This window comes from Botrytis sinoallii (assembly GCF_014898435.1).
Source record: "Botrytis sinoallii strain Bc 23 chromosome Unknown BSIN_006, whole genome shotgun sequence".
Lineage (NCBI taxonomy): Eukaryota > Fungi > Ascomycota > Leotiomycetes > Helotiales > Sclerotiniaceae > Botrytis > Botrytis sinoallii.
In genome coordinates this window covers 370,234-512,938 of record NW_024066033.1, presented here as the reverse complement: position 1 = coordinate 512,938, position 142,705 = coordinate 370,234, and the positions used below count along the sequence as shown (strand labels likewise).

General features: G+C 38.2%; 28 protein-coding genes across 28 annotated transcripts; 14 read left to right on the top strand and 14 right to left on the bottom strand.

Annotated features, from left to right (window-relative positions):
- Nucleotides 1-20,842: 20,842 nt before the first annotated feature.
- Nucleotides 20,843-22,776, top strand: EAF02_004018 (uncharacterized protein; the record flags this gene model as incomplete). The annotated part of the gene is made up of 4 exons (XM_038900066.1): nt 20,843-21,275; nt 21,328-21,872; nt 21,928-22,430; nt 22,479-22,776. 4 exons carry the CDS (start codon nt 20,843-20,845, stop codon nt 22,774-22,776), a joined length of 1,779 nt encoding a protein of 592 aa, XP_038759773.1.
- Nucleotides 22,777-23,072: 296 nt separating this feature from the next.
- On the bottom strand, nt 23,073-23,945 carry EAF02_004017 (uncharacterized protein; the record flags this gene model as incomplete). The annotated part of the gene is made up of 4 exons (XM_038900065.1): nt 23,073-23,275; nt 23,331-23,457; nt 23,703-23,716; nt 23,810-23,945. 4 exons carry the CDS (start codon nt 23,943-23,945, stop codon nt 23,073-23,075), a joined length of 480 nt encoding a protein of 159 aa, XP_038759772.1.
- Nucleotides 23,946-25,839: 1,894 nt separating this feature from the next.
- EAF02_004016 (uncharacterized protein) lies at nt 25,840-26,725 on the bottom strand (the record flags this gene model as incomplete). Its single annotated transcript, XM_038900064.1, has 2 exons — nt 25,840-26,561; nt 26,623-26,725. 2 exons carry the CDS (start codon nt 26,723-26,725, stop codon nt 25,840-25,842), a joined length of 825 nt encoding a protein of 274 aa, XP_038759771.1.
- Nucleotides 26,726-28,035: 1,310 nt separating this feature from the next.
- On the bottom strand, nt 28,036-28,951 carry EAF02_004015 (uncharacterized protein; the record flags this gene model as incomplete). Its single annotated transcript, XM_038900063.1, has 2 exons — nt 28,036-28,709; nt 28,765-28,951. The coding sequence occupies 2 exons, from the start codon at nt 28,949-28,951 to the stop codon at nt 28,036-28,038; spliced, it is 861 nt and encodes a 286-aa protein (XP_038759770.1).
- A 2,206-nt stretch (nt 28,952-31,157) lies between these two features.
- EAF02_004014 (uncharacterized protein) lies at nt 31,158-31,604 on the top strand (the record flags this gene model as incomplete). The annotated part of the gene is made up of 1 exon (XM_038900062.1): nt 31,158-31,604. The coding sequence occupies one exon, from the start codon at nt 31,158-31,160 to the stop codon at nt 31,602-31,604; it is 447 nt and encodes a 148-aa protein (XP_038759769.1).
- Nucleotides 31,605-52,288: 20,684 nt separating this feature from the next.
- On the bottom strand, nt 52,289-53,440 carry EAF02_004013 (uncharacterized protein; the record flags this gene model as incomplete). The annotated part of the gene is made up of 3 exons (XM_038900061.1): nt 52,289-52,313; nt 52,402-53,098; nt 53,191-53,440. The coding sequence occupies 3 exons, from the start codon at nt 53,438-53,440 to the stop codon at nt 52,289-52,291; spliced, it is 972 nt and encodes a 323-aa protein (XP_038759768.1).
- A 1,811-nt stretch (nt 53,441-55,251) lies between these two features.
- On the top strand, nt 55,252-63,240 carry EAF02_004012 (uncharacterized protein; the record flags this gene model as incomplete). The annotated part of the gene is made up of 3 exons (XM_038900060.1): nt 55,252-55,299; nt 55,345-59,241; nt 59,498-63,240. The coding sequence occupies 3 exons, from the start codon at nt 55,252-55,254 to the stop codon at nt 62,978-62,980; spliced, it is 7,428 nt and encodes a 2,475-aa protein (XP_038759767.1). The 3' UTR covers nt 62,981-63,240.
- A 10,970-nt stretch (nt 63,241-74,210) lies between these two features.
- On the top strand, nt 74,211-74,888 carry EAF02_004011 (uncharacterized protein; the record flags this gene model as incomplete). The annotated part of the gene is made up of 1 exon (XM_038900059.1): nt 74,211-74,888. The coding sequence occupies one exon, from the start codon at nt 74,211-74,213 to the stop codon at nt 74,886-74,888; it is 678 nt and encodes a 225-aa protein (XP_038759766.1).
- Nucleotides 74,889-75,783: 895 nt separating this feature from the next.
- EAF02_004010 (uncharacterized protein) lies at nt 75,784-76,510 on the bottom strand (the record flags this gene model as incomplete). Its single annotated transcript, XM_038900058.1, has 2 exons — nt 75,784-75,948; nt 76,010-76,510. The coding sequence occupies 2 exons, from the start codon at nt 76,508-76,510 to the stop codon at nt 75,784-75,786; spliced, it is 666 nt and encodes a 221-aa protein (XP_038759765.1).
- Nucleotides 76,511-78,912: 2,402 nt separating this feature from the next.
- On the top strand, nt 78,913-81,109 carry EAF02_004009 (uncharacterized protein). Its single transcript, XM_038900057.1, has 4 exons — nt 78,913-79,259; nt 79,351-79,563; nt 79,638-80,049; nt 80,074-81,109. Exons 1-4 carry the CDS (start codon nt 79,121-79,123, stop codon nt 80,270-80,272), a joined length of 963 nt encoding a protein of 320 aa, XP_038759764.1. The 5' UTR covers nt 78,913-79,120; the 3' UTR covers nt 80,273-81,109.
- Nucleotides 81,110-82,411: 1,302 nt separating this feature from the next.
- On the top strand, nt 82,412-83,263 carry EAF02_004008 (uncharacterized protein; the record flags this gene model as incomplete). Its single annotated transcript, XM_038900056.1, has 3 exons — nt 82,412-82,467; nt 82,522-82,749; nt 82,816-83,263. 3 exons carry the CDS (start codon nt 82,412-82,414, stop codon nt 83,261-83,263), a joined length of 732 nt encoding a protein of 243 aa, XP_038759763.1.
- A 1,302-nt stretch (nt 83,264-84,565) lies between these two features.
- EAF02_004007 (uncharacterized protein) lies at nt 84,566-87,627 on the top strand (the record flags this gene model as incomplete). Its single annotated transcript, XM_038900055.1, has 2 exons — nt 84,566-84,596; nt 85,157-87,627. The coding sequence occupies 2 exons, from the start codon at nt 84,566-84,568 to the stop codon at nt 87,625-87,627; spliced, it is 2,502 nt and encodes an 833-aa protein (XP_038759762.1).
- Nucleotides 87,628-89,057: 1,430 nt separating this feature from the next.
- Nucleotides 89,058-92,087, bottom strand: EAF02_004006 (uncharacterized protein; the record flags this gene model as incomplete). The annotated part of the gene is made up of 2 exons (XM_038900054.1): nt 89,058-91,966; nt 92,051-92,087. The coding sequence occupies 2 exons, from the start codon at nt 92,085-92,087 to the stop codon at nt 89,058-89,060; spliced, it is 2,946 nt and encodes a 981-aa protein (XP_038759761.1).
- Nucleotides 92,088-94,336: 2,249 nt separating this feature from the next.
- On the top strand, nt 94,337-96,442 carry EAF02_004005 (uncharacterized protein; the record flags this gene model as incomplete). Its single annotated transcript, XM_038900053.1, has 4 exons — nt 94,337-94,462; nt 94,611-94,885; nt 95,081-95,133; nt 95,409-96,442. The coding sequence occupies 4 exons, from the start codon at nt 94,337-94,339 to the stop codon at nt 96,440-96,442; spliced, it is 1,488 nt and encodes a 495-aa protein (XP_038759760.1).
- Nucleotides 96,443-96,860: 418 nt separating this feature from the next.
- On the bottom strand, nt 96,861-99,582 carry EAF02_004004 (uncharacterized protein). The gene is made up of 6 exons (XM_038900052.1): nt 99,357-99,582; nt 98,997-99,295; nt 98,790-98,865; nt 98,538-98,737; nt 98,428-98,488; nt 96,861-98,378 (listed from the first exon to the last, which is right to left on the bottom strand). Exons 1-6 carry the CDS (start codon nt 99,472-99,474, stop codon nt 96,937-96,939), a joined length of 2,196 nt encoding a protein of 731 aa, XP_038759759.1. The 5' UTR covers nt 99,475-99,582; the 3' UTR covers nt 96,861-96,936.
- A 207-nt stretch (nt 99,583-99,789) lies between these two features.
- On the top strand, nt 99,790-100,681 carry EAF02_004003 (uncharacterized protein; the record flags this gene model as incomplete). Its single annotated transcript, XM_038900051.1, has 2 exons — nt 99,790-99,910; nt 99,966-100,681. 2 exons carry the CDS (start codon nt 99,790-99,792, stop codon nt 100,412-100,414), a joined length of 570 nt encoding a protein of 189 aa, XP_038759758.1. The 3' UTR covers nt 100,415-100,681.
- A 1,111-nt stretch (nt 100,682-101,792) lies between these two features.
- On the bottom strand, nt 101,793-102,868 carry EAF02_004002 (uncharacterized protein; the record flags this gene model as incomplete). The annotated part of the gene is made up of 4 exons (XM_038900050.1): nt 101,793-101,822; nt 101,881-102,093; nt 102,143-102,187; nt 102,278-102,868. 4 exons carry the CDS (start codon nt 102,866-102,868, stop codon nt 101,793-101,795), a joined length of 879 nt encoding a protein of 292 aa, XP_038759757.1.
- Nucleotides 102,869-103,311: 443 nt separating this feature from the next.
- On the bottom strand, nt 103,312-104,229 carry EAF02_004001 (uncharacterized protein; the record flags this gene model as incomplete). The annotated part of the gene is made up of 3 exons (XM_038900049.1): nt 103,312-103,631; nt 103,690-103,766; nt 103,841-104,229. The coding sequence occupies 3 exons, from the start codon at nt 104,227-104,229 to the stop codon at nt 103,312-103,314; spliced, it is 786 nt and encodes a 261-aa protein (XP_038759756.1).
- Nucleotides 104,230-104,404: 175 nt separating this feature from the next.
- Nucleotides 104,405-106,467, top strand: EAF02_004000 (uncharacterized protein). The gene is made up of 3 exons (XM_038900048.1): nt 104,405-105,615; nt 105,663-105,922; nt 105,979-106,467. Exons 1-3 carry the CDS (start codon nt 104,887-104,889, stop codon nt 106,061-106,063), a joined length of 1,074 nt encoding a protein of 357 aa, XP_038759755.1. The 5' UTR covers nt 104,405-104,886; the 3' UTR covers nt 106,064-106,467.
- A 634-nt stretch (nt 106,468-107,101) lies between these two features.
- EAF02_003999 (uncharacterized protein) lies at nt 107,102-109,760 on the bottom strand (the record flags this gene model as incomplete). The annotated part of the gene is made up of 6 exons (XM_038900047.1): nt 107,102-107,846; nt 107,896-108,120; nt 108,170-108,702; nt 108,752-108,961; nt 109,006-109,352; nt 109,409-109,760. The coding sequence occupies 6 exons, from the start codon at nt 109,758-109,760 to the stop codon at nt 107,102-107,104; spliced, it is 2,412 nt and encodes an 803-aa protein (XP_038759754.1).
- A 1,482-nt stretch (nt 109,761-111,242) lies between these two features.
- Nucleotides 111,243-112,519, top strand: EAF02_003998 (uncharacterized protein). Its single transcript, XM_038900046.1, has 3 exons — nt 111,243-112,127; nt 112,181-112,267; nt 112,324-112,519. The coding sequence occupies exons 1-3, from the start codon at nt 111,676-111,678 to the stop codon at nt 112,388-112,390; spliced, it is 606 nt and encodes a 201-aa protein (XP_038759753.1). The 5' UTR covers nt 111,243-111,675; the 3' UTR covers nt 112,391-112,519.
- A 1,127-nt stretch (nt 112,520-113,646) lies between these two features.
- Nucleotides 113,647-114,614, top strand: EAF02_003997 (uncharacterized protein; the record flags this gene model as incomplete). Its single annotated transcript, XM_038900045.1, has 2 exons — nt 113,647-113,911; nt 113,983-114,614. 2 exons carry the CDS (start codon nt 113,647-113,649, stop codon nt 114,612-114,614), a joined length of 897 nt encoding a protein of 298 aa, XP_038759752.1.
- A 2,217-nt stretch (nt 114,615-116,831) lies between these two features.
- Nucleotides 116,832-117,715, top strand: EAF02_003996 (uncharacterized protein; the record flags this gene model as incomplete). The annotated part of the gene is made up of 2 exons (XM_038900044.1): nt 116,832-116,865; nt 116,919-117,715. 2 exons carry the CDS (start codon nt 116,832-116,834, stop codon nt 117,713-117,715), a joined length of 831 nt encoding a protein of 276 aa, XP_038759751.1.
- A 1,867-nt stretch (nt 117,716-119,582) lies between these two features.
- On the bottom strand, nt 119,583-120,580 carry EAF02_003995 (uncharacterized protein; the record flags this gene model as incomplete). Its single annotated transcript, XM_038900043.1, has 2 exons — nt 119,583-120,293; nt 120,368-120,580. 2 exons carry the CDS (start codon nt 120,578-120,580, stop codon nt 119,583-119,585), a joined length of 924 nt encoding a protein of 307 aa, XP_038759750.1.
- Nucleotides 120,581-122,664: 2,084 nt separating this feature from the next.
- On the bottom strand, nt 122,665-123,642 carry EAF02_003994 (uncharacterized protein; the record flags this gene model as incomplete). The annotated part of the gene is made up of 1 exon (XM_038900042.1): nt 122,665-123,642. One exon carries the CDS (start codon nt 123,640-123,642, stop codon nt 122,665-122,667), a length of 978 nt encoding a protein of 325 aa, XP_038759749.1.
- Nucleotides 123,643-123,735: 93 nt separating this feature from the next.
- EAF02_003993 (uncharacterized protein) lies at nt 123,736-124,194 on the bottom strand (the record flags this gene model as incomplete). The annotated part of the gene is made up of 2 exons (XM_038900041.1): nt 123,736-123,953; nt 124,104-124,194. The coding sequence occupies 2 exons, from the start codon at nt 124,192-124,194 to the stop codon at nt 123,736-123,738; spliced, it is 309 nt and encodes a 102-aa protein (XP_038759748.1).
- Nucleotides 124,195-125,998: 1,804 nt separating this feature from the next.
- Nucleotides 125,999-127,629, top strand: EAF02_003992 (uncharacterized protein; the record flags this gene model as incomplete). Its single annotated transcript, XM_038900040.1, has 7 exons — nt 125,999-126,088; nt 126,143-126,218; nt 126,267-126,276; nt 126,324-126,523; nt 126,578-126,670; nt 126,724-127,317; nt 127,514-127,629. The coding sequence occupies 7 exons, from the start codon at nt 125,999-126,001 to the stop codon at nt 127,627-127,629; spliced, it is 1,179 nt and encodes a 392-aa protein (XP_038759747.1).
- Nucleotides 127,630-128,280: 651 nt separating this feature from the next.
- On the bottom strand, nt 128,281-131,029 carry EAF02_003991 (uncharacterized protein). Its single transcript, XM_038900039.1, has 5 exons — nt 130,769-131,029; nt 129,805-130,647; nt 129,463-129,723; nt 129,057-129,190; nt 128,281-129,000 (listed from the first exon to the last, which is right to left on the bottom strand). The coding sequence occupies exons 1-5, from the start codon at nt 130,814-130,816 to the stop codon at nt 128,541-128,543; spliced, it is 1,746 nt and encodes a 581-aa protein (XP_038759746.1). The 5' UTR covers nt 130,817-131,029; the 3' UTR covers nt 128,281-128,540.
- Between the last annotated feature and the right edge of the window lie 11,676 nt (nt 131,030-142,705).

Here is a 142,705-nt window from a genome sequence, read left to right as displayed (position 1 = left end):
CGGAAGGATTAACCAAAGAAGAAGTAGCTTAAGCTTTTAAAGAGTAGTAACGACAATTCTTATCCGAAGATTACACAATCTTTTCTAACAAATTAAAACAAATTATTGATTGTAAATATTGTGTTGGCTATGGATATGTAATATATTGTAATGGCATTCAAATAGCCTCCGGATTTAAGCAAATCCGAAGTGACTCATATATATTTGATGTAGAAGTGATAAAAGCATAACGCGGATTGGAGCATCTAATTATTATGCTTGAAGATTCCTTGAATAGCCGGATCTGGATGTATATTAACAATACATCAGTTATCTGGGGTATATGCGGAAATGCACTGTTCACAACACAATGGGCTTTCTACAAGTGTTACAAAGCAATGAAACAACTCGATGTCAGGATAAAGTGGTTACCTGGATATATGGAGATCGAAGGCAATGAGGAAGCAGATCGCTTAGCAAATGCAGGCGCAATTGGGCTTATAAACCAGGCAATCGATAAGCTACCAACAATCAGTGGGGTCTGAACAATCATCTGTCAGAAGTGTTTACATGCAGAATCTACCTGGTGGGAAGAGATGAACTCTTCTTTTTCCGTTGGCTACAAGGAATGGTCTTCTAGATACAGTACAAAAGAGCTAAAGGAATTAACTCTACTAAGAGTAGTCTTATATCGATTGATAACTATAAAAACAGACCACGGCGATTACGCTGCTTACCATCAGCGATTTGGTTATCAAAACAACAAGCTGGACTGCTTATGCAACAGCGCTAAGGAATTATATCACTTCTTTAAATGCACTATAAACAACCTAAAGTGTTCAGACTGGCCCTTTGTCCCTGTAGAAATGTAATCTAATAAGCAGGCGATTACATATATCAAGAAACTCTTACACACACCTAACAAGCTCACTCAGCTGATCATTGACTCAGAGTTCTATACTCAGATCTATCCTAACTACTAAAGGACCCTTAGAAAGCAACAATCTTTTTAATAAAGCTTGCTGCCCATTCCTTATAAACTCATTACTCAACTAATCACTCGAATACACTACATTCTAAAAACTGCAAACCCAATATATAACATAAGAGCCCTGCTGCTCAGCTAAACAAATAGCAATCCACTCTCGCTTTTCCTTTTCTATCATAGGGATCGAAGCCTATAACGAGCCTATCCACCCGGAAACCAAGCTCTGTCTCAATAACAACCCGGATCAGATGTTCCCTTCTGGAAACAGAAGTGGATCGTATCTGTAGAGGAGCGAATAGCCTCTGGTATTGAAATTAAATTACTAAATTCGATCGCGACAATCACACCGCTCAAATAGTTCCTTATCTTAGCATGTCTAAATACCCTTAGGGAGGTTCAAAACAGACGTTAATTAATATAAATAAAAATAAAAAAAATAAATTTAATTACTCTTTTTACCCATTAGGTATATTTAAAGAAAAGCACATTCCCGTATAAGTACAAATTTCGATCTTGATATAGTTCTTAATAGATATACTGGTTGAATAAGATTATTCAAGACAGCTATAAGTGTTTTATATACAAATACATTATGATAGCTAATAGTAAGTTATCCGATTGGTCTGTAATGTTTCTCATTATTGAAAAGCCTGATATTGTATATTCCATATTATCTTCTTACAAACCTAATCCGAAACGATGAATCGTTTTCGATTATTTGTAAATAAAAGAAGAAATACCTAACAGCTACTACACACTAGCTCAAGAAGTTCATGAATATTTATCTCACCCCAATCACACAGTTTTTATACAATTTGATTTTAAATATACATATTAAGTAATACCTCTCCATCCCGTGAATAGATATATTTTTGCCTTTTTTATAGGAGATTCCATTCAGATATAATCTACCTGTATTTCACAAGGTATTCAAACTATATGTTTTTCAATATTCGAGTTTTTATACATTGTTTATAGTTACGTTCCCCGCCTTCCAGAGAAACACTATTATTTAAAGGATGGCATTCTTTATATTGGCGAATATCCTTTTATTCTTGAATCTAACTCCCCAGATAGTTTAGCTTTAGTCAAGTTCTATATAGATGATATATTTTCTAGATATAAAACAGCCGAAGACACTTACAATACCCTTACAAACCACCTCCTTTCAAGATTAGTTTTTGTTTAACTACATCTTTCTTTTAAGAAACTATATATATTTATAAATGAAATAGAAGCTTTAGGTATACTTTATCAAGTGGGCGGTATAATGGTTATCAAGCTAACCCGAGCTATTAAGATTAAAGACTTTCCCACTCCGAGGAATCTTATCGAAGTTTGCAGTTTCCTAGTTACTATTCAGATGACCCGTCGGGGTATTAAGAATTTTGCTGAGATATCTTACCCTCTCTCCTATCTTACCAGTAATATTAAATAATAATGGGGACTGTATGAGCAACTTGCCTTTGAGTTTCTACAAGCCAAATATTCTGAAGTAATTGAATCATATAGTGTTGATTACTTTTTTCCCGTTGAGATGTATACGGATTCTAATGCTTTTGCATCAGGTTACTATATTATACAGAAACGACACCCCCCAGGAGTTACCTCAGGACTTTTGGTTGCATACCCTGTCTTATATGACTCCTTTCTTCTTACTAAAACTCAAAAAAACTACAGTACTTATAAACATAAGCTTTTAGCAATTGTTGAATTCGTACACAAGTATCACTATTATTTCCATTGCCCAAGATCTTGCAAGATTTTCACTAATCACATACTATTAACTAGATTCTTATCCCCTAAAGCCGAAACTCGTGGAATCTACACCCGCTGGGCTATAGAGCTATCTGCTCTGGATATTATTATTGAATATATTAAGGGATCTTATAATAAGGTTGCAAACGCCTTTTCCCGTACTATTTTCCCCAATCCGAATTACAAGTTGGATCCACTTTTAGACTCTCTCAGCTCATTCTAGGAGAACGACAGAAACCCTAAATGGGTTTGGAAAGATGGAATTGGTGGTTACGAAGAATTCCTTTGCTTGCATAAAACTAAACGACTTTAAGCCATTGTAGATCATGATACACCACAACCTCTCGGAGATGATCTGGATATTGCAATATTAGATCAATTTATGGTTGTTGCTAACAATGTCTCTTTTGGATTAGTTTCAAGTAAGTACGAGGACGATTCGTGGTATCACAATATATTCAACTATGTTTTTATTAATACACTTCCCGACAGGATTTCTACTCTTGAAAAGGCATCTTTTCTACACTATGCTAAGGATTTTTTCTTGTTCGAGAATAAACTTTTTTATACATTCTGTAGAGTTGACAAGCATTGCATACAAAGATACAAGGTATCTGATATCCTATCATATACACATAATCAGAAAGGATACTTCGCTGTAGAATTGATTATTAAAAAGCTTAGAAACCATTATTGGCTTTATTTAGTTTCAGATGTCAAGCAGTACATTTTAGATTGTTTGAAGTGCGCCAAGCATAATATTCGACAACGCATCTCTCACTTAATACCTTTTAAGATTGATTATCCATTTACTTTTATCGGATTTGATTTTATAGGACCACTCCCACCTACATCAATCAACAAAGTTCAGGTTCTAAATATGATTTGGCCTGTAATACAGAAACTAATAAATATGGGACTTACCACTGAAAATATGGACTACGATAATAGCATGTTCGATAAAGAAGGATATCTCAATTTCATTTATATTTTACTAATTATCAACTACTTCTCTCATTATATTTGGGCATTCCCGATAGTTGGTGTTACAGGAACAGAGATTATTAGATATTTAGGCTGGCTTTTTAATGCAATTGGAGTTCCTATTGGAGGAATATACAATTCCGATACATATTTTGAAAACAAGACTCTACACAGTTTTTCTAAAAAATCCGGTATGCTCTTTATTTCTATAACTGTCGGAGCAAAAAAGTCGTTTGGAATGGCCGAAAAAGGAAACAATCTATTTCAAAGAATATTTAAAAAAATCGAATCTGGTATTACTGATTAACTACTTGAGATTCAAGCTAATATTAACTCTTTCAATATACAAGAAGTATTACATTTAGGTTATTCCCCTCACAAGATCATATTCGGTTTTTAATCAGTCGGCCTTTTAGAAATCGAATATCCTTCTCACGAATAAAAGATAATATAGAATTACCTTCTTACTATTGAGAATATTGATAAGGAGTTTCTTTCTGAAATACATTATACTAAAGTTTTCAAATTCATACACAACCAGGAGTTAATTAAACAAAAAGCTTTAAAACGATTTAACTGAAAGAAAGCTATTAATAAGGAAAAATATAATATAGGCGTACAAGATAATTTTATATATTAACCAGAAGATATGGTTATATTGTATAACAGCACTTCAGCTAAAAAGAAACTACACCCCTCCTACCGTGATTCCTTTGTTATCATCAATTTCGCAGAAGATTATCAGAAATCCTATAAATTGCAATAAATCAATGGAAAAGCTATTCACAGATTGTTTTATATTAACTATTTAAAGTCTTTCAAGTCTCGAACCGGATACTTACACGCACCATTCGAGGATGATATACCGGAATATTAGAATCTACGAGCGGCACTTATAAGTCCACTCTTTCATCTAACCTACGAGAAAGAGTTGGTGTATAGCAAACTGTATTACCTGTCTTATAGGATTAGTCTTTTCTCTTTTCCCCTTTTAGGAAAGAATAGAATCTATACTCTAACTTTGCCCAAAATAAGCAAAATTACATTAGGATAATAAACTACAAATACTCTAACTATCAATTCAGCGAATTCTACTATTCATTTAATTTAAAATATAATAATAAGCTGGCATATGGGTGGATTTCCATAGTGATCATTGATTGATCAATAGAACAAGAGGACTAAGTATACTATATGGCCATTATGGCATATATAAAAGGAATATGGAAATAGGACTTATTTAGCTTAATTAGGAGCCTGCATACAAGGGCACATGTCTTATAGGATCGGTTTAGAAAGCAGGCTAAACGCATTAGGCGTATTATATAATCCATTTTGATTGATATAATCAACTGGATTATACATAGCTTTCAATAGAATACCGTACTACACTTAATACCAATAAATCTACCTATTCTACACGTCTTTTCTGTATATATATTAATATAGCTGTACAAATAAATCTATAGTTGGAATTGAATAATATTATATATAGCAATAGATATACCCAGTAACATATAATCTATAAATAGTAGGAATGGTGAATATATACTTTAAAAAAAGGATTGCAATATTAATAAATTCATTTCGTAATCGATATATTATTTGACTACATTGTGTTTCATATTGTGGATACTGATATTCCATTTTTATTGGGATTTGAGGATATAGATCAACTTAAAGCATTCTATAACAATATCATTAATAATTTTCATCAATCCAATTGATTAATATTCTGTTATTAGGAGATGTGGGTATGTATTTTTGATATAAAAGATAAATATGAATTAACTTATTCAAAAATCTATTTATTAAAATAATTGCTATTAATGATTACTGAGCTATAATATTTATATTAATAATTCGGTTATCTATTTACACAATGCTTTTATAATATACTATAACATATAGGCTAACAACAAGAATAATAATACTATAAAACATTTTATCCAAATACTATAAGCATATCAAATATATAGCAAGTCACCCGAATATTTCAAGTTTACTTTATTATAGAGGATATTGAATTTAATTATTGTTGGTTCAATAATGAGATCAGGAATACGGGAGATGTGGTTCCCACTATCATTAGTAGGCCCCTAAATATCTGTATTGTATTCTGTCTAAAGAACTAGCTAATGAGGGGAAGTAGTAGGCCTTATATAGGCACTACTGAAAGAGTTAGTCTCCTTTGTATTCGCCTAAATACCTTTGATACAGTAGCCATTGTATTGAAGTCATTCTTTTGAAGTGAATTCCCTTATTCACACAATTATACTATATATATTGACATTATATATATTACAGGCGAATCAATTCTATATATTATCGACAAGGCAATATACTATCAAAACAACTCGATTCCTTGAAAACGTTTCAGTTAAGTATATATTCGATACTCTTTGAGAGTGCTGGATTGATATATATATAGAATCATCAGATTACATTATTCATGATGCAGGAAAGAACTTTGTGAGTAAAGAGTTTGTTTAGAATACAAAATCTATATTAATCACCACCAAAAGCATACCAATTGAAGTATACAACTCTATAGACATAGTGGAAAGATATCATTACCCTTTATACTATATATACAAGATCTTGATTAAAGAGCTTGAAAATAACAATTTAACAAAGCAATGATCCTGCAAATAGTATTAAAAGCTGTAAATAATACAGCCGAATCGAATAGGCTTGTTTCCACACTGCTAGTTTATAGGACATACCCTAGATTGAGTGATATTAATCCACCAACCCTAATAATCATTTAATACATAAAAGCTATAAAGAAAGCTATAGCAGAAGTATATCATATACAAACTAAGAGATAGATCACAAAGCATTTAGATTAAAGAATGAATTATTTATAACATTAGTTTTTATTCTACCACTTAATTCACAAGTTTTAATATAAAGAGAAGGAAAAAATAACAATACATCAAACAAGTAGACTAAACCACACACTCTGATTAAAACGGATAGGGAAATATATAAAATAGAATTCACCAGTGAACCAACTAAATTTCGATCTACATCTATACAACCTTTTTATAAAGAACCTAAAGAAATCAAATCGAATAATAATAATAATACAAATAATAACAACAACAATAACACTATAATAATTGATACATCACAAATAGAGACACCACAACCACAAACACCACCACCAGCAATACAACCAGATATACAACTACATCGTCGCATAAGAAGCAACTTGACTAATATAATCAATTTGACAAATATCGACATTAAGCTACCACCATCACAACTAACTGTAGTCTTGCAAGATAATACATCTACACAATATAAAGAATCACGACACAAGGAAGTTAACAGACTAATGAAAAATAGAATCTTTAAAATCGTTTTAAAAGTTAATATACTATCCAGAATATGATTATTTAAATTATGATTTATTAACGAAATAAAAGAAAAAGGTATTGATAAAGTATACACGAAATTACGATTAGTGGTTCAGGTATACCAAGATACAGATAAAATCATTGTTTTAATATAATTATTGATTATTCAATGTATTAGCTAGTGTATTATATTTACACTTACCACTATTTTGCAAGTATCAAATAAGTATATTCAGATTTATTTATAGAATATTATATAGGCATACACCCAATCAATCACAACTTTGAATAGATCTATTTATATAAAAGCATTAGAAGAGGTTGAACTTGATTTTGAATATATGCTATATATCATAAAGCCCTTATATAGTATATTAGAAACAGAAAATTATTAGTTTGGAATCTACTATAATTATTATAGAGATAAATTAAATATAACACAATCTATATACAATTCCTATTTATTTTATTTCAATAATAATATTGGTATTATAGAATTACAAACCGATGATACTCTTATAATTGCAGATGAAAGATTTGCACAATTAGAACAAAAGCAATTGGAGAAAGCCAGATTTATAACTAAAAACAGAGAGCAATTTATTGAAGATTATTCATTTAAGTTTAATAATAGTTTAATTACTTTTAAGAATAATAAAATCTATCTGAATCAGGAGAAATAATGCGATAATCTCCGAATGGTTATGCTGGGGAGCATTGATATACAGAAAATGAGGAGAAAGATTCAAAAGAATATTACTTTAAAGAATTAATATGTTGCTTAATGTGTAAGAGGTGTATATATTGTAATAATATATCAACTAGAGGTATTATATCATCTTTCAATTACTGTTCAGGTAATAGATCTGAAGGAAAAAGATACTATTAAGCTTAATAAGGTTATCAAATAGCAAATAAACAATTTAAGAAAATGTGACGATCTGGCCTCAGGCCTAGATTAGTCATCCATTTGCCCCACCTGGCAGGTCAAATCTCGCTTCGCTTTTGGTCCCCTCTTGGTCCCCTTCTAATCCCCTCCGGATTTATAAAAGCTTTTTACAGGTTTACTTTTTGTATAATAATTTGTTATTCTTTAATATCGATAATTGATTTATTTATTATCATATTGTGAATCTGTTATTGTTATATTATAACAAACTCTTAGCATCTTTGTGAAGGATAGAATATTTCTCTGAGAAGGTCAAAATATCTACTTATAGTTATACTCTTTGAGTCACTGAACTATCTGTGAAGGATAGAATATCTATTTATGTTATATTCTTCTGAGTCCCTAAACGAAAATAGATATTATACTTAAGTTATATTTTTGAAGTTATTAAACGAAGAAGCAAAAAATCTTATTATTTTATTATTATTAAACTTACAATACCTCCTCGCTATATACCAATATGTTAATAATTTGAGGAAAACCAAGATCCAAATCAATAGCTTTATCAAAAACAGGAGATTGATATGGGAAATGTGTTATATGAGGATAATGAAAGAATGAAATCCAATCATCCCAACCCTTTTCCTCTAGATCTGTTAAGATAGAACCTTTTGAATCTTTTTAGTATTAATATGATAATAATGGTTAGGCTTCAAGAGCTATTTTCGGAATAGTTATTGGAATAAGGAACATATAGTAGAAGCCGTTATTGCTTAAAAGCAGTTAAACAGGTTATAGTGTTGAACTTATTGGATTCCTATTTATAATATAGGAATGTCTTCGAAAATCCTGTAGGAATTTTTCCTTTAATTGAGATATATAATAGCTCTATAGCTTTTCTTACTTTTAAAACAAGATTGAGTATTAGGGTGAAAGATTTGGAATCCTTGAATAACGGGGTTAATCCTATATTCAAAATATAGAGATTACTTATTAAAAGTAAACTCTTGAATAATACCGATTATTATTCGAACAAAGACTTACAAATAAAAGCAATCTTTAGATAGACTATTAATAAGGCACAAAGATATTTAAAACCCAAAATGTTATACAAAGATTTCCGAATCTTCAAAAATGCTTTAAACTATTTTGAAGGCATATATCTAGTATTCAATTGTTTGGAATTAGCAATTAAGGAATTTAGAAACTTGAGAATGAAACCCTTTACATTCTATTAATTCTATATTTAGTTTCTAGAATTGGTTATAGAATCAGATCAGTTTGAAGAGAATCTTTATAGAGAACTAGCTATGAAGATATCCTTATTATTAAAAAATACAATTATTATTATTATAGATAGTTATCCTGAATTTCAAAGATATATTTCTTATTTAATTAATATAGATGTAAGGATGCAAGCTAGTTATTTAAGAAGCTCGATAATATTAAAATAGATATTCTAATATTCAAAGAAATTATTTTTAAATTCTTTATGATTTAATGGGATACCAAGTCGAGAGAAAACTGCTTTTATTGGATCTATTAAGAAGAATTCTATAATTCCCGGAGTTTTATCTAATCAGAAATCTCACCCCCCTAAAGCCCCAGGAAAATGCTTCACATATAATGTTTTTAATTGGAATAAAGATTATAAATATTCAATAAAAATTAATAAGATTAACAAAATAAAAGAAAGCCTCTCCACTCAGAACGACTAATCAGATTCGGAATAAATCTCTGATTCTAACTCATACAAATCGGGAAAAGATTAATCCTTAGAAAAGTCTTTATTCAAGAATTTCAATATATAAAGAATATTAATCTTAAAAATCTTATAGGAAATAACAGCTTTACTATTATCTGTTATCTATAAACTCACAGCTTTCAAATCCGCTATTATATCCTAACGAATATCAATACTAGCATTTACCTTTTTATCAATATTCGATTTGTATAACAAATTTCCAAATACACGAATACCCCTATATTTATTTTGAATTGTCATATTGATGTTTAAGGTTATAATAAATGATCAAGGGCTTCTATTATTTAAGCTATATATTTAACTCTATAACTAAATGATAGAACCTTTTTTCAAGCATTATTCTTATTAATTAATATAAAAAGAAATATAATCTTAGACAATAAATAACTTCGATTTTACAATATTATTTCTCAATTTTATAATCATACCTTTATATAGCTTACTAACCTACTAGCTATATTCAGTTTCTCTGGTGGAATCAATATCCCCTATAATTCTTTAGAAACCCTTGAAACCTATAGCTATAAAGAGCATCAAGTGAATATTAATTGAAAAGATCAATTTTTTGATATCAATTCTATTAATCTTTCTTTTATATCTCAAGCTAAATTTATTAATTGATATAATTGGGATATTAAAAATAATCTTAGGAAGATAGAAAGATTGATTGAACAATTTAAGAATAAAGAAATTTCGATCCCTTTCGAGGGCATTAAAACTAATACTTTGGTTCTCTTTATAGATATCAAGATTACTATTCTCAATTATATTCTTATCAATTCCGATTCTTTTAAATCTCTTTTATATAATTCAATAAATATTACTATTATTATTATTAAAGCCTTTAAAATATATACTTATTATTATAATAATACGGTTTTTGGAATCAGTATATATAAAGTTGATGATATTCTTAAAGATTGTATAGGAAATATAAAATCTACTGAAGTCAAAGAACTCCATTCTCGGATCCTTACTGTTTACCATAATTGAATTAATATTTTTTCCAAAACTATATCTAATGAACTACCTAAATATACTTTTTATAATTATTATATTGAAATACTAAAAGATATAATCTTAAAAACAAGTCTAATCTATAATATATCGATTAAAGAATTCTTAGTTGTTAAGGAATATATTATAAATAATTTAAAAAAAGATTTTATAAAAGCTAGTTCCTTTCTATTCATAATACCAATTCTATTTATAGCTAAGTCTAATGGAGGATTACAATTCTATATAGATTATCAATATCTCAATGCTATTATCAAAAGAGATGAATACCCTTTACCATTCATTAACAAGATATTAGCTTATATTTTTAAAGCTAAGATTTTTATCAAACTTGATATCCACCAAGCTTTTCATCAAATCCGAATGTATTTTGATTCAGAAGATCTTATTATATTTTGTATACGGTATAATATATATAAATATAAGATCTTACTTTTTGATTTGATTAATAGTCTGGTTATTTATTAAAGATATATAAATAATATCTTATTCGATTTTCTTAATATTATTTATATTATTTATTTAAATGATATCCTTATTTATTTAGAGAACAAAAAGAAGTATAAGCGATATGTTATTCAAGTTCTAGATTGTTTATAGAAAGCTAGTTTTCAAGCTGATATAAATAAATGTGAATTTGGAGTTACCAGAACCAAATATCTAGATTTCATTATTAGTATCAATAATATAAAAATCGATTCTGAAAAGATTAAGGTTATTAAGGAATAGAAATCACTAATTAATATTCAAGGAGTGTAGTCCTTCCTTGGATTCTGTAATTTCTATTATCAGTTCATTCAAGACTTCAATAGAATTATTAAACCTTTTGTTTAGTTAATTAAAAAAGATATTAAGTTTTTATAGAATATTAAATGTAATATTGGTTTTGAGGAATTGAAAAGATAATTAATGAATACCTTTGTTTTAAGGCACTATTATATTGAAAAGCAGATCATGATCGAAACTGATATTTCTGATAGAGTAATTAGTGGAATCCTCTCCCAACTTTAAAAAAATAGCTAATAGCATTTTATAACCTTCTTTACCAAGACTATACTTTTAGTCAAAATAAACTATATTATCTTTGATAAGGAAATACTTACTATTATGAAAGTATTCAAAATATAGTATATTGAGTGTATTGCCTTGCTTTATTATATTAAAATTTACACCAACTATAAAATATTAGAATACTTCATAACAAAAAGAACCTTGAATCAGAGATAAGCTGGATAAGCTGAAACCCTATCGAATTTCTGGTTTGAGATTGTGTATTGGTTAGGAGTTAGTAATGTTGTTATGGATGCTTTAAATTGTAGAGAATAGAATACTATAAATCAAAAGCTTAAATGCTCAAAACAATATATTCAAATTTTCTTATTAGATATAGTTCTTGATAAAAGGATTGTCGACAAACTTAGTATAGAGGAGAAGGAGGTAATAGAATTATTAGCTCTCAATATTGAGGATATGAATTTGATAGACAGAATTCTAATAATCAATCGAAACCATTCTTTTCTATAAACAAAATATAATTTGGCAATATGCTTGAAGAAAGGATATTCTATAAAAAACGATTTCGTTTTATATAAAGACTGTCTTATTGTCTTTGATATAGATTATTTATATACTAATCTTATAGAAAAAGTTTACACTCAAATCTCTTTAGTATATCCTAGAAAAACTAAGATCAAGCTGATTTTGCGGAAAAGATATTTCTAAAAAGGTATATCGAAATTTATTAATCAGTATATTGACAACTACACTATTTATTATAACTTCTATATTCTCAGAGATAAGATACCAGGATTCCTATAGTCATTATCTATATCCTCAAGACTCTAGGCAGATATATCTATGGATTTCAAAACATTTCCTGTTGACAAGTTTGATTATAATAATGTTTTTGTAGTAGTAGATAGACTATCAAAACAATTCATTTCTATATTATGCTATAAGATTATTAATACCAGAGATATAATAATGATATATCTAAATAATATCTATTGATGGAAGGGTGTTTCAAAGATTATAATTTCCGATAGAGGTCCCCAATTTATATCTCTCTTTTGAAAAGAATTCACCTGAATTTTGGGTATTAAGCTGAAACTTTTTATAGTATATTATTTTCAAACGAATAGCCAAATAGAGATCATGAATCAGTATTTAGATTAATGCCTACATCCTTATGTCAATTATTACTAGAACAATTGATCTGAGCTCTTGTGTATTATGGACTATACACAACTCACTCTTTTGTATAAAAGCCTGGGAATATCCCTATTTGAGTTTCAAAACGGGTACAAACTTATTACCTTTTTCGATTGGGATAGGTCCTCTGCTGTTTCTATTGTTTAAGAGAAACTTTCTCAAGAAGAAATACAGAACTTTATTTTCAGGATGCACAAAGCCTAAAAAGTTGCTAAAGAAATTATTCTCAGATTTCAGAATAAGAAAAGAAGAGATACTGATAAGCATAAATAGATTATCAATTTCAAGATTAGTAATAAAGTTTTTGTTATTATAAAAAACTTTATTATTAAAAGATCTAGCTGAAAGCTTAATCTGCAGATAACTAGTCCTTATATTATTTTTTTTAAAGAGGGTTATTCTTATTATCTTAACCTATTAGATAGTATGAAAGTATACAAAGTCTTCTCTTCAGATAAACTTCGAAAAGCATTAAATGATTTTGTGTTTGGTTAAAAAGTTGATTTGCCACCTTCAATCGTAGTTGCTGCAGATATCAAATTCGAGGTTCAAGATATATTAGTCTTGAAGATTATTCGAAAAGAGATTTGTTATAAGGTAAGGTAGGTAGGCTATAACAATAATCCTGTATAATATTATTGTAGAGATATGATATATGCACTTTACAAAATTAGAAGATTCTATATACAATATCTATATACTGTAAATCCTTCTGAGAATTTATCAAAATGAATAAAGAACTGGGAAAATGATATCAACAATTATAATAATCTGTCAAATAGAAACCTTATGGATATAGATAAGAAATAATCTTACCTAATCAGTTTATCTCGAGAAGAGTAACCTGGTGTACAGGCCTTTTTCCATTATTACGAAAATTTGTTTGCTTTATATTTACTTTTTGTTGAATTTTCTATACTTTTATTTTGCTTTTTACTTTATTTCTATGAATTAATTTTATTTAAATCAAATTAACTCTTCAATTCAATTCAAAAATAAAAATATTAGTAATGTTTCAAGCTCTACGAAATATCTTTAGTTTTTCAATGTGCTTTCTCGAGCAGCAAATTCAGGCAATACTATTATAATCCTCTTTGTCCTCTAGTTTGTATCTAACACTAGATTATGAAGAGCAAAATCTGCTAAACCAGTAATTACAAACTATAATACCTATTCTACTATCTGTAGACTTATCTACCCTCACTCTTGTCTTCAACGATTCCATTCATTTCACCAACATTCTTACATATATCGACTTACATTCAAACCTTCCAAAACTCTAATAAATCGAAATAATCGAATTCGGTAAAACACAAGCTGTAAAGCTTGGTATTAACTTAAACAATTTCATTACTAGATTATAGACCTATGAATTGAAAGAGAAACTTATAAATATTTGAATATAATGAAGGAGAACTTACAAATCAAGTATACGGTTTTCACAACTATGGCCACCTGCGGTAAGCATTTACAAAAAGACATTGAGTTTACTATCAAGCGACTAAATAGCCTTGTGGATAAAAGAAGCAAATGTCTGGATCAGCTTGTTTAAAGCAGTATCAAATAGAAGGACAATATAATCAGAACTATAGCCTTCACCCGATTTCTGAAAGCCACTTTAAATAATCTCATTACTTGCTGTGTATTAAATATAATAATTATTAAACAATTTGGAAAAATTGAAAATCATTAATAAGGTAATGTTTACTTTCTAAAACTCATTATTATTAACATCAAGAGAACACAAACCCTTTTGAAAAAAGTTTCTTATTATATCTTTTTCCGTTTTTCTTATAAACTCTTTTTATTACAAAAGTATAGTATTTATTTATTTATTTATAGTGATTAATGTCTAATATCTGACCTCCCAAGGGGTATTCTAGATGTACTAAGGAGCGGGCCTACAGGCCGCTAGTGTTCCAGCTGTTTATAGTAGTGTAATGTTAGTTAATCAGGGGCTTGTTGCTTTTGGTATTCCTCTGCTCAGTATTGCTTATGGTGATCCTGTAGCTGTTCTGTCTAAGGGTTTGTGGTTTTGTTTTAGAGGGCTTTGTTTTGTATGCTATTCGGGTGTCGGCGGATGATCAGATCGATTGTTGTTGATCGGGAAAGTGTTCGGAATACTTATAGCTGGTCGATGTGGGTTTTAGGTTGATTGGGGTGGAAAGCTTATCCTCGGGGTATTAAAGCAAATTGGAATTTATATAGTTTTGTATAGTTTGGATATATTCTAGTATAGAATCTGAATCTAGCGAGAAGGTTAGTAAAGCTATATTGTATTTGCAGAATGCGATTAATATATACTATCATATCCTATTCGGATTAAAATCGATTTGATATAAATGATTAGTTGCTATATATTTGATTATTGATTAAATATTAAAAAAAGTATAATGAGCTTTTCTCAATCCTATATATATAGATCTTTATATTATTTTTGTAATTGAATTTGATATAATAGATTACAAAGTTATTATATCTAATCTATATTACTATAAGTCTATATAATACCCCGCAAGGGAACTTGAGGCTTTCTGGTTTCGAGATATTATATATTGGTTTTTATGTATTGTATATTTTGAAGATTAGGTTTCTTTTTTCCTTTCACTATTTGTTCTCGGAGTGTCGATATTTGACATATAAAACAAAACGGGAGCTACTGATTATAGAGAGGTAGGATAGGCTAGAGTCAAGCAGCCCAGCCATACCCTGATCAGCAAGGCGATCAGCTGTCTTGTTGCCTTCAATCTCAGTATGCCTAAAGGACCATTTGATTATAATATTGTAGTGTTATATTGCTTGATGATATTTGTGATATATCTATTAAGAGGAGGTAGCGATGCTTTTTCGTATTCCCTAGATTACTGATATGCTATCAATATATAACCATATTTATTCCTGATAAAGACAATCAATAATGCTTAGAAGGCATTTTAGTTTCTGTTACATATCGATTGCCTCAGTATCAAAAACATGCGACTGTTCGTGTATACGATTATAACTACTATCAATCTATTGCTTGCTATAATAAATTACAAAGCTATACCCTACATAATAATTATATTTGTTATATTATTCAAATCTGTTTGAAAATATAAAATAGTTTTCTTGAAGGATTAAATTCTATTATTCCTTGAATACTTTTATAACATTCTCTTTATCCATACTATTTATTGGATCGATGCGATACTCAGAAAAGAAGTAAGGCTATAAGAATCTGGGGCACTTGATAGCAGAAATCACCTGTTCCATTCTTTGCAATTTTGTATTGGGACCTTTCAGAGTACCTGTACCTTGTCCTTTCTTCCTAATACACAGCTTCAATTGATTTATAAGTAGATATTGTACATCCACTATCTGAAGCCGAAATGTGAACCTCAGTTTGGCTTGTTCTAATACAACAATTCCAATTGAGAGATTAGTTTTTACAAGGAATACGGTTATCGGGATTGTCTTGTAAACAGATAAAGCTCTTTGTACCGTATTGTGGATCGTCTTGCTAACTAGATCGATATGTTTCTTGATTCCAATACTGACTGGAATATAGCCTGCATTTAGGCGTTATTTGTATAGCCCATCAAATCATATTTCGAAGCTAAAGAGGGCAATGGGAAATACATAAATAATAATCGCTTTTTATAGGCAGGCTATAGATAGTCTGTAAGCTATATAAACTATTAATTGGATATAGGATACAATATGTATAGCTTTTGCAATACACATTTTGATATATTATAGGAATATTAAATGCTGATTAAAAAAAACGTTAAGCTAGTATAAAGTCGGTTATACTCTGTTAATAAGCCCTAAAGGGGTTAATATAATAATTAGGTTCCAATTTATTCTTATAATCAGGTTTGCAATTTCATATTTCCTTGATATGTAAAGTAGCTCAAACTTTTCTGGAGTGAAAAAGATCTTATTTTGATCTCCCCATTATAAAATATATTGAATAATTTGGTAGAGTATACATATATTTGTAAATAGATCCTTAGATATATAATATATAGCTATATCGTTAGTATATCCAAAACACTATGCTCTATCTTGATTAAAAAGCTCAACAAAGTAAAAGATATACAGGATAGAGGAGAGTAGCAATCCCTAAAGAGTATTATATACAACTAGGAAATCCTGTATTATAATTTTCTCAAACCTTATACATATATATCTTTTAGTCAGGAATGAATCAATAAATCACAAGAGTACTATAGGCTAACCCTACTTTTTATATATTGTAGAAGCTGTCTTTTAAGGAATACATTATAGGTGTTTTATATATTCATTGTTATTAGTATGACCACTTTACCAGTTACTAAAGCAAACTCGGTATTATGGGTGAAGGCAGCTGTGAGATTAATACCGGCTCTTTTCGGCAGTGCTTTGTAATACTAAGGGCTGATAACATTATATCTCATGGCTGTCTATACAATTTGACTGGCGATATACCTTTCTAATCCTTTTCCAATACACAATATCAATACAATCGGCCTCCATGATCTCGGGGACATCCTATCCTTCTTACCAACCTTGGGCAGTATAACTACTTCAGCGAGTTTCCACTCGTTAGGGTAGTAGCTGAGCCTGACAGAAATGAATTATATTATAACTACTTTCTAGAATATATTATAATATAAAGTAGGTTCGCTATACCTATAGATGCTTTCCCGGCTTACTTGTAATAAAGTCACTAGTACTAGGCTTCTGTAGAATCTTTTGACTACATTAAATCATCTATTGTATGATTATTTTCGGAAGTTTTGGTTAGAATCAAAACTATTCTTTCATGTCTCTATTTCTGTTTGCTTTTTAAGTCTATCTAATACCTCCATTATGCCCTTTGCTTTATAGTATCCGATTATAGATTGATACATATATTTGTTCTTTCGAGCCATATAGATAGTATCGCTATCGCTATCATTATATACTATGTTTTGTGGCTAGTAGTTGTTTTGTATTATCTTACCAGATCTCTTCTACACAATAAGGCCGATTATATCTCACAGGCTTGCTATTTCAGATTTCTAATCAAACAGTTCTTCTATAGTATTTTCAATTTACTAACCAAAGCTCTACTTATAAAATCCATTTCCCCAATGTATAGTTTATAATCGAAAATAAAACACTAAAAGCGTGTTGCATATATATATTGTAAGATTAGCCTTTACCTGAAATCCTCCGTTGTTGTAATACCAATCGAGTATTGTTGAGTATAACTTGCTAAAAGTATTTTTTCTATATTGGAGTTTCTCTGCTGTTATGCTATTTCTGTGTACTTAAAGGTAAAGTACTAAAAACGTCCCTCCTCCTATTCTATATATGCTTTTGCCGGCCTCAGTAGATATTATCCTAGCCTTTATATACTTCCTATTACTCCCCTCATCATTTATAAATATCTGATCTAATATATCTATAGATTATATATATTATTGGGTTATGAAAACTCTACACACTAATACTTTAGAAATGTTTTATCGATTTTCATTCATTAAGTTAAGAATATTAGCCCTACTTCCAATACAAGCTTTAGTTAGATTTAACTATATTATAAAAGCTTTATTATCTGTTATTTCAAGAACTAGTTCTGCTTTGCAAATGCTCTACCACAATATACTCTAGTTCTGCTTCCTATACAGATTCGTAAAAGTATGGTTTTATATTAATCCCACTTTTATCTCTCTTTCATTATCAAATAGTTTTCATCTCCGTTTTACTGATAATTCTCTGTTCCGAGTATTTTCGCAATCACCTTTTAATGATCAACTACGCATACCTTCGCTTCCAGTATAGTCTCCGATTAGTATACAATTATCACCCAGTTCTAACTAACTTTACTTAGCTCTTCAATCACACAATCGAAGGTTTGTAGGATATACTACGTACAGGTGAGAGTCATCGTATCCCACAAAAGTATAGTATGTATATATTATTTGAGAGTATCTATAACGAATAGTAAGATAATGAACTATATTGAATAACCAGTTCCTAGTTCGATGAAGAAGAAGAAAGGGAAGATGGGCAGTATACTTTAAAGATAATAAACAATATCTTATATCACAATCGAATGATTTGTGTAATTACAGTAAACCTTTTGCAATAAGTATACAATACTTTAATTAATATTTTAATGATAAGGAGGATGATGATAATGAGAAAAAAAAGAATAAGTTGCCAATTATATTTTTAAGAAAGCAAAAGGCAATAAGGAAGATAGAGGAAACAGTAGTAGTGAAAAAGGAGCCTAGATTTTTAGAGATAAAAAAGCAAAAGAAAGAATAAGAATAAACTTGAAAGCAAATTGTTTCTCAAAGAGGGGGTGATATAACGATCTAGCCTCAAGCCTAGATTAGTCATCCATTTGCCCTACCTGGCAGATCAAATCTCGTTTCGCTTTTGGTTCCCTCTTGGTTCTCTTCTGGTCCCCTTCAGATTTATAAAAGCTTTTTACAGGTTCATTCTTTGTATAATAGTTTGTTATTCTCTAGTATCGATAATTGATTTATTTACTATCATGTCGTGAACCTGTTGTCGTTACAGAAAAGAATTAATCTTTATACCTTTTAATATAGATTTTATTAAATTAGTTATCTTTATCAATACATTCTTCATTAATAATACTGATTTATCTTTATAAATTAGCTATATCATATATTTAGTAGATAAATATAGTAATACTAATATCATCCATTGGACATTAATTAAATGTAAGAGAATTACTAGAAATATACTAACTTCTGAACTATATACACTAGTTCTAGATTTCGATATAGATATTGCTATTAAGAATATTATTAATACTATTCTTAAGCCTAAAAAGCAGATACTATTAATACTATATACAGATTTTAAGTCACTATATAACTTATTAACTAAACTCAGCACTAACACGGAAAAGCGCTTTCTAATCGATATTATAACTGTATAACAATACTACAAGAATAAGAAAATCGGGGAGATTAAATGAATTGATAGGAAGTCGAATCCTGCGAACACCATAACTAAAAACGGTGCATATTAAACTTTAAAAGATTTGATTGATATCAATAAAATAGTTATTAAAATAATATATTGGATAGAAAAAGAATAATAAAATGAAAGCTAGAAAGCAAGAATAGAACACTATATTTAAAATTGAATAATGAGCTTAGGCATATAATCACATTCAATTTAAGAATTGCCAGTATCAGAATATCAATCATATAATCTAAAGAGAGCACCGTATTGTACTAACACTAACACTAACACTTACACTTCTACTATATCAAGTACTAGCTTCCTATAATTAATAATAATCAAAACGAATAATATAATCAATTATATTAATAAGACTGAAGTATTTTACACTTTAATCAACACCAAGTTGATACCAACATTTTCCCAGTACCAACATGTTGGTAAAATTTCGAAGCTTAACATATATGGTCAGTGAATACGGTTCCATTATTACTAACTTGGCCCATGATAGTTATTGATTGGATAGCGAATGGACTAGAAAACAGTTCGCGAAGCATTCAACGATTGGCCAATCAATGTCCTTCATTTAATCTAGGGGGGGTGGGGCAGGTGATTATTTGAGGGCGCTTACAGAATGAAACCCCACCCCTGAAACAGAAAAATAGAAAAATAGAACACTGCCACCTCTCGCCCCAAGTTCACTGTTTACCGCTCATAGTACTTCTTGCTTCTGAATATTGGCCATTGAACCCTTCGAGAAAGTCTCGTCCAATCAATTCAACCCTCATTTAACCTGTACTCTATTTTTGTGAAGACTGGCGCTCTTAATTTTCTAGACGTTCTTTAGATTTCACTCTTTACCAACATTGTGTTTCTTCAATTCCATTCGAAATTAAAACAATTCTTTGCGGGATTGTAGTTCACTAACAGTTATGGCCTTCAGATGGAAGGTATTGACCCTCGTTGTCGCGATTTTTCTTCTCCTTCTTATCTACCAAAGACCCGCGATTAAACGCTATCAAGAATCATACGATCGGACTCAACCGATAGTTCAGTCGGCTTCAGATGGGAAAGGAAATAAATTTAGATGGTCCGAGGTCAAACATAGCTTTCCTGTTACCGATTTTATACCTCTTCCAACGAATCCGGCCACAACCATACCGAGAATCCAACATCGCTTTGAGAAAGAAACTCAAGCCGAAAAGTCAATACGGCAAGCTAGGCTTGAGGCCGTCAAGAGTAATTTCACACATGCGTGGAATGGCTATACTAGCCATGCATGGTTGAAAGATGAGGTAATGCCTTTGTCCGGTGGATCAATGGATCCCTTCGGGGGGTGGGCCGCGAGCTTGGTCGATACTCTCGGTCAGTACACAGCATTCAGACTTCTATGTCATTCAACTAATTCTTTCTCTAGATACTCTTTGGATCATGGGGATGCATTCGGAATTCAAATTAGCCGTCGAAGCTATTCAAGAAATTGATTTCAGTACATGCGCTCTTGAGCAAATTAACGTCTTTGAAACTACTATCCGGTACTTGGGCGGTTTTCTCTCCGCTTATGAGTTAAGTGATGGAAAGTATCCAGTTTTGCTACAGAAAGCGTCGGAGATGGGAGAGATGCTGTACAAATCCTTCGATACGCCCAATCATTTACCCATTCTTCGATGGTATTACCATGTTGCTGCCACTGGTGCTCCGCAGGAAGCCGAAGACAATGTTCTGGAATCTGAGATTGGCTCGTTGACTCTAGAGTTCACACGTCTTGGCCAGATTACAGGTGATCCCCGATACTATGATGCTGTGCAGCGCATCATGAATATATTTGACAACCAGCAACCTATATCTAAATTACCAGGAATGTGGCCGGTGGTTGTAAACGCGAAAGACAAGAACTTCGTGGAATATGGAGGTTTCACTATTGGCGGCATGGCTGATTCGTTATACGAGTATCTACCAAAGGTAAGCTTGGATCATCTTCGAGAAGATTTCTACTATTTTATGCTAATTTCAAAAGCAACATCTACTACTTGGCGGAGCTACTCAGCAATATAGGAGGATTTATGAGTTCGCATTGATTGCAATGAAACGCAATATATTCTACCGCCCGATGACAAAAAATGGTGAGGATGTTCGCTTGCCCGGTAACGTGGATAGTGATGGAAAGACACTAGTCACGGAACTTAAAACAGATGGAGAAGCACAACATCTGGGCTGCTTTGCAGGAGGAATGGTTGCCATCGGTGCGAAGATATTCGAAAATGAACAGGATTTAGAATTGGCAAGAAAACTCACGGATGGATGTCTCTGGGCTTATGAAAATATGCCCCTTGGGATCATGCCTGAGAAGATGCATACAGTTCCATGTGAGAACGAAAGTTACTGTCCCTGGGACGAGCAAAAGTGGCTCGAAGGTATAGATAAAGACACCGAAGGCAACGAAACTGTGCATGAAAAGATACAACAGCACCGACTGGTAGCTGGAGTCACGAAGTTCGATGATGGACGTTATATTCTTAGGCAAGACTTCTCACATTCCATTGTCATGACGTGTCTAACTTTCAATAGACCCGAGGCAATCGAATCCGTTTTTATACTTTATCGCATCACTGGTGATCCTAAGTTGCGAGAACAAGCTTGGACGATGTTCAACAATATTATTAAACATACAATCACCGAGATTGCACATGCTGCTCTCGACGACTGTACCGTCTCAGAGAATCCTCCCAAGGCCGACAGAATGGAATCTTTTTGGATGGCTGAAACGCTCAAATACTTCTATCTTATTTTTGCTGATCCAGATTTGATTAGCTTAGACGAGTATGTCCTTAATACAGAGGCACATCCCTTAAAGAGACCAAAATAAGGTTTCTGCCGAGTTCCATTCGTCAATGATAAAAAAATTTCATCACTATTCATTGCTTCGAGCGTTTTATAATTCTCTGTGTTATAATTTCCACAAAATTTAAAATTGGCTACTTTTCAATCTTCTTTGCCCTGCCTTGACTGCCATACTAATAATAAGCGCATATCATCCGCTGCACTCGTTTCCAGGCCCTCTTTGCTCAATTCCCCTATGAAATTTTGACTTGATGATATGAATGGAGTTCAAAAGCACCAAATCCTTGATTTAAGAGGCTTTGGTTTCCTCGCCGTCTGGAATTAAAAATTCGACATATCTCTCCATTGGCTATATCGTATCAGGGACAAATCCGCAAGAATTAGATCTTGAATCTCTTTGTATGAACCGATTGCTAGGAACTCCTTCATAAAGAACTCACGTTTGATATACTGGCTAGGAGTTGCATCGTACATTGAATCTAGTAATCGATGAATTTCTCGCTTCATTTCCATTTCGTACGAATCTATTGGTATGTTATTAGCTAGTGATCATGAATAATCTTACGCCAATCCACTTACCCGATTGTTTCGTAGCTCGAGATCTAGACAAAAGATTGAGTACATTCTTGTCCTTTCCAAACTTTGAGCTGGAAAGCTTTTCGTTCGATATTGGGAGCCCATGATATAAATCAACCAGATGACGAAGCTATGATATTATAGACTTGTTATCTTTGAGTCAATGTGCTAGCGTCGAAAATTGAGATGATGCTGGTGCGGAGATTTTACTTGGGGTGGGTTTGATGAATTCCGATTCTTGTGCCGAGATGGAAGATGAAGGGGAAAATTATAGAGTCGGGAGGTACCCTATATAAGCAGATGGATGTTTGTGTACGGCAGAATTGTATCCATGATTCACGAGTCAATCGTGAAAAAGCATGCTTGGAAACTTACCACCGTATCCTCAGCTCATCCATTTGATACCATATCATTCTATACCTTCATGGGGTGATTGCAGTAACACTGTGAGAGCCCTAGTAATTACTGCTCATGAAACGTACCTTGAAATGCAGGATAAGCTCCCAGCCCTGAGAGTCTACTTAGCTCATCCACAAGTAAAGATCTGCTCGAGAAATATCCGTTTGTATAGCAAAGACGTCCCAAAATGGTGAGTTCAATTCTGCTCACCCAGAACATAATATTAATCGCATTGGTTCCATCTTTCGAAAAATTGAACGGTCATTGATGTAAAAACTGAAAGCAGTTGACGGATGTGTTGACGGGCAGAATCCTATCCGGTTTTTGTTGAACGATCCATCGCATATGATCAACTACCAGGAGACTGTATGCCAATAATGCTACATACATAGCTTGCAGGTTGATATGAATTGGATTTATTTTGGTGGTGGTACTGATGTGTTTAATTTCATTGAGAAGGAGAAAAAGAATCAAGGAATGAAGGAATGACAATACAGCTAATTGTTGTCATCTTTTTCTCCTGACCTTGTGCTCTACTCCCTGATTCTATTTATATTACTTAAATCCTCACTTCAAAGAATCATAGCCTGTCGATCTTTAGAAATAAGGTTTCTGTGATGGCTTTTTAGAACAAATAGTAAAATAAATCGAGTTTTCAGTGATTTAGTACACATTGAAATAACATCCTACTGTAGATCGCCTATTATAATTACACCTGGGGGAGGGTTTCTCAAAGAGGCAATTTCGAGGATTTAGTTTCTAAAGAAAAAAGGGGAACAGCATTCCCTGAAGTCTTTTTGAAGATTACAACCTTAGAATTGGTGTGGATCTTTGAAAGACGCATGTCGTCTTCAATTGCTTGATCAATACAAAATTTCGAATTAATGCGTATGAATTCACGTTGCAACTCGAATTAACGATCGATCCCCAGTCCTAATCCAGGAACAAGCTCTCAATACGCCTAAAGCGTCATAAGGGCTGAAAATTTGATAGACTTTTTTAGCCGAGATATCCTCTAGCTTTAGGTTTCAGTTCACATTACGGATATATCACTCATGAAAAGTTTTCCATGATTATATTATCAGGGCTCATTTCCATCTTTAAGATATATGCCCCCACGATTTTTATCCCATGAGTGCTCACTCTCATTTTGCATCTCAGCATAAAGCTAGAACTGAAACTCATCACATCTTGACATCAAGAATTTTATAAATCAAGAAAAACTCGATGATACCTACAACGAACTCGAACAAGATTTTTGTTCATGAATATTGAGCAATAAGAATGAAAATTATCATATATCAAGACCCTCACATAAAACAAGTTTTCTTTTGATTCTTTAAGAAGGCCTAGAATGACTCTTACAGACAAACCCGATGTCATCTGAGGGTGTAAAACCAAACAAAAGTTAACCGAGAAGCAAATACCATAGAAGATTATTGGCTCTCGACTTACCGATATACATCAATTTTCACATTCACTGAATGTTTCGTTTGGATTTGCAGAATGAATTCTTAGATAGCTATAAACCAAAACCTACGCGAAGCGAAGTACAGCGCGTGATCTAAAGTAAGACCTACTAATTTCAAAACATTATTATTAGAGTGATAACATTGAAGAAGATTACTATTCACAAAAGTCACCCAATGTTGAAGAGTAGTTTAGTATATAATGAAGCAGAGTGAAGAATTTAATTTCCAATATAAGACTACTTGGGTTTTCGACACAATACTAGGCCGAATTAATGATCAGGTTTGCTGTCTAGTCATGAGATCTCCCCGATTCTATCACTCGTGACCCTAACTAATACATGACGTGTGCAATGCACACAGGGCCTGAAACTCGAAGGGGCCGGCTTGGGGGCGAGAGGACACACGTAGCACGCCCCCCTGATCGGTATTATCCCCACTTTCACTTATATATTTCTTGATGATATAATATAACTATGAAATATAGCTAATCAAAATCACTATAATGTAACAAAATTATTATTAATTATGAATTACTCCCTGAGACCCTTTGACTACCATTTACAATACTTTGCATTGATGTAGTAGTTTCAGGCATACCATTGATCTGGATGATACAAAGCCCACTACCCTCGCAGTCTTTTCTATTGTTCCTGTAATTGCTTTCTTCTCGCTTTAATGACTAAAGACTGTTTGCTATACTTCTTATTAGCTACACCGATAGCTATTCTGATGATGTATAAGAATATATGTTCTGGTTCTCTGTTCTTGTATACATTCACAATTCTACGAATCTCACTAAACCATGCTTTTCCACCCATGTTAAATGGAGAAGGATAGTGCGGAGACTCATCATCTCCACGGAACTGTAGCCATCCTCTCTGAATTTCAACGTAGGTGCACCATGCCAGAAGCAACGGTCTTAAAGCGTGACCAGAAGGATCAGCTTCCTCGCCATAAATGTCACGGGGCAGAAACTTGCCAACGTCGCATCCTGGTGTGACGCAGTACATCAAGGGGTCGGATGATCCAAGAGCTAGATCTCGAAAGTAGAAGTATTTTGTGGTATCGCCTCTTCCCATCCATTTACCAAGTAGTTCATGAAGTCGCGCGGATGGTCGAAATAGTGGGTGCTGAACGTCTTCCTTTGAGTCTTTATCCCATAGAAGGGTTTCCAGAAGTAGGGCATCTGAATGTGTGTACTGACGCTTGTACTCATCATATACATCATGACAAGTAAGGCCAAACACTACGCCAAATGTGGGGCCAAGATGCCCCATGACGTTTTCAATGATCTCGGTGGGTAGAACAACAATTATAGACTTCTTTTCGTGGTTTGTAACCTGCTGCGTAGAGTTTTCGATAGCTAGAGATGAGTTAGCATAGCTGAACAGGAATTAGAGCAACATAATTGAGAAGAAAATTACCAGAGATTTGGGAACTGAGCTCGACATGATATTCTTGTAGAGATTCAGCGGGTTTGGGAAGCGCCATTGGAATCAAGTCGTGATCTTTCTTTCCTGATGGCATTATGAAACTTTTCAAGAATTTAAACTTGATAGTGACGATGAATTCGAATCTTTCGTTGATTCAAATTGTGAGTTTGAAAAATTATTCAGTGGTGCGGATGTGGATATTTCGAAGAGTAGGTTGAATCTCCTTCTGTGGAGGTGTGTTCGCATGCACTTTATAAGAAGATGGGTACTGTAATACAGCTAGTCTCTTTTCGTGATTAGACATTACAACTGTATGAATCATACTGCTAGCCTAGCCGTAAAACTTCTAGACAGCCGTACTTCACTAACATTCAGCGACGTAAGAGTCATTGATTATCAACCCCACTTGACAACCGAATAGCTTGGACTAGTCTGTCAGAAGCCAATTTTCAAGTTCAACTTCTATACCATGGCTGGATATTGATGGAGATTGATGGAGAGTGTACGCGTCAAAGTTGCCCAATGAATGGGAGATCATACGCAATTTACGGAGTTCGAAAAATCACGGAAATGGTAGAAAAGAAAACTTACAGAATTTCCCCTAAAATGGACAAAAGTTTGTTTCAGGCCGGCATTCTAAGGTGCAAAACTTTAATTAATAGTTTGCCTAAAGCTTTCCACATAAAATTTAAATACACTTCGATGCATAACGACTCTTGCTTATCTTTACAAGCTTTTCCAACATCAAACTATTTAGTCATGCCAATAAACCAAATTCTCGTCAAACATTAGAATTTCAAATAGTGATTTTTGTTGAGGATCAATCGTCGAGAGCTAAGCTTATTACCCGACGATTACATTGAAGAAAGTTGTTTGGAAAGACTAGATTCACAGAATATTCAATATTCTACAATCCAAGGATGAAGATTATTAAACCCTTAATTTAATTAGGATACTCAAATCATTTGAGATATTGAATTTGATTGAATTATTGAACTGTCTTCAAAGTTCATTTCTCTTAGATAGGTGGTATTCAAATACTTTTATCAGTGAGTTATAGTTCAAATTTTTAGATACCCTGAGCTAGAATAGCCTACCCCCAAGTATGTCACTTAAAGCCACTTCCATGATGAAACAGGTTACAGTTTGACTGGAGAATTGATCACGTGGATTTTAGGGCAAGATTGAAAGTTACATCACTACAATTTTTGGGTTTTCAATTATTTGCAAGATTGGATAAAATTTGTCTGTATTTGCCCTGAATCATTTGTGTAAAGATTTTCTATTTAGCGATCATGATGTTGAACCATTGTATTGCCCCAATTCCTATAAAGTCCCCAGATTCAATAATCTATTTCCAACAATTTGTTTCCGTAGAACGATGCAAGTTGAAATCACCCCTGATTAAAACCCAATCATCCCCCTCCACTCAGAATAATCCAACATCATCTCTTTCCCCCAGCAGTGCCTCGCTTGTCGATCTAAATCGCCTTGTATTCTTTTGAGACTTGGGACCGCGTAGTGACATGTCTTTGCTCGGCCGATGAAGAAATCTGTTTTCGTATCGCACAGCGCGGAAACCTTGATGAAAAGTCCAACTGAGAAAGCATGGCAAAGAGATCTGGCAGCCTCTTCTTGATTCTCGATTCGAATTGTAGTTTGCCCTCTAGTTTCAATCGGCCAGGGCAGATGAAGGCGATCCCGAGGAGACCAATAATAACAGTCTTTGAGTTTTGATTGTCGTGGGCAGCAGTGATCATGTCTGTCAGAAGCATATAGATATCCTTCAAGACCGGTCCAATCCTCTATGCAAGACCAAAGTGGGCGTGGTCGGCACTTGGGCATGTGACCATGATCCATATCATGTTGTGGGAGATCGTTGTTCGTACAAGGGCATATCAACTGCTTGAGATTTACACGCTTGATATCGTCGCTGAAGAGAAGGTAAAAGCTTCGACAAGTCAGCGCTAATGGTACTATGTTCTGGCTTCTATGGAAGTCTAAGTTGCTCGCGATTCGAAGGAGTACCTCCTGTGGCAATCTTGTGATGTGGGAGTTGCTGATGGTATTTCCAAACTCTAAAAAATATAAGTTAGTATGCTACGTGATAAATCTAAATGCTTTGGTACTTACGAGTTTTGGGCTTGGATCCACTTTGCACGTTGAGCTTCGTACTTAATGTTATCTTCTCCTGATTCAGCGTTCTCTTGAAATCCAACTTTTCACTGAGAGTCATACAATGTAGAGCCGCATATTCTCCATCATGAGTTGCCCGATTGATTGGCAATGCCTTTGTAACTTTCTTGTTGAGTTTAATCATATTTGATGGTGATGTGTGACTGGTTTAGGGGGAAAAATTGATAGTAAAGTGAGTCTGAATGACGGGATGGTGAAGTAATTCTTGGGGGTGACGGTTTGGTGTTGAGACTTTGAATATCAGCACTGATTTTCAGTCGCAGGATGTTCGACTTCTATAATTTTATAGAAAAAAAGAAGAAGAAGAAAGTCGATTCTAGGAGCGATACTTTTGATGCTTATATAGTTACCTCAATATCATGGCGTATCTTCAACATTTTAGCCGTATGATAAAGTGTATGGGACAGAATGTGGGGAGTTGGCGCAAAGCGCACCGTAACGCGACTATATACAAGCCGTATCCCCGAATTGTCAGAATGTTTCCATTTAGCAAACATGATTATTGTGCAGAATTCACTATTATTTTGATATCGATTTCCTGGCTCAACACCGAATGTGATATCAACTCAGGCCAGAAGATCTTGAGATAAGAATGCAATTTATACAAGAAATCTAGGTAAAATAGCGAGTGGTCACTAGTATGATGTAGTATCGAGATGGGGGATATATCGATTGGAGAATCAAATAACTTTCCCACAGTCACGGTTTATCTTTCGACGTAGTGGTCTTGTTTGCTCTATAGATATGTGTCATGACCTAGTAAGACGATCTTCGAGATCATAAACCGAATATCAATACGTGGCGATGTGATATCTGAGTGATTTCGATACTATTTCACAATTTGAAAGAGTTCGGTAGCTATTCCACATCAGATTTTCTTCAATATCACATCTTTGAGATTCAGTCCTGATAAGTTTTACAGTGTATAAAGTATAGAGTGTTCAATAGCCCGGATTGTAGTTTAACAATGAAGATCATCAAAATTCCTAAACGAATTAGAATATTCAGATTATCTGAGATGTTGAATTTAATCGAAACATTAAACTATTTTCAAATTTCCAACTGTTTCAGGATATTCAAACCCTTATGTTTTTGGACTATAGTCCGAAATATCAAACGCCATAATAAAATATATATCCAATACATCAAAACCTATAATTAGAGATCAAACATCTTGATTTGTAAGAATCATTATCCAATTCCACCTATATCGAGATAGATTGTTAATTATCATTAAACATGCCGTATCATCTTCCCAGATACCACCGTATACACATTGAGCAAATGTGTTCCTTACTATACCTCTCGCTTATGATCGCGTACGGTTTTGTAACCCCTTATCAGTGTAGGCAATAGTATACAACAGTGAAACTGTGGCGCGTATTAGCATATTGATATTGCAGCTAGTACGTATAGAAAGGAGGTTATACCACTCTCGTACATATTCATATGCCTAAAGAATACTAGCAATATACTGAAATACTGGAATCCAATATAAAATAAACATTCCTATCCTAATTAGGTAATATAACTCCATTCCTTATTTCAAATTAAATGGGAATCCCTTATTTCTAGCCTAATTTGGATAGGAATGTATTATTTATATTGGATTCCAGTATTTCAGTATATATTGCTAATAGTATTGAATAACTAAATGATATTGAATACTTTCAGTGGTATTGAATTCTATACCACATACGTACGCATTTCGAAAAAATTCGATACGCACCACTAAACTAACCCGTATACGAAATACGGGAAATACTATTGCCTACACTGCCCCTTATATCCTCAAATATTGCTTTCTAATCAGCACAAGTCTGAGTCAGAGTAAACTCAACTATACTTCTCCCATATAACAAAGTCCCGTTTTCGATTGAAACCGTAAGAGTTTAGACTTTAATCGATTAACAACGGTTATTTTAAGTATCTCTCTTTTACTCAATTTACAAAGCTTTTCGAATGGATGTTAATATGAAGGAAAATATGGAAAAGAAAAGTGCCAACGACGAGGACAAAATAGGGAAGACTGGCGAGAACAGAAAGAGGGAACTATCTCGACATGTCTCTCGAGGTGAGCATTTAAAACCATGGTTACGATGTAAGAAATGACTAACATCCTTTCAGAAGCCAGCCTTCATCTGATAGATCTCCCCTTGGACATCATCAACCTCATTGCAGATAATCTACCACCAAGCTCAATTGTTCTCCTTGGACTCACTTATCACGTGTTCTACTCACTTTTCTCGAAACAGATCACCGAGACTTCACTGAAAGCCCCAATTTGAAATCTACACACAGACTCTGAGCAATCTGTTTCGTCTCACCAAATGAATATTGAACTCCAACTCCACCATTTGTTAAAAGATTGGAGTGGATTAGCCGGGTACAAATACTTCAACACAGCCGATCTATATAGACTACAGCATCCTTCTGCACTGGCAAAAAAGATGAACTGGATGGACGATGATATTTTCTCGGTAATCCGCGCTGCGATGAGTGTTATGACAACGGTCAAAAATACAAAACGTCTCAAAAAAGAGTTTGAATTTGGCACCTTAACCAAGAGGCAAAGGAAGATTCGTAACTCGTTGAAATTAGCAGGTGGGCTTTTCTTCAAATTTCCTCGGTCTGGTGGAAGGAAAGATTATCTTTGGCACCATTTATCAGAGGATGAACGACTCGAAACCACAGATTTGATGCAATTATGGGCTCCTCCCGTCGATTCATTGAAATATAAGTTGAATTTGCATAGGCGACTGCGCTGGTCACAATAAATGATGACTAGTTATGCCGAATGGAAGGAATTGGTAGGCTTTTGATTGGGGGTCTCTGGACGGCCTGTAGTTTCCACGGGTACTGATCCAAAGAGATTTTGTTGGAGGTCCCCTAGAATGAAACTTTTCGTTCATACCTTCCTCGCCTTTTTGACATCAAAATTTTTGATATTTATCGGTGGGAGTACGTCTTTCAAAAACGAGAAAACAAGATATAACAAAATTTGCATGCATCTCAGCACAAAAAATAAGTAAAATAAAAAATCATTAGAACTATCCTTTCGCAGATGAGAAAATGCAAAGACAGAATGGACTTCCAACACCGAAAAACGGACTCAACATAAAGTCGTTCGTTCCCCTATAGTTCCCAGGTCATCAAGCCTACCTACTCAAATCAGACAAAGACAATTATAATTCAAAATGAACCTCATTCTATGATTATCTCCTGTGTATGAAAGATCGTATTTACCAAAATAAATAGCTGTAAACCGTGTTGTCTTCTTGTTTCTAGGGAGGCTTCCTTGAGTTGAATTGATGCACCAAATCTGTGAGTAGTGCAAATATGGCATTTAACTTTAATGCGCACTTTGAGATAGAATGAGTCAATTTGAGCAACTCTGATGGCACATTCGTGAATTCTCCATATATCTTCGGATTCGCAAGTGCGAATTCTTTCAATTTCTTCGGAGAAACTTTTGAAGCTTTCATTCAATTCCCAGTCACTGTCTGCTCTGTTGAACCCGTTGCAACCCAAGATTAAAATGCCTCATATTACCCAAAGCATACACAAATGCACAAATAATATCTAACGATGAAAAGTCTCGAGTCCTCTCTCTAATTACATCCAGAAGAACTCTCACGACAAGTGCTCGCATGGAAATTAAGATCCAGATGAATGTTTGCCTACTCTATCCTATATCTATGACAGCATACATACACTATGAGCATTGCGAATCAAAGCGTACTTTAACGATCTAAATGAAACAATTTCCCTAGATAGAGTTTGACAGCTTCCTAACATTCCCATACTCTTTTCATGGACTATTAACTCCCCCCCCTTCCTGTCACGCTCCCATGATATACATCGCGAGACAAAAACGAACCAGATATTCAAAACTCAACCGTCCTGATTCCGAGCGAAAATTTGCTCTATAATCAATACCTAGGTAGGTATCAAAAGAAACTCGCAACAGATGAGACGATATATGTAACGAAATTCCGAAGACTTTATCTAGCCATGTAATCGCGGGGGCTGGTTTTAGATTTTTTTTTGGTTATGTGAGTAGTCTGATATTAGGCAACTTATGTGATCACCTGGTGGATATACTTTTGAAATTTGAGTGATGATACGATATACTATGCAAATGTATATTAGCTAGATTATCTGCATGACACTTATTTATTTATAGTCATCGATCAATCGATAGATAGTGAATACTGACATCCAATCCCTTCCCATCCAATCCAAGCACCCCCCTTCCAGTTCCCCAACCCCCACTTTCCACTCCAAATCCCACCAATCACAACCCACCACCCACCACTCAATTCCATTCCCACCCCTTCCACACCCACAGAAATATAATCTTAAATTCTCCCCATTTACCAATCAACAAACAACACACCCAAGCGGCTTTAGCTCACTTGGGAGAGCGCCAGACTGAAGTGCACTTCGGTTTCTACGATTAATCTGGAGGCACTGTGTTCGATCCACAGAAGCCGCATTCTGCGAGTTGGGGCTCACCCTGACTTTCATTTTTCTTTCCCGGGGGGGTTTTTTTTTTTTTTTTTGGAGGGGGACGGGAAATTGTAGGGGAAGGGATGGATGGATAGATTAGTAGCTCAGGGTGGGTGGGTACAAGTAGTTTATTTAGCAGGATTTATCTGATCTTTGCAGGAATATATGTGAGTGAATGGTCTCGAGATACCTTGTAGATTTCTTACAGAAACAGAAATATATATAAATAAATATCGTAGAGCTTAGAATTTAGTTTACTCGTCCTTAGATGGAAGTTTAGTAGCGTATGTATATACTTGTTAAATCATTCATTCATCTATCTACTGTATCTACGGAGTATAGATTTGGACGAAGTACTGGTAGAGAGATGGATGGAATGGGATGGGGTGTGAGTATTCTGTTTGAAGAGAGGAGGAGGAGAGGAGGAGAGGAAGGGGAGGGATTATTATTTTATTTATCTATTCCTTTCAGATACATATACCTTCTTCATATATAGAATATATATGTAATACTTATATAAATATATAAAAAATAAGTATATTAAATCAAAAAAATCGATAAATCAATAAACGAGGAGATAAATAGATAGATATTAAATCAACTCAAACAAGTTAGAAATTAGAAATTAGAAATATTAAATTAAATAAAAATGAATATCTATCTAGATTTAGTTCTATCTATCTATCTATCTAGCTAGATATCTATTTATTATATATATAAATAATAATTAGAAATTATCTACTTTATAGTTTTCTACTTTATAGTTTTTATTAATTCGAGAAGGATATGAAAGACGTAGCACTCACGTATTCGTAGGTTCTAAATGTCTAATTGTATTCTATCTAAAGAGCTAGCTAAGTGGGAAAATAGTAGGCCTTATATAGACACTATTTAAAGAGCTAGTCTCTTTCGCATTCGCTTAATACCTTTAATATAGTAATCATTATATTGAAGTCATTCCTTTAAAGTAAATACTCTTGTTCATATAGTTTTCTTGTTAGAAGATCATATATGAGTTGGTGGAAAAGCCTTAATATTATTAAGTTCTACATAGAGATACGATATATATGTGTGGACTCGATAGAGTCACATATAGGCTAATCCAGATACAGTATAGCGTGATATATGGTATAAGTACCTTTTCTAATACTCCCTCATACTGATATCGTATATCTGAAGCTATATAGTCTATCGAAAACTATGGGGCATTATATTATAAGTCAGGGCTATAATTGATTTTAATTAAGCTAAACAGTATGATTTATATTGTATAGATATATATATAGTATTTGATTATTCTTATTTAATAAATCTTGAGAATCGCTAACAAATATTTTGGAGTATCACGCTAAAAGTGATATCACCGATAGCATTAAGCTAATTGGGTTTATATAGGCTAATTCTCTCGTGACACACCCCCGAGATTGCTGACTAGCTGGGTATAGGCAGTAATCTCTGTACTAGCCTCATTGAGTCATACGCAGATCTCCTTCTATTTCCATATGATGCCAAATCTAGGTTCTCTTCTGATTGGATACAACTAGTATTAGGTTCTCCCTGGATACATCTAATAGGCTGAGCGGAAAATAGTGGGGCAACAGAGCAGAGTCCTCACATTAGCTCTAATAGGCCAAGATCAGATGACTAATGTGGTTCTGTTGAAATACCCTCTTATAAGTGGGCCCACAGAAAACCACTACAAGAGAGTACGGTAAAGTGAAGAATTGTGCCACTGCGCTATAAACGCATACCGGGCTCATAACTATCACGCTAAAAGTGATATCACCGATAGCATTAAGCTAATTGGGTTTATATAGGCTAATTCTCTCGTGACATGGAGTTAGTAAGTTGATTTTAATGGATGTTAGAAAGTGTTTTGAGATTGTAATTATCAAAACCACTATAAAATCAATAAATCAGATTTCACACATTCTTCCAGAAACCAATATTTTTAATCAATTTTTAAAGAAAAACCTTTCCTTTAGGATTACCCAATATCTAATGTAAACGCTTCTCTAAAAGTATAAAGATTATACTAGTGATATTAATACCTATTGATCTATAAAGCCTATACCTTTACAACTCTTTTCTCTTAATAGAGAAGCTGGGATACAGTCTTCTATATAATCACCCTAATTATATAGAATCCCTTAATCCTTGCTCTCCTCTACAAAGATATAGGAGATATTATATACCTCTCCTATATAATAAAACACCAGAGCACTCCCTTATAAAATATATCCTACAATTCTTTCTCTCCCTCTTGAATATATCCAAAGGAGATATAAGACTAATAATTGTCACGGGGTGACACTAAGCCCTTTCTGTCCTGTCCTGTCCTGTCCTGCTATATATGTGAGAGTAAGGTAGAACTTCCAGTTCTACCTCCTAGTCTTTTGGGCGTTTAGCTCAGCGGTAAAGCTTCTGAATACTCCCAGAAGTGATCCCGTGACAATAATAATACCCTTAATTATTTTAGTCTTGCTAATCTTTACTATAAAAAGTATAAAAGATAATTCCATCATCTCCTATCTAAATATAGTAATACACATTCTCCCATTACCATAATCATCCGCTCCTCCTTTATATATAATTTCGGATCGCCTTCAATTCCCTTTAGGACCTCCAGCTCCTTACACTTAATGCCTTCGGGTCCCTACAAACCCTCCAGTTCTTTATATACTCTCCCTCCCCCTCGATTGCCAGCGTAGCTATTGTCGATATAGAAGATCGAAATCAAAATCATATGAAAACAGTAATCGAAAAGAAAGATAATCGATCTGTGCTTAGTAATATATACTAATCTATTAGAACAGAATATATTATATGAACTATAAATAAGTGAAAAAATATCAAAATCGAAAGGAAATAAGATTGAAAGCTGAGATGTCATAAAATAACGGAACTAGTAAGCGAAACAAATTAAATATTATAAAAACTGGTATTAAATAAAACAATAATCCAATAATCATTATACTCATCAGATTATAGGTATGAATGATCGGAAAACTGTTGAAGAAATAAAAAGGATAATAAGAAAATTTCTAAGACAAAGAAAATCTTTATTAAATTAGATAAGTTTTCGTAGCTCCCCTATAAACTATATTCAAAGCATTTTCAATTTTAAGGTTTTTACAGATAACCCTCAACTATATAAAGTTTAATCGATTTGTAAAGCACTATCGATTACTTATACTATATCATTGCTATCAATATAAAGTTTACAAGAATCGAAACAAAGAAAAGAATCAAAAGATAGGAAATCAAAGGAATTATATTGTAACTAGAATTCTCGAATTGTTGAAAAAAGATAAGAATAGATGGCAGTCATCTATTAGAGCTTTGTCGCCCTCTTCAACCCTATAGATTAGATTACTATGGTATCACACATTTGAGTATTTTGTACAATCTTCATCATAATAGCGCTACGCGCTTTACAACACTATACAAAATGCCGGAATCTTATAACAACACCAAAACCAGATTCATTCGCTGAGCAAAACTACGCTCCCCCAATCGCTTAATCATATTAGACCAAATATCATCTAAATATCTTTTGGATTTGATTATATTTATAAAAACAATAGCCTCCAAATTTGATGAAGTTATTATTATCTATTGTAATATTAATCAAATGACTTTAGAAAACTAATCCTAACGCTACACAAACCCGAGCTTATAACCTATTAGAAGATTATATATAATTGATGAAAAAGCCTTAATATTATTAAGTTCTATATAGAGATATAATATATATGTATGGACTTGACAGAGTCATATGCGGGCTAATCCCGATACAGCATAGCGTGATATACGGTATAAGCACCTTTTCTAACATTTCTATTTCTTTTTCTAGATGATAAGATTTATTTCGTTTTTATATTAATAATAGATAGTAAAGAGAGAAAAATAAAGAAAAATAAAGAAAAGAAAAGAAAAGAGAGAAAAGAAAAAAAGAAATATAAATATAATAACTAATCTATATTAATCTATATCTTAATATATAGAATATATAGTATAATATAGTATAATATAGTATAATATAGTATAATATAGTATAATATAGTATAATATAGTATAATATAGTATAATATAGTTGTCACGGCGCCAACTACATGATCTGTAGTTGCCTTCGTGCCTCAGGCACAGCATACAAGCGCGCCCTACTTCCTATAAGTAGGGCTTCACTTTTCTATAGCTCTTCTACTCTTATGGTACAATATAAGTCTTTATCTGTACTTTGACAGTTTGTACCATCTTCAAATAAGCTATCACAGCTTTATTTCTTATTTTATTTCCAAAGCCCCACCGACGTCTTGTCCCGATCGCGCCGATCGCACCCACCGTTGATCCATTGTATACCCTGCCGCCGATGTTTTGAGCCTCAAAAAGTGCCGAAGATGGGTGAACAAGTACCTGCACCAGAAGCGCCTGTATTTGGCTTACCTTTGTAGTTCCTTTTTTGAACCATATTCTCAACTCCGCCAAAGCCGATATCTCTCTCTTTACAGACCTATTCAATGATCCAAACACTGTATACTTCGCTGCCGCTCAAGCTGTGTTTGAATCGATCGAATCGATCGCAGACTCATTACAGGCCCAAGCTATCGATGCTCAATCAAAGATTGTTGAATTGAAAGATACAATTGAGACATTGAAGATTGCTGTTCGCAATAATTCGCAAGCTTCACTTTGTTACAAGTATCTCACCACTCCCGAAAAGTTCAGTAATGATAAATAAGATATTGTAAAGTGCTAAGATCAGTATACAACTTTTCGTAATACAGTCAATTACTGTTTGACTGCGGATTACGAAAATGAATTAGAGTTTTAGAAAATCATATTTCTTGTTAGCCTATTTTCTGGCCTTGCTTATACGAATAATCAGATACACTTTGATATAATTACAGATAATACATATAATTTCGACCTTTGACCCTTTGGATGGCATATTATAATAAGTATTTGATGTAAATTAAACAAATAATATTAGACTCTAATCTTTTATATAAAGTTTTTATAGATTATAATAAATATAAAATAAAGAAAACCTTATTTGATAATTTTATTATCGAATTCAAACAGTTTGCTATTAAATGTAAGAAGACTGTTGAATAACAAATCGCTGATCTTAAACTCAAGTTTTATAAGAATTAATCGATACTTTAATTAATTGTTCTAATAAATCTTCTATTGCTGATATCAATATATAAGTAGTCTAATGGTAAGGTATTTATAATAATTTAGAGAAGAAGATTCATCTTGATAATCAATACAAAAATCAAGATACCAACTTTAGTAATCAGAAAAAACCCAATAAAAAGAAGCCTACTATTATTGTTGTAATACTTACACTTAATCCTTTTGGAGATTCTATACAATTGGATATTGCTTATTAAGGCCAACGACTTTTATTATATTACAATAAAAAACAATATCTAGATCTTGACCTCTATCTTTATTACAAAAAGCCTAGTTATATTAAATTTAACTATAAAGAAAAGCAATACAACAATACAAAATATAATACTAACTTAGGAATCATATAATACTCCGATTATCCTCTTACTACAAATCAACACGCTCTGAATATCCACTGTTTTCCTGTTATTGATCTGTCACGGAATTCACCGTATAGTGTAACCCTACGGTATTAATCCTAGTACTCCTCCGGAGTACTCATTCCCATGATTACTAAAACTATTTCACTCAGTTCATTTGTGTACCCTATATACCTAATTAGGCGACTCCATCGCCTGATCAGGGTATATAAAGCAGGTATGATCCTTATGATCACACCTCAAGTCAATCTAGTTTATTATCACTCTATATACCTATCTCCTGATCAAAGTGACCATTAGACATAGCTATTACCTCCGTGATAGTTATGAGCCCGGTTGGCACTCATACTGCGCCCTCATTATTCATATACGTCTTTTGATCACTCTGATTCATATATACTCTCTCCTATTCATCTTTACAAACTCGTCATGTCTAAATCCAATTCCTCAGAAGTCACCAGACTCGTTACCCGTGGACACTGGTCAAGATGGTTCCTGAATCTACAACACCTTTGTATATCGAAAGGTATCTGGAAGGACGTCAAACCATCTGATTCCAAGACCATTCCGATCACTCCGATCAGTTCCGGAGAATCCTCGGAAGATGGAAAAACTCTTCACCAGTTGATCCCCACCGACGAAGAAGACTGGCTCACCAAGGACCCACCTGAGCTCATTACGATCGTCGATCTCATGAGAAAATACGATTTGAACAATAATGCAAAGTACCTCGCTGATCTCGATGCTATGAACAATCTCAACAGAAGGACTCAGAAGGAGGACACTAAGATGACTCCATCACAATCCTCTAAAGAGCCAATGCTTAAGCCTGTGAGGCCTAAAGCAAGTACCTTTCAAGATATCTCAGCAGAACACTCCGCACTTCAAGGAGAGTACCGCTACCAGAGGGACAAGTACAATATCATGCATAAATCGTATCAGGATGTCTACGAATGGATTACGGAAACAGTGGACTCATCCCACCTTATGGAACTTACTCTTGACAACAGTGATGGAAAAGCTTTACCACTCAAAACGATCATTCAGAAGCTACAGATAAGCTCGCACCTACCATCACAACAGCAAAATCTGCTATTGCTCAAGAATATCGAAACGTTCTTCAGCAAGCAACCGTAGGTCGAACTGATCCGATCAAGTGGCATAACGAATGGACTAAAGCTTTATACTACCGCAAAATCATATCATGTCGAAGTAGAGGATGACTTAGCAATCATCAACTTCCTACAGGCTGTGGGAGCACGTATGCTCCCCACTTGGGCAAGCACCATGCTCATTCAGATCGAGACCAACAATCAACTTGGAATTCCCAATTACTCTTTGAAGCAATTCGGAGATATCTTTGGTGGCTTAGTCTATCAGGACTCTCTAGCACCCAAGGGCAAGGGTATATTCTCGACAATCAACTCTGAACCTAAGCATAACCTGGTAATCCGCAAGGAAAGCAAGGCAATGCTCGGAGAGGAGGCCCCAAAAAGGCAACTGGTCGATATGAATGCCCTTGTAAGTCGGAATCTGATTGGAAGAATGGAAAGGCGGGTGGTAGTCACTATCCCAAGACATGCTGGTTAGTTGAGTTCGCACTCACCGGAAAATGCGACTCCCGGAATTCAATCTCATTGACAGAGAAGGAATGCAATAACATACGAGGAAGGATCAAGGAAGATCGATGGTCGAATATACGCAAAGCCTGGGAGCAGAAGGGATGGATCAACTCAAGAGGTAGTACCTCTCAATCATATGATTCAATAGACCCTGGATCGAGAACAGTAGCCTGTCTCATCCAAGGTTCTACGAGTCACGGGATTTATACTACTACCTCTGATCCACTCCATCAACTCTCTGATAGTACTATACTTGACAGCGGTGGCGCCATGCACCTCGTTAACAATATCGATCTTCTTGACGGACATGAATATACACCTTCACCAGCATCAGATTACGTTGAGGCAGGAACAACAAAAATTCAGGTCGTCGGACGAGGCACTCGCACGATCAAGAATATCCTCCAAAGACCTCAAGGTTCAAAAGGTGATCTGGTTCTCTCAAATGTCGCATATATTCCTGGATTTCACGTCAATATCGTCTCGGAAACAAAGCTCTTAGGTGCAGGAATATGGTTTTTAGGGATGGACTCTACATTACGGAAGGGCAATCTTGAGAACAGTCATATTGTCGCTCATTGTACTCGTAAAGATAACCTCTTGTTCCTAGAATACAAACCACTTTCCTCCTGCTTGATCAACCTAAGCACGATACCTGTGAATCCAAACCTTCTGATGTGTCCCACGATCAATACCAACGTCAAACGACCATTTCGCCGATCGAGGGACCCACCTAAACCTCGAGAGGATTCCGCAGAACTCTGGCATGAACGATCAGGACATTTGGGTAAAGAAGCTCTCGAACATCTCGTCTTCTCAGCAAGGAACGTGAGGATAAAAGGACTCACTAGGATTGAGTGTATTGATTGCTCACGCACACATGCTAAGCAAATAATATCACGAGCTCCTAGTGAATCCCGATCACCACGTCCTTTCTACAAAATTCAATGGGATTTATTCGACTTTCCACGCGCATATACCGGAGCATCCTGGCTCCTGGTAATCAAGGACATGTTTAGTGGAAAGATCTTTAGCTTTCCATTATACCAAAAGACTCATTTCGAAGTATTTGACACAATCCAGAACTTCCTCGCTTGGGTGCTCAGAAAGTACAGTCTATCAGTAGTCTGTATCAAGCAGGATAACGACACTTCAGTCATTGGTATTATGGGAAACACCGTATTCGAAAATTGGATCAAAACCGAAGGTATTGAACTTGAGTTATCTCCACCAAATACGCACGAATCAAATGGAGGATCGGAACGAGCAGGACAAGAGATAATCACCAAACAGATCAAGATGCGGATCTCCGCAGGCATACCTGATCTTTTATGGGTTGAAGCAGTGCAAGCTGCTACCTACCTATATAACATTAGTCCTCTTAAAGCTCGATCGTTCAAATCCCCAAATGAGGTGCTGGATACTTGGTTTCATGAATACCTACGATCATCTGCCCCAGCGGTCGCGGATCACTTAACTGTCGATCTCCGCCCAAACTGGAGTAGAATATATCGATACGGGTGTAGGGCATACCCTCTGGATAAGGAAAGAGAACTAGGTATAAACAAGAGAATTTACAAAACTAACCCTAGAGCAAATATTGGATATCTCGTCGGATACGTACCAGGTTCTCCAATCTACCGTATCTGGATACCCAAGCTCAAGCGGGTCATCGTCACTCGAAACGTTACTTTCTTTGAGGAAAGAACATACAAAATGGATCAAACAGATAAAACCATCGATATACACACGGATCAAGAGCTACAGCAATTTGCACTAGCTCTCGATATTCAGCAAACAATCGATATCGATGGTACTATTGTTGATCAAGGTGACGATGTGATGACTTCGACACACACTACTACTGGTTCTGTTGACACCACCATGCGCACTTCAGATACACCTCAAGACGAGCAGGACTCGGGGGTGTCTCTGGGGGGTGGGAGCTCACACATGAATACCGAAAGTAGTAGTACGCACAAGGTTCTGCACTCTGAAGAGGCCCTAGAGGCAGAAGACCGAATTCAAGAACGAACCACCACTGATCAGGCACAGGAGTCTACAAGTTCTACTCCGACATCACCCGAGCAACCGTAGTAATCAACCAGAAAGTATGGATTATGAGCACACTGGTAGTGCTACCCAAGTCATACGCGGGGAGTACGAGAGCGATCCAGACACTCATCCTACTGATACTATGGACGCCTACGTCGTAGAGGAAGTAACATCACCGGAAAGATTACCTCCTCCGACACGCACAATCGATCAATTCAAGGAAGATCAACTTTCATTTCTTCCTGATCGAGAACCCAAAAGACAAAGGATCATGAGGATCGAATTCCTCGCCCAACTCTCAATCCATCTGAGTATCAATCCTTTGATTTTGATGATACAACTCCTGATATCAACACATCTACGGATCACCACCATCAAACTCGACAACAAAAGAGACTGCAAAACAATCCGTCAACAAGCGACCACACGCTTATAGGCACTCTTATTGCGAACTTGTCGCTCGAAGGTGATTCCCGTATCGAAGATTTCCATTCAACATTTTGGCCTAGCCACCCAAATATGGATATACAGGGGAAAGAACACTCATTTGTTACCGTACACAGCGTGATCGCCTCCGCCGTACGAACAAAACCTAGCCCTCCTAAAGCACCTGAAAATGGAGCCTTAGAGGAGCTACCCAACTTGCATCTATCAGGATTGCCCAAACCACCTCAGCGTTACCACCAACTCAAGGATCACTTCTTGGGAAATGGTTTAAACGCGAGTGTGAGATTGAGATCAACAATCTGAAGGATCGCAAAACATGGCATGAAATCAATGCACAAGACGCACCAATTGCCCCTATACCATTGCAATGGGTATTCACATACAAATGCAATGAACAGGGATTCTTAACGCGATGTCGAGCTAGGCTGGTTGTTCGTGGTGATCTTCAAGCTAAAGACACGATCGAATCAACCTACGCCGCGACACTCGCCGGAAGATCATTTAGGATCGTAATGGCGCTGATAGCAAAATACGATCTGGAAACAAAGCAATTTGATGTCGTTAATGCATTTGTCAATGCTCATAGGGATCCATCAGGTGTACCTGTAGTTTGCTACTTACCGGATGGATTCAAGGAACCAAATAAGTGCGTAGTTCTTGATCGCGCACTATATGGTCTCCGAGATTCCCCTGCATTATGGTTCAAGGACTTTAGCAAGACACTAAAGAATCTAGGTCTAACCAATGCAAGGAGGAACCCTGTCTTTTCACAAACCCAGATCAGACTGTTTTGGTACTATTCTTTGTGGACGATATACAGATCGTGTATCATCGCAAGCATGTATCAACAGCTGATGGTATCATCTCTGGTATCAAGGCGGCCTATGAATTGAGAGATCTAGGCGATACAGAGTGGTTTTTGGGTATCCGGATCATTCGCGATCGGAAAATGGGAAAACTTTGGTTAGCACATGATACCTACATTGAGAAGATTGCACAGAAGTTTAATCTCAATAATGGCAACGCATGCACACCGTTACCAATCATGGAATTCGTGAAATATGATGGAACTGCTACTATCACATTCATACGAATCTATCAAGAAAAGGTAGGATCAGTGCTATATACCGCAATCACAGTTAGAGCAGATGTCGCATTCGCAGCATCGCAACTCAGTCACTTCTAACTAACCCATCTCCGGATCACATGAAAGCAGTTGATCACTGTATTCGGTATCTCTGGAACACGAGATACTACTCAATTGGATACTGTCGAGAACAGATCCCACAGCTTTTGTCATTTTCAGACGCCTCATTCGCCGACGACAAGGAATCACGAAGATCATCTCAAGGTTTCGTGATCTCATTGTTCGGTGGACCAGTAGTATGGAAAGCTTCAAGACAAGATACCATCACTACTTCTACCACCGAAGCCGAATTACTTGGTGTCGAGCGCACATCAAAAGAGACACTAGCTACCCTTCGATTTCTCAAAGAGATCAATCTTGTAGTCAAGCAACCAGTCACGATCTTCTGCGACAACCAGCAAACGATCAGATTAGTAGTAGGTGAGAACGAAAGGATCACTACTAAGCTGAGACACGTCGATATACAGAACATGTGGCTACGTCAGAATATTCAAAAGGGAGTTTCTCCATCTCACATATTTGCCCACAGCAGAAATGACAGCAGATGGATTAACTAAGAACTTATCACGACAAAAGTTCAATCACTTTATATCCCTCCTAAACCTACAAGACGTGAGCACCAGGATCAACAAGATCAAACGACATATTTTCCTTCAAGAGCACGCTTCTTTGTAGCGAATTCAATCTCGAGCTGCATCAATTCAAGCTTCCGCTTCTTCTCAGCAAGCTCGTCACCAGAGTCAACCACGTCCCCTTCACCAACAGCATTATACTCGTCATCAAGATCACTATCATCATACATATCAAACTCAACCTTCTTCTCTTTACCCTTCGAAGCAGCACGAGCAGGCTGTGACCGAGTCTTAGGACTTGCCGCAGGAGCCCTCGTATTAACCTTCGAACGCTTTACCGCAGGAGATTGAGGAGCAGGAGAGGATCTCCGTTTCCTAGTCGGAGAGGGAGGTAATGATCTCGTGGCGGGGGAAGGACGAACGGATGATCGCGACGATCGAGCAGGGGGAGGAGACATAACCTGTGTTGGTGATGAGAGAGAGTCAAGATCGATGAACTCGCTATCCTCTTTAGTCATCGCCAACATAACCGTCATCGCAATACGGGCCGATTTCTGGTTCGGGACAGTCCTCTAAAGAGTATGTCAGCAGATCACAACGAGATAAAAAAGATCAGAACATACCTTTCCAGGAAGTACCACGAACTCAGGATCGCAAAGCTCCAACAGTCGAAACACCCAAAGGTCTCAAATACACCGGGAGAGGTGTACAAGTGTGCGTGGTGCACTTCCAGCACCGAAGAGAAGACGCATTCTTCTCCGCTTGAAACACTTGCCATGTTCCTCATGACGACCAGAGAGAAGAGAACGAACACACTCCGTACAGGGAACAGCGTTTTGCGCACCCTTATTCCTAAGATCACGCTTTGGGCCCTTCCGCTTGCGCTCATCACGAGCTTTGCGAGTAGGTGTCCGGCTCTTACTTGATCTAGGAGCGGGGGTGGGATCGGTGGAAGAAGAGGAAGGTGGACTCCAATGAGGAACTCTCGCCGTCGGGAGGAAGGTCAGGAAGATGATATTCTTCCTCGCTATCGACAAAAGGATTACCACGATCCGCGGGAGTTATCACTGTACGACCTTTGTTTGCATCAGCCCGGCGATCTCGAACAGCTTCAACCTTCTTCAGAAAGCTATCATCGAGATCTTGGTGATGTTCACCAAAGGATGGTCTTGTCCGTGAAAACTGTTTGTTGGAGGGCGATCGAACCTCAGCTGCAGGCAATAACTGACCAGGAGAACGCTGAGCATTAGATCCACCAGATTGAATGTCACCCTTCGGTGAGGTATGCGGGGAGGCGGTTGTATATCGATCAACAAGATCAATAGAGGCCGGGGACTCTCTGACAGGAGAAGGCATGATGAAAGAACGTATTGGAATTATCGAATATGAATCTAAGGAAGGGGAACTGTCTCCCTCTTATAATCATATCGATCCACTAAGTTCTCTCAAAATCCATCGAATTCCACTCAATTCCATCTCCGCCACAGAGCGTCGTATGCGCGGATCGATCGAATCAATTGATACAAACACTCAACCGCATAACAATCAAAATGACTCAAGCCTCCTGATATGCAACAATCCGAAGGATTAATTCCCTCACTCGAATATCGTCACTTTCTCACAGGCTTTCCTGATCAACGATACAACTCACTCTTTTCTTTTCTTGAAAAATCATACGCTTTATACGCCTCACGCTCCTTTATCTGATGAATAAGCCTGCCCGGCAGGTAAAATCACAGCAACTACCCGAACAAGGCGCTCACCAACGCTTACGCCGCTCACGGCCAGAAAAAATTTTCCTTTGTTTGCTATGCAGATCCCTCAGTGTAACCATCAAAGCACCGAGCGATCTGGGGGGTGTGTCACGGAATTCACCGTATAGTGTAACCCTACGGTATTAATCCTAGTACTCCTCCGGAGTACTCATTCCCATGATTACTAAAACTATTTCACTCAGTTCATTTGTGTACCCTATATACCTAATTAGGCGACTCCATCGCCTGATCAGGGTATATAAAGCAGGTATGATCCTTATGATCACACCTCAAGTCAATCTAGTTTATTATCACTCTATATACCTATCTCCTGATCAAAGTGACCATTAGACATAGCTATTACCTCCGTGATATGATCACTATTACAATCCCGGACCCTATCACAATACTTATAGCTCTACTTACTAGAATACATTCCCGCCTGCTAATTGTTTCCCGACTGCCGCGGCACCATTTCGATATGCCTCTCCAGTCCCCACTGGCAGTAAAGATCTGAGCGGATTCGTTAAAGGCTTTGTATATTTAAATGATAGCAGAAATTCAATTCCCTAGTTAAATATATTAAAAATTAATCTCGATTTATAATTGCAAATCGAAATTCGTTATAGAAAGTTTGCCTTTATAGATTAAGAAATCAATTATATCTAGGAATCCTTTGTATTTTAGAATAATAAATAGCAAATCTCTTAAAATCTTAACGGAAATTTTTCTTGTGTTTAATATAATCATTCCACTTATTGGCTTAGTAAATAATGGAGCCGCGGAATATAGATTTATAGATAGAATCCTTATATTCAAGCTTGGTATCCCTATATATCCCTTCCCTATTATCTACAATCTATTATTTGTAGATAAAAGGACTTCTGATATTCTATTTCAATATACACTATTAGATTTATGGATTAACAATTATAAAGAAATTGGCTTATTCTATATTATTAATCTTTCCAATATAGACTCTATAATCCTTGGTCTTCTATAGCTTCAGTACTATAACCCTATTATTAATTAAGCAATAATAACTCTTAAATTCACATCCATATACTACTCCAGATATTGCTGTCTAGTTAACTTTACTACAACTATTATTCCTAATTGTAATGATATGCTGACCCCAGTAGATATAGTATTTAATCCAATATTATATATACTCATTAGGAAATCTATTTTGAAGTCTATTTTGAAGAAATCTATCTCAACCCTATATCGTATCTTTACTAAAAAAATCATTAACGAAAATTTTCAAACTCCCTCCTTCTTATTCCAAAATCAATTAATACTTTTGGAATACAATCCTTCAACTTTAATTATGAAGAAGAATATTAATAGAAACCTTTACAATATAAATCCTATTGATCCAATACTATCCAATTCAAACCATTATTATACTTATCGAATCAATAGAAAAACAGAGACCTATACCAAAATAATACCAAACCAATCAATCCTGAAACCAGCTCTAATACAGATCATCGCAGATTTTAGGATATACAAAAGACCGCCACAAAATCAAAATGTTTTATCCCCATTAAACCCTCTATCACTACAAAAGCCCTCTAAAAAACCAACTAATACCTTACAAAATATCCAACAAAAAATGAACAATATAAAGTTCCTTACAGCTAATAGCTTTATTCAATTTTATAAAGATCAGAAAGCTTATATTACAAAAATAATTTAGGATAAATTAAATAAAACTTACAAGTTATACTATATAATAACAAACAATCCTATTCAACTATATTACAGTATTATAAAAAGCGATATTAAAAAGTTTATAAAAAAGATTAACCGATTTGTATTATTTATAATAAAGATTCAAAGTAAATTACCATTCTGGCTTTACAATCTATTCGCTAGGTTCTTACTCTTCCTTGCTAACAAACTCCTACCACAACGCTCTTGGGATTACAAGATCGAGATTATACTAAACAAAAAGCCCCTGTACAATAAAGGTTGCCTAATATCCCCAGCCAAGCTCCAAGTTGTTTGCAAATGGCTTGATAATAATCTAAATAAAGGATTCATTTGTGAATTCCATTCCTGATTGGCCGTTCTACTTTTCCTAGTTGCAAAGCCTGGGGGGGGCGTTCGAATTTGCCAGGATTATTGTGGACTGAACAATATTACTATTAAGAACTGTTATCCACTACTACTGATCAAAGAAACCCTCGATACCTTATACTATACTAAAGTTTATATCAAATTGGATATTATTACTGTATTCAATAAACTATGGATTGCAAAAGGTCACAAATGGAAGACTGCTTTTACAACTCGTTTCGACTTATTCGAATCTCTGATAATACCTTTCGGTCTTTACAATACTTTTGCCTTATTTCAAAACTATATCAATCATATTCTTTTTGATTTCCTGAATAAGAATTATACAGTGTACCTAAACAATATCTTGATTTACTTTGAGAATGTTATAGATTATTGAAAGTAAGTTCGCGAAGTTGTGTAAAGACTTATTGATATTGAATTATAAATTGATATTAATAAATACGAATTCGAAATAAGAAGAACAAAATACCTTGGTCTGATTATTACTTCTGATAGTATCGAAATGGATCCTAACAAGATTAAAACTATTTTCGAATAAAAGTTATTAATTAAGTTAAAAGATCTTCAATATTTTTTAGGGTTTATTAATTTCTATCAATACTTTATTTACAACTTTTCTAAAATCATAAAATCTTTAAATTATTTATTGAAAAAAGAGAATATATAGAATTGGATTGCTAATCAAAAGAATGTTTTTGAAAATCTGAAGTATACTTTTATTTCTGCTCTAGTTCTTATAATGTTTGATTATTATTGCTGTACAGTTATCGAAATAGATACTTTCAATTGGGTTGCGGGTGGAATACTCTTTTAGTATAACGATAAAAGCCGATTATGTTTGATTATATACTTTTTCTCAAAATACAATACTGTTGAATGCAATTACAAGATTTATGATAAGGAACTACTAGTTATCATCAAATCCTTAAAAAAATGGAAACCCGAATTATATAGAATTTAAGAGTTGTTCGAAATCATTATTGATTATAAGAATCTAGAGTATTTTATATCAATAAAGATATTGAATTAAAGATAAGTTAAATAAACTGAATTTCTGGCTGATTTCAACTTTTATATTATATATAGATCAGGTCTTAAAGCAATTCGCCCCGATGCATTGAGTAGGAAAGTAGAAGATCGCTCTATACACATTAATCCTAATAACAACCGAATCAAGAATCGCTTATAAATAATTCTCTCGAAAAGAATATTCGATATTATTATATTCAAGAACCTCATCTGATAAACAAATAACGATATCGATCTCACTACAATGCCTATGGGTATGATCATCCCCGATATTGAAAAGCCGATCAACAATCTTATTGATAAAGTATACGAATTATCCGAATTGATTATTATTATGCATAAAACACTTCAGAATCCAATTGCTCGCTATTGGCTGTTATTGATTTGAAAAGATCTTCGAATCGTTTTTCAAGATTATAGATTAATTAATAATAAAATTTTCTATTATAATCATCTCTTTATTCCCTCCTTTATTAAGCTTTGCATTCAGATCATATATTAAATACATTTTACTAATCCGGTAGGATATTCCAATCGAGTTAAAACTATTGATCTCGTTTTCTGCATATACTGGTAACCCAATATATTAAGGGAAATCGAAATTTATATACAAACCTATCAACTCTATTTCCAAACCAAAGTTTCCCATCTTATTATATCCGGATTTCTAGAACCTCTATCAATACTATTCTATCTTTAGTTCGATATCTCCATTGATTATATTATATTATTACTAATTAATAAATGCTATAACAAAAGTATTAATATATTATCACAGTTATCTATTGTCTAACGAAAATGTATTATTTCATCCTGATTATAAGACTATCTATAGAGAAACTTATCGATCGATTTGTTGAAAAAGTCTACTACCTATATGATATACCTGATAATATAGTATCCGATAGAGATTCACAATTTATATCAGAATTCTGGAAATACTTATCTAAACATTTATTGATTACTTTGAAACAATCCTTTTTGTTTTATTTCGAATCCAATAAACAAATAGAGAGAATCAATATTATAATAGAATAATATCTTCAAGCTTTTATAAACTTTTATCAAAATAATTAATACAATTGATTCCCATTTATAGAGTTTGTACTTAATAATATTACCTCAGAGACTATTAGTGTATCCCCATTTTTCGCTAACTACAGTTTTCATCTACACCTCAACATTAAACCCTCTTTATCTATTCCCCCAAATCTATTATATCAATATAAACACAAATTCCTAAAAACCAACAAGATTGCAAACCGATTTGATATTATCCTAACAAAATTGAAAGCTCTAACCACTTAATCTATTCAGAGATATAAAGATTATATTAATAAGACTTGTACCGATACCCTTTTATATAAAGAAAATAACAAAATATAAATTAGTATTAAAAATATAAAAACTAATTGCCTAATAAAGAAAAGTAATAACAAATAGAATAGCCCCTATAAAATTCTAAAAGTTTATAAACAAGCCTATCTATTCTAGCTCCCCATTAATTTTAAAATCTTTTTAGTATTCTACAATTCATTACTCCAACCACTCCACTGTTCACCTAAACTAGTTAGTCAAAAAGTGATTAACAAAACTGAATCCTATTGAAATCAAAACTGTATTCTAAAAAGAGATAACGAAATAAACAAGAAAACCAAATAATAGAAATTCGATAAACTATTTAACTACTATAACAAAAACGGATTTCACTACCAAATCAAATAAAAATATTATTCAGCATTTTGGCAATCCGCTAAAAACCTTTGTGGCTAGGAAGATACGATTATCGCTTTCCATTTAACAAATCCAGATAAACCAGAACCGCCTGTTTAGATAGACTTCAAAAGATCTATTACTTCTGATCCCCCACTAGTATTTATATCAAGCACATCCCCAAATCAAGGGCCGAGGCAGATCTAAAAAGCTTCAGCAATTGATTACTATTTCCAAGAAAATTCATTTTAATTTAATAATAGAAATTAGAGTATTTTAATATTATTTTGTTTTCTAAAAGGTTAATTGATATTGCAATTGTGAATTGATTGCCTTAAGCAAGGAGTATTATTATAGCGCCAATTATATAATCTATAATTGCCTTTGTGCTTCAGGTACAGTATACAAGCGTGCCCTATTTCCTATAAATAGGGCTTCATTCTTTCATAGCTCTTCTATCCTTATAATACAATATAAGTCTTTACCTGTACCTTGATAATAGTATAATATAGTATAATATAGTATAATATAGTATAATATAGTATAATATAGTATAATATAGTATAATATAGTATAATATAGTATAATAGTATATATATATAGTATAATATAGTATAATATAACATAAAAAAATTATATATTAAGTCTATATACTTTTTTTTGCTGTTACTTCCACTTTTACTTTCACTTTCACTTTCATTTCCATTTTCAACAAAACAGATAGTTACTAGGTATCTACTGGTGATAAATGATGGTATTCTTAAAAAACATAAATAACTGTGCCATTCATTTCATGAGGCTTCATTTATTAAAAAGTATATCTCATCTCATCTCATCTCATCTATTACAACCACAACCACAACAACAGTAATAATAATACAATTGATTGCTTCATCTCATCTCATTTCCATGCATTCAGTGTTGCGTTAGGTCATGTATATCGATAGAAGAACCATTCATTCTACGCCGCTATTAAGACCCAAAGTCTGTGGTTGATGTTAGTTTAATTCATCAGAGGTTTTAAGAATGGGAGAGGAGATTTCAAGAAGAGAGAACAAGGAGGGAAGAACTTACAAAAAGAAAATCATCAAAACACCAAACATCTTAGCAACCAACCAGCGATTACCAGATACCCTCGACCAATATTTGAGTAATTCTCGTTGCGCCCCTTCAACATTATCCACCACATCTTCGGTATTCGCATCGATTCTCTGAATCATTTCACTCTGTTCCGAAACCATCGTAGCCAATTGTCCAAAAATGCCTCCGAGTTCGTTAATCGTCCGCTCAATTGCTTCGATCGCTTCTCCTCTCTGATGAATATATTCATTTTGCGGTTGCGCCTCTTCCATCATCAACAACTGTTGATCACCCACGGGATTTAAGCTTAACAAATCCTGACCCGGGCCTGGACTTCCTCTCGTGGGCGTACTATACAGAGGGCTCGCGGATTGGGAAATATTGGGCTGAACATGAGAGGACACTGACGAAACGAAATTCTCGGTGCGGGAGCGCGAAGCTTGGATATTCTTGGTGCGGACCTCGAGGACGTCTTTGAAGTTGGCGGAGACATCGGTGAGTTTTCCTTGGAGCATGAAAACGACATTTTTGTTGTGTTCGCCTTCTTGATCGGCTTTGGGATGTTGTGCGCGCGTGAGGCTTTGGAGACTGGAGATTTGTTGGTTGAGCGAGGAGAGATCTTGTTTGATTATGAAGGTGAGTTCGTTGATTTCGACGGGTCGGTCGTCGAAGAGGGTTTTGCGTTTTGCCACTATTTCGTAGATTAGTAACCAATTCTCTGCTGCTTATTGTCTCTGCATCCTCCCAGACTCAAACTCAAAATAATAGAATATCCAATCTTACATTCCGCCAACTTTTGTAACTTCTCCATGGTTCCCGTGATCCCTCTCCCAATCTCGGCCGCCTTCCTCGCAAATTCAGATCTCCGCGGCTTGCCATGTGCATTCGCATCGCCATTTGCAGCGGCCTTTTGGGAATCGGAGAGGAGGGATTGTCTCTGCGCTCCGACTTTCGAGGAGGCCTGTCTCTTTTGTACTTGTGTTAGGACGGATCGGAACTCGTTTGTTCGATCTTGTATCGATGCGACGGCCATCGCGATGGTTTGTGTGGATGGATCGATAGATGTGGAGGGATTTTCGCAATGGTTTTGGGTGGTTATCCAGATGTCTTGGTGGGTTAAGCGTAGAATTATTCTTCTTTGTTTGTGGGTGGAGAGGTGGTTGAATGTTTGGGTTTCTTCTTGATGGTGTTGTTGTTGTGTAGACCCTCGAGGCGCAAGTTAATTTAATTATTTTAGGGTTTTGTACAGGGTGTTGAAGACAATGGTATAGTTTTGTTGAGGGAGTATGAGAGAAGGTTGAAGGAAGTTTGATTGATGTAATTGCTGTAATTGCTGTAATTGTTGTATTAAAAGGTATAACGTTATTCAAAGGTGGAATCTCATAAGTGTATTTGTGGATTGTGAAGTTGATGAATGTCGGGATGATTTACAGAGAGAGTACAAGTACAAGTACCGGCATAGAATAGGACAGCTGGTGTTTGGAGTTCTTGCTTCAGTGTTTACTCCTGAAAATTCTTGGTGTTCCATAAACCCTGAAACCGAGCAGCTAAGCCTAAAATTGGGAACTGTATTACACATCTCTTATTACTCGTACTGATACTGTTATTACTATTCCAGCCTTGGAAGGAGATAAGGCTACCTCTATCCTGTAAAAGTTGGCTGTGTCAATCTTGATCACGAGGCAGAGGGGGTTTATTTTAAGAAAAAGCTTTTAATATAAAATACTGTAACATATCATTTGTTCATTATCAGCATACATTCTTTAGCCGTTGTGGCTGAGTTCCAACTCAACGCTTGTCTGTGGGTACAAAGTATAGAATTCATCATCTTATCATCATCTGGTGATGCTATGCATAACGCATCGGCAGTGAGTACATGATATGAATGAATACTGGAATATCACTCGTGGAGATGACAACCTAGTACTTGTATGGAATATGTGTCGTTCGTTCATTTTGGTCCATGTACCGGTTACTTACCTAGGTAGTTTGTTTGTTTGTCTTTATATGAATGTGTAATTACTAGGAGATTAATTCAAAGTACTATGGAGATATTCTACAAGGTTGGATAGATGTATTCATTTGGCTAAAGATCTACTTGTTTATATGGATACTGATATAGTATTTCTTTCAAGCTTGTAAGGTAATTATCTACTTCATAATACTAGGTAGATATATACATACTATATACACACTAGTACTTATATACATGCACGTACACATACCTCCTAAATATGATTTTCATTCACCTAAAAAACATCACATCAACAACGATATGCATCACCCCCTTATCAATGAATGTCTACAATTCACCAATAAATAAATCTACAATATATCTCGACACAATAGCTACTCAAATACCTACTGAGTACTCTCTCCATCGCATCGAACAATAATTGAATGGCTTCATCGTTTCATCACTTCATCCTCTCGTCCATATTAAATATCCAAGTACCCAGGTAGCCTCCTCCTTCCTTGTACTAGGTCTCTCTTACTTCATCAAGAACCCCTTACCCCATTCCCATTCCAAGAAACCGGGGGGGGCAATCACGCAGCCACAGCATTCATCTGAACTTCTGAAGATTTCCCGATAATCAAAAAGTCGTATCTGATCCACTCACTTACTCCCTCACTACTGACTAACCTACCTACTCTCTCATATTCCCTCATCGTCTTAATAACAATAAAGACTCCTTCCACAAACAATAAATCTCACGCTTCCATTGCTACACTCGATCTCCTCTCAATAACTCACCATAGCCACTTTCCATCATCCATCATATTTCATGGTCAAAAATATGATTCTCCCGTGGATCGCGAAGAATTAATGTTTGTTGTCGCATCATGGCAAGGCCATATATTAGTACCTCGGACAAGAAATGGGTCATTATTGTAAGCTCCTGCAAATCAGTTTCGCAATTCTCACAGGTCGCGTAGAACGCTGCTAAACAATACATCACCAGGAATCCTACGTCTGGAGGTTCAAATACTCCCATATCCTACAGAGCGAATGTAAATCGACAAAAGACAAAGAAATGGGCCGAGGCAAAGAAGATAGATTATGGAGGCGACGACTGGGGAGATGATGATGAATATGACCCTTATGATGCATATGGAAATGAGCTCGATCCAGCACCCGCACCAATATCAAAACCTACAGGTCTACGTCAACCAGGTCAAGGGCTTCCCAGTGCGAGAGGAATGTCACAGGATCGGAGTCAGAAGAGTTATGGTAATCTCCCCTCGGCGTCTGTTGGCAGCCCATTGAACAGAAAGAATTCTTTCGAAGCGGACGACGAGTCGAGGCACTTTTCGAACGCAACCATTCGGCAAGAATCACCACTACCTACGTCCCCGCCTCACTCGGCCGATTCTTCCATAGTTGCCGCAACTCGGTTTTCTCAAATGGGCGTGGGAGGTATAAAGCATACACGCGACCCGAGTGGCCCCCCAACTTTACATATATCTACACAGCAGCCATCTCCGACAGGATTACGAAAACCTTCCTTGTCTGCTAATCCCGAGCCACCCGAATCTTCGTTTAATAACGAAACCATTTCTCAGCCAGCTCGCACTAATACTAATGATTCGTCGGTCCTGTCAGTCGGTTCAGTCAATACACCAAGCGATTATGGAACTTCGAAGGATTTTTCGCCGTCTGCAGTACCGGCCCCATTATCTATGCGTCCTGCCCCTGCCCCTCAAAGCGCAACCACTGCAGCTCCAACTACCAAGTTTCCTGCACGAAAGAGCAGCCTGAGTACCATGGGAGTAGAAGCTCAACGAATTTACCAAAGATCTCATGAAACTCTAGGTCAACCATTCCCAACAAGTTCCAGACCTTCACCTGCCCCTGGCTCTGCAGATCGGTCTGCGACAATCCCAGGTGCGTCAGATATTAAACATTTACCATTTATCAGACCTGCGGATATTTATCGCCGAGTTGAAGAGGAAAAACAAGAAAGGGAGCGGGCATCATTAGATTCAGTCAGACCCAGTATGGACTCACTTAGAATGGAAGGGTCGAGTGACATATCACATTCACCAGGCCAAGGGGCTGTCCGTGGAAGGTCGAGTTCTGATAGTTTGGGACCTGGTAATCGAGGAAGATTCAGCTTCGGCGATGAAGGTTCTGATTCGGGAAGACGTCTGATGCCAATTCTAGAACCTGTTAAAGAACGAAAGAGTGAATACGGCTTTGATGGGTTTAATGCTAATGAAATTCCATCACCAGCCCAAGAGATCACAAATCCGCCAACCGAGCCTAAAATCACAAGTCCCATACTTCCGGACGTGCATCGGATTTCCGGATTTGGTTCCGACTTCTTTTCCCGATCAACAAATGATAGTGCCCCCGCCCCTCCAACCGAAACCATATCAGAACTGCCAGAGCAAACGTCATCAGGAAATTCTGACCCGCCAGGAGATACCTCTCTTCGGAGCCAGCCCTCTTTCGGGTTCAAGTCTGTTGTCAACCAAGCTTTCGATAGGAAGGATGATAATTCGGTTCCTCCAACACCAGTTTCCAATACTGAAGGTAATGTAAAGAGATCTGATAGTGAAAGTACTGGGACCACTGAAATTAGTCCCATTATGAGTCGTGGTCCAAGCACCACGGACAATCGAGATCGTGAAATGTCAACTCCTGCTATCATGGAGCAAGTTGAACCTATCTCTCCACGTCTTCAAAATATTTCAAATGAAAGCGATAATCAGGTAGTTCCTCCAACTTTTATTCCAGGTCATCGACGCGATATCAGTACTCCGAGTCCAGGGAATAGCCCCGCCCGAACACCAGATCTCGGTAATGCATCCAAAAGAATATCAATGGGAGAACAGGCCTGGATCTCATCTGCAAGTCCTACTTCTCCCGCCGAAGATTGCCGCGAGGATGCTGATCTAGAACCGCCACATCCAACCCTCGATCGCGATGTGAGTTTCCGCCCTCAAATACCCGGTGGATGGCAGTCGTATACGACCACTGCAACCACTAGCACTGTTCAACCAGAGACACCTCGGTCACCGTCTCCTCGGGTACCGAGTGATCCAGTTCAAGCTTTAGCAATGGAAGATTTGACACCTACTACCACTAAACATTCTCTTCCGGAGTCATCTTTAGAAGCAGCACGTGTTACGCTCGGTGTCAAATCCGATTCGATGCCGACACCTGATCCAAATGGAAATGTACATTCTGCTATGACGCCGCATCCTGAATTAATACCTAGTCTAGAAACGGCTTCGCCCGAAGCGCAACTGCAACCTGACTTTGTCGATCAACCCAACCCCCCAGATTCTTCATCTATACCACCAATCAAAGACAACCTGGTCTATGGTGAAGAACCCGCATCGGAAACTCTTTTAGAACCAACTACCGATTTCCAGCCGGGTACAGCCGATGAGTTTAATGCGGATGAACTACTTCTTCCACCTTTGCGACCACAGGTATTGCCAACTCTGAGCACTGACACTGGACCTTTGGATGAAGAAAATGACAGACTCCGAAAAGACATAGTCAAAAGTTTATCCCCACGCCCATCACAATCAGAACAAGGCCACGAGAACTTGCGCGAAAGACCAATCTCCGATAACATGGAAGAATCGCGAGAAAGTACATACTTAACGGATGTGTATGATGATTACTGGAATGATATAGGTGACGAAGATCACTCTTCCCCAATAGCAACATCATCTCCCGACAAGCTGCAAGCAGAGCAAGCTTTTCCAGCAGACATGCCAGAAATCCGACCTCTTAGCTCTCACCGAATGTCAAAGCAGCAAGCTCGTCCACCTTTACCTACACGTTTCTCTTGGGAAACTAGTATGGATACCGTAGCTCCAACTGATACCAATACGCCTGAATCACCTACAATTCAAGCTGAGCTTCCCGTTGAGAGAGCCGATGCACCAATTGAAGGCCTCCAGCAGATGGACCCGGAACCATACACGGAGAAGGAAGTCTTAGAGGAGGTTCCACATAATAATGGTCACGTGGAGAGAAATGCTGCCTTAGGTGCTGGCGCTGTGCTTCTTGGAGGCGGTGCTGCCGCTATTAATCAACACACGGTTAGCCCTGAATCTCCGCCCACGGTTAACGTCTCTTTGGCCCAAGAAAAGGAGCAGCCACAATTTGCATCATATCCCATCGTCTCAACTCCTGAACATGAACACCCGGCTTTTGAATCAACATTGGATCTATCCACTGATCCGCTTGGCTCTAATCCACACTCTGCATCGAGTAGTCCAAATCCCTTTATTGCACGTGAACCCTCACCTTCACGACGCGAATCCGCCACTTCACCACGGACGTCTAGCATGGGAAAGATTTTAACGTTCAAAGAAATTGTAGGGATGAAAGAAGTTCATGAAAGGGTACATGCATTCGACGAAACAAGGGAGCGCTTTGCAGCTATGGACTCGGGTATCCATGAATGGATATTTGCCTTGAAGGCTGAACAGCCAGAACATGCTGATGTAAATGAATGCTACGGAGGCTTTAGAACAACTGTACCGACTGGCTCAACCAGAAGAAATACGAGAAGCGGATCCGCGGTATTGCAGTCGCCTTATTATCAACAATATTTGAATGCTAGTGCACCATCGCAAGCATCAATACCTGCATCACGAACAGGACAAACTGGACCATCTGGCATTCAGCAAGGCTTCTCGCCAGCTCATGCTAAAATTACAACTCAACAGGTTCAAGCTAAGGGAAAAGAGTTCCTTCACACAGCTGGAATATTTGGTGGTAAGGCTGGAAAGGCTGGTTTCCAGGCAGGTAAAGGATTGCTGGCAAAAGGCAAGAACAGGCTTCGTGCGGCCGGTAGTAGCGATAAGGTAGATTAACATCTCCTTCTGGGTTGGATATGGGTTTTTTAGGCGTTTTATTTTTTGAATTTCCATCGTTTTGCTTAGTTAGCGTGGATGAATGCTTATTGCTTTCCCAATCCCGTCTGACGGGTGTGTACGACTGAGAAAAAATCCAGCCCATCACAATTGTTTTTTTCTCCTTGCTATGTGGCCCATCATCATCATCATCATCATCATCATCATCATAATGAGTGTTCTAGCGCTAAGTCTAACCCTTCTTTAGACGAGTCCCCCTCCTAAGTCGAGAAACCCTGATCGTTCATCATGGGGCTTAGCGCTCAATCTATCGAGAGCTACAGGCCGGACCGACCCCGTTCGGAATGCAGAGCAGAACATACTATCCGAACCAACCAGACACTCACAAATATCAAATTCATCGGATGTGCTTACTCCAATTGGCATGGTTGGCATTCCTCCCACAAGCGACGAAGAGGTGCAAGCGGGACACGCGGAGGAGATGAATTTAGTGACACGTGATACTGCAGGTGAGATTTTAGCTCCCGATAAAACGGATGAGCAATATGTTCTAAATCCTCCGGCCCCCATAAGTAAGTATGAACTGACATGGGATCCTTTCGACACAGCCCAATTTGCTGATTCAAATTACTTCACCAATGACAAGCAAACTAATCAGCATTTGATAAAAGACGATTGCGTATCAAACAGTCTCTCAGTTCTGCCAAGGAGTGCGCGATCAATTAGTGATGACGCGGCTTCTAATAATGCCCAAAGACAAAACCTTAATAGAAGAAATTCGGCTGCAGCTGCATCGGTTATCGGAGGGTACACAGTTCAAGGTCGTGCGGAGTTGGAATCATCAACCCGCGTTCCGATCAGCATGATTAATCGACCGCGAGGAGCAAGTCTGGATCAGGCCACTACATCTGATCATTTCAGTCGACCGACTATTGGTTCTGTACAAACACCGCTTTCTACACAACCGACAAATCAGACTATAGCTGCTCCTGAGGAGCAAGGAAGGCAGCCTTCATCCAAGACATTGCCGCCTATCCGACGCACATCCAAGTTTGGATTCGAATTTGGGTCCAGAAGACCCCAAACCAGATTTCCCATATCTGATGATGAAGATGAGTTTGAGATTGAGTCTAATGGTGGTACACAAAATGCAGTAACATCGAATGCGGCGGAGGTTAAAGAGAATCTTGTCCCACAGCAAAATTCGCATGCAGATGTTGCAACTGCGGACATAGTTCGAGACTCAAAAGCCAATCTTCCAATCAGCCCACAGCCTCGTTTCTCGGTTTTCCCTCGTGTCGCAGATCCATTTGTTCAAAGAAGCCCTACCCAAGACATGGGGCGATCAAACCCAGCCATCAGACACAATCGTCAAGACTCACGGAACAGCGTCTCAAAAATTTCTCGATCTAGGCGAGGTTCGACTTCTGATAAACAGTTTGTCCAGCCTCGTGATAGTAATGCTCCGCCACTGATACCGGCTTTACCATTCGAGACACCTCCTTCTTCCACTCAACGCTATCCCGAGCTATTTGGGGGGCCGGTTACTGAAATCAGAAGTGATCCTGATATGCCTGGCGGATATCATCAAGCCCCTCCTAGTCGGACTGAACCTTTTCCTTCATATCACCGAGCAGATGAGCTCCCTGGAGCTCGGCCCATTGAAAGCTCTAATGAGCCTACTGCTCATCGGCGACGACGTAGCTCAGACCTTGTCACTAGAGGCATAAATCTGGTACGCTCTTTGTCTAGAGAGCGAAGAAGTTCTGTTTCAAAGGATGAGAAAAAATATCCTAGTAACACTTCTGCTTCATCTCCGATGCGTGACGACAGGCAAAAAATGAGGGGGTCTGGCTTCTGGGGCACATTTGATATCACCGGTGAACAATCATCCAATTCTGGAAGAGAGAGTATGGTAGCACAATATTCTGGTAGCCAGTCAAACTTTATGAGTAGCCAGCACGATAGTCCTCAAACACCAAAATCTTTCTTCAATCCTAATTCTACATTGGAAACATCGCATTCTAATATGTTTGGACGTTCTACAACTACAATGGGGAAAACCCTTCAGAAAGATGAAAAGCGAAGTCGATTAAGTGGTTTGAGTGGCCTCTTCACACGTTCCCCCAAAGGAGATGGGTCAGTTCTCTTTAAGCCAAAAAGGGCCACAACAGATCTTTCAAGCTTTGGTCCCCGAACTGGCACCCTTTCTTCGCCTCAGTTCGAAGCCCATTCTACACAAAGCACAAATATGGGCCATAAACGAAGACCAAGTCAACCGTTGAACTTTCTTTCGAAATTGGGCCCCTCCACCTCTCTTCAAAAGACTGAAACCCCATCAAGACAGGATAGTAAGCTGCATCTGGAACCCCGCCCGAGGCGCCCTTCAGTGAGTGGACTATTGACCGGTATGCTTAGAAAAAGATCGAATACGCTAGAGAAAGATAGTGAAAGAAATGAAGATGATGGAAGAAAGCCTGTGGTTGTACCAGTGGCTAGAATGTACTCGGATCTAGGCGCGGAATCACATGAGGTCTTACCCGACGCAATTGCCACACCCGCGCAAAGATTAAGGAAAAAAGAACAAGAACAAGAACAGACTCGCAGTTCTAGCAGGTCGGATGGTAACAAACAGGATTACTCACATCCTCGTTCGCATCATCATCCTCGTTGGTACGACACCCCACCACGACTCCCTGAGCCCCAATATGATTCAGTCCCCATTCCAGATGGATATAATCTTGTTCGTGGTGATGGAACGACTTCAACACCTACCAACTATGACCCACGCGGTATTAATAAACTTAATCGTCCGTCTCTGGGGGAAGATCTTCCCAATTCATCCCAACAGTACTCAGTACCATCACCTGTCTCACCTCTTGCTTGTTCTGCTTCCTCCGTTTCGCACCAATCACCACCACTTCATCAAACCTTCTCACCCGAAAGAAGACTTATAAACTTACCATCTATAGATACACATCGTTCACCATTGATATCTTATATTCGTACCGATCTCCCAAGCGACGAGGACATCCTAGCTCGATCTCCCGCTCGCGAGCAGCCTGGTCAGCAACGTCCTTTTCAGCTTGCTTTACCATATAGCAGTGATGCGCATGATCAATACTATCGCTCATCTACGCCACCTGTTCATCCTTCTAAGGACGAACATCTAGCATCGAGAAGTCCAACTTCAGTTCCATTGCCCATGGGTGAATTCTCACCGTCATACGAAAATATTGACATCGATCGTTTTCCATTGCCACCCTCGCCATCTCAGCAAAACCCAGACTGGCATCGAAATAGAAATCTCTCGGTGGCTACGGATGATGATTTACGGCGTTCTAGCACGGGAAGAAGTCTTGTTAGTGCTGTGTCACAAATGTCTGACTCCCCATCCCCACAACCACACAGGGTGAGTGTGATGGATGATAAATTGTATGTGGATTGCGATGACGACATGAAGCGTCATGGTGATAGATTTTCGAATCCGGTTTCAAGATTACCAAGCGAGGATGCCGATTTGGGAGACGGGTACTCGGAGAGGAAGGGAGAAAATGAAGTTGCAATGAGAGGTGGTGAAGGGGTGGCAGATATTAAAGAACGCGAGATTAGCGAGTATGTTCACCATAATGATGTCGTTAATAAAATAACACATGCAAAAGAGGATAAATTGCAAATGTCGGCAACGAGTTATCCGGGTATGGAGTGGAATCCTTATGTTGATGAATAATGGGAAGGGAGGAGGGGTTAATGAATATATTTTACAAAAGATGAAGAATGACCTCGAGTAGTACATTCTGGGCTGGCAGGGATGAGGAAGGAAATATATGTATAATGAATACGAGAATTATGTAATAATGTGGGAGTTTGGGGTGTAGAAGAGAAGAGGGAGGGTATTGGAGATTTTGATATTAGTAGAGGAGGAGGATTTGATATGGAATGAGTTGAAATGATGTAATATGATATGATATGATATGATATGATTAATAATCGTTTTGTTTAGTTTGGTTTTGATTTTGATTTTGATTTTGATTTTGATTTTGATTTTGATTTTGATTTTGATTTTGATTTTGATTTTGATTTTGATTTTGATTTTGATTTTGATTTTGATTTTGATTTTGCTTTGATTTTGCTTTTGATTTTGATTTTGATTTTGATTTTGATTTTGATTTTGATTTTGATTTTGATTTTGATTTTGATTTTGATTTTGATTTTGATTTTGATTTATAGAATAAATATGTTTTCCCTAAAGAATCGATTTTGCCTGTTATTTATAAGTTGCAATGCTCTATAGTATTTCTCTTGCGCATTAATATAAAGGCATATAAGTTTATAAATATACTTTGTACAATTCCCGGACTTTATTATCAGTTAGGAGGTCTCATACATTTCGCCGTGATTTTGAGCCTCGAGACATCTTATTTTTATTTTGATATTTGAGGGGTTGGGAGGCTGGAGAGTTGGTAAGATTACATCTGAAGATGCGTTGAGAGTGAGGTTCTTGAAATTCTAGGATTTGGGGGTTTGAAATGTTCCTTGAGAGAAATGTTGGAATGTTGGAATGGTAGAGGTGATCGTGAGGGTTGGGATAGAGGGCTTCTTGGGTGGGAGAGGAAACTGGTGGGTGTGGAGCTTTGGGTGTGATTCTGGGTGAAAGTGAGAATGATCTTAAAGGGGATGTGGGAGGTGTGGAGGGACAGGGTGAGAGAGGATAGGGTGGGTGTGATGGGGATTTTGGGTTCTGGGACAGGATTCTCGGACATTTTGATAGAGGGGAGAAGGGGCGGACTGCGCGGGCTACCACGGTGAGGACATGAGAAATGATAGGTTTGAGGGAGTTGGATTCGCGGATTGGGGTAAAGGGGTGTATGGTAGGATAAATGAGGTTTGGAGTATGGTAGAATATACGAAGTTTGAAGTATGGATGGATAAATCCTATCTGTAGGAGGCTTAAGATTTGGGCGTTTAGTAGTAGTAGTAGTAGTAATAAATTCTTAATCGATTCGATCTATATAGCTATATAACTAAAAGACTATGCAATACACTTATATCTAGTTCTAATTGATTTTAAAATAGATAGAAAAAGAAGAATAAAAAAACCCACCCCCTCCCCAAACTTCCCTAATAGAACCCTCAGGACAATCTCTCGAACAGCCTTTTTGTCACGGCGCCAACTACATGATCTGTAGTTGCCTTCGTGCCTCAGGCACAAAATACTAGCACGCCCTACTTCCTATAAGTAGGGCTTCACTTTTCTATAGCTCTTCTACCCTTATAATACAATATAAGTCTTTATCCATACCATAACAGTTTGTATTATTATCAAATAAACTATTATAGCTTTATTTCCCATTTTATTTCCAAAGCTCTATTGATGCCTTATCCTAATCACACTAATTGTATTCACTGTTAATCTATTGTATATTCTATTATTAATATTTTGAATTTCAAAAAGCACTAAAGATGGGTGAACAAGTATTTGCATTAGAAGTATCTGTATCTGATTTATTTCCATAATTCTTTTCTTGAATTATGTTTTTAATTCTGTTGAAATCGATATCTCTCTCTTTATAGATCTATTCAATAACCCAAATGCTATATACTTCATTATTACTCAAGTTGTATTTGAATCGATTGAATCGATTGCGGGCTCATTACAAGTTCAAACTATTGCTGCTCAAATCTAAGCTATTGATATTCAATCAAAGATTATCGAATTGAAAGATACAATTAAGATATTGAAAATTGCTGTTTGTAATAATTCGTAAGCTTTATCTTGTTGTAAGTATCTTATTACTCCCAAAAAGTTTAGTGGTAATGAATAAGATATTGTAAAATATTAAAATCAGTATACAATTTTTCATAGTGTAATCAATTACTGTTTAATTACGGATTACAAAAATGAATTAGAATTTCAGAAAATCATATTTCTTGCTAGCCTACTTTTTAGCCCTATTTATACAAACAATCAGATACATTTTGATATAATTACAGACAACGCATATAATTCCGATTTTGGTTTTCTGGATAATACATTATAGTAGATATCTGATATGAATTAAATAAATAATACTAGACTCTAAATCTTTTACACAAAACTTCTATAGATTATGATAAATATAAAATGAAGAAAATTCTATTTGGTAATTTTATTATCGAATTCAAATAGCTCGCTATTAAATGCAAGAAGACTGCTGAATAACAAATTGCTGATTTTAAATTTAAAGTTTCATAAAAACTAATCAATACTTCAATTAATTACTCTAATAAACCTTTTGCTATCGATATCGATATATAAATAGTTTAATAGCAAGACATTTATAATGATTTAAAGAAAAAGATTCATCTTAACAATTAATACAAAAATCAAGATACTAATTTCAGTGATTAGAAAAAACCCAATGAAAAGAAGCCTGCTATTGCTATTGTAATACCTACATCTGATTTCTTTGGAGATTCTATACAACTAAATACTACTTGTTAAGGCTAGCGATTCTTATTACATTATAATAGAGAATAATATCTAGATCTTGGTCTCTGCTTTTATTGCAAAAAGCCTAATTATATCAAATTCAATTGCAAAGAAAAGCGATGCAATAATACAAAATATAATATCAATTTAGGAATTATATAATATCTCGATCATTCCTTTACTATGAATTAATACGCTCCGAATGTTCATTGTTTTCTTATTATTAATTATTATTATAATTCTGAATCTTATTGCAATACTTATAGTTCTACTTATTAGAATATATTCCCATTTGCTAATCGTTTTCCGACTACTACAGTACTATTTCGATACACCTCTCCAGTTCTTATTGGTAGCAGAGATCTGGGTGGATTCGTCAAAGGCTCCATATATTCGGATAATAGTGGAAATTCAATTCCCCAGCCAAGTATATTAAAAGATTAATCTCGATTTATAATTGCGAATCGAGATTCTTTATGGAAAGTTTGTTTTTGTAAATTAAGAGATTGGTTATATCTAAAGATCCTTTATATTTTAGAATAATAAATAGCAAATCTCTTAAAATCTCAATAGAAATTTCCTTATGCTTAATATAATTATTCCACTTATTAGCTTAATAAATAGTGAAACCACGAGATATAGGTTTATAGATAGAACCCTTATATCTAAGCTTGATATCTCTATACATCCCTTTTCTACTATTTACAAACCTATTATTTGTAGATAGAAGGACTTCTGATATTCTATTTTAATATGTATTATTAGATTTACGAATTAATAATTATAAAGAAATTGGCTTATTCTACATTACTAATCTTTCTAACGCAAATCCTATAATCCTCAGTCTTCTATAGCTTTAGTGTTATAACCCTATCATTAATTGGGTAACAATAACTCTTAAGTTCATATCTATATACTACTCTAGATATTACTATTCAGTTAACTCTGCTATAACTATTATCCCTGATTATAATAATATGCTAATCTCAGTAGATATAGTATTCAATTCAATACTACATATTCCCATTAGAAAATCTATTTGAAATCTATTTCGAAGAAATCTATTTCAACCCTATATTATGTCTTTATCGAAAAAGTCATCAACAAAAGTCTTCAAACTCCCTCCTTTTTATCCCAAACTAATCAATACTTTTGGAATACAATTCTTCGATTTCAGCTATAAAGAAGAATACTGATAGAAATCTTTACAATATAAATCCTATTAATCCAATACTATTCAATTCAAATTACTATTATATTTACCAAATCAATAGAAAAACAGAAACCTGTGTTAAGATAATATCAAACCGGCCGATCCTGAAACCAGCTCTAATATGAATCATTGCAGGCTTTAGGATATATAAAAGATTACTACGAAACCAAAACGTTTTATTTCTATTAAATCCCTTATTATTATAAAAGCCTTTTAAGGAACCAATTAATACTTTACAAAATATTCGATAGAAAATGAACAATATAAAGTTCCTTACAATTAATAGCTTATTCAATTCTATAAAGATCAGAAAGCTTATATCACAAAAGTAACCTGGAATGAATTAGATAGAGCTTACAAGTTACACTATATAATAATAAACAATCCTATTCAATTATATTGCAATATTATAAAAAGTAATATCAAGAAGTTTATAGAAAAGACTGATTAACCTGTACCATTTACAATAGAAATTCAGAGTAAGCTATTATTTTGGCTTTGTAATCTATTTATTGAGTTTTTATTTTTCTTTATTAACAAACTTTTGCTATAATATTTTTAGAATCACAAAATCAAGATTATACCAGACAAAGAGTTTCTGTATAATAAAGGTTACCTAATATCCCTAACTGAACTTCAAGTTATTTGCAAATAGCTCGATGATAATCTAAATAAAGAATTCATTTGCAAATCCCACTCCCAATCGGCTACCCTACTTCTCTTAGTTGTAAAGCCTGAGAGAAGTGTTTGAATCTGCTAGGACTATTGTAAACTAAATAATATTATTATTAAAAATCGTTATTTATTATTATTAATCAAAGAAACCCTTAATACCTTATATTATATTAAAGTTTATATCAAATTGGATATTATTATCATATTTAATAAACTACAGATTGCAGAAGATTACAAATAGAAGATTGCTTTTATAACTCGTTTCGGCCTATTCGAATTCTTAATGATATTTTTCGGCTTTTGCAATACTTTTATCTCGTTTCAGAATTATATCAATCATATTCTTTTTGATCTTTTAAATAAGAATTGTATAGTGTATCTAAATGATATCTTAATCTATTCTAAAAATGTTATAAATTATTGAAAGTAAATTCGCAAAATTGTTTAAAGACTTATTGATATTGGATTACAAATTGATATTAACAAATGTAAATTCGAAACAAGAAGAATAAAGTATTTCGATCTAATTATTATTTCTAGTAATATCAAAATGAATCCCGATAAGATTAAAACTATTCTCGAATAAAAGTTGTTAACTAAGCTAAAAGATCTCCAACACTTTCTAGAATTCATTAACTTTTATTAATACTTTATTCACAACTTTTCTAAAATCACAAAACCTTTAAACCGTTTATTGAAAAAAGAAAATACATAGAATTAAACTGCTGATCAAAAAAAATACCTTTAAAAACCTAAAGCATATCTTTACCTTTATTTCAGTTCTTGCAATATTTAATTACTATTATTGTATAATTATTAAAACAGATGTTTTAGATTAGGTTATAGGTAAAGTGCTTTTTCAATATAACAATAAAAACCAACTATACCTAATTGCATACTTCTCCTCGAAATATAGTACAGCCAAATACAATTATAAGATTTACAATAAAAAATTACTAATTATTATCAAGTCTTTAGAAGAATGGAAACCCAAACTATATAAAACCCAAAAGTTATTCGAAATCATTATTAATCATAAAAATCTAGAATACTTCATATCAATAAAGATACTAAATCAAAAACAAGCTAGATAAACTGAATTTCTATCTAATTTCAATTTTCGTATTATATACCATCCTAGTTATAAAACAATTCGCCCTAATATACTAAACTGAAAGGTAAAAAACTATCCTGCTCACATTGATCCCAACAACAACCGGATCAAAAATCGCTTACAAACAATTCTTTTAGAAAAAGTATTTGATAATATTATATTCAAAGACTTTATCCAACAAATTAATAATAATATCGATCTTACTATAGCCCCTATAAGTATAATCATTCCCGATATTGAAAAGCCGATCGACAATCTTATCGATATAATATACAAATCATCTGAATTGATTACTATCATATACAAAACCCTTCAAAACTCAATCATCTATTATTAATCATTATCTATTCAAAAAGATCTCCAAATTGCCCTTTAAGATTATAGATTGATCAATAATAAAATCTTCTATTACAACTATCTTTTCATCCTTTTTTTTGCTAAACTTTATATTTAGATTATATATTAAACACACTTTACCAGACCTGCTGGGTATCTTGATTAAGTTAAGATTATTGACCTTGTCTTCCGTATATACTGGTAACTCAATATATTAAAAGAAATCGAAACTTATATATAAGCCTATCAACTCTATTTTTAAATCAAAGCCTTTTGTCTTATTGTACCCAGATTCCTAGAATCTTTGTTTATATTATTTCGCCCCTAGTCCGATATCTCCATTGATTACATCACATTATTACTAATTAGCGAATACTGTAGTAAAAAGTATTAACATATTGTTATAATTGTTTATTGTTTAACGAAAATATATTATTTCATTCCAATTATAGAACTCTCTACAAAAAAACTTGTTGATTGATTTATTAAAAAAGTCTATTGTTTACACAATTTATTTAATAATATTATATTCAATAGAGATTCGCAATTTGTATCAGAATTTTGGAAATATCTATTCAAGCACCTATCAATTACTTTGAAATAATCCTTTTTATTCTATTTTGAATTCAATAAACAAACAAAGAGAATAAATATTATAATAAAATAATACCTTTAAGCTTTTATGAACTTTTATCAAAACGATTAATATAATTAATTTCCATTTACAGAGTTTGCACTCAATAATACAACCTCGAAGACTACTAGTATATCTCTATTCTTTACTAACTATAGTTTTCATTTACGCTTTAATATTGAGCCCTTTTCATCTATTCCCCTGAATTTATTATATCAATATAAATACAAATTCCTGAAGATTAATAAGATTACAGATCGATTTGATATTATTCTAACAAAATTGAAAACCTTAATTACTCAATCTATTTAGAAATATAAAGATTATATTAATAAAACTTATATTGATACTCCTTTATATAAAGAGAATAATAAAATATAAGTTAATACTAAGAATATAAAAACTAATTGATTAATAAAAAAAGACAATAACAAATGGGACGGCTCCTATAAGATTATTAAAGTTTACAAACAAGCCTATCTACTTCAGCTTCCTATTAGTTTCAAAATCTTTCTAATATTCCACAATTCATTACTTTGACCACTTCATTGTTTACCCGGATTAGTTAATCAAAAAACAATTAATAATACTGAATCCTGCTAAAACCAAGAATATATTCTAAAAAGAGATGATAAAATGAACAAAAAAACCGAGCAATAAGAATTCGATAAACTATTTGATTATTATAATAAAAACAGATTTCATTATTAGATCAAATAAAAATATTATTCAGCATTCTAACAATCTATTAAAAACCTTTGCGATTAGAAAAATACGATCATTGCTTTCCATTTAACAAATCCAAATAAACCAGAACCACTCGCTTAAATGGATTTCAAAAGACCTATTACTTCTGATCCCCCACTAATACTTATACCAAATACACTCCCGAATCGAAACCGAGGCAAATCTAAAAAGCTTTATCAATTGATTACTACTCCTAAAAAAGTTCATTTTAATCTAATAATAGAAATTAAAGTATTTTAATATTATTTTATATTCTAAAAGATTAATTGGTATTACAATTGTAAACCAATTGTCTTAAACGAGGAGTACTGTTACAGCGCCAACTATATGATCTGTAGTTGCCTTTATACCTCAAATATAGAATACTAGTGTGCCCTACTTCCTATAAGTAGGGCTTCACTCTTCCATAGCTCTTCTACCTTTATGATACAATATAAGTCTTTACCCGTATCATAACACTTTTCAAATCCTTCGAGTTGTTTATATTGTAAACCTATCCTACCCTAATAAACCTTTCATTTATAAATTCCTTGATATATTTATAAAAACTCTATACTTTTTATTCTATTACAATAATCCTCCTTTTTCTATCCAACTCCTTCTAAAATATCATAAAAGCTATAATTAGTTATAATATTATATTCCTCCTAAAAGATTGTTTTTACTTTTTAGTTCTTTGAATTCTTTTAAAGGATTATTATCTTATTATAATCTTCTAATCTATTACTTATAAGCCTTATATCCACCTTCTTCCAATATATATCGATAGTATATAATTTCCTTTTAATATTTATCATCTCTCATTTCCTTTTATATTACTAAATTATTCTATCTATATAGAAACGATAGGCCTTACCCTAACGATATAGGGGATTAGGGCTATATCATAGGAATAGAATAATTGAATAAGATCGAAATAATAGATGTAATGATATCGGGGTATTATTGTTTTAGTGATATATATTCTGCATTGAAGAGTTATTGTTCTTTTAACTGTAATTGGTGATATATTGTTTGCTGTATAAGGTAATATCGAAATCAGTATTTTCGTAGTAATATTGTATATTAATAATAAAGTGCTATATACCCGAATCAGTGTATTATTGTAAAATGAAAGATCTAGCTTTTCTTTTTATTTGTATAGAGTAATCATAGGCATACTGATAGGATATCAATTACTATATATATTGGTATATCTTTTATGAAATATTTTCTGAAAAAAGCAGAGCCTTTTGAAGAGTTTTTATCTTTTTTCTTTTTATATCCAAAAACCTTCTTTCTTATGGTTGAAATCTCTCTATAAAACCTTTGAGTATTGAAAAGTCTGAATCTTTATAGGAATTTATAGTTTAATCTTTTTTATTAATTATATTCAATATAAATAAATCTAATATTAATAATATCGATATTGATAATTTCGATATAAATAAACTAGATTCCTCTTCTCAATACTAATAATAATATCTCTCTAATCCGAATAGATATTAATTCAACGACTTTGGGAAAGAATAGAGAATGATATTCTGCTTCGAATACAATAAAGATTAATGGGTTTTTTCAAGAAAATCTTTTCTTGGTTTTTTTGTATTCCTTTGGGCGTTTATATTATCTCTTTCTTATTGTTATATAAGCTCGAGGTGGATATCGAGAATTGTAACCCCTGGCGTGACTTTCTTACATAATCATGTCGTCAATTTAGCGAGTGTGGGGTTGACTGATTGAGGTTAGGTATCCATGCGTGACGGGTGTCTTCACCACAATATGCACAATAGTTGGGTTTCGAACTCTGAGCAATGATTGCCGGAACTCTGGAATCTCTATCTTAGATGAGAAGTTCCATAAATCTAGCAAGTTGCTATTATTGGAGAGCGCGATTGTGATCATTGACCAGGATTCGCGAGCCGATCAAATTGACCTGGTAAATCTTGCACACGATTGAAAGCGTGACGGGGATATATGAATTCTGATTGTTGGTTGTTTTATAAGATGATGGGGTGTTTGAGAAATTCGAGATGGTGCGAAAGAGGGGATGGATATATCAAGTGAATATATTTCATTTTTGTATCGTTGTGGGTTATGTTACAAAGGATGAAAACTAAGAGGGTAATCAAACTGTTTCAGAAAATGTTTTTACTTTGCAATAGTAATTCTACTATAAAAGATTGCTACATAGTAACTTTCAAATCTTCCCGAAGAAAGAACCACCACAGAGCGGTATGGCCTAGGGCAAGAACCCTATTTCTCTCCTTTTATGTTTCAATATTGGCAACTTATCTTTCTCATTTCTTTGTGCCAAGCTCGCGTAGCTCAAATCCGAAGTCTTGTGATGACGTCAGCTTTATCACATCACACTATATTTGAACTATCCTCTGTTTTGAGCCACTGCTATGCAGTCTCTGGAGTGCCGTCATGAAGTTCTGCGTCGAGAGATTAAAAAATTTCAATAGATATCACATCCAGTAATGGTAATTGATTCACCTGGCCCCACGAGTCTCTTGAGACTAATCTCATTTATTAAATCGAAGGATCGACAATTATCTCTCGCTGTACTGGCGTTGGCGTATGAGGTAATCATGTTGATAAAAAAATCGCGTTGGCTAGTAGAGTTGTGTTCCCCGTCGGTAAATTTTCATGGTGACCTCGCCATTCTTGGGTGTCTTTTTCTCAAGCCAAGTCGCGGTGCCAATAGCTATAGCACCCGGTGAAATATGGTTCAGAGCCAGTTGTACCAGTGGGAATAGGACATAAGCTTGCCCAAGTATTGAAAAGACTCGTGAAGAAGGCTTCTCCTGTCATGGCGGGACCTACGTTGACTTGAGAAAGGTCCTATTTCCATCGTGGCTCTTGAGTACGCAAGGTCCTCTGATCTCACGGCATATCAGCCATTTTAACCCCGAGCCTTAATGGGTTATGAGCAATTTTGGCTGCCTTCCTCAAAGAATGACTGTTGAAAGCCTTCGCACTCACACTCCAGTCACATATCATACAGATTACAAATCAACATGTACTACGATTGAAGTTATTTTTAGAACAAGATTCACCACAATGACACACCTTGTTGGGGGAAATGACTGACAAAACGTGTTTTTGCCTCGAAATTCACTTATTGGTGACTGATTTCGGCAATTATCGTTCCATAACAAGCCCTTCTTTCAGTCATGTTAAATTTACCCCAGTCGCACACATCATTGATAAAATTTGATGACCAAACGAACCTCGAAACTCTAAAATGACTGGAATACAAGGTATTATGACAGAATCACTCTTCAGTCCGCTGCTTCTGTGTCATTTATGTCCATTTTTGGTGATTTGAAATGACCTATGACAGTTCGAGAAAAAAGAATCAATTATGATTCAATGCTTCGTTTGAATGACTGATTCGAGTTCCAAAGTCCCTCCAAACGCGCTTAATAGGATTAGCCGCCCCTTTTATTTTCTGTTACTTCTCTCGTACAGTTCCAACAATCACTTTACACACACATACACACATACACACATAGTATCCTCATCTCTATACAAAAGCAAATTCTCATCCAAATCAACATCAACAATTTACAAATTGGGCGAGTTCTCCAAAGTTCTTCTCTCAAATATTTACCAGACTTGAAAATTCTGTTATCACTTCTCCGCAATCCAGTAATCCTCCTGGCGATATTTCCACCAAAGCTCTGTCGAATCTCTGCCAAAGTTTTGTTTGCTCTTCATCAATCTCCAGTGTCTCTCTATCACACCAGCCAACGTTCAGCAACCCCCTCATCAACAACTCATCATGTCTATGCCACCACCCAAGACCGACAAGGATTTCACTCATGACGAAAGAATCATTATAAACTTGTGGTCTGATTACTTGAAAACGGAGTTCAAAAAGAGCTGGCATTATCAGGCAAATGCAGAAGATGATGTCGTAGAGGAGATCTCTCGACTAGTGGGCGGAGATCTAAATACCAGTGCCAAAATCAGTTTCGCTTACAAGAAAATTCCCAGAGGGCCAAAACTTCCCGATTCTGATCGTATTTTCATTGTCAATAAGGCTCGCCGCTTTTTCCACAAATGTTTCAAAGAGGGGAAGGGTCTTGCCTTGGATCCCGTCGCATCTGAGAAACTTGTCGATGAGATTGCAGTTGAATGTGGTACTAGACTTGATATTTGCGACATTGGATATCATTATCTCAAGTACAAAAAAAGAAGTTATGCAGACTATCTTGTATTGGAATGGGCTGTGCATTGGAACACTGAGTACGAAACTGACTGGATGCGCGAAGATGCAGGAAAGCGTGTCGAGTCAACGCTCAGACACTTCTTCAAAAATGCTACAAGCGAGCAAGTTATTAAAGATCATTATATGGAAAGACGCGGGGATGATGAAATAAAGTTCCCTAGCAAGCCAAAGGAGACTCTGGAGGAACGTCGACGAGCGGCAAGCAGCGGGTCAAGATACCCAAGATAACTGGATTGCATCAGTGCACATCTATAACATCGTTTGACGGAGTTTTGAGGTGTTGGTAGAGGAGGTTGGGAATGTAATCTTCTTCTTACCATGGTATTTCTTTTGTCAAGAGTCCTTATCGTTGCTTTTGAGGTTCTTTTACATTCATTGTAAAAGACCTCTACGTTTCATATCGTTGTTTTTGGGATTCAGGGCTTGGACTAGTATGTGCATGAATCAATATTTCTTTCTTAGATGTGCTTTGGAAAGTTGGGGTTAGATTTGAACATTAGCTAGATTTTAATGTCAGTACTTGGATTGAACAATTACATTGAATTTCATTACCGGAAACTGAGTTGGTGAAGAAATACTTGTTATTGTTTGATGTTAAGTTGGACAAAGCAAATATGTTATTGAATACAGATCTGATCACTTGTGTGGATGTTCGATGTCGGAGTCAAAATTGAACATTGGATACATCGCGAATGTTGTTCAGATTGGCACTGGACATTGCTCAGTCAATTTATATGTAAGGCGTGAACATTTTGGTGTCTCTAATTTGATGGTTTTTCTTGTATCTAGACATTCGAGTACCATCTGGCGCTGCAGCGATAATGTCACTGGTTCATGTTACATAACTCACTTATGTCCGTTGAATAATCACATTCAATTGAGCGTTTTTTGTGCTAACAATCCTCTATTCTTATACAATAAAATAAAATCGAAATTGTAAAACAAAAAGTTTGCCAGTTGGTTGCGCATAGTCTATCCATCATGCTTCTCCAATCTTGGTGTGTTATGGTAATAATATGGAAGTGTTTCTGTCTTCGTGTACATTTCAAATCATCAACGACAATTTGATTTACAATATCCCATCGGCAACTTTGAAGCCTTTCAGTTAGCATTTAAGTTTTTATTAAGGGAATGAATAGTAAAATCTCACTTGTTGACTAGAGCATGAACCACCCTTCTGACAAGTTGCATCGTCCGGAATAAGAGTTCGAGGATCCATCCATTGTGTTGGTTCTGAGCCTGGCACTGCTGCCACGCTTGGCGCCGCCCAGCCTGGAGCCCATTTTCTCTGCGAAGGTAACCCGTTAATTCTTTTTTCCTTCATGTTTTCTTCTTTGGATGTCACTTACCAAAACTTCTAGGAGAGCTGCTCCTTGATCCTCAGGGTGAGCTGTTATCTCTATTACAACATATGTATCATTTATACCTCCGTAACTTGGATAACACCAAAGTGACTTTTCATATCCACCTTCTGACATAAAAATTTCATCAATCGCATTTTTGAGGCTAGGGACACATTCAAGGTCCGTACTCTTGCTCGAGTGTGCGGGGGACGAATCCGTGTTTCCAAAACCATTCAAGTTGAGAACGTAGCTTCCGTTAACGAGAGAATCTGATACTTTCGTAGTGTTATAAGAGCAGCAGAAGGAAGGAAAGGGTGTTGGCTGGACGCTAAAAATGTCAGGGGGATCACGATATGTAGTAGTTGTAGCCTCAGTAGTATCACGGAGGACGAGGCTTTCAAGAGTGGTAGGGGCTGGTGTGATTTGTGCTGAATAGATTTCCGGGTCACCCATGGCTGTAGTCGAGAGAGCCGACAAAAAAAATAGTAAAGGTGTATAGATAAACATGTTTTGATCAATGAAAGTATAAAGTATCGAAGATGAATAGTTGATATGAAGGCAAACGTCTAAATAGTCATAAAACGATGCTTAATCAATTGATATTCTCCGATTGCCCATTTTGGTTTATATAAACAATCGCGACACAAACAGAAGCGCTTTTGATAGACTTACTCTTGGTCGCCAAGCTTACTGGATCTCAATTGACGCGCTAGTAAGGTGATGTTGGAATGAAATCCTGGGGTATTATTGAAGCCGCTGCGGCCATCTGCTAAGCGGGGAAGCAATGACCTTAATCATTGATGGAGCCTAAGTTCGTGCGAATAATGAATTGCATCAATTTTAGGCACACGTAAAAGAGCGGCTGAACAGCTTCGGCATGAAATTAAACGCCTTATGTGGAGAATTTTTTAAAATCCAAGAGTGTTTGGATCCTCAAATGTAAGAACGAGTTTGCGCTATGTAAAGTCTTATGACCTCATAGATCAATCCAAAAATGAATGTTCAATTCCAATTGTAGAGCGCAGGCAAGGCAATAGCTCACGCTGCGTTACACCGCGTCCTATATTGGCTATCTATCTTTCAGTGAATTGTTGGCAGAGATTTGAATGAAGCTACTCCGCTTGCTCCATCGTTCTTGATTTCCACCCATCATCCGCCAGTGGAGTAAATATTGAATCTTGTTTTGGTGATTAGAAGGCATGATGAACGATATCTCTCATCCCTGATTGAGTGAAATGCTTATTGAATGAAGCTCTCGGCACTTCTGTAAGTTTATGTAGTGTCTATTCATTGAGAATTATAGTCAGGTTCCGATATCATTGAGCCTCTCTTCACTGGAAGTATTAATCTAGCATGATTTCAGCTCTCTCACAAGTATATTTTATCTCTGAATTTGACTGGCGAGAGACGGAAACTCCAGATACAGCTTGTTTATGATTGCCGTTTCTCAAAGGTGCTAACGTAATGAGGATCACCGAGTACTTTTGCAATCTGGCTGCACTTAAGAAGTGACGCTCGGCTACTCTATAGTCCAATGTGCCAATAAAAGATAATGGCGATCTTTGGTGGACTAATGTCGTGGATAGCGATCCGATGGTGAATGGAAGTATCGTTTTCATTAAGACCAGGTTGGTTATGTTCAATTTGCTACCTTGTTGAAGGTGCCAGTCTCGTTCACCACATGATCTCCATACCCATTTGAGCCAAACAAAGCCACGGCAAACTCTGCAGTAAGCATTGCCATACTTGTTCTGTTTCTATCATAACATACTGCAGTTGGGAATCAAATCTTCAGTAGTCCATTAAGATCTTTCACGGGTAGTTTCAGATTCTGGTGTCTGGAAATCTAGATCAGAAACATGACAAGACTTAGCTACTCGCCCATCGACACCTCAATTGTGTGCTATAAATGACTGGAGCGACGAAAGTATTTCAAGATATAACTTAGTGCTCGAAATTGAGTAGAATGTCTTGAATTCTGTGACCCATGTTTGGAAGTTCCGCTTGAAAATTTGCAACCTTTACTCTCTTGTCCATGCAATATGAGAAGCTTAATGTTGCACAATCGATTTGAAAGGTTTGTGCCATGGTCAGGCTTGAAAAGCCTGAAAAGGATCCGATACTCACTGGCAACGATAATACAGTATGACATGCCATTAAGACCTCTGGTCTTCTGGTGTTATACACACCTTCGGTGAGATTTATGAGACTGACACATTAAACATCTATCTTGGATCTGTCAATCTAAGGCCTTCGCTACTTGAGAATTCAAGTGTACCTCACTTAAAAGTCTTGCTCGTGGACTCCTCACACGCCATCGGACAGTGAGGGCTATCCTTTCCAAGGCACTGGTAATATCAAGACCCAAAATTATAGAGTCTCTTGTGTTTATCGCACTGAATTTGGTTGTTTGGATGGACAAAAACAATTTTTGAGACTTCAAATACGAGATCGAGTCTACAAAAATACGTCTTGTGACTGCAATGGTACAACTGCAAGTGATCATAACGCTCTATGTGATAGTGGCTGCGAGGCAAAACTATTGCATCTCAATCAAATTCGTGCGCAATCTAGTTTCTAACCCCAGAAGATACATCAAACGAAGTGACATGTCGTCCTCAAGAATTTTCCAAGAACAAATTGAAAAATTACTTGATGACTCGGATGTGTAACAAATATGAGGGCATCCGTCGACGCATTTAAACCCGAGAGCAGCTCGATCTCGGCCACCAAGGCACGGTAACCGTCCTGGAATGGGCATAGCTTTTGCACAAGATTAAGCAAAGCTTGAAGAGAAAACATTGTATGAAGTGTAAATTCATATGTTTTGGGCCAGCGTCGCTGCTCTTAAGATCTTCTCATTGACATTGCCGATCTACAATAATCTTCCACAGAAGTGGGGTTGGTGGGGGTTACATGGTGGGGTTGAGAGATATTTCATCATACCTCCACCCTGAGATGTAATAGCTCGGAATACTACTATCCAGGTACTAAATTCCTCCTCCCCCACGTTTAAGAAGCCACGTCTTATTAAAGTCTGGTTGTCCCTTCATTTTCACATCGATCAATCAAATAAATCCAACAACATACCAACCAACATAATCAAATAATAACACAATGGCCGATACAAGATTCAAGCTCAATACCGGTGCTGAGATTCCGGCATTAGGACTTGGTACATGGCAATCTGAGCCGGGCGCAGTCGCGAAAGCCGTTTCTTACGCACTGTCGATTGGATACAAACATATCGACTGCGGTATGACCTCCTTCTATTTGCATTCTGCTCTTCACCTTCTACTTTCGTAAATGTGGGGATGTGTGTGATACTAGCTAACGAACTTGTGCAGCATATGTCTATGGAAACGAAGAGGAAGTAGGACAGGGACTCAAGGAAGCCTTCGCATCCGGAGTTAAGAGAGAGGATATCTTTATCACTACCAAATTATGGTGTACATATCATACGCGAGTCGAAGAGGCTCTTGATAAGAGTTTGAAGAGGTTGGGACTGGATTATGTCGATTTATATTTGATGCATTGGCCAGTTCCTATGAACCCAAATGGTAAGCGGATCTCTTTCACTTACCCCGTTACCCCTTCATTTTCATCGCGTAATAATGTCTAACATTTCAACTAGGAAACCACGAATTGTTCCCCAAACATCCCGATGGCTCCCGCGATCTCCAAACGGAATGGTCCCACACCCAAACATGGCAAGAACTCGAGAAAGTCTCCAAGACCGGTAAGACAAAGGCTATCGGAGTTTCCAACTACAGTGTAAAGAATTTGGAAGAATTGTTTTCGAAAGCTACTATTACTCCAGCCGTCAACCAAATCGAAAATCACCCTTCATTGCCACAGCAAGAAATCTACGATTTGTGCAAGTCAAAGGGAATCCACATCACAGCTTACAGTCCTCTTGGAAGCACTGGTAGCCCATTGTTCACTGCTGCCCCAATTGTTGAGGTTGCGAAGAAGAGGGATGTACCACCAGCTTCAATATTGCTTAGCTACCATGGTAAGACCCCCGTGAATATGCGACTGCCGTTGTAAGTCATGCTAATAAACAATAGTTGCTCGGGAAGCTCGGTCCTCGCCAAGTCCGTCACTCTTGATAGAATAAAGGCAAACATGAACATCGTAAAATTGGACGATGCGGACATGAAGATCCTAAATGATTACTCGGATGATTTGACAAAGAATGGAAAGCTCATGCGATATGTATTCCCGGCATTCGGTGTTGACTTGGGGTTCCCAGATAGAAAGCCTTAGTTAGAGAACTTGAGCTAATATCGAGGAAGGTTCCTTCAGGAGGAAATGGTCAGAAGGAAAACTAAGATCCATGAATCGAAGTTTCGCAATCTGTATATGGTAATGTATATAGAAATTAGAATATAATGGAGAGACTTGTTAAATAGATTACTCTTGGGACTGCCTGCTCTTCAGACTTCCTCTAAACGCCCCAACCAACAAACCATAAGTATCATGACATGACTATCTCTTCATGTGGGAATCATGAAAGAATGTGATAACCGACTAGTGGAAATGTTGAATATGTTTCTTTTCGAAAAAGCGGGTGAGTGGTTAATAAGTCGAAGTGTCTGCAGAGACTCAATAATTTTGATGCCTAGTGGTTCAACGCTTGGCCCGAGTACTCGGATATAGAAAACCCAGTAAACATACCCAATCCAGTGCATCGGAGACGGTAAAGTTAGATCCCGAATAGGCCGTAGAATAAAATTCTTGAAGGATTCTTGAGGATCGATCGGAGAGAGGAGAAAGTGGGGTGGGGTGGAGATCTTAGGAGGCTGAGTGCAGCGGTAGCGGGTTGATTTGGCAGTCACAACATCATCCAAGAAATGGAATCAATTTGTTCGGCTCAACGAATGAGAAATTTTCAGATGTTCTGGGCAATTGAAAATAGAATCATGAAGTAGTGGCGATGGGTTGCATTTGAGGGTTTGAATGATAGCTATTGTTTAAGAGAGGGACGTGGCACAGTAGTTTAGCCAGCATGACAACATTCGGGATGGACGTCATATACCAAAAAGTATAATCAAATGATGAAATTGCGTCTAGGCCGTAAAGTGGATGGAATTCTCTAGGCAGCTATTAAAATAATGATTTCTCCACTCAGGTCTCAAAAAATGATATAAACAAATGAAGGAGTTATGAAGATATACAGCTGAGCCGCATCAGATGCGTGGCGGCTGTTGTTCGGCCATTAGACAGTGATGCTAAAAATAAAGAAGCTTGACTTATGGTGATCTGACGCCAGCACTATGTTTTCTTCTTACTTGCATATCTAATTACTATAGGCCATTTACACGATAGACCTGCACGCAACTCTTTGATTAGTGGCACCATTTACGTCCGGACAGCCGCAGAATTAGCTGCATATATTTCACGTGATGAATTGACCAACCAATCGACGTCGAAAACTCGGCAAAAAGTCAACCTAACGAAGAGTCTAGCTGTCAGTTTGTGGCTTGCTGCAGGGAAGAATCCTGAAAACATACACAAGACACGAAATTTATTGAGCTTCGAGAACGGCTTCGAGAAATATCAGTCAATCAAATTATGCCATACCGTCTTTTCCTGCGGTGGGAACAACCAGGAGTTGAATCCTTCATCGCGTGGATTAAAGGCGGGGAAGCGCCAAGGTTAGAGTGCTGATGCTGTTAATGGGGAGTTGTACATGCCTAAATGCCCTGTCTAAATTAAGGTTAAGCTTCTCTCTAGGGCTGTGGGATCCCGTCCACTATCGAACATTTTTTTCACGTCAGTTGTGGAAGCAAAGCTGTCCAAAAATTGCAAGCTCCACAAGTTATTTAGTCACAATTGTATAGTGAGCAGTGGGAGCCTTTTCTTTACATAGAACGCTAGTCATTTGGTCGCTGGCTGGCCTATTAAAGTTTGATGGGCTGAGGCTGAGTTGGATATGATTCATCAGTTTTGCTGATGCGTTGTCTCAGTGAGTGAAGAGCAAATGGGCAAGTATTGATGCAGCACGACATGGTTTTGAATGGGGTTACTGGAGAAAGATTCGAAGAATGGATACGTTGTGCATCTATGGAGCTATTGATTGGTCCCAGCTTAAATAGGTGTTGTTTGGGATGCGAGGCTTGTTATACACAGCCGTTGTTCTCTTTCTTTTGCTTCAATGTCTCTTCATTGTTGATCCCTTATATATATAGAGCTTTCTCTATTTGTTACTTTTCGAAGTGTTCTTCAGAAGCTCCATATATTAAACCTTATCTTGAAGTGTAGTTATATCATTTTTTGCACACCATGACGAGCCAACATCCTTATGCCCCTTGGCGGAGACTGATCCTAATACCTTGCTGGATTGTTCAAATTATATTCTCCGGCTTTACATTTGGAATAGTTGCCGTGGCTATTTCTCAAATCATGAGTAATGATTTCGATGATGAAAGTGATGACAACGATATCCGAATAGCTCTAAGGTAAGCATATCTATTTTATAGGTGATTTTTAGCATGAATATTGACAGAACCTAGCATTGGATGGGTCTACATTGTGTTCATTGGCTTGTGTATCATCCTCACTATCACAGAGATAGTCCTTATGTTCAGACACAAGTTGAAGCCCATTGTTTTCCTCATGATGAACATATTCAAATGTGCAAGCTGGACAGCCTTGTTCGTTGTCAGCTTGTGGAACACTTTCGGCGTTGTTAAGAAGACGATGCCGAGTATTATTAGCTTGGTTGTTGATATCATCTTGCTGTATGTCTATTTTATCTTTCTCCTTACTATATACAATTGGAGCCCTCGCTAACATGACCTTCACAGACTCGCCTTCTATATCCCTCTAGCACATGGCTCCTTAATCATGCACCGCAACCGCAAAGCTGCGCAATATGAACCTGTCAACCTCAAACACAACAGCTTCGACTCCGCTACCGAATCTTTCCCTGATGCCTTCCCCCAAGCATACAAGTCCTTGACCAACATAGAAGGAACCACCGATCTAGAAGCAAATGATCACAGTACTGGACAACCCCGCCGACTGAGTTACAATCATACAAGAGATACCAGATTCGACTCGTACAAACAAACACGAAGAAGTTTTTCGGATCCATATATTGTCGAAAGAATGATTGCTAGTCCACGGCAAGCTTCAATATCAACATTGTCGACAAGGAGCAGGAGTAGTACGTTGGGCTTGCCGATACCTCAGGTCGTGGTGCACGATCATGATGAATTTATGGAGAGAAACAGGGTCAATGGGATGAATTAGAGAGAAGAAGAAAAGTGCTTATATATGGGTGGCGTCTGGGGACGTTTTATGATCAAATGCTTTATACCAAGGGTCTGTTACTGGAGTTAAGTTCTTATCTTGCTTTCTTGTATATATTATAGTTGGCTCTACCACAGGACACTGAGCTTTGGGTACTCATTTATTCAGATCAACTGAGAGACTATAGACAATCCGTTTTTGTTAAATTGCGATTTTGAATAAGATTACTTTCAGATTCACTTATCATCCATGCACATGGGGTTATTCATACAGAGTTTATACCTTAAAATCGCAATGTTTATTCTTTGTTTTAAAGGCTTTTTTGCATTAAGATAAAATATATGCAGATATTGAGATCACTAAAATCGTCATTATACAGTTGCAGCATGTATGTTGAATTTATTCTTCGATGAAATTTTCAATCTTTCCATACCCCTTCATCCTACGCGAATACTCCTGAAAACCCCGGATATACTAGGATACCGCAAATCAGCACACATCGCACCAAATTTTTTCCTCAAACAAACGGTTGTACAATGGGTCCCACGATAGCTTTTTGACAAGCTCACACTGACGCTAGTGTCACTCGAAATACGCCTCCAAGACTGATGAAAGTATTCAAAGCATCGAACTCCTCTTTTAAATCTGCTCATTTCAAAACAGCATACTTAGCTCTAGCAAACTAGGAAGGGTGAAATGAGTATATTGCTAGCGTCCTTTCATAGGGCTTATGAGATTTATGATAGAAAGAGAGCATTGGAAGCGTGGTAAAAAGAGTAAATGTTTACCAATTGTGTTTAGTGGATTTATGTGCAAAGCACGGGGGCAGATATCGGCGATTAAGATGTAAATCAAAATTCAAAGGCTTCTAGGACATACCCCAACGAAGATCAAAGGAGAGTGGAGAGGTTAAGGTTGACCAGGAACAGGAGGGGTACCATAATGGATATTTGAATGTGTCCGCTAGAACTTGTGAAATTATGAGGGGTAACAATAAACCAATCGGACTTCTGCAGTGGAGTTCGTGAATCCTTACACGAAATAAATGGTTGTGGTTGGAAGGAAGCGGTTGTTCCTGAAAAAGGACTTTAGAGCCGAGAACTCTTGATTAATTTATTTGCTCACACGATAAGGTATTGACGATAAACGCTTTCCGATAAGCCCACAACATCGATCGGAAATTTGTTGCTGATATATACATCGTAATGATGAGTTCCACTCAGAAGCGTGAAATCGAAACTACTGCATGTTTCTGGTGTTTGAACTACAGGACCAAATCATGAATCTCAAGGCTAAAAAAAAATGCCCAAAGAACAAGATGAACGACCTGCAGGTCCCCTTGCTGGAAGCGAGACAACGAATCCCATCTGACGTCTGCTAATGCCAATTGGCCCGTTATGGTACAGTAGTGCCAGTGCAACGTATCTCCATATAATTGATCAAAACGAAAAAGAAGCTGGAAATTACCTTGGAAATCACTATCGCCCGTCACAAAACGTGTTTTACAGGTATCCTGAAGCACCAGAGCATGATTAGTTCATTAATGAGGCGAATTAGACGCTTTCCCAGCCACCCTTTTTGATGAGACCCTGCGCGAAAAAACCCTTCACGGCGGCGACCTACCACCAACATCCAGCCATCTTTTCGACCTGCCACTCTTTTAACTAATAGATACTTGCTCCGCGCACGAACCTTGAAGATGCATTCCTTAATTAATTGCTTATGTTATTATTGGCGGAGTTGCTTACAGGATGATGAATCTTGGATCTTTGGATTGCGAAGAGTGAAGCGTGAGTTTTTACCTATTCACCTATTCTCCTACCTTCTGTGTATTTTATTACTTTTTTGGATCCAATCTGTTTTGTTTTTTACTGACGTAGATCCTGTACATAGACTCACGACCACAGTTGCAACAAGTGCAAACGTCAGAATTGCTGAGCGGTGTGGATGTGCGCTACGGAGAAAACACACCGTCACTTCCATCGAGCACTTCTGATGCAGCTACGGTGACACGGTGGGCAACCCCTCCATCTCGTTTCCGCACTCCGGAGCAAAGCCACGAGAACTTGGAAGATTCGATAGAGACTCCTTTGATCAGGGCAAGTGACTGGGAAGATTCTCATCAGAGATACAATAGCAATATGGTTCGATTTGACGAACAGCAGATACGAGGGATGGAAGCCGAAGCCTCAATGAGACCGAGAAGAATGTCGTCTCAGGTGGAGGATGAGAGTCCGCCGACTCCCAACAATGACGATACACCATTTATCCGATTCGCGATCGATCAATTGACGAGGGACGAGGAAGCGAGACGAGAAGCAAGAAGAGCTCAACAACTTGAGCAAGGCCAGCAACCAACTAATTCGCAAAGCTCTGAAGAGTATCCGGTGGAAAGAATCATTCCAGACGAAAATCGTTACATTCCCCAACGACCAACACGAGCAGAACTCGCACTCATCAGAAAACATCGTTCTACACCTGGACCAGGACGATTATTTGGGTTCAACGCCACGCCACCCCTCTCAACACCGCCTACTGAAGAAGAGGGAAGAGTACCCATCAGAGTACCCCAACCAGCCCGCTCACCTCCTAACGAAAAAGATGCCGAAATATTCATTCCCACGCAACCTCCTCCCAATACCAAACGATACCCCGAGCTCAAATTCCTTCCCACGATTTTACGACCTGTTTCTTTACTAGCGATTATTACATTATGTCTTATGATGACTGCAGCGATCATGTTTTGCGCGATCTATTCGAATTATCACGATGGTCTTTATCCATGGACTACCGGCGTTGATGGGGGTCGATATTTTATATTTGGATTTTTACCCCAGATTCTCGGAGCGTGTATATTCTTATATGTTCAATACGTAATGGGGGCCATTACGAGAATAATGCCCTATGTACTAATGGCGATGGAAGATGCGGAGCCCCGAACCAACGCGTTATTTTTGGAAGCTTTTCCTCGTCATATGTTGTGGCCGAGATGGGACGGTCCCATGATGATCGATATTGGGGTATCGTGTTTATGGTTATCTGTATTCACGATTCCGCTCCAGGGATGTTTGTTTTCCGTAGTGTTGGTAGAGGGAAATTGGAAATGGACTGCTGTGCAAGGGATTGCGTGGACGTTGGTTGCGATCTACATATCGATGTGTATGGGATTAGTTCTCATCGGCGCTTTTTTCTTCCATCGAACAACGGGATTACTATGGGATCCTCGATCGTTGGCTGATTTGATCGCGCTATTACCACGAAGCAATAGTCTTAGAGATTATCCAGGTACCGAGACCATGAAATCCAAACAGGAGATCCGAGTCAAATTAGCCGATCGAAGCGATCGATTGGGATATTGGAGAACCCCTAGTCCGACACAAGGGATTTTCTATTCTATTGGAGAAACGGGCGCGCCTATAAGACGATATACCTTAGAAGGCGGAAAAGCAGAGAGAAAAGTAAGCAGCGGTAGCGGTATCCCTGATTTGGAAGAAAATCGTTCGTCTCTCCATGATACCGCTACTCGATTCCGATATATTCCATGGTTTTTGCGTGATACCTTTGTGGTTCTGTGGTCTGTTACAGCTTTCTTTCTATTGTTGGCTTTGATCGTCGTATCATTCCTTCCGTCCACAGCCATACGCCATGGATTTAACCCCTTAGTTGTTGCCGATCCCAACGGATCTGGATACTCCGCTGCAAACTTCCTATACAGTTTCATCCCATCTCTGCTCGGAATGATTCTCTACCTCCTCTTCCAACCCATCGACATGGCCTTCCGCAAACTCCAACCGTGGGCCGAACTCTCCAATCCCGATGGTTCGCCCGCAGTAAAATCTCTCCTGCTCGATTACCCCGCTTCTCTCCCCATCCAAAGCACCATTACCGCGCTTGGAAATGGTCATTTGCGAGTCGCGTGGTTTTCTCTCGTCTCCCTCCTCTTCATCATCCTTCCCATTCTCGCAGGAGGATTATTCTTCCCCTTGACCATCACTTCGGGGGAAGTCCGCATGCTTCCCAATCTTCCTTCTTTCTACATCTGCCTCGCATTCCTCATCATCTATTTCCTGACTCTTTTGCTCACAATCCCAAAAAGACACACCATGTATCTACCACATCCGATCGATTGTCTAGCCGAGATAATTAGTTTCGTTCATTCAAGTAACATTCTAGATGACGCGGCATTTAGTGCTCCTCGATCTAAGATAGATTTGGTGACGAGACTCGTGAGTACATCCTCGCACTTCAAGGGAGAAGGAGCGAAATATGCATTTGGGGTTGGGATGGGAAGAGGTGGAAAAGAAGGCTTGGGAATTGAGCGGTTAGGAAGAAGAGGAGTTGATAATGTCATGATTATGGGGTAATTGACAGACATGGGAGTGGATAGGATGATTGGACGATGGCTTATGATTAAATTTTTAATGATTGATGAATGCTTGGATAAAGCTAATGTGACGGACGGATGGAAGGGTTTTTTGTCTTGGAATTGGAATCTCGACTTTGGTCATGAGCGGTGTTTGGGATTGGGAAAGCGTGGTGACAAAAAAACTAGATGAAATGAGATGCCATGAGACGGTTGACAGGATGGATGACAGACACGAATATCAACAACAGAGTACGTCGTCCACAGGCCTTAAAAGTCGAATATTTGAGCAGGGATAGCGAGGACTAGACTATAATGCAGTAATCTCTATACTCTAGTTATAAAGAAATTATCTTCCTCTTCAAGCTGTCTTCGAACTGTACTATTCACCCTTCACCACATCTCCAGGACTCATATATTTGCGTGCTTGTAGCTTTATAGAACGGAAGAGTGTGAGTGAAAGTAACAAATTCTCAAACCCTCAGTCCAGCATGCAATGAAACTCATATCAGACATCGGTGAATAAGAGTATCTGGATATTGATAGGTCTCACACAACAAATCACCAAACTAAAAAGACTGTTACCATATCAAGATAAGCAATTAGCGAGCGCGATCAACTACTCATACAACAGGATGCCTCTCACACGAACTAGCGACCATTGAAACCCGATTCACAAGTATACAGTTTCTTTTTCAAAAGTATACAAAGACCCATCAGTCACCATAATTGCATTGCAAGCCAAATTAGATGCAATCATGATGATGATATTTGAACGGATCTTTCACTCCAGCTTCAGGCCAAATTGTAACAACAGCAAGCCAAAACCACAATAGCACCAAGCAAAACCACAACAAAAGCCACTATCTTCCAGAACTGGAAAGGCTTCCCAAAGTTATTTTTCTGGGCCAATCCATATTACCACCCATTGAAGTAAGCTGAAAGCCAAAACCTTCTCGAGAAATGCGGTCGGTAAAGCCAGAAGTTGGAATGCCATCGCCCCCCGCCCCCCTTAACAGATTACAACATCTCTACCGATCCTACAAATGTTTATTTCTCATTTTTTGAAATATTGCAAGAGCCAAAGAAAAGACGCGGAAACAGTAACAAAATGCAATCGATCATGTCGAGGAAATAGGATTTCCATCATACTCAAAGAAAAAGGTGAAAAGTGTACAAGCAATTATTAGATGGGCCTTACTTGCAAGAGAAGACTCGGTGGTTGTGAAGAGCCACACTTCTGTTAAACAGCCAAATGAAGGACTCTCTAGAACACCATTCGAGGTATTGCTCTTGGGAACGATTAAGTCTCGATTTGTCGATCGGGTCGCTTTGATAAGAGACAGACATCAACAGCCAACAGCCAACTACATAGGCATTGAGAGGCTCTCTCGACTATCGTTGTCTGCGTTCTAGATAAGCGGCGAGAACCTAGTATCGCTGAACTCGATCGCTATGAGGCGCTGGAGCATCGATTGAGACTCCCCATCTTTCTTCGAAGAAAGAATCATTGCCTCTTGCACTTGTATCAATTTGCCATTCTGGACTTTTGGCGTATCTAATGAATGGTGACGTGAAATTGCCATCTTCCTGTTGAGCTTTGATGGCGAATAAGTTGCCGAGAGTTCCATCTATCAGTGGAGCGATTACTTCGGGGATGGTCTTCTTTTCCATTCTTGAGATAGTGATACCGGGAAGAGGTCTATTGTCTGAAGGCGAATTTCTCTTCGTGGGAGGACCGATAGGCCCGAAAGGATTGGTATGGATTTCAATTTCTGCCATGTGCTCCTGGACCGTCATGTTCCATCGTTTCTGGCCACTGTAGAACCACTCATCCTTCTCCTTATGTTTTCTTGCTCGAGCTTCCTCGGGAGTCTCTTCATCCTCGAGAAGTCCCATTTCTTTTTGTACATTAATTGACAAACTAGTGAATCTCCCGGTCATGTCACTGGGAAACCCGTGAGGATAATACTGACGGGCTTGTTGCATGGAAATTGTATCTGTTGCTCGTGCAGAAGGAGCTTGTGCTGGTGCCTGAGCACTATACTGCTCGTTAAGAACTTTTGATTCTTGCCATGGTGAGACAGGCTCGGTGCTTGTGTGTGAGTTTTGTTTCGCTCCAGCCTGCTCTTGTGTCCAAGCCTCCTCACTATAAGTACTATTCTGTCTATTATTAGCATACGAGCGTTGTCCTGGTGGGCCGGCAGTTAACGGTTGTGGATAACCAGATACCCCTCGATGATTTGCAGAATCTCTTGAATGATTGTTAGATCCCGAATATGCATTGTAGAGTGGGTTGTATGCCATGTCGGAGATACCTGGGGGAGGGAATGTGTAGGTACGGTCGAGTTCTCCATTCTTAGTAGCTTGTGCACCATCTAGCATAGTGTTGTCTCTTGAGTTTCGTAAGAGGTACTCTAAACGTTGCCTCGCAACTTCAACGTCTCCATTTGAATTTGCAGCGTTTTCGGCTTTGGGTGCTTGCAACTCAGACAATCGACGTAAAGCCGAGGTTTGCATTGGATTCGGGAATTTCGCGAGTCTCTGTAAGGTCTGCATCTTTTCTAGACCTGATATGGGACCTTGTAAATCACTTCCCTTTGCCAAATCCTGCTCCTCATTCGAAATTGATGAAAGATTATTTTGGTGGGAAGTGGGAGTTGGGGTGTTGGGCGAGACAGGATAATGACCATTAGATACTCTCGCATTGATCATCCCTTGAAGTCTGAGAAGTGTATGGTTCTCTTGCTCTGACTGGGATAGTCTCTGAGAGGCCCGCAAAGAGCGGGTAGATCTCGCAGATGTGGCTGGCGGAGTGTTGAAGGAATTAGGAGCCTGACCAAGCTGTTGCGCATAGTGCATGGAGTTTTGCATGTTCAAAGGAGGTGGCGGACCACGGGTGTGTGAGTAATAATTTGGTTGTCTATTATGAGTGGGATCCAATTGTGGTCGACGAATAGAACCCTCACGTTGAATACGGTTGGGGGCGGAGATTTGAGGTTGCAAATTAGGATTGACACGAGATCCGACAGTGGTGTAAGCCACAGGTTGTGTTTCAACTGATAATGGCTCAGGAGAATTGTTAATTGAGCGAACAGGAAGATCTGGATCCCATTCTACCGAATCAAATCCATCGTTAACAGTAGTGATATCACTCAAGCTTCTCACCATTAACCCTGCCGATGAAGCAATGCGAGCCATAACTGCGTCGCTCTTATCCTTAACCGATTGTGTGTCGGAATTGTCACTCTTCAAAAGATCAAGGGAAGGAGAATTTAGACCAATACCACTATCAATTGTACAGAGAGTTTGCGTTCTGCTTTTATCAGTGGATGAATGCGAAAAAGACAAGACCCTGGAGACTCCTGGAGGAGGTTGTATAACCACTGTTGAAGGAATTGGATCAATTGAAGGGACATCCGTCGAAGTAACAGTAGCAGTGGTACTGGTCACCGTCTTATCTTCAGCAGTAACAATTGGTTGGACGATACTGTGACTGATACCTTCTTTGTTGCCGTCGTCTTCCAAATTGTTCTCTCGCAAGGTATCATCAGAATCTCTCAATTCTTCTTCGATGATTTCCGAATTCTTTTCGAGATATTCAATGATTCTACTTGGTGCCGGTGCGGAGAAAGTGAATTCTAAGTAATTTCGTTGTTTTTGTGAAGTTGTGTGGTCGGGAGAAGGGATATCGAGAGATGGTTTGAATTGTGGGGTCGATGTAGGTGAAATAGGACGTGATGAACTTGCACTTCCTACCAATTCTGGATCCATTCCAACCTCACTAGTAGTTTCACTGTGACCCAAATTCGTATTTACCCCTCCGTTCCCAATTACACCATCATCATCATTTAAAGCTGCACCTCCATTATCGACATCAGTTGCTTGGTCATCATTGATTGTCGATGCTGAAAATTTTGTCTTCAAATTCTTCTTCTTCTTAAAGGTATATTTGAAAGGTCCGAGTGATTCAAGAGTCATTGGTCCTCCTAATTTCATATCTTTTCCTTCATCCAAAGCTTCATTTCGTCGACGCGATCGTGATGGTCGAGCAGCCATGATATCCGCGTACGTAGTGTCGAGAGAAATCGGTGTTGTAGTAGTAGAATTCGCAGGATAATCTGTTCGAAGTGATTGTAGTCTTTTCTCGTATTCCAGTTGATCTTCTATTTCTTCTTGGGCTGATTCTTTGATGACAAAATCTGGTGATTTAACTTCGATCTCCGACCCTGAATTTTCGTGAATGCTCTCTGCAGGTATGGTTTGTATATGCGAATGGTTCGCAGGATTGGGCCTGCTATTGTATTCTCTCAGAGAGTTTGAGGTACCGTGTGAGTTGTCTGATATCGAGTAAGCTTGCCATATTGAACTTCGAAGCAAAAGTGAGAATGGAAGGGGCGATAATGATCTTCACTTGTACTTACGAGCTCTTGCAGTGCTACGTCTAGAGCTGGAGGGCATGATTAATAAAAACTTGCCTAATGTATTGATGTCTTTAGTGGTCTGTACTCTTTTGATAATCAAGTTGTGGTGAGATGGTGAACGGCAGTCTGGTGGCAGGGGGCTGGCCAAATTATATCAATGCAAACTTACAATCTTGTTTGGATCAGAGAGGTAGCGATCGAAGCCTTTATTGTTCTGGCCAGAACGAACCAGATTGAAAAGAAGGTTCAGTCTATATTTATACCAAGTGTTGTGGCTAATTAAGTCAAGTCAAAATATCAAAGATTCCAGGTTTGGTAGAAAGCTTGACCTTTATCCGAATTCGTTTAAGTTAAATTAAAGAGCCTCCAATCAGAAGGGATAGTGAGATTAATTCACCTGTAATTATTAAATGGCAAAAACTTGAACTCGGTCACGACATAGGTTTTGTGATTGTTGAGACGGGAGTAATATGAAAGTTTGAATTGAGTAGAGGTATTGGCATGCTAAGCTGTACTCTCACCAACAGACATTTCAGAGGTCTAGTCAATACCACAAATACTATATATATGTGAAGCCATGCCAGTGTACAACAGCTCAGCACAATACATATAAAGCAGTTCTTAAAGGCACTCCCTGAAACACCCATCAGTATCTTACCATGAGACACCTTGCCAACGGTCATCCACTCGGAAACCATCGGCACTAGCAACTTCAATCACCCTTTAGCCAATTGACACTAAGCCATTCGCCATACAAACAGCTCGACATAGCTTATTCAAAGATACCCGTGCTGACTGGTGGCAAGTGAATATGCTCATATTTCGTGCCAGCGTCCTGGGTACCTTGTTGTCCAACAATGACAGCCAAACTCACAGTTATTTGCGGCGCTATTCAGGTCAGTAATCTCCTCTCGAAAGTTTGGACTTGATAGTATCATTTTCCAGGTCCTCATGAAAACACAAGAGATCAAATGCTGATACCACACAGACATGCCCAGGACGTGCTACATCATTCGAATCTTTGCATGTAATATCATAAAAAATAGTCTCTCAAGTACTCTAAAGCGCAAGGTAGCTGCTCGTAGGGAAGAAGTCTGTCTCAAAGAAACTTCGCAAATAGTTATCGGCAAGATCCCTCCGGATTCTAATGCCCCTATCCTTCGAGTTCGAGGCTTTCGCTGTTGTGGATGAATGGTTGAATAGGGTCTTTGCATTTCTATCTTTAGATATAGAGCATTGAAATTGGTTCCTGATACTGGATTCACACGTTGACTGTTATTGAGCGTGATGTTGAGATAGAAAGTAGGGTTAGATAGAAGCTCGAATGGAGTGAAGTCGTGCAATAAGCGCCGGGGGCTAAGAACATCCGGTCACCGTAGAATTACTAAGGTTAACCCCATCACAGTTCGCCTGCGCTATTCTCATTTTCTGCCGATTGTGAAGTTATGATCTTACATTCCTTTTCAAGTGTGGAATTACGGTTCACACTATACTTAATATACAATCAGATTATGATCTAAACATTCAACGATGATTAACCATTGAGCTATTCATCGTATGTTCCTCAGCTCGAGAATTTAACCAATCACGTGGTGACAAACATGATTCCTCCGGACTGGCCTCGGCACGTTTTCTTCTCCAGGATTTGGTTACGTATCTACATAGTCATTCGATTGGTCTTCGAATCTACCACCTCTCTTAAGCTTTCTCGACTGGTCAGAAAAAATACTATCTGTGCATTTTGCAATCCGGGGTATGATGATCTATACTGCAACGAGACACATATGACATTGACCCGCCCTCAACGTCTGGAAAACTATGTCCATCGTAGTAATGGTGGTAATCGTGGTAACCAACAGACCCATGCGAATTTGACTTTTTCTTGCGAAGGTGGGCATATCAGGGAATAATTCTACATTCATGATGCACGTTCCGATGGTTGAGGAAGATGATTCGCCCAATTATTCGTTTCTATTCTTCCAATATGTAGCTCGAGTAGGTAGGTATATCGATAAGATAGAGAGATACGGTGGTACTCAGTAGGTCTAACTCTTTCCTCTACATTTATATATATACAGGTCGTCCCTTCCTTTGCATGCATGCATGCATCGAGACAATCTTTTCTCGATACGCCAGCCCGAGATAACACAGCAGGTCTCACAACATCTTACATGTATGAGTTTATGATAAGATTCAATCTCTTTTGAAAAGCTTGCGTTTATTTGGTAGTTTTATATCATTTCGATTATTCAATACTCCCGAAAGCTTCACATACATACTGAAGACATGGCGGAAAAGGAAAATAGTGTTGAGATTGCCCCATCTTCAAACACAAATCATCCTGCGACACCACCGTCCGAGGAAATATTCCCAAAACAATCCAAACAGTCTCTTTCGGACAAATTTACAATTGTGCGTCTACCACTTCTATTTAATCTAGGCAGTTTCGATTGCGCGAGACGAGTTTGTATGGCCATCAAGCGACGGATATACAAATTTGAGATATTGCGCTGTTTTTCCTGTATGCTTTGACATATCCTCTAATTTCGCCCTATTCTAGTTTGCGGCCGGAGCTGCTTTGGTCTCAGATGGCTACTTCAACAACATTATGACGATGGCAAACGTCATTCTCAAGAAACAATACCCGAAGGAGTATACCGCAGCAACCAGTACTCGTGTTTCTAATTCCCTCTTGGTTGGTGAGATCTTCGGTCAAGTGACCATTGGGCTCACTTGCGACTACTTTGGAAGAAAATTTGCTATTATTACTACGACTTTGATGATTGTATTTGGTGGCATATTAGCCACAGCTTCCAAAGGCGTTACAATAGATGGGTATGTTCTTCTTCAATAAAATCGATTTCTCACGATGTCCAAAATCCACTGAATAATTCAAATGATGGACTGTTGGACGTACCAAAAATGTTTTTCTTTCGAAAGCTCTTCAAATTTTGGAACAACTAAAGTGCACATCAATTTCTATCCTTTCCCCTTGGTGAAACGGTGCAGCAATATTCTAACTTTCTCTAGCATGTTCTGGATGATGACTGTTGCGAGAGGTATCATAGGATTTGGTGTTGGTGGTAAGTTCTTAAAATCTCATAAACCGTATCACTGTCCCGACTGCAGTCCAGAAACAAAATGTAGCTGTTCAGTCTGGAATCCGTTCTCAATATTAAATCTACGAAGTCAAATTTGATCAACACATCAAGAGATCAAAGCTTTAAAAATAATTAATGTGCCTTTCGAGCATTCCAAACTTCCGAATCAGGACTGCAGTCAGGATTGTTGGATCTCATCATCTTAAATTTCCGTCTCTTGAGATTTCTGTCTTTCCAGCCCATTAACCTCTTTTCAGGTGAATATCCAGCATCGTCTACTTCCGCCTCTGAAGCCGCCAATGAGCATGCCCCCAAAAATCGCGGTCCTATCTTCATTCTTGTCACCAATCTTCCATTGTCCTTTGGTGGTCCACTGGCCGTCTCGATCTTTCTCATTGTACTCGCAGCATGTGACTACAAGCATTATAACACTGTATGGAGAGTATGTTTCGGAATTGGCTGCATCCTCCCATTATCAGTCTTCTACTTCCGAATCAAGATGCTCAATAGTACACTCTACCGCAAGGGAGCCATTAAGAAAAATGTCCCATACAAACTCGTTCTACGCTACTACTGGAAATCACTTATCGGAACATGCGGCGCATGGTTTCTTTATGATTTTGTAACATTTCCCAATGGTGTTTTTTCAGGCACAATTATTGCTTCGGTAGTTCCCTCGGACCCAAGCACCGTCGTTCTCAAAACTGGAGAATGGAATCTCTTACTGGGGGTCATCGCATTACCCGGTGTCATTATTGGTGCATTACTTTGCGATCGCATCGGCCGCAAAAACACAATGATGATTGGTTTCTTCGGATACCTAATGTTTGGTCTGATCATCGGATTATCATACCATAAAATCACCAAGATCGTCCCCCTCTTTGTGGTTTTCTATGGCTTGATGCAAAGCTCGGGAAACTTAGGACCAGGTGACATGTTAGGACTTATCTCCTCCGAAACCTACGCAACATCCGTTAGAGGAACTTGCTACGGACTTTCTGCCGCCCTGGGCAAAGTCGGAGCGGCAGTCGGTACCCAAGCTTTCACTCCAATTCAAACGAATTTGGGTAAGCAGTGGACATTCATTATTGCGGCTATCTGTGGCGTGGTGGGCATTGCGGTTACTTATTTCTTTGTGGAAGATATTACGGGTGAGGATTTAAGTATCGGAGATGAAAAGTTCAGAAAGTTCTTGGTGGCTAATGGTTGGAATGGCGAAATGGGCGAGGCGGATTTGAAGGCCTCGGCGGAAGAAGGCGTTGTTACGGAAGTAGAGGTGAAAGGAAAGTAAAGGGGGAGGATCATACATAGGTAGGTATCTATCTGCTTGTATGCAATAGAGTACAGACACGGGAAGACTGAATAGTCTAGATTTGCAGCTGGGAAGTTTATGTACATAATATCTTTAGCGTCTGGAAGTTGGTTAGTGGATAGGAGTGTATAGTTAGATCATGATAATTGTAGAATTGGAATTTTCTACATGCTATAGATATCATATTGTTATTCGGTGGGATGAGAATAATCCACGGAACTTAACCCCTTCGTTAGAGTCTCGGCACATTGGCAGTAACTATTCCATCTCATCCCACTACAGCCTCGAATCTCTTTCAAGTCAAATTTTTAAAGTCTGCTTGAGTGAAAACTCAGAACAGTTTTACTGTCAAAAGATATGCACCACCCATATAGAAAGATTCTGAAAGAACTTAATTCCTGATATGAAACCAGTATCATTATATATCTAAAAATATAATACAATACAATACACATTCAAGCTCGCCAAAGCAGTCAACCCAAAGTCTCATATCGTTCCTTAGCCTTTTCTTTGGTCCTGCCCACAAACGCCTTATAATCACCCTTTGTCTGTCTCTCCGCTTCCTTCATCGCATCACCGAGCTTACCACCCTCAGCTCCTAAGCCCACCCCTTGAGTATATAGTTCTGTTGCAATAGCCTCTGTTCTTCCTGTGCCCTGGGCGCCCAAGCCTTCTCCCGCAGTCCAACCCATTTTTCCCAGTAGTGCTGCACCTTTTGACTGAACTGGTGCCACAGGCTCGCTTTGTTCCCCTTTTTGCGAAGGAGGGCTGGTCGTGGAAGACGAAGTTTTTGGTTTGTTGTGTTGCGCAGCAGGTTGCTTCGGTTGATTGAAAGCCTGACGGCGTTCTTTGGCTCGATCTCTATAAGCGGAGCTTTCGGATTTATTGAGCTTAGCTAAAGCTTTCGAAATTAGCTCTTCATTCTTCGTGTTATCACGATGAAGCTGACTGATTCTTTCGTGTTTGTTGACTTCTGCTTCTGTCTTGAATTGGCGGGAACATAAGAGACAGCATTTGCGGCCCAGATCTGCATATGACTGAGTAGGTGGAGAATCTGCAATGGGTTCTGGCATTGATTTTGCAATCCCAACGGTCGATTCAGAATCATTGTCGTCAAACTCTTTCGCAGGTAGACCATGAATCTCATTATGTCTATTGGTCCAGAATTGTAGATATGGCGCTACAACTGTCTTAGCACTAGCAGCAGACTCTTTCTCGACTTTTCTTTTCTTGGACCGAGGTTCTCCATCCTTGCCACCAACAAGTCCTTCGTTTGCTGCCGCCGTAGCTACCCTGGTTCGCTGGTTATTCGCATGCTTTATAGGAGCTTCTGGAGTTACAGTGGAGAACTCGCTGGCATAAGCTGTAGCATCCCAGTACATCAAACTAATCGCAGAGTTTGACAGTGGGCTAAATGTGAACCTCGCTGTTTCCTCGTTCAGCAAGTCAAGGACAGGCACAAATACACCTGCGTGGATGTACGAGACAATGACAGGCTTCGAAGATATCGTAAATTTATCTGTAGCATTGTACTTAGCTAACGCATTTTGTGCATCCTCAACCGAACCAAATTCGGCAAACCCGTATCGCCAGCTGTCGTTTGTCTTACGATCTCGAACCAGTAGCACACGACGGAGAGAGCCTTCTTTTGCGCCAAGCGAAGCATCACCAGAAGTAGAGGAAATCTTCGTCTTCTTAGCCGTGTGTGTATCTCCTGATGTGCTTGCTTTGGTCTTGTAAAGTTTGCACACTCCTTTGGCAAGAATCTCCTCCGTCACGCCAGGTTCAAGGCCTCTAAGTAAGAGAAATTGAGAAGCGGTTCCATCGGGTGACGCATCACTGTCTCCAGTTGTGGCGAAGCCTGAGTAACTAGATACATTTCCTTGTGTCACAACAACGCCATGAGCAGTTGATCCTAAGATTGTTAGCGATACAGACCGTGAATGTGGCTGGTCGCAACGTACTAGTTCTGGGCCCATTGCACTTGAAACACATCATCCTGTATGAATAATTCAATGTGTAGCACTAGATCTGATTAGGCTTGAGTATCCAAACGGCATAAAACATAACATACAACATCGCATTTCCAATCATCCTCATGCTTGCTTGCTCGTTCTTGATCAGTTTTCTCACGGCTGTAAGCGATTCTAACTTTGCTTGGTTCCGACGCCGGCGAAGTACCATGAAAAGAAACTGTTGGGTAATGTTCCTCGAGGAATCGTTTCGCTTCTGGTAGAGTATAAAATTGCGCAAAGGCAAAACCTCTTGATATACCTACGAGCAAAATTGTGAGACGTACGTTCCCTTCGAGGAAAGATTGACCTACCAGTTTTCTTGTCCTTGATCAATCTGATCTCCTCCACATCCTCAACTTTGAAGTTTGTTTGAAGTTCTTTTGATATCTATAACTCAAAACAATGGCCAAGGTGGCCAATCGCTATGCTTAGCCAGAATTCCAAATTTATTCACATTAACACTTAGTCTAGAAATGGATTCTCAGATTCGATATTAATATAGGAATGGGGCGGCCAACGTCTTCCTGTGTCAAATCGAGAGGCAGTCCCTCAAAGATTATTGTCCGATTTGGTGGTGCGCCATGGTAAGGCGAAGGGCTGCGACTTCTTCCCCGGACTGGAGATCTGTATCCCTCGCGATCGCGGTCCGTATAGCGGCCCCTATTCTCTCTGCGCGGAGATCTTGATCTTTCCCTGTCATAACCGCGCTCATATCTGTTGCCATACTGGTTGCGCTCGTCTCGATATGCCCGTTCTGTATACTCCGAGTCGTATTGTCTGCCAGAAGCAGATCCTCGCAAAGGACTCCTTGAGTTATCTTAAGACATCGATAATCAGCACATATACTTGGGAATTTGCATGTCTAAACTATCGATTACCCTTCCGCGATTGATAAGAATCATATCCAGGCGCTCCATGTTGTCGGTATTCGCTCGAATATTCTTGATCGTCATACATGTCGGCATCAGGGCCTGGTTTGTAAAGTCTGGAACTCATGACGCCGTGAAAGTCATAAGATATCAATTATGAGTGTAATCCTGAGTTATTGAACTATGAGTATTGAGATGGGAAGTATATGTGATTGAAATGTTGGCAAGTCGATTGTTAATTCATTAATGATGTTTGTTAAATCAAGGCTGGTTGTTTTTGGAAGGTCAGCTTTGAGCCACAAACAAGCAAGGCTGACCCCACTACACGCCACAATACAGAAGGCTACCTACCCCACCACATGAACACCCAGCGCAGGCCTTACGAGTTCTCCTCTAATGGATTGCATCACAGGATTTTAATTATCTCAAAAATCTTGAAATCATGGCTAAAGAGCTTTGCGAAGATAATTGCTATGTAGCATTAACTCACGAGTATCTTGATGCCAAGGTGATGATGGACAAAGTCCGAAGCCCAAAGGCCGGAGCCATCGTTCTTTTCGCAGGTAAAATCAACGAGATAGATACAGATCTCGGAGTATCGTACTGAATCATTAGTAGGTACCACCAGAGACAACTTTGGAGGGAAACCAGTGAAAGAACTTCAATATACATCATACGAGCCACGGGCCTTACAAACTATGCTCAGTATCTGTAAAGCAATTGTTCAAAAACATTCATTGACATCCATTGCCATGATCCATCGATTGGGAGTTGTACCTATTGGAGAGGAAAGCATTTTGATTACAGTGTCTTCGCCTCATCGCCAGGCAGCTTGGAGAGCAGGTGAAGAAGCCCTGGAGGAATGTAAGAAAAAGGTGGAGGTATGGAAGAAAGAAGAATTTGGTGGTGAGGAGGGTGGTGTTTGGAGAGCAAATCGTGATGGTGCTGTGGGCGAGCGGGTGGATGAAGAGAAAGAGAAGAAGCCGGAAATGGGACCTCATGGTCCGATATTACGGCATAATCGACCTGGCGAGCGTGGACATGGACTAGTGGTAAGAAACTACTAGCTTGGTTCTTGAGAATGGTTAGTCATGGTCACAAGTTCACTGTATTGATAAGTTCTGCGTCAAGCTGCGTGTGCGCTTCATGATACTCTCGTTCTATGATGTTGGTATTCTAGTGGAAGAAAAATACGGTACGGTATAATCAAAGGCGTCACTATCCACAGTCCAGAGGGTGTATGGCTGAAGGTCTTCTGAAGCATTAAAAGAGGAAGGACCTGGGGTAGAAGCAGTTTCTGGCCGTCAAGTCAATGTCAATTTATTTATGAGCAACTTCATGATCACATGTTAAGACGAGAACTGAATGTATAACCGTTTGCATTGCTTGAAAACATGAAGATGGGCATCTTCTCGGAAATTCCGCTTCCACAAAGGATATTCGCGGTATCACAACCAGCTTAAACACTTCATTGAACTTCCTTCATCCTGATCCTTCGCCCTTAACTCCTCGACTGTAACACACGCGTCGCTAGACCTATAACCAAGCACATATCACCCATTATTGATATCAAAAACTCCTCCATGCCCGTATTTGCAACGAACAAAAGGCCGATGGACCAGCTAACGACACGGAAAATGATAGTGAACATCGACCCATTCATCTTTAGACAATCTCCTTACAACATGTCCACCTCGAGATGACTGCGACCTAGCGTAGTTGAATGTCTAATACTTCTCGTCGTAACACCTTCGGTTGATGGAGACGTCAAGAATGCTGGAATGACACGAGCCGACGCGACAGATGCAAACATTACAGCGATAACAATGGCGATACGCATTTTGGTAGTTGTGTACGATGTGAAGTCTGTGTTTCAGAAAGTTTATTTATGAGCTGAGAGGTATACTGGCACAGGCTTAGTATAACGACTGGTTGTGTGGCATAGAATTGGGATTTGAAAGGTCTAAGAGCTTGTATTGGAGTAGGATTTTGTTGTAATAGAAAGACAGATCGTATGAAATTGTTAAGAAGAGTTCAAATTTTCACTTATGGTTCCTTTATATGGAATATAAAGCTGAAGGCACGATAGCCGAGGCCAAAGCTTAGTACAGAGTGACGAAGAATATTGAGAAGCTTGTAGCAGAAGTGAAAAGCAAGCACAATTTCCGCAATTGATCAAGTTTGGACGAATCAATTGCTACAAAAATCTGGCAAAACAAAAAGGATTACGTGGGCTGGGTTGGAGAAAGGAACATAGCTCAGACGCGAAATGTTTTGTCATGCGAGGCAAAGAACTACTTTACGGACTTCTGTCAAACCACAATCCGTGCACTTCATCGGGATAGCATCAATGAAAGCTTCTTGGTTTAAAGAAAATGTGAAAGATTGATGAATCTCTAATAGTATACTAAAGTGACCCAGAATTGCCTGAATGCCTTGCAGAAATTAATAGCAGGTATAACCACCGTCAACGACCTACGAGAATTAGTGAGAGGCACGTGTGAATGTATTATCCATGCAATGTTGAACTTACAAGATCACAGCCATTCAGATAGCTTGATGCATCACTCGCCATGTAGACGAGCGTTCCTTGTAACTCACTTGGATGGCTGAGACGCCCCATTGGTATATCTTTTACCCAATTTTCTTCGATGTGTTTTCCCTCCTTTTCCAAAAGATCAATTATGAGATCTGTTTTCACGTATCCGGGGCATAAATTGTTGACCCTAATCCCATAGGGGCCCCACTGAATTCAGGTAAGTCCTATTCCGGGAGCAAAATACTAGGATTCTTACCTCTGTGGCCAAACTTTTACCAAGCATCGAGACGGCTCCTTTACTCTTTGTCGTGTTAGCAATGGAATTTGCGATGACCTTTTCGAACTCTTTCGCTAGCAGGGCGGGCTAGCTGTGAACAAAATGTACACCTACAGCATTATACGCCGCTTGCTTTTGTGGTCTGACACAAATCATGCTGCTCATCGACGATATCAGAATCAAGCTTCCCTTGGACTTTTTCTCGATCCAGTATTTCCCTGCCTCCCTGGCGAACAAGAAGCTTCCATTAAGATTTATGTCCACCATTCTTTTCCATTTATCAAAAGGATATTTCTCTCCCTCATAATTCTCAACAATGCCCGCAGCTGTAACAACTACATCGACATGTCCAAAATCTTCGATGATCTCTGCCCATGTTTTTTGTACTGCTTCTTCCGATGCCACGTCACATCCATAAGCACGGAGGTCGGGTTTGTAAAAGGGATTCGTGGGTTCAATACTCGTTTTGATGTGATCGATCGATTGCTCACCAATGGAGCGAGTGAGGTCAACGCAAGCCCCGCGGGCACCACTGAGCGCAAAAGCAGTAAGACATTCTTTCCCAATCCCTCTTCCAGCGCCGGTGACAACACAAGTCTTTCCTTCGAGCGAAAATGAGGGGAGGGTCATAAGAGCTCTACGTGGAACCGTGGCTGGCTTGGCAGCTCGGAGAAAGTTTCGAGTTAGAGATACTTTGGAAAACATAATTGAGGAGGATGTCTTATTATTCTGAGCAGGATAAGCTGGGTGTTCTTGTTATGAAGTATCTAAGCTAAACTTATTAGTTGCTATGTGTTAGTAGACAGAGTATCGGTGTGAAAGCAATCAATAGATCTTGAAGTGGCAGTATCGTAAGCCATCTGTGTGCCATGAACTTGTTCGTATGAAATACAGTTGTTGGTGAGGGGAAGCAATCTTATTAGCTGTACCACGTTGTCTCTCATCCAACAAGAGGTATGGGTAAGAAAGTTGATGCGGAGAACAGGGAAGGTTTACCGAATTGGTTTATTTTGGTGGTCCGCCACGCTGAATAATGCATTTTTGCATAATTTATTCAATCATGCATAAATATTTTATACCCAAAATGTAGGTCACCACCTACGCAGGTTGGCAGGTTGGTAATGAGATTCAGCACTAATTCGTAACTATCAGAAGGTTGACTTAGTCACACGTTTTATACAGACATCAGTCCTTATAATCCACTTCTCACCCTCCGTAACTTCTCTTCCCTCATGCAACATACAATCATCTCCATGCTTGTGCAATAATACCATTCCAGTCTCGAGGTTTATGACAACAGGTTTGTCGATAGGGGACTTCTTGTTAGGAAGCTCCTCAGGGTAAAAGACTGTTTCTCCTCCTAGACAACCTGTTGCTGGAGACGTGAGGTATAATAATAGTGTCCAGGTTGTCTTTGCGGGAGTAGACGCAGGCTTTGTTGGAAGCGTGATAAGATTTGATTCATCATCTGAGAGAATAAGTGAGAATGAGAAATTCCCGTGACTCGTGAGAGAAGGCTGACTTACAATGGCAATCGAAGAACTGCCCCTTAGAATATCTATATATCCGAATGGCGGGATTCAGACCTATAACATCTCCTCCCCTGTGAGGTACAATTGTCAGCATCATCTTAACGAGTATATATCACTACACGCAATGAAGCGGCGGAGCACTCACCATAACTCTCTTCGTTCTTCTTCGCTCATCTTATCGCTCTCTTCTTCATATTCCCTCTCAATTTCACCACATAGAAGCTCCTTCAGTCCTGTCTCTCTCCAAAGCCGTTCGGCAAAGTTCCAATCATCAACTCGAAATCTATCATTGACTCTCAATGCATCACCCTTTTTAGGCTTTCCAGGTGTTGTGGTTAAGGGCAACCCTTTCAAGAATGAGACATAGTTTTTACACAAAGCAGATGTCCAGAAATTTGGTATTGTAATGATCTGACCAGGAACGATAGTTTCGAGCGACAAATTCGAAGGTGGCATGAGAGGTTTGAAGGGGGGCCAATTTGGAGACAGAGATTCGGGTGTAGCTGTACTTTGTTTCGGCTTCTTGGGAGGCATGATTAATCAAACCTTTTGACCTCAATCCAGCTCAAAGCAACACTTGTATCAATGTTATGAAAAGGCCGGTTCTTGAGAATACTCGATCGTCGTACTGGACTTGTACTTGAGAATGGTTTGTGTTTACACGGGAATCTTTATACTGTTGCCTTTGATAACAAAGTTTCGTACCACCAAGTGGAGAGGGGCATTCGAATACGGCGACCGGAATGTTCACACAAAACTCATCCCACAAGACAACACAACACCACTTTTCTTCCACACGCATCGCGCCGCCATCGATTTTATCATCATCAAGAATACATTGCAAAGTTGCATTTCTATGCATCCGAACTTTCCAGGCCTCTAGGCTCATGAGAATTTAACAATTTCATGATGATGCTAAGAAATAGTCTTAAGAATGCTAAGCAACAGTGAAGTCTGGGTATCAACAAATCTTATCACATTTACATTCCACAGTAATTTTGGCTTGTAGTAACGCCAACATTCAAATACCACTCGTTTTCGCGTCTTGCGCGTTGTCATGTATCATAATGTTCTTGCTATATATAAATCGTTGACGATTTATTCTTCCTCGCTTTCTCGTTCTTACTTTTTCTCCCTCTGCAGACCCGGATGTTCCTTTTTCTCTTCTTGATTTGAAATTCCTGAACGATCATGTTGACTTTATTGGTACTTACTTCAGTTCTTTGCATTTTACCCATCGGAGTTTCAGGAAGAAACAAGAAGTCGGCTCTTATTCATCTCACCTATAGTAGGTCGACAGATGATGATGGTCAAGAGAATTACAAACATGTTAGTGTAGCACAAACCTACCAAGAAGGATCCACTGGGCGGACATCCTCGATCAACTATACGTTGCCTTGGCCTGCTACTAAGTCTATTCGACCCAGCCCTACTTCCCAAGGGATGAATGTCACTTCAGTAATTCCCGTTTTCGAGACGTGCAACTTGCCAGATGCAAGGACTACATCATGTTCGCCTTCTTTTCAGACTATCATCACGACTAAATGTTCAACTGTCTTAACAGGATACTTTACTAAGCATACTGTCTCTGAATGTGATGAGATTGTCACCTTCTCTACACAGTACGGCTATTCTTTAGCTACTACAACACCTCCTGCGAGCAGCGTCTCAGTTCTTCACAAGCGCCAGGAAATTCCGCCGTTGACGAATAACTATGTTCAAAATGTTACAACATATTATGCCGCTCCATGGCGGTCAATTGCAGCAGATGATCCATCAGATATACACGTTCAAATATGCGGACTGTCATCCGACGGCGTTCAAATGTGTACAACTGTCACTGAAATCTGGGTCATTCATACGGAATATCTACCGATTTATTACACTGGGGCCATCTCAGTTTCCACTGCAGTATCTTCGGTATGATCACCTTGACACATGATCGCAGACAATACTAACGTTTTTAGACCGCAGTGTTAGCATTTGCTCCCGAAATATATATAACTGTCACGCCCGGAACTCTCGTACTTTCAACAAAGATAGTATCTACAAGTTTATCGGCGAAGAACATAACCTCAACTTCTAGAATCGACAAGTCGAGTTCTGAATCATTAGGCTCTGCATCTAGCACTCAAGATTCGACGAAAACAATTTACGTCACTGGTCCGGGTAGCACCACGACGATAAATTTAGGGATGGCATTATCTCTCACCTCAATCCAGGAGCCGTGAGTGTAAATTAAATAATGATTCGTCCATTTCACTGACAGATCATTGGGGCTAGGGCAACTCGCACAACCACAATAACGAGTACGACAAGGATAACTAAAACCACCACTTTCACGCCTGTAAGTCTAACCATGTCATAAATCTTCATGATATTTACCGATAATCATCCATAGCGTCTTACCGTTTCCCCAACCATTTAACTATTCAGCGAATTTCGAACTTCACTTGAATTTGAGAGTCTGATATTTAGACAGAACGGGATTCATTCTTTTGTGCAGGATATCGCACCTGGAGACTTCTAGACAAAAGACCTGTTGGCTTTTGATCTTATGTAGGAATCGATAGATACGCACTTCAAACCTATGGCTCTATCTACAAGTAATGCTCATATTTGCTCCTTTCCCTGTGGCCGTTTTTGTGTCTTTCAATCTAGTTCAAATCATTATTCGTAATCTTCGCCTTTCCGTAGGTATCAGTATACCAAGACTATTGGTTTCAATTTCAGTTTGAATAGCTTGTAAACTATCTCAATGGATAGTAATACTGATCAAAATCTTCTGTGTCTTTCAATGCAAATCTCCAAGCAGATACTAGGATGAAGAGAATTGTGTCTAAAAATCGTTGACAAACCTCAGCTAAAACCTCTTTTGATTGATTTGATCAATCAAACGGCCGCGCTTTTCAAGTATATAAATCTCGAGCTTGAGGATCTAAAAACAATCGAAACTCACCGATCCGGATACTAATAACGTGTATAAGAAAAAATTGTTTGCTGGAACAACTGTCCTGCTTCTTGTTTTTTACTTTCATAGGGCTAGCCCCTCAATATTCACTTGATCGTTAGTAACTACTACTAAAGAACCCTTTTGTAGATACGATACATAGACTTGCTAAATTCATATGCTGTAGCCGTCCTATACATTCTTAGACTGATACAGGACGTTAATCAATCATTCAATCAATCAATTATTCGCTCCTTGATTAGCACCGGCGTTCACGCAATATCGATCTCTATGTCACTTGCTATATTCAGATGGCTCGTCATACTTTTCGCTACCAGGCAAAGTTATACAATTTTTACTTCTTATCAAACACGGAAAGAATTTTTCCTCCCAAAAAAATTAACGACCCTTTAACCCCTCCTGCTCCTTGCTTCCTATCGTACACAACCACCCGGTTCACAAATTCTCCCATCGGTGCCCACTAATAGCGACCAAGCGGTTAAACAGCTCATCCCTTTCCGGCAACGCAGTAAACTTCCACGTCTTATCATTCAACCCATCAATCTCTACACTCCCCAGTAGATCTTTGTCAGTACCCCAATCAGCTGCTACCTCCGCAGCCTTGGCTGAGAATGCCGCTACTCGCTTTAGTTGCTTGATCTCTAAAAAAGGTATCTCAACAACTAGAGAGGATCTGTTGCCCTGCTCTTTGTGGCTGAACAGTATAGAGTTGCCCGTGAGGTAGAGCCAGCCCTTCTTGCCGTCATATCGAGCCTTATACTCGCTAGGGCCAGCGTAAATCAGATTCTCCTTCTTCGGAAGAATGCCTAGTTGTCCTTTGGCTTTTTCGTTACCAACCTTAGCTCTGACATGGTCCACGGCTAATTTCGTCTCTACAGATGCCTTGGTGTTGGCCTTTAGGGCACGGATAAACTTAGCCAGCTTTCCGTGCTTCTGGCCCTTGCCCTGCTCTTCTTCTTGCGGATGAGATTTCTCCATGTTTCCAGAAGGATGAATGGCGTGCTGAATTTCGGTATCCGTGGCGTCAAGCGGAATGTTATCCTTATCAATGATTTGCTTCTGATTGCAATCATTGGGGTGAGAGGTTCGTACTGGAGGGAGAGGCGTATGATTGGCCTCCCCAATTCTCAGGAGTGTGAGTGTTAGCTGGTTATTTGTGGGAACACCACGGAGAATGTTACTGCACAGTTTTAGTTTTGCCTTCTAGCCACGAACGAGAAGTGACCTACTTCTTGGGCTCTAAAAGCTCTTTCCAATTAGAATAATTTTGGTTCAGCCACTGGAGACTTGGTGTCAAGATTGGGTCGCCAAAAATGCCAAAGCCAATGAAGAAACCAATTCCTTTGTACACCATATAGTAGCTGACAAATAGTGACATCAGAAATGTAGGTATTAAAACAGCGTCAATCCGTAGAAAAGCCATCTTTGGGAATGGTGGTGTGGCCGAGATCGCGCTTAGAAGGTTAGCCAAAAGTCACAAAGCAAAATCATAATATCACCTACTTGGTGAAGCGCTCCCAATTGTCGACAATCTCGCCTATGATGTGAGGTACTGTCTGGATGATGGGTTCAATTTGCTCTGGGCTAGCTTTGTCCCAAAGCATTTCTTCCATGGGTTTTTGAGTCATGTATTTGTCGTTTCCAGTATCTGCAGGGGCAAATCCAGCCGAGTGAACAGCTTTTGCAGCGTTTCTGATAGGTTTTGGAACTTTGCTTTCTAGCGGGTCTCCCTCATTCTGCTTCTTCGCATGCATTCCGATTGCTCTTTCAACCATGTGATGAATGTTACTTACAAAATTGGCAGCTTCTTCTTCAACAGCTTCACCCTCTTGCTTTTCCGGTGCGCCGGTGAGAGTGTTGCTTGTTCCCAGTTGACCAGCTTGAGGTTTTTGGATTCCGCCAGTTCCCATGTTTACCAGAGCTAGGGGAGCTGGAGGAAATAGAATGTTGCGAGCCTCTTTTGAAGAGACTAGCGCAATCAGACTGCCAAGCACTAATGGCAATAACAGATCAAGAGCCCATGCTGTAAAATATGCCTTATATCTTGTAAGCAGCTACACATAATAGTACTGGGATAAAACATACAGCACAGAAAACGCTTGTTCGACGAGTTTCTTTCCATGACCGCAGTCTAGCAACATGTTTCCCAAGGCTAGCGAATCCAAGTATCATCGATAAGTACATTCGCTCGAGATGCAAAGTAGCCTTGTCTGCAGCGTGTTCGTCCGACCAGGCATCGTTTAGGTCAAGCCCACGAGAAACTTTGAGATCGACTGCACGAACATCAAATACATCCTGATCGAATTAGAATGCTATCCATATGCTAGTGATCTTCTTACCTTGTTGAAACGCCTTATCAACGAAAACAGTCTTCCATTTGGCAGACCTCCAAGCAATGGATCCGGAATCTCAGTGAGAGGTCTGTGCCATCCGATATCTCTAATGTTATCGACGGGACTACCATCATGCTGTTGCACAGCACCTCGAATACCATAGTCTTTGCGTGCTATCTCATGAATGTCAGCTGAAAAGTTTTCCCACACTTGCTCACTGATATTTTGAGCTGTTAGGTTCGTCATCGTTCTCAATTTTGTGTTCACGGCTGCTTTAGCAGAAACGAATTGTGCCTGCGCGGCATCTGGGTCTATCAAGGTTGCTGTCTCTTTTGCGCTAGCTAACATTACATCTATCTTGTTTTGAGTGTATGGCCAGAAGTATTGGCATTCTCGTGTGTAGGCGCACCTGCAATTTGCGCTGGAGTTGCCTTGGTATGTAAATTGCCCGATGATGCTAGATCCTCATTCCGCATAACATGATTCTTGGAATACTCCTGAGCTAGGGTCCTGTTGGCATGAGTCTCGGGATGTTGCATAGTTATCTGATCAACGTCTACTTGTACTTTAGAGTTTTGATAAATCACATCTTGCGCATGGCTATTTTCCGTCTGCACCGGAGTTTGTGGTCGAAATAGAGTGTAGGCGCCGGCACTCAAGCCAGACTTAGATACCTCATTGGTTGGAGGATGAGAGGGAGAGTTTTCGTCAGAAATTGGAAGCCTTTGGTTCGAGCTTGAGGTCGTCAGAATGTCATCCATATCTAATATAGATCTGGATCTGTGAGAAACTATGGTGAGTGTGATTGGAAACTATTTAAGTTTGCGGTGTTGAAATAAGAGTAATGGTCAAAATAGAAATAGTCGAAATTCAACAACTAAGATGGTCGCGCCACCACTCAAGCACTCATGACCTCATGTTGCGTTCTGGGAATGCTTCTATCGCCAAATTACCCTACCTGGGGGTTATAGGCATGACCACAGCATGCAATTATTCATTCATTCAAAGGGGTATTTCATGGCTACCTCCATTTCGCCTCCTCTCTAAAACTTGATTGAGCGAAGCTAAATGTGGCAATGTTGGAACAAAGGGGACGATTATGTGTGTTAAAAAACCGTGACACGCATGATGATGAACCACGTTAAATCTCAAGTAAAACGTGTTACTGAGAACATCGCAGGGCCTTTGAACAGGAAATTTTCTTCTAGTATCGTCGGAGCCGGCCAAGTCTTTCAAGAACTGTGAATCAGAGAGTGCTCAGCAAATGAATGGCAGGTATGACGCAGTCCTTCCTCCCTGGGTCGCATTGCCATCCATGAACAATATCATGATATTCTTGGTTATCAGTGCTACGTCCATGATATAACATCTGCATCTCCTTGAGGCTGCACATGAGAAGATTGCCACCAAAACTACATTTCAACAGGGGGGGCTTTTTACCCGCCCTAATGTGCCACAATCTTGGCAGACGTACTCCAATTCCCCAGCCTCCAATCTGATCGCGTGGAACTAATGGTCCGAGGGTCTGGAGCTAGGTTCTCGTGGCGGTGCAGCTTACTATGTTCGAAACCTTGGAAGGGGTTGTCACAATTAATTGATGAGACAAAGGCGGTGAGAAGGAATGTTGTCGCTTTAATTGCACAACTTATATTAATACCCGTACTAAAGATAGATTTCTGCCCGAGCTAACAATGTATCTAGTATTTAGCAAGTGTACATACCTACGTATAAGAAGAAAAGAATTCAATTTAGTATACAATCTCAAAAACATTTATGGTAGGCCTTGGTAATATATGGTTTCACCTTCTTTTCTTGCTAACATTTTACTTGTTTTCTCACAAATGGAATCAAATAGGCCTCGATGATATAAGAGCAGCATACAGTTACTTCTTGATATGGTTTAGAAGCGGTAGCAAAAATATCCTTGCTGTTGCACGAATTATGATAGCCTCTAAATTGTCGTGGTGGTACCTAACATCACAAAGCCATTTTCTGGTATACTCAAACATTGGGTTTTTGTTGCTCAAGAGTCGTCATTCTTGTGTCATGCCGGGACCTCAGTATAGTCAAGAAGCGAGTCTAGTAGTTCCAGCTTCTCTAAAGTTCCTTAACACAATTACCATTGAACTTTTGACTATCAAACTGGAAATGATACACTTCGTCAAATACAATTCAATCTCTTCCCTAGTCAGAGGCAAAGGGATGCCGAGCGTCTGAGTGAGTCGAGTGGCATTCAAAGCTTCGAGAATGGACGTATAATACTCTTCCCCAAAGTAATTGTTCAACTGGTGGCTATCTACTAGGGTACTTCAGCCACTGAGGTAGCAGAGTACTTCTCGAAACCACACTGGAGTTGTTTTATTGGACTTGATAGTTGTAGTGTCAAGATCAATGGTCCGATGGAGAGTTGGATTTCGCGACTTACGAAGACCCAGGTGAAGTCATTTTTATCAATAACAGGGCAAAATATATGCCAGCATATCAAAACACAGCAACTTGTAGATACATGTATTTCCATGATTTTCATGTCGCTTGGTTAAGAATCTGGCTGCGTCATTGCAATCTTGTCGCAACTTTTATTCTATATAGAAGTGCAAGTGCTCTTCTTCATCGCTCTCTCTATTTGTATTCTTATAGTCAAATTAAATTTCAAGTCACAATCAAAAGTTCTTCAAAATGGCAGGCTTCTTATCCAGGTTCCATAATTCGAAATTCTACCCCCTCCTTCAACGAATTCTCCGCACCCTACAATTTCTGTCTGCTTTATCGTCTCTTATCGTTTTCTCTATCCGCATCCGAAAGATTTATAAACTCTATCGCAGTATTTCCCACGCAGAGGGAGCCATTGAAGGCATCCTCGTTGCAGCCATTGCTTACACTCTTGTAATTATGGTCTTGAAACTAAGTATGCGAAACGGCGGGCCGAAATTCCTTCGTTGGGTCTTAGCTGTGCTCGACATAGCCTTTGTGGGAGCGTTTATTGCCGTCGCCGTGTTGACGAGCCCGAATGGTGGGAAGGCAGGACCTTGCTATGGCCAGAGAAAGAAGGTTGCAGCGCAGAACAATTATGCCACTGACCCAGGATGTCAATTGCCTCTTGGAACTTTCATCACAGCTATTGTTAGCACGTAAGTTACATCTGGTACGGTATTTGGTTAACAAAAGTTAATGACATCCATAGTATTCTTCATGCTTTGACCGCCACATTCCAGGATACTCGTGAGCGTCACAGAGAGTACAAGGCTGCTAAGGAGGAATATTATAATAGGTATGATCAGAAACTCGTCTTGTAACTGATACAATCATGCTAATAACTCGGAGTAGAGACAACAACAGCGGCATAACCCCGACCAATCCCACCAACTATAACCAAGATCGCTCTGCTGTTTGAGAACTTGTTTGTTACATCTTGGCTTGATAGCTAGTCATCACGTAAGAGCGATGATTAGGATGTTGGGTTTATTTTGTTGAACTCCAACATAGGGAACCAAGTTCTGTTGATACAATGGCCTGACTAGTTATAGTCGAACACTTGGGAAAGAGATCATCTGACCAGGTCATCCCACTGGGCCCCAACTGTCACATAGCAGTGGGATGTGTGTGGGAGCAATGAGACAGCAGTAAACAAAGTCTCCGGCTATATCAGCAGAATGTATTTCCTCGGTAGATAGAATCTCGTGCTCAAATCAAATAGTAAATTTATTACTCAGTTATTATCGCTTAACTTCCAGTTGAATCACCTACATACAAGTCTATCAACACACATCCAAATGTCCTAGTATCGCATTCCCCGCGATATTGGCCAGATGAGACGGAACTGCTGGTATCAACTTGGTTGATAACTCGTTCCACCAGAGGTATAGACGATGTTACATTACACCAGCTCAGATGAATCTACACCCAAGCTTATGATATTGCCATCTGTTTGATATCATATTAACACTATCATCTCGACTTGCTCAAAGGTACCACATCTTAAATATTTACGGTCAGCAACCAGACAACCCTTTTAAAATAATTGCATGATTTCCTTGGGCAACGAGTAGTTCATACTAACAGCAACTTCAGATCTAGAGTCTAATAGTAGCTCAGTGCCACATACCTACACCCAGTTCTTCAATATAAAGATAAAAGAAAGATACATGCTAACAATTTTAGAATGAATACCTAGTTACCACTGAGTCTCTCATCCATATAGCTCAGTGCCGGCTCTACAGTAATTCTGGAGTATTTTAGATGATGCCAACCATGTGACATTATATCATGACAGTCACCAGCTTTTATTCACCTTTATTCGAGACCTGATTGGATAAGGGCTTCATATGAACGGTCTGAAAAGTGAAGTGTCCCAGAAATATATATCGGTAATAAGATATAGAGGCGTTCAAGAGTAAAAGATGTGTATAATTCATCAGATAAGCATGCCTAGGTGATTCCAAGTAGCTGGAGACTATACAAGAAAATTATTCTCGTAGTCCAAAATTACTGCTGAAAGTTGGCGTATTCACTTTGTCGGTCATGAGATCGCCAATTAAAGATATTGTAACCGAATGCATAATCTTAATGGGTTCGCGGCTTAGCCAGATCTATTTTCCCATAAAAACGAGCAAAGATTATCGAAGGCTTGAACCTATACACGTTATCGCAATGGAGTTTCATTTCTACACAGCTATATTGGGTATCTGTTTCCTCTACCTCTCAGCAGTTCGAGCTCAGCAAGCTGAAGATTTCGGTTCGATCTGGGTCGTACCTGATGGCACCCAGCCAGATCTTTCACAAACATTCAGACAAGGTCTCACTGTCCAGATTACTTGGTTCGGGGCGCCAGTGGACTATCAGTTTAATACCTTGACGAACTTGTGGGTCACATCGTGGGAGTATGAAAAGACTGCATATAGCCAGTTACTCGAAGGTATAATTATGGAAGACCTGCCATTTTACTACCAAGGCTCTTCATGATACTGATAGATTTTCTTTTAATAGGGAATATCAACGCCAACGATAGCGGCACTCACGACTGGACAATCGATATCCCAACCAGTGTTTTAGGCAAGACCGCAAAATACGTCCTTCGATTTAAAGACCTTAATCCTGCGTTTAATCCCCACTCTCGTGATGTGTCAAGTCCAGCATTTTTGGTTATCACCGGAGATTCTGCTTCATCCTCTAAAACTTCTACTTCAACATCCACAACTTCTTCCTCGTCCTCCACAACTTCTTCCCCATCCTCCAAAATTACTTCTTCTCCGACACTTTCCAGTTCTGTGGTTTCCTCGACTCAGGCATCTACTTCTTCCACTGCAGCTGTTGGAAATTCAACAGCAGTTGATACGACAAACAGGGATAAACACACTAAAATTAGTGGTGGATTAGCAGCAGGTATTGCTGTTGCATCTGTGATTGTGCTTTGTGCAGTCCTTGGGTTGGCGTACTTTCTGTACAAACGAAGGAAAAACAAGAGAGATCCTGCAACAAAACCGTTGACGGAACATCCAGCAGGTTCTTTGACGAAACCTCTAACGTATCACGAAGCCCCCAGTCAGCAATCAGCAGCACCTTCTGAGAAAGCAGCTGAGCTTGGCGGTGAAGATAGACCAGTGGAGTTAGAGGGTTAGTGCAGGTCATGATGGTGGAGGGATGCAAAGTTTTGGGGCCAGATAGAATAACATTTTCACTACAATACCGCTTTTAGCTATCGATAGGGAATTCAAGGTGGTTTGTCAGATCAACACCGTAGAGGGACTGAGTCTCATTGTACATTTGACCATTGAATCAACAAGTTCATGGTGTCGATTCTACCAAAGAATTATAAATCCTAACACTCTCATCTCATTATTAGCTTCCAAGATGAAAGAGCTTTCTTCTGTGACTGTAGGGTGTATGATAAGGAGTGCCGTAAAGAATTGACTGATCGATCACTCGCTATTGAAATCACTAGAAATTACTGGTTAATACGGCGCGATCGTATATCTTCGGTTCTCAATTTTATCAATCTTTGAATCTAGTACGGTCATTATGTACGGCGTCAATGAAGTAGCCACCCTTTTATGAGATCATTGAACTCTTGAGTTGCAAATTCCCATCTTCTTTTACTTGCAAGCGATAGATAAAAGTCTATCCAGACAACCATTCGAGTAACTCTACCAGGTGTTAACATCAAATCTCGGTGTTGAAAAATTTTGAGCCTACGTATGCTTTCTCCCGAAAGTCCATCCGCATAGATCAATTAGTACGACTACTTTTGTTTCTTGAATACATATCCCGCAGAAACTGGGAAAATGGTATATATCACAAAGAAGGCAAAAGTTGAACCAACATCACATACAGGTAGGAAAAAAGGGCCCCCCGATGTCCTTCTTGAGAAAGGTGAGTGCAGTAATATGTACTTCTCAAAATCTGTATTTGCTGATCCTTCGATAGTACTTCAATCTACTTGCGAACTCGGAGACATCCCAATCGACATCATGTTTCAAATCATGGGAGAGCTTGGTTGGGCACGTTCAGTTTGCCTTGGCTTGACCTGTTCGCAAATGTACGAAATCTACAAGCATTTATACCCATTAAAGATATCCTTGCGAGAATTGGTTTAGACAGGTCCTCCTCCTCTTTGTCGTGAGCCTCCAAAACAGGCTCGATTCGAGCTATTTCAGTTGCTAGGAACATGGCATGGTCATCAATACACATTTTGGGCGCCGGATTCCCCATGGGGACGTATCAAAGGTTCTAATGTCAATCCTAAGGTAATACCAGCTCGATTCCTCCTTAAGTCTATATATGACATTACTCCGCTTGATAATACCCCAGAAATTATTCTGAGAAATACTATGCTGCGATGTAGCCTCAGAAATAGTTACGAGGATTATTTCTGATTCAGAACTCCAAGAATTAATCAGAAAAATATCGGGGACTCCTTCATAGCTTCGCCCGGTTCGCTCTCACGAGAGGACGATCCAGAATCCGCTTTTAAGATGAGTCCTCTACCCAATCCTTACAACATGGGAGTTGAGAGGTGGGAGGAGGAGGCTAGAAAGGTGATCTTGAGCACTATAGATTTGGCTCGTGATAGAAGGCACTGGAGATGGTACTGGACGAACTGTCTTCTATTCCGTCTAAACCATGCAAGTTTTCAAGAAGCTTGGGCTGAACGCCAGGCTGAGATATGTTCGAATGCATTTTCGGAATGGTTACTTACGATTGAGGTCTAAGGCGATAGAGGGATGAGAAGAACGAGTCAATAATGGACTGGAAAGATTCAAATTGAATCTCAAAGATTTCAAAATTATATTTGGTCTAATACTACATACAATACATGTTATTCAACTATATGCAAATCCTTTCCTTCACTTAAGTTGATACTCTCAGGTCTATGCAAAGCTATCTCACCGGCTAGTAACTGCACAATCGCTCATAACTTTTCTAAAACTAGGGCTTTTATGAATCGTTACGGTCCCGTTACAAAGATCATCTTTGAGACAAATGAAAACCGCCATCAGATCTTACACCACTATCGATGGTAGATAATTAGGCAGAAGTTCAGGTACGGTTGATTCCATGAAGTTCCCGATCAATACGGTACGTTTATGAGTTTACGGTCTACTTCGAATTATGCACTAAATCTATTCGCAATGTTTACTACGGCACTATCTCAAAGAGCGTACCTTGTCTAATATCATATGAACTAACCTCCAGTTCCCCCAATCGCATCCCCTAGCAAATTCTCAATCTCATTCAGATTTCCAAATCATTTTCGGAAAGCAAGATCAACTGAGAAAGTTCACCAATCTTGCTACTCAATTCCACTACTAAAACATCAATCTCAGAAATCTACCACGATGAGAAACGTCCCCACAAATTGCTGGTTACAAGGTAAGCAACATGATAATTCCTCTTCACAATTTAACATGAGTTAATTGATACAGTGCCAACCAAAACTCATCGCCGTCTCGGAGATCTTCCACTGGAGATCATATACAATGTGATGGGGCTACTCGGCTGGGAGGGCTCGACCTGTCTTGGCTTAACTTGTCCTGAGCTTTACGCTGCATACAGAGCTCTATACCCATCAAAGGTTCCATTACGAAGCCTGGTCGATACAAGTCTTCCTTTCCGATTATACCCAGTCACTGAGCTCGAGATGTCTCAATTATACCCACCAATCGAACTGTACAAGCTAGTTGAAAACTGGAACGGGCTGAAAGATCAATATTTCTTTTGGGAAAATGATCTCTGTTGGACGAGGGAGAATGCAGGGTATTCTACGAGTATGACAACGGAATTAGATGTCCCTTCGAGCGGTGTTCCGGATCGTTTTCTTCTCGCATCTGTCTTCGCAAACAAAATCCAAAATATGAAGATGTTGCAGGAGAGATATCAGGACTATGAATATACACGTACTGATCGTACGGGTTGTACGTCGGTAGATGACGAACAGGACACTTCGGCTTATCTGGGCTCAAAAGAGGGAGGTTTACTCCTCCAAGCGAATCGAATCCCCTCCCCCTTCAACTTAGGGGCTGAATGGGATAGCAAAGCTAAGAAAGTAATTGTGGAAAGCATTAATCTGGCACCATCCGCACTCTTTTGGAAAATTCACTGGAAATACACAAATATCTGGCAACGAAATAGATTGTACTTTGATAGAAAATGGAAAGCTGCTGTGGCGGTGGAGAAATCTTTGGACCACTTATCAGAATGGATCGAAATGACCGGGTTTTGAAGAGAAGCGAGACGCATCAACAGGGGCAAGGAGGGTAGTATTTAGGAAGCTGAAAGAGAGGTAGAAGGATATCATTAAATCCCATATGGATTATATCTATTCATAATCAATAACAAGCATTTTTAGACATCTGTTGACGCATGAACCGCGAAAATCATCTATACTCTATAGTCTGAAAAGTCTCTGAACTTTGTACAAACAAAATCATGGATGTGATCGACCATTCTTGGTGCTACTGTGAAAGACAATGATTATCTCCGAGGGAGGCCATGGAATTTACAGATGATACTAAGTGACACTCGAAATTGATTTTGACTCATTCAATCTTTGAGACCGCACAACTACTGAAGATTCCAGGACAAAACAGTCATGTCTCCAGAGGGAATGCATGCCTAAATGTCAGTATCCACAGCCAAAGACTAGTCTGTGTTCATACCGACTGAAGAGAAAAAAGGAGTTCTCGGCAAATCAGTGACCAATCGAGTGAGCTTGCTAAGAGTCTGCCATTATCAGACAAGTCATATGATGGAGGGAATGGAGATGGAAGCTCAGAGGATATGCGACGACGCACTCATCTCGAAGAACGTTCCAGAACTGTTCATGCTTCAGCTTGTTGAAACCTTAGAACGAGAAGTCAAGCTTTCTGCCCTTGTTGGCAATTCCACTTTTACTTGTGAAGGGATACTTCAAGTTTTGCTGGTATGGCGAAAAGATGTTTATATTTTAATACAAGCAGAGGATGAGGAAGTAGTATTTGAACAATGGGTGGATATACAATATTTAAAGAGCGAGAAACTGCGCATGGTGTTGGCCTAATGGTATGAAGGACACCTCATTGCTTGGTATAAGTTTTTCGCCTGAATATGGGTTTCCTTATACCCTAGTGCAAATGCAAAGGAACTTTCTCTTGTATAATTCCCGTGTGATCCTCTTAGATTCATTTGTTACAGACCAGCAAGCATGATGATACCTTCGAATAACTGTAAACTCAACATTATTGGAACCATTAAATTAGTCTTGTAGATGATAACATATATTGACGCCTTTTTCTGTCTATTTTTCTTAGTGACAAGACTTGTATGAATAAAAAAGTACAAAGGAGAATTGGAGAGTGGGTGAGGATCAACAGTCTTCGAAAATTTTGAGGACGCGTGGAGAAGAAGTCTGGGGAGCGGGGTTTGTTCAGTTGCAGAGGTAATACTGTAACGCTGAATTAGCGAAGCAGTTTTACCGCCTTCCTTCGGAACAAGCCCTGTAATAGTACGAAGGAATAGTACCGATACCGATGCATTCAAGCAACTTCATCAATCTTCCAATCATCACCCATTTATCTCGAATGATTCTTTCTCCTGTGTTTCGTAAATGCAGCCAGGATCCTGTGGCACTCAACTCATTCTGGCGCTGACAACAGGGGGCTAAATGATCAAAGGTCATTTAGCTCCTTGCAATTGATCGTCATTTACAATGCGATTGTGTAAAAAGATTTTGACAAGGGTTGGCACAGGGGGCAAAATGACCGCCTGTTATTTAGGACAGGTTTGGACAACTCAAACCGTCAAAATTTGCATATCGTGACGGGGCTGAAGGTCGCATGAATGTCACATCGTATCTTGTGATCTCACATGAGGACCAAGACTTTAGTAAGTACAGTATTAGGTAGCAAGGGAGGTAGTAGAGAAGGAACAACTCAACATACACTCATTATACCTAGCTCTACAGCTACATTCTTCTACGTACAAATAAAATAAAAATAAGTAAAGATTTTAACAAGCTAGAAGAGGATTTCAACGAATTGTTTTGACGGATTCCGCCAACCAAACCAGCTCTCAACCCCATGTAATTAATCATTGTTTCAACGTTTCCACCATCAGTTATCATCAACAGTAAATCCCGGTCGTGAGCTGTCGAAACGAATCCACGAACCAGAATCACAGATACGACAAGCAAGCCATAGTATTCGCTCCTTGCGATGCTCTTCCATTATTCGTAATTCATGATATTTTACCTGTTCCTCTCTTTTGTCATCAAGAAACCATTCCTTCGGATACAAACTTTCGGCGAAGCCTAAACCCCTCATTGCATAGTCTTCCGGAAGAGGATGCATCTCACCCCTCTCCAGTACGGGTAGCCATGGAAACTCGTCGGCTCGAATGCGATCAAGATTAATGTTCGATCTCAATAACGTATTCAAGTAAATCATCAGCCTCGGCCATGGGAACGCTTCTGCCAAGAGATTCATTGCGCCCGAGACATTTGATATACGATATATAAAAACAAGAGTGCAATGAACGTAACTAAGGCAATTTGGATCACCGACGCGTTGAAGAATGATATCGAGAGTTGAGTTGCTAAGTTTTTCCGCACGTCTAAGCAAGGACATAGAGTGTGAAGAATCATCTTCAGTACTCTCGCTCTGAGTAACAGTACTCTCGCTTTGAGCATAAGATTTATTAGCCTCGAATAGTGCAATAGCTTTCATAACAGGATTTTCTTTGGAGCAGAAGGCGAGGACCGCAATACTATTAGAATTGGAAATCTGATAGCCTTGTTCAAGAAATTTTCTTGTTACTTGTCCTATCTGGTTGTCGAAAAGCACAAGAAATCCATCAAGTATTGTATCAAATTTGTTCGTATAAACAAAGAACTGTAAACTCTGATAAAGACAACATCGAAAGGAGGAAGTTGATAATTCCTTTGATCATTTTGAGTATTGACAGAATTAAACAGTTTAAGAATCGATTCGCGTGTAGCTACGAATGGTTCGATAACAGAAAGAGACTTCGCATAATAGTAAAGCTCTTGTAACATGTTCTGTTTCGCTAAGATCGCAAGATAATGGTAAATTCGACCAGTTGTAGGAGACATATTAGAAGCTTCGAGGTAACGCGAGCGACTGATTTCAGCCTACATGTCTTCATCAATGCTATCTTCCGCAATCATCATATGGTACCGTCCAAGGTCTCCCATCAATTCTATCCAAAGATGTTTAGATGCAAGAACTCTTTCAGAAAGGTATCCTAGCATCGGATAGGCTAGATAAAGAAAGCTAAGCATGTGATCGAACGATGCTGGTAGATGATGAGATAAAAGCTCCAAAAACGAATGGATGCCATGACGCCACATTCGTGCTGGCATGCTATATTTGTAAGGAAAGAAACGTAGGGCTGGGCTCGCTGGTGATTGCAGAGACGCCAAAAGAAGGTCGTGGTGCTTTTCAATCAATGTAATATGCATAATAGCCAGGGCTTCCCACTGCAGATCGTTGAGCATTAATCTCGAAGGAGCGTCATTAACCATTTTTCTACACTCGGTTTCCACTTCAACAAGCCCAGCATGGATGCCTTTGAATTCAACTATGAGCTGCTCTTGTGATATAGGTCTAATCTCCCTCGAATCTATTAGCCATTGAGAGATAGAGATCTGTCGTTGAGAGCTGGTATCCATAAGAGACTGGAGTATTTGATTTGCGGATTTGAATTGTGTTTTGAGGGAAAGCTTGAAGAATAAGAACAAGCGATGTATTTCTTGGGAGAACTGCTCAGTCCTATCTTCGTCTATCTTTGGTTTTATATACGGAGGAATCTCTTCTTTGCCTAATAACAGCGAAGCATCTTGCAGGAACTTGGAGTGTGGTACATTCTGTTGGTAGATAGATCCTGCTCTGTCGGCGAGCGCTTCCAGCTTAGATCTGATGCATGGAAATATCAAAGGTTTGTAGGCCCCTTGTACCCTCTCACATTAGACTGTCAACACGGTCGCTCTACACGCCTCGTAAATCCTCTGTCCGAACTTGAGACCGTGGGCAAAAAATAGTATTTTATTACCCACGCACCCACCAGCCCTTGATTTCTTTGATTCTCCTTATGCACCTTGCAAATCCCCTGCTCTGCTGTCCTCGCCTATACCTCTACTGATCTGTATAATGACGATCGATTACAAGGGGTAAATGACCGGCAGTCACTTAGCTCCCTGCCGACATCTTCTCACATAGTCGCACTGTAGATATCATTACAAGGGGCTAAATGACTGCCGGTTATTTATCCCCCTGCAATCAATCGTCATCTACGATGCGGATCAGTTCAATTGCTGAGACTGGCCTCACTTCATATCCTACTGGGCTGATAACAAGTTTACAAGATGATAATGGCAATGGAACAGGAGGCAATTATCGATCAGAGGCGTACAGCAATAGCAGATATGACAAATCTATAAAACGAGGCAACCCGTTGAAGTATTTCGTACTAAGTATAAGAAAGGGTAACACAAATACGGTTGCCAGATTTCATTCCACCTTCTATATAATTCCAACATGTTCAACAAAGTAGAAAGAACCATACGCTTGCTTGTTATTGGAGATGCAGGCGTTGGAAAGTCTCAAATGATCAGCAGCATGGCCAGAAATCTTTCTATCGTATGTTCCCACTGACCCCTCAACTCCCATCCCCTTTGATACACTAAATCTAACTGTGTGATTTGATCCAGTTCCATTTATTTCAGAATAATAATTTTATCTCTATAAGCTATTCTGTTATATTGGAGATGGATAGGCTGCTAGAACTCGAGTTTATATTTCAAGAATACTTGTCCTCAAAGGAATTGTATAAGATTATAGCTAAAAATATTCATTTCGTGATTGGGCTTCAGTCTAGGCATATCGGTGGGTTTTCGGTTATTATCTGGCTGATTAATCCGGCCTAACTTCACCAAGTCCTTGTCTTCATTTACGCGAATTCTATAGATCTGAAAAGGTTTCGCCTTGTCGGGTAGAAGGTGTAAGTTGAGCAAACAGAGAGAGCTTCGATACATTTCTCTTTTCGACTATGTTCTGGACAATAGATACATATTTACGATTGAGCTGTCTTGTTGTTTCTTCACTATTCACATTGTACCATAATTTTTCATTCAGATATTGTAAAGATGACATTTTTACTCGCTTGAACACGTTGCTATCAGTTTCCCAAGCTTCTTCGAGAAACAGATCTGCTGCTCTCTTTACTGATACTACCACTCGGCTCGTCAAACTTCGCCCATACCTCGAGAAGACAGACACCTTTCTGATCAATAAAACCCCCCCACTTGCTGTCACTAGGGTTCAAAGCAAAAGTACGAGCGATATCACTTAGCTTCATAAAGTGATCGATTACTGATCGACTTATCTCGGCACCAGGATACATATCATTAGCCCATTGAATCAGTTCAGTTATCTCTAAAATGAGCTTCGATTTCCTTTCTCTCCATAATCCCCGAATGTTCTCGGGATCGGAATCGTGCGGATCGAAGAAAAACTGCGCAGAGCACCAGGGTAAAGTAGCGTCAAATAACCCAGTATTCGATGAACGGATGCAATTGTTCAGAATTGAGAACTTGGTAACTAAGCGTTTGTGCTTGTGAACATTTGGATTTATCCGTAATGCTGTCTGTACCCATTTTCTCAACTTTAAATTGAGTATTTGTGATGCTTTTGAATGATTGAGTTCCTGACTGAGTTCTCGAGATTTTAAAATAGCAAGCCGTTCTTCATCCGAATCCACATCCAAGTTCATTTCAAAACATCGCGTATCCTTTTCGATATCTTCCAAATTCACTTCACTATCTGATAATTCTTCACAGGTGGGAGAGAAAATACCATGCACCGATGCAGGATTAGAACTGATTAGAGTTCGAGCTGGTGTTTCTGCAATCGCCTCTTCGACAGTATTAGTTAATGGCGCTTTCTGTTCGAAAATGACTGGTGGTGAGCGGAGAACCTGCACTTCCGGGAATAACTGGGCCTCTGTATATGCAGGTGGTAGTGAGATTGCATCAAATTTATTCCATTCCACCAATTCGATCGCTCGTCTAATGTACATTCCCTTCGTGATAGTTTTGCTTGGGTCGTTGGGAGTATCAATGTTGTTCAAGCGGTTGTGAAGTGTTTTTAGACCCATCTGTGCATAATCACTTGGTTTGATGTATACGATGAAGGTTTTCGTATTGGATAGAGATTGAAGGCTACAAATCAATTTTCTGGAGGCGTCATTCTAAGCCTTAATAGTTGCAGCAGTCTTCTTCTTCTTCATAACGACAAACCCTTTTGCATCCAGATCGAATTGTATACAGAGAACTTGTATTGAATCGCTGATTTCAGTATCGTGAATAGCAGAAGCGTCAAGGCGAGACAAACTATCGATATCCGACATTAAATGAGATCTAGAACTATTTGCGAAATCGGCGTTTGGAGGAATAACTAACAAAATCTCTATTGCTTATTTATTGTTTCTAATTATAACCAATACCTCAAGAGAGAAATGGATATGAATACATTCCTTTATATCATAGTATGCAGCTATGAAATATTTGAGATTGTATCCATTACGATTCGGCCGAGAACCTAGTGTGCAAGATGTACCTGATTGATCTTTCCATGTTACAAACACTTTCTCGCGAAGGAGACATTGCAGTTTGAGTTTCTCGATCAGAATATCAGTTGGTTTCGACATAGTTTGCCCCTATGACTATAATTAGCGATAGTCGTAGTCAAAGAATGATTGTCTTAAACGATACTAGCCCACACTTTACGTGTGATTCCCAACCCACCCAGGCTATAGAGCAGCCTTGACTCTTGAACAGAATGAGCTGTAGAAGTGATCCGCAAAACTTAACAGGTAAATCGTTTTGAAGTTGTTTCAAGCAGCAGGCGTTGAAGGACTACCGCAGGCGGGGTGGTTCTAAACAGCAGATACTGAAGAACTACCACAGGTAGAGTGGTTCTAAACAGCAGATACTGAAGAACTACCACAGGCGGGGTGATTCTAAACAACAAATACTAAAAAACTACTACAGACAAAATAATTCTAAAGAATAAATACTGAAGAACTACCACAAACAGAATGGTTTTAAACAATAGATATTAAAGAACTACCACAAACAGAGTGATTCTAAACAACAGATACTGAAGAACTACCACAAGCAGAATAATTCTAGACAGCAGATACTGAAGAACTACCACAGGCGGGGTGGTTCTAAACAGCGAATGTAGTAGAATCCAACTCTTGTATACAACACAAATGTAGGGGAAGTTTCGATTCGTAATAGAAGTTTTGCAATGGAGATGCAGGAATACAAAGATGTCGATAGAAAGTCGTAAAAGATGTTGTGCGATGTGATCAAGGGGTTGGGGGTTATAGAGACGAGGATCGAATTGGGAGTAGAGAAATAGAAGTGGCGGTGAAAATGGAAATGAACATGGCGATAAAGATAGAGGAGAAAGAGATAGCAAAGAGAAAGAGTTCAGGTCAACAAGTCCAACGCTACTTAGTAAGCATAATAATAAGCAAGACCAACTATGAGCGGACGACTGCTTCATTAGGTTGAGAGAGCGTCAGGCGGCGAACGAAAAGGATCTTCCAGGTGCTATCCAATCATTGTTATTCGAACAAAACCAAAGGTTTGGCTTCTCTGGCTTTGATTGGTTTACCAGACGGTCCTGGTGCTGTCCAATCATTACTATTCGAAGGAAACCAAAGGTTTGGCTTCTTTGACTTTGATTGGTTCGCCGAACGATCCTGCATTACGAGCAAATACTTTGCTCCCGTTTCCTCCCGGAGGAAGTGCTGCTGAGCCTTTTAATGGCTCCTTTGCAATCGGAAGAATTGCAACCCATGTCCAAAATGTGCTGAATCCGGTTTCAGAGATTACCTACCCGTTCGTGCTGCATGGGTGAGGGGCCCTGACGCCACATTTACGGTATCCCTTGTTCAGGTTACTATAATCCGTCATCTGGATTACAGGTTTTGGGACCGAGTAATTATGTCTTTCAACGCCGCCCTGAGCAAAGGTACCGGAAACATGATGTTCATATACTAATTCATGATCAACGGAGGTTTTATACCACTAAACCACAACACCATCCAAGACTCTCATCTCAATCCTTGACAAAGCGAAGGAGGAGATGGCGCCGAAAGCCTTATTTCAATATATATACCCAACTTTCTGGTGTATAATGACGAATGGCCACTCCTAGTCGATTAGAAAATCTTCTTAAGCTTCAAGTCAACTCATAATAAAAGACTGATGAAAAATTGCATTTGATACGTGGATCTAACACTCTGGCAGATGGCATCTTGACATGTATTTCGGGTTGTATGTTTTCAGAGGGAATGGTAGTGGTAGGTGCACCCTGCATTATTACTACAGCGACCTTAAGCTTTATCTTAGTGCATGACCATCTCCGATAAAGAGTACTTGGTATGGGGAAAGCAACAGCCGCATTAACTACATCATCGCAATTAACTCGCAACAACAATGTCAAATTCAGACGCAGAATCAGATCCCACTTATACTGTGTTTGTAAAATTACCATTTCCGCGTGGTGATTTCGTTGATCCTCCAGCGGTATGGAACATCCCCATGTATTAAAGATGCTATACTAATAACTATCTTCTTCAGGTGGAATGGGATGCAGGAAAAGACAAGGCTCTTTGGAAGATATTGCTCAAAGCTCCAAAGAATAGCGATGTTGATTGTAAGTACTTGGAATCGTTTATAAGAATCGCCTTGCTAATACATCTAGGGACTGCATTGTAGGTTTCGTTTGCGCATTCTCCAACACATCCTAACATGCTCGCAGAGCTACGAAATTCGAAGTTACCCTTCCATTCCTTCTTCAGCAGGTAGCATGGCTTTACGAACGACAATTTTCACAAGTTCGTGAGCAGATGAGGAAAGCGACGGTATCTAAAGGCTCTTTAGCTCCATCGCCAGTTCCAGACAGTATATCTGAACAAGCAGGTGGAGAAGAAATGAGGAGAACTGGATCTGGAGGTGGAGGTACCTCGCAAGCAGCACATGAAACCCATCAGCCCAGGAGCTCACAACTAGCAGGCCCACGAATTCAGTCCTCCCTTTCCAATAGAAAGAGTACTCCATTCTCGAAAAATGATGGAAGTGTGCCAAATACCCCCAATCGCGCAATAGGTATGATTCATCATTTCAATTAAGTGATATGTTTAACTTCTAATGTCAAGTAGCTCCGCCATTTTCTCGCACATCATCTCGGGAGACAACTGTTCAATCTCGCATATTCGTAGCACCAAGTTCGCGACCAACTCAAGCCACCACAAACCGACGATCTCTCTCACCAAAGCAGCGATCACGACCGCCCTCACTAGCAATTGACCATCCACCTAGAAATTCACCACAACCGGCGCAACTCTCTTCTCCTGAGGACTCCTCCGATGACGATCCTTATCCATTCCAATCAACCCTGCTTAACAAACGCTTTCCTTCTATCAAGAAAACAAACAAAGATCCCTCATCAGATGATGAACTCGCTTTTCTTCCCACCCCGCAAGATCCATCCGCCACCCTTCGGATTGACCCCCGCAATCCTTCTCGGCGAACGTCCGCGCACCCCAAGAAACTATTGCCAGTCGAATCGCAGACCTCCGATTCCTCCACGAGTTCTTCCGCCCCAATTGTGAACAAAAGGCACGATGCTTTAAGCGGAGGTGGCAGACGACCGCTGACTGGCCCATTGAGTCCTCGTCGCACAACTGAGTTACAAAGCGAGAGAAGTGATGGGGGGACACCAAGTATGGGTAGTAGTTTTAGTGATCTGGATGGTCTGTCTTCCCCATTTACCAAGAGTTTCAAGTCATGAGGCTTATCCTATTCGTGTTTTCCGTTCATTTCTTTTGTAAATCTCATTGATACCCCGTACTTTTTAATACTCAAATTCAGTATCCTTTTTGTCACGAAATTTCTCCAACTATTGACTGAATGCGAATGAGACTTTCAGCTGACTCTAATGAATTTCAGACGCGTCCGTAACGCAAAGCGCACTAGAAGAGGCACTCGCGAGCAACATGCAGGCAGGTGGCATGGCAAGTAGAATGAGCACTATCAGCCAAGCTCTGAGGAGTCGATATCTATAATGGCTGCAACTATGATACGAAATTATATCATGAAACCTTTCTTTATATTGTCACATTTCAGGAGTTCGGATGGATATCGGTACTGGGGAGATTGGTTATGACGTAAATGGGACATGAAATTGGATAAGACTTATGGACAATGGATATGGGTTTTAGGATGGAGAACCGGTTGATTAGTGGGTTGGATTTAAGTTATTTGTAATTGTAATCTCCAGTATTTAAACTTCGATCTCATGCTTCTTGCCCCTGCAACCTCGCTTCTCAGATTTGAACCACTGTTTTCTGTTCTTTCTGCTTCTGGTATATATAGCAACTCAAAAGTTCAGCGGAGGTACGTTGATTCAATGGGTAATGAGATGAGGATAGATCGACCGAAGCGGCTACCTAGATAGTTTAGGATGGTCAAATTCAGAATTCTTGAGGATTCGAGAACGTCCTTTAGCTCGTTGAATATGAAGTCAACGATACTGTGTTACTCAAGCGTCATGTTTGCTGTCATAAAGTTCTTGTGGCGTATATTGTAATTGTTCGATCATGTCGAGCTATTTAGTTGCCTGCAAATGGTATCAACATGAGAGTATTCATCACAAAAGTACCTCAAATTCCCCTGGGGAATATTTCATGGCGTCACGAAAACACAAGGAGGAAAAGTAGAGTATGATTTTCTGTTTTTATTGTTCCTAGCTATGTTGTATTCCCATTTTGTCAATTTAGTTAAAAATCCCAATTTTTCAATTTAGTTAAAAAGAACCGTATTTGGCGATTTTTCGCCAGAAGAAAACGAAAGCTATCTTATCAAAGATTCCTATCGATGATCCTCGCTATATTTGTGTTGGCCCAGAGTACGATGTGTACCATGTCAATTTCAAAGCCTTTATCTCTGTCTTGCAATTTGTATGCTTGCTTCTCGTCTACCAATCTAAAGCAGGAGACGCGTCTTCAGCCGAACCCCATCCCTGACCATCCGCAGCCTCGGAAGGAGGTGAAAGCGGCTGTTTAGCCACTGGCTTCCTGTTCCGATTCTTAAACGCTTGGATTTGCACTTCCTTATATAAGATACCCTCGCTTCCGACATAAGTATGAAGGAATTGACACGCCGCCGCGGAATTGAGACACTTCCTGGTATTCTCGGACGAAGCGTGGCTGTGCCAAAAGAAACACGTGAAACGTTTTCCGACGGTGGTACTCGGGTCGGCGGGCTGATGCTGCTTGCCGGGCTCCGGGGAGGGAATCGCATAGACGACATCGAAGAGAACGCCGGGGTTGATTTTGCCGTTTCGTATGTTCGTCTGCAGGGTGTACTCGCGATGTTCGTGCAGATCACGACATTGCGCTTCGGGGAAGCGACAGCCCTTGGGACTATCCCAGTAACTGGAATGGGTTAGTAGGTGGTTTTGGAAGGTGTGTGAGGGGAGTGGGTTACTTACTAACAGACTTCAGTCTTTGGAACGACAATTTCATGAGGTTCTATGCGAAGTCTGTCCCGGGTGGTCATAAATTTACCAGGTTTAGGGGAACTGTTATATGACCTTTTGGGACGATATTTGGTCATTTGTAGTTCCTGGTATGAAGGGTTAATTTGTGATTTGAATAATGATATATTTTTGAAGATGAGAAATTTAGTTGCGGTCTTGATCCCACTTGCAATATCATACATTGATATCGACTTAAAACACAAGATTATACAAAAGCACTAACCTTTATTGAGATCTGTGTATAACTGTTCGCTCTGAGGTGGTCGACTTTGTGCCATTAAGCCGAGTTCACAAGGGAAGTTTTGAGATAAATTGAAAGAAAGGTAGGGGGGGGTGTATCAGGAAAAGTGAAACTAACCTTATTTTCATAGTCCGCATCGTCCGGCTTCTGCTCATTGGCAACTTCTTCATCATGGTCTGTATTTAGACTAGAGACTCTTGACTCTATTCCAGCGCTCTCGCTGTCACTCTCACTATTGATCTCGCGGTCACTATTGGCCGAAGCAGCAGCTTCAGAACGACCAGGGCCTTCTATCTGGTTCGTTCCTTCAACACTGTTCGAGGTATTCTGTGGCTCAGTCGGTGGTGGTAAGATATCGTCTTCGTCGTCATTCTCCCACTAATAATCTATAGCATGAGCCTATGATTGATATAATTAAGGATAGAGGCGATTTTAAAGAACATATGATTCAGGACTCACTTCAGCCGTTTTTCTGTTATCATAATCATCCATCGAAAAGCCGCCAGTTTTTTTCACAGCTGGGCTACCATGATCCGTTTTCTTGCTGCTTATCTTATCGTCCTCTAAGATCGCAGACACGGGAAAGCTACCAAATAGCCCAGTTCTGGTATTCAACCCCAGACAAAGATTGGTACCAATAGGTTTTTTGACCCTAATTTTGTCACCACAAGATATTGGGATCCCGCCAGGTGCCTCAGGCGGTGGTTGAAAATCTTTGATGGCTTTATAAGACTTGCCTGCTTGGACGCCAGATGCTGGCTTCTTAGATCGTGGACCGACAGGCAATGACTGAGTACCAGAACTGGCCATGCTTCTAGTAAGGATTATTCTCGGTTCGTCACTCGCTCTTGTTGATACCCGTTGTGTGGATTCCTCCTTCTTTGGCTCATAATTGCGCACAAATTCCGCTGCGGAAGGATCAAATTTTGGCTTGGGTTTGACACGAGCCTCATTTTCGGGGAGCTGAGGACGAGCCTGGCAATGGAAGCAAGTTGCATCTGGTGGTGACCCCGAAAAATTTCCATGGCCTTTGTTAGTCATTGTAACCAAGGCGTCAGATTTTGGTTCATCCTCAGAAGGTCCATCATACCCTTGAAGACCAGCGTGAGTGTTGCTGGGAGGTTCGGATACTGCTTTGTCTTCGATCCTCACGAGCTGTTGAGATTCCGAGGGTTCGTACGCATCTTGCAACTGTTTTTGTGGGCCGTTTGTAAAAACATATTTTCCCTTGTGCAGTAACGCGTCTATTTTCACCCATTCATCTTCAGTGAAATACTCTGCACCATAAAGCATACAGCATCCCTAATATCGGAGGAATATTAGCATGAAAACAAATTTCGTGCAACATCATATTTTTGTTTGCAAGATCATTAAGCATCTACAAGCTTTTGGATGGCGAGAACGAAGAGGGCCAGTGACTTACATTCTTAACCTCCTCGAGTATTCTTGTCGCACGCGATGATAGGAACATGCTGCTGATATATAACGAGCAATATTTGATGAAAAGAATTTCTTGATTGCACAGAAAATCGAACGTCTTTCCGAGAATTTCCGACGCGTAACAATATGGCACGAAGAACTATTCAATAGGACCGCGGACAGAGTCCAGAGAAAAAGAAGAGATCGGCTTGCCAAAGAGATATAAGTAGTCTTCCTTCAAAGAGCCAAGATGAGCGAAACCATGTCTAGTTGGTCTGGGGGAATTTCAGGTTATGCTACCACAGCGACACCTACCACGATGCTCCCTACTCAATTTTATTTTGCATTTGGCTCCTAACCTAGTTGGTGGTTTCAAAGTGGGAAGGCTTCCTGCAAGAGTCTGCATAGTGGGTCAGATGATTGAGGAGAAAAACGCGTTGAAGAGCCACTGATCGGCCACCGTACAAGACACGTAGTCACAATAGCAGAGATCATTGCGAAGTGTGTTCATAATTGGTTCTAGGTATTCAGGGTGGGTAGTACGACGCCCGGGCTCTATAAAAATCCATGACCTATTTTGTCGCGAACCAAAATACATCACAGTGATATTTGTCGTCTAACGTCAATACACTATCAGAAGATCTGTTTTCTATAGAACTTTGAGACGTGATATATCATTATGGTGGCAATATGTGCATGTCAAACTGAAATACGTTGGACTGCATGTCTCAGCCCATCCCATTTACTACCCTGTGTAATAACGTCTGCCAATGACTCTCCACTGAAAGCTTCTGGAATAAATTAAGGTCAGATAGCAGAATTTTGATAGAAGATTTACTCCACCTCCACCGTTCTTTGTCTTCATGCTGCATATGTCGTGAAAGATTGGTGAGGAAGTTCCAGCCTTTGGCGCTCGCCATACCGAATAACCCTAATTCTATAGGGCAAGTTCCCACTCAAGTCTGACCACATGCATGCAGATAAATGCTTATCGCTCCATTGGATGAACGATAGGACATGTTCGCGCCGCGTTTGCAATGCTTTGGTCTTCAGAATATGCATGTTCCTTGATCTTTAATACATCTCCCAACAAAAGTCAGATGCCGATGTATCAACAGGAAGTCGATTAATCAGATTGATGGATATATGAAAAGTATGTAGTGATACCCTACAGATACCAGAGTGAATACTACAGCCCCCTCTAGCGTGGTTTTTAGCTTTCTAGCACCTTAAATAGCTTCAATCTTTCATAGGAAATACAATCAAGCTTTTCACTCTCTTCAATACGTATTTACCCTTTTTTCTCCTACAAATATCGTATAGATCAATACACCTCGTAGTATGATTAATAAAAAGAAGAATAACTATACAAATTGTTACGAGCATCGATAAGAGATCGATATCGGGCCGACTATTAGTCCGGAAGCGAAGAGTTTTCATATATATATAGTTTCGAAAGAAAGGTTTTGAAGGAATTAATGAAAAGTCTTATTATCAGGCTTATACTAGTTATTATTTTGTATTGATTCTAACAATTCTTTTCATTCAATCCCTTTAGAGCAAGTTGTTGATTAGTTTTTTTTTTGGGAATAGCTTCAAAAGCTTCGAAAGCTTTAAGATCTCAATTAGGCTATAATATGTTTATGATATATTTACGATATGCTGTCGGCATACAATCGATATTATTTAGATCAATATAATCCCTATCTCATTTATAAGATTGAATTAAAAGAAAGCTAAGAAAAGAAAATGTCTTTATAGTTTGAATCCTTCAAAATGCTTATAAGATATCTTTCACAATATACCCCCCCCTTACAATATGTTATCGACATCCTTTCGAAATGAAATAAAACAATTAAATAAAAAGAAAAAAAGAATATTGAAAAGAAGAACCCTACCCTAAACAATATCTATGAAATACTAGTAGTGCATTTATTTTATATTATCGAAATGACAATGATAATATTATACTTCTATATAATACCTTAAACTATCTCTAGGACTTTCAGGCCTCGCAAGTATTTTCCGTATTTTCAGTCATTTCCCAGATTCCCAGGCTTTTTCCCAATATTCCGGATTTCCTTTAGGTTTCGGAAACTTAGCGGAAAGCTAGTGAAGCTCCACTATTTGCAGGATTTTCAAACCTTTTTCCAGATTTCCTTTAGGATTCGAAAACTCAACAAAAAGCTAGTAAAGCTTTGCTATTTTATAAAAAGATTCCTATCAAGAAAATAGAGCTCCTGTATAATATTATACAAAGAAAAAAAACTTAACTAACCATTCCATAATCAATTGAAATCACTGATTGAAGCTGATTACAAACAATCGATATCACATCGAATAGCTTGTGATTAGTCAAAACAAAACAGTACTTTACTGAAATCGTTTACCTAAGGGTAAACACAAATAAACCATTTTTCAGGATTTTCAGGCCTTTTCCGGACGTTCCGGATTTCCGTCATTTTCAGGATTTCCTTAGGATTCGAGGATTCAGTGGGAAGCTAGTGAAGCTCCGCTAATTTTCAGGATTTTTCGGATTTCCTTAGGATTCGAGGATTTAGCGGGAAACTAGTGAAGCTCCGCTATTTTTCAGGATTTTCCGGATTTCTTTTAGGATTTGAGGATTTAGTAGGAAGCTAATGAAGCTCCACTCTTTTTCAACATTTTCAGGATTTTCAGTTCTCTTCCGGATTTCCCGGATTTTCATTATTTTCAGGATTTTGAATGCTATACAGTATTGAAAATACTGTTCATTTCTAATTTTATAGATTTTATATACTTTCGAGGATTCGGTGGAGAGCTAACGGAATCCTATTGTTTTTAAGGTTTTTCTTATATTAAATATTATGTCACGGGATCACTTCTGGGAGTATTCAGAAGCTTTACCGCTGAGCTAAACGCCCAAAAGACTAGGAGGTAGAACTGGAAGTTCTACCTTACTCTCACATATATAGCAGGACAGGACAGGACAGGACAGGACAGAAAGGGCTTAGTGTCACCCCGTGACATATTAGCCCGGCTAGCTTATAAAACTCTGTCATTTTCAGGATTTTCAAATTTTAAGAGTATTAGTCTGGCTAGCTTATAAAATTCTGTCATTTTTCAGGATTTTGAATACTATATAATACTGAAAACATTATTCATTTCTAATTTTATAGGTTTTATATACTTTCGAGGACTCAGCGGGAAGCTAGCGGAGTTCTATCTTTTTAGGGATTTTCGGATTCTGAGAGTATTAGCCCGGTTAGCTTATGGAATTCTATCATTTTCAGGATTCTAAAGTATTAGCCCGGCTAGCTCATGGAATTCTATCATTTTTATGATTTCAGGATTTTCAGGATGTTCAGGATTTTTAGGATTTGGAGTGCTATTCGTTAGCGAGCTATTGTCGATTCTAATTTTATACGTTTTTATATGTTTTCGAGGACGAAAGCCGAAAAAGAGGGAGGCAAAACCCTATCAAATATAATCTTTCCGAATATGTATATCGAATATTTATTTATTTATTTATTTATAGTGATTAACGTCTAATATCTGACCTCCCAAGGGGTATTCTAGACGTACTAAGGAGCGGGCCTACGGGCCGCTAGCGTTCCAGCCGCTCATAGTAGTTTAATGTTAGCTAATCAGGGGCTTGTTGCCTCTGGTGTTCCCCCGCTCAGTACCGCTTATGGCGATCCTGCGGCTGTTCTGTCTAAGGGTTGATGGTCCTGTTCTAGAGGGCCTTGTATATATCGAATACAAACCATCACTTTACCATCGAATACAAATCATTACTCTATCGAAAGCAAATCGATTTCTTTTTCGAATTTTTCGAATTTTTCAAGGTTTTCAAGATTATATGAATTGGATTATATAGATTGGATTATATGGATTGGATTAGTTCTTAGTATTTTTGTATTACAGTATAGCTCCTTTCAAGAGCTATGGAGAAGCTGAACCTTATAAAATAAGGATATAGATATTGCAATACTAGCTTGTTGTTGTAGGAGTTAATAAGGTTTAGAAAGAGGTCGATGTCACGGGGCAGGCAGGCGGGATCAGGAATCTATATTCGACGGTGCTAAGAATAGTAGGTACAGGGTGTAGACTAAGACGTAGCTCGAAGAGCTATAATACAGGATTTTCCAACATGAAGATATACAGAATTTTCACTTATAAGCTAGTCTAATAGGGTTTAGCTTATTGTTTATTGGTTATATATATTTACATCATAATATTACCCCCCTCCTTCAGGCCGAGCTCCAACAAGACAGCAAGTTACAGTTTACAATCTCACAGGCAGACAATTCAGATCAGGCAGGTCCAGGTTTATCAGAATATCTATAATGAAAGTGCGGATCAGTTCCTGTATACCTTCCAAATAGCTAGCGGGTTTTTTGATTGGTTCATTATAGCCAACCCAATGAACAATTATACTTCAGATAAGGTCCTCTACAACCTCTTCTTTCCCAACAAGAATTCAGGATCTCGGCGGCTTCGAAATATTCTAAGTCATTGATTTCTATAAATAGTAGTAATAGGTTATACTACCCAGGAATAGAATTATTATATACAGAGTATAGCAGATTGATATAAAAAACAAAGTGAATCCTTATAGAAACAAGGAGTTCCAGTTTATAGGTATAGAGATTTATCAGGCTTAGAATCTTGAATAAACTAAGATTCTTCTAATTAAATTTCTTCTATTTATTTATTTATTTATAGTGATTAGCATCTATTATCTGACCTCCCAAGGGGTATTCTAGACATACTAAGGAGCAGGCCTACAGGCCGCTAGCGTTCCAGCCGCTCATAGTAATATAATGTTAGCTAATCAGGGGCTTGTTGCCTCTAGTATTCCCCCACTCAGTACCACTCATAGCAATCCTGCAGCTATCTGTCTAAAGGTTTGTGGTTCTGTTTCAGAGGGCCTTGTTTCGTATGCTATCCGAGTATCAGCAAATGATTAGATCGATCGCTGTCAATCGAAAGAGCGCTCGAAGCGCTTATAGCTGTTCAATACAGATCTTAAATTAATTGAAATGAAAAACTCATCCTCGAAGTATTAAAACAGATTGGAATTCGCATAGTTTCACATAGTTGAGCATATCCTAATATAGAATCTGGATCTAGCAAGAAAATCAATAAAACTATATTATATTCACAAAAACACAATTAACATATACTATCACATCCCATTCAGATCGAAATCGATTTGATACAAGCAACCAATCGCTGCACATCCAATTATTGATTGAACATTGAAAAAAATACAATATACTTTTCTCAATCCCACATATACAAGTATTCATACTATTTTCGTAATTGAATCTAATATAATAAACTACAAAATCACTATATCCAATCTATATCATTATAAGTCTATATAGTACCCCGTAAAGGAGCTTGAGGCTTTCCGATTCCAAGATATCATATACCAGTTTCCATACATTATACATTTCAAAAAATCAGACTCCTTTTTTCCTTTCACACCATCTATTCTCGGAGCGCTGATATTTGGCATATAGAAATAAAGCAGGAACTGCTGACTATAGGAAAACAGGATAAGCCAGGGTTAAGCAGCCTAGCCGTGCTCTAATTAGCAAAACGATCGGCTACCTCGTTGCCCTCAATCTCAGTATGCTCAGAGGACCACTTGATTACAATATCGTAATATTGCATTGCTTGATAGTACTTATAGTATGCCCATTGAAAAGAGGCAATAGTGCTTCTTCGCATTCCCCAGATTACTAAGATGCTATCAATACATAACTATATTCGTTTCTAATAAGGGCAATCAATAATACTCAGGAAGCATTCTAGTTCCCGCCACATGCTGATCGCTTTAACATCAAAACATATAACTATTCGCGTATATAGCCGTAGCCACTATCGATCTATTGCTTATTATAATAAATTGCAAAGCCATACCCCATATAGTGACTATATTCATTATATTATTTAGATCTATCTAAAAATATAGAGTAATCTTCTTAAGGAATTAAATCCCATTATTCCTTGAATACTTTCGTAGTATTCTTTTTGTCCATATCATTTATTGGATTGATATAGCATTCGAGAAAAAAGTAAGGCTATAAAAGTCTGGGGCGCTCGATAACAAGAATTGCTATCCCATTCTTTATAGTTTTATATTAGAACCTTTCAAAGTACCTATACCTTGTTCTCTCTTTCTAATATATAGCTTTAAATCAATTTATAAATAAATATTATATATCCATTATCTAAAGCTAAAACATAAACCTCAATCTAACTTGCTTTAATACAACAATTTCAACTGGAAAACCAGTTTTTACAAAAAGTATAGTTATCAAGGTTGTCTTATAAACAAATAAAGCTTCTTATACCATACTATAAATCATTTTGCTAATTAGATCAATATATTTTTTAATTCCAATACCAATTGGAATATAGCCTATATTTGGATATTGTTTGTATAGCTTATCAAATTATACTTCAAAGCCGAAGAGGGTGATAGAAAATATATAGATAATAATTACTTTTTGCAAATAGACTATAAATAATCCGTAGACTATATAAGCTATTAATTAGATATAGAATACAATACATATAGCTTTTGCAGTGCACATTTTGATATACTATAGGAATATTAGGCGTTGATCAAAAAAACGCCAAGCTAGTATAAGATTGATTATACTCCATTAATAAGCTCTAAAAAGATTAACATAATAATTAGATTCCGACTTATTCTTATAACTGGGTTTGCAATTTTATATTTCCTCGATATATAAAATAACTCAAACTTTTCTAAAGCGAAAAAGATCTTATTTTAATCTTTTTATTATAGAATATATTGAATAGTTTGGTGGAGTATATATATATTTATAAATAGATCCTTAAATATATAATATATAGTTATATTATCAATATATCCAAAGCGTTATGCTTTATTTTGATTGAGAAGCTCAGTAAGATAAAGAATATACAGGATAAAGGAGAGTGGTGATCCTAAGGAATACTGTATACAATCGGGAAATCCTATATTATAATTCCTTCAAGCCTTATACGTACACATCTTCTAGTCAGAAATGAATTAACGAATTGCAAAAGCGTTATAGGTCAACCCTATTTCTTTATATATTGTAGAAGCTGTTTTTTAAGGAGTATATTATAAGCGCCTTATATATTCATTATTATTAATATAATTATTTTGCTAGCTGTTAAAGCACGCTTAGCATTATAAGTGAAGGCAGCTGTAAGATCAATACCAGCTCTTTTCAGCAGCGCTCTGCAATACTGAAGGCTGATAATATTATATCTTATAATTGTTTATGCAATTTGACTAGCGATATACCTTTCTAGTCCTTTTCTAATATACAATATCAATACAATCGGCCTTTACGATTTCAGGAATATCCTATCCTTCTTATCAACCTTGGGTAGTATAACTACTTTAGCAAGTTTCTATTCGTTAAAATAATAACTGAGTCTAAGGTAAGCCGCGAAAATCTTATATATTATACTCTTCATGTTAGGCTAGTATGTTTTGAGAAGGTGAACGATTACCTGATCGACTCCGGGTAATGTACTTCTGATTTTTATTACATGTTTTTCCATTTCCTTTATAGTGATTATTCTTTTTTATAATAAGATTGTCTAGCAGCCCTATTCCTATAGAGAGTCGTATTGTAAATCGTCCAATGCTTTAAAGCAATCGAGTATTGTTATAAAAAATACTTTAGCTTTTTCTCTGATATTAATAATCTCTTAGCCTTCGATCATTAAAGGAAAGACCTTGAGGCCTACTTCTAAAATCAGCTTGTACCAGTTCATGATTTTATATAGTTCCTGATTATTCTACATATCATTCAAACACTTAATCCAATAGGCTCATTTCGATATTTGCATAATCCTTTATAAATTCTGTTAAACAATTGCTATTCTATTAGTAATTCCAGTTTTTTCTAGCTTGTATATATATTTAATATGCCTCCTTACATTTGTTGATTTATTACAAGAATAATTGGTAAGGTTTGCAGTCTTTCTGCCCCATAGTTATTATAAAAACGCTTAGTGTACTTATAAATCTAATGATCAGTCTATTGATATTATAGATAGATTGGAGGTTCGGGTTCTGGAGGTTCGCTAAGCAATTGGTTATTATATTTATTAGACAAGATAAATCTGAATTGTATATCCGGATATACACTTACTTGTATTCAAAGGTTCCTTTATTCAAGATAATAGTAATTTGAGTGACGTGATCGGAGTCATTATACAGATTGTTTATCGATTACCATCATAGTGGTAGTCAGATTAGAAAAGGTCAGATTCAGAATATATCCCCTTGTATATATAGGAGCACCAGAAGTCCTGATATACTCTATTTCCTATTCGGCAGTTTATTGTGTAAGTGTATTATCTTGGTTGGTAATTGTTACTCCAGGTTCCTATAGATTATATTTAGTATTAAAGTTACCTCCAATAACTATACCAGTCCCTAAAGCGATCTCTAGTTCAAGTATATATTTTATTATTAGCGGATTGAGTAGGGTGTGTGATAGGTATTGAGGATCGAATATCTATTAACATTAATTCAAAGTAGGTTTCTGCTTTTGGTTTGCTTTATTTGTTTGACCTTCAAGTTGTTTTTTTTTTTTGTATGTAAGTGATTACTTGTAATCTATACTTAAGGTTATCAGTTGTTTTCTAGATATCGATCGACTGGTATTGGTTATATGCAATATAATTTTGGATTACCGAGTTATTGTACAATCGGGGTTTTTGGATACAGATAATATCCATATCAGCCTTTTTAGCGACCTATAAAAGGGTAATATGATTAAAGTGTCTGTATCTCATATTCGCTTATGCGATTGTGAGCCCCTTTTTTTCTGTTAAGTTTGTACTGGTTATACGACTTATATAGGGATAGTGACGGTTTTGTTGGTGTTTGATTCACTCCCTTTGTTTATTTCAAAGTCGAGAGATGAAAAGGCTTTTTCAGTTATAGTTGTTATATTATAATTTATTCCTTTGTTTAGTATGGCGTGGAGGGTTACAGCTCGGGGTGTAAATCGGATTGTTGGAGGGGCCCTCCCCTAATCGGGCTTGTTTGGGTAATCGTCTACTAGTTGTTATTTGTTCTTGTAGGTAGTAATACGGGCCCCCGGTACAGGAAATCTGGGGATAACCATTTGGGGCTGTTTGGCTGGTATTGGAGTAGGTGCTTTCCCTTATGTGTTTCCTAAGTCTTCCTTCGGCTAGTGGTCCTGATTTCTTTTATTTATCGATGGGTAAGTCTAATCAGTTTTCCATTGACTGATTGTGGTGCCGTTGAGTAGTTGCTGTATATAGATCGAAAGGGTTCTAGATATTCTGTACATTGAGTATCGTTTTGGTATTACTTATAGATCTTTTTGTCAATATGTTTAACAGTCAGTTCACTATATCTAGAATAACAAGTCGGGCAATAATACATATACGGGTTACAGTATAGCTAGCACTTATTGGAATGCTATTGTAGTTGAGGGCATCACAATCTATCAAGGGGCTTTGAGTATTCACTAACATTAAATAGCCAAAATAGTTTTACTATCTTCTTGAAATTAACAATCCAGTTGATCTTTTCTGTAAAAGGGTTTATTCTGTATTTAGAAACTCTATATTACATTAGTTCCTCTCCTATCTACACCTTGATCTCTTCTCGGATGATCGTATCTGGAAATATTGTAAACACACCTAACGTATGTGAAGGACCTGAAGTACAATATAGTTATACCAGGTCTCCGCGGTTTTAAACATTATCTGTATCAAATGCAATAATCAATTATATACGATTTTTGTTTTGCAAGAGGTTTTTGTATTTCTCTAGCGTCTTATATCCCAGGGTTTACCCTATCCTGTTGTAATAGAGCAAAGGAATCAGTTCGAGTTTTAATCTAGAAACTACTTTTATAATCTTCAGTTACAATTCAAAAAGGTTATTAGCAATTATCTATTACCCACTTTCTATCTTTATAAGGATTGTATAGCTATTTCGCTCTTATTGTTTACATTTCTATATCATCTTTGTCATTTTGAGTATACTTGCCTTAATACTCTTCGGTACTTGAGATACCCCTTTAGTCTTGAGTGTATCAGTATAGGATTTAGTAGTTCTCTCTAAGATTATTCTTATGATTGATATAGGGGTTCTCTATATAGACCCAGCTTATCTTATAGTCTTGATTATATCATCGATATATACAAACCTCAATGTATTGATATAGCTTAGTTCCGTTTGCTTAGAGTTTTAATGTACACATCGATTGTGCTCACAATCTTTAGGGTTATTCGTCGTTTTCTATTCTCTTTATAAAATTGATTGATTATTACTTTGTAGATAGACCATGTATCGCTATCTCCACTCGCTTCAGTTATCGATATAGTTATCGTCATCGTCATTGGAGCGATTGGATCGTAACCCAACACACTCGGCAGCACGATAGGTCGCTTACGACCGCATATTGACAGTATTATGGTATTATAAGATTCCTTCAATATGATTTGTTATGATTGTTGTATTTGAGATCCTGATTTTGTATGCGTAGCAGAAATGAATTATATTATAACTACTTTCTAGAATATACTATAACACAAAGTAGGTTCGCTACATCTACAGACACTTTCCCGGTTTATTTGTAATAAAGCCATTAGTATTAGACTTCTGTAAATCTTTTAATTATATTAAACTACTTATTGTATGATTACTTTTGAAAGTTCTGGTTAGAATCAAAACTATTCCTTTATATTTTATTCCTGTTTGTTTTTTAAGCTTATTTAATATTTTTATTATGCCCTTTGTTTTATAGTATCCGATTATAGATCGATATATGTATTATTCTTTTGAGTTATATAGATAGTATTGCTGTCGCTGTTATTATATACTATGCTTTGCAACTAATAACTATTTCACATTACTTTACCAGATCTTTTTTGCACAATAAGACTGATTATATCTTGTAGACTTGCTATTTCAGATCTTTAGCTAGGTAGCCCTTTTATAGTGTTTCCAATCTATTAATTAAAGCTTTGCTTGTAAAATCCACTCTCCCAATATATAGTTTGTAGTCGAAAATAGAGCACTAGGAGTACATTGTATATATATATCATAGGATTGGTTTTTGCCTGAGATCCTCTATCGCTATAATACTGATCGAGTGTTGTCGAGTATAGCTTGCTAAAAGTATCCTTTCTATACCGGAGCTCCTTCGCTGCTATACCGCTTTGTGTATTTGGAGGTAAGGTATTAAAAACGTTCCTTTTTCTATTTCATATATGCTCCTGTCGGCTCTAGTAGATATTGTTCTAGTTTTTTGTATATTTTCTATTATTCCCCTTATTATTTGTAAATATCCGATCCGGTATACTCGCAGATCGTATGTATTGTTGGGTTGTGAAAACTCTGCACGCTAGCGCCCCAGCAGAAATGAATTATATTATAACTACTTTCTAGAATATACTATAACACAAAGTAGGTTTGCTCTATCTACAAACGCTTTCCCGGTTTACTTGTGATAAAGCCATTAGTATTAGACTTCTGTAGAATCTTTTAATTATGTTAAATTACTTATTGTATGATTATCTTTGGAAGTTTTGGCTAGGACTAAATTATTCCTTTATGTTTTTATTTTGTTTGTTTCTTAAGTCTATCTGATATCTTTATTATGCCCTTTGTTTTATAGTATCCGATTATAGATTGACATATGTATTTGTCCTTTCGAGTTATATAGATAGTATTACTGTCACTGTTATTATATGCTATGTTTTGCGGTTAATAATTGTTTCATGTTATTTTGTTGGATCTCTTCTGTACAACAAGGCCGACTATGTTTCGCAGGCTTGCTATTTCAGATCTTTAGCTAGGTAGTCTTTTATAGTGTTTTCAATTTACTAACCAAAGCTTTGTTTGTAAAATCTATTCCTCCATGTATAATTT

Bases quoted from the DNA above. Each gene is read 5' to 3' on its own strand.
- EAF02_004009 (XM_038900057.1), top strand. From the start codon at position 79,121: ATGGCCGATACAAGATTCAAGCTCAATACCGGTGCTGAGATTCCGGCA. The intron at 79,564-79,637 runs GTAAGCGGATCT...CATTTCAACTAG, and splicing joins AGTTCCTATGAACCCAAATG to GAAACCACGAATTGTTCCCC. The intron at 80,050-80,073 runs GTAAGTCATGCT...AATAAACAATAG, and splicing joins GTGAATATGCGACTGCCGTT to TTGCTCGGGAAGCTCGGTCC.
- EAF02_004004 (XM_038900052.1), bottom strand. From the start codon at position 99,474: ATGAGTTCCAGACTTTACAAACCAGGCCCTGATGCCGACATGTATGAC. The intron at 99,296-99,356 runs GTAATCGATAGT...CGATGTCTTAAG, and splicing joins TTCTTATCAATCGCGGAAGG to ATAACTCAAGGAGTCCTTTG. The intron at 98,379-98,427 runs GTACGTTGCGAC...TAACAATCTTAG, and splicing joins GTGCAATGGGCCCAGAACTA to GATCAACTGCTCATGGCGTT.
- EAF02_004000 (XM_038900048.1), top strand. From the start codon at position 104,887: ATGTTGACTTTATTGGTACTTACTTCAGTTCTTTGCATTTTACCCATC. The intron at 105,616-105,662 runs GTATGATCACCT...TAACGTTTTTAG, and splicing joins TTTCCACTGCAGTATCTTCG to ACCGCAGTGTTAGCATTTGC. The intron at 105,923-105,978 runs GTGAGTGTAAAT...CATTGGGGCTAG, and splicing joins CTCACCTCAATCCAGGAGCC to GGCAACTCGCACAACCACAA.
- EAF02_003998 (XM_038900046.1), top strand. From the start codon at position 111,676: ATGGCAGGCTTCTTATCCAGGTTCCATAATTCGAAATTCTACCCCCTC. The intron at 112,128-112,180 runs GTAAGTTACATC...TGACATCCATAG, and splicing joins ATCACAGCTATTGTTAGCAC to TATTCTTCATGCTTTGACCG. The intron at 112,268-112,323 runs GTATGATCAGAA...AACTCGGAGTAG, and splicing joins AAGGAGGAATATTATAATAG to AGACAACAACAGCGGCATAA.
- EAF02_003991 (XM_038900039.1), bottom strand. From the start codon at position 130,816: ATGTTCCTATCATCGCGTGCGACAAGAATACTCGAGGAGGTTAAGAAT. The intron at 130,648-130,768 runs GTAAGTCACTGG...CTCCGATATTAG, and splicing joins TACTCGAGGAGGTTAAGAAT to GGATGCTGTATGCTTTATGG. The intron at 129,001-129,056 runs GTAAGTAACCCA...AACCCATTCCAG, and splicing joins CCAAAGACTGAAGTCTGTTA to TTACTGGGATAGTCCCAAGG.